Source organism: Ovis canadensis, chromosome 11 (assembly GCF_042477335.2).
Source record: "Ovis canadensis isolate MfBH-ARS-UI-01 breed Bighorn chromosome 11, ARS-UI_OviCan_v2, whole genome shotgun sequence".
NCBI lineage: Eukaryota > Metazoa > Chordata > Mammalia > Artiodactyla > Bovidae > Ovis > Ovis canadensis.
This window is the reverse complement of record NC_091255.1, coordinates 49,325,314-49,446,340: the sequence shown is the minus strand read 5'-3', so window position 1 is coordinate 49,446,340 and position 121,027 is coordinate 49,325,314. Positions and strand designations below refer to the sequence as shown.

The window sequence follows — 121,027 nt, the reverse complement described above, 5'->3', positions numbered from 1 at the left end:
ACGACTGAGCGACTGAACTGAACTGAACTGAGTAATTAAACAGTCTGTCTTCATGACAATGCTATGTTGAAAGCACCATGTAGGATAATCGATGAGGTACTAGGGCAAGGTTGTACTTGCTCTTAAGTGCTGATCAATAAATATTCAGCAATTTCACAAGCTGGTTATTAAACCATTGGATTCAACTCCTGGGTCAGGAAGATCCTCTGCAGAAGGAAATGGCAACCCATTCCAGTATTCTTGCCTGGGAAATCCCATGAACAGAGGAGCCTGGCAGGCTACAGTCTATGGGTTCGAAAAAGAGTCAGACATGAATTAGCGACTAAACAGCAACCTGAAATTGGCCATAAGAGGAACATCTACACTATGGGCTTTGGGCTTTACTTATGTATTCTGCTGGAGAGCTGGCTTAAACCCACCCACCACTGAGCACAGTCATCAAGAACACAGATGCAGAAGCTGATGCCTGGGTTTGGGTTCCAGCTCTGCTACTTTTCAGTGGTTTTATTTACCCTTCTGTTCTTTAGTTCTTTGGTCTGTAAAAATCAAGGCAATAAAAGCACCATGACTATTATGAGGCTTCAGTGAGTTAATTCTCATTTCACAGAATAAGCATTAAGTAAATGGTAACTGTTGTTATAGAAAGAAAGACAAAATCACTCTGTAACTAAAGAAATTAATTTGCAGATTTTCTTTCAGACTACTAGACTTATTCATTCTTTCCCTTCTCTTCATGCTATCTCCCAAACAATTTCAATCTCAGAAAAGTGCCATTTTCTTTTTCACCTGAAGTATTTCTCCTTAGCTGATTGCTAAAAAGGTCAAATTTTCTGACAGGACATTGGTGTAATAATATTTATCCTCCCTACATCACAAGCTGTTGTGAGCATCAAAAAGACCAGTTTCTGTGAAAGAGTATTGTAAGCTTCAAATCATGTCAGAATTGTAAGACACTGATTTTAACACCACTGCTCAGATTGAATGGAAGGGTTCTACATGTACAGGACACAGAAAAGAGGCTGAGGAAAACCTTAGGACTCCAGGGGATTGTCACAATTTTCAGGGTTTTTTTTTTTTTCCTTTAACATGCATGGTATAACTTTTAGAAAATCCTGAGTAAATGCAATGCTCTACATATATGCCGTAAATAGCAAATTTCAGAGTAAATATTTAAACTCTATAGAATGCAAATATAGGGCCAGCAGCCTTTTTAGAAACCACTTCTACACTCTGATCTTCCTTCAGATTAAATTACCTGTGAATTTTCAGTTGATGAAAGATGCTATTGCTTATGTTTCACAATGCATATATTCTTAAAGAAATGCAATCTTTTCAAAATCATGGAAATAGACTTTAGAAGGAGACTTGTAAATAAAATAGTCCGCAGAGAGGTAGGGGGATCTACCAGAAACCAGATGGTATTTCAGGCTTCATTCAGTGAGTCATTATTTTACTCAAAACAAGTTACTCAACTTGAGATGATTCACCTTCTGGAAAAGAGAAAAGAATAGCATGTATAATCACATTAACCCAGCATTTGGAATTCTCAGGAAAAACACTGTAAATACAGGGTATTATGAACTTGGCTGGTCAGAATATATTCATTTTAGTTATCCTCTTGTAAACCACTTCCTAAAATTACATACACATGAAGTTTTTGCTGAGGAAAGTGTATCCATTTTGAAATATTTCATTTACTTGAAAAATATCATGCGATTTTCAAAAATTGCTTAAGGCTGGAAAGAACCTGCCTGCAATGCAGGAGACACAAGAGATGCAGGTTGGAGCCCTGGGTCAAGAAGATGTCTTGCAGTAGGCAAGCCGCTCCAGTATTCTTGGCTGGAAAATTCCATGGATGGAGGAGCCTGACTACAGTCCATGGGGTTGCAAAGGGTCAGACACAACTGAGCAACTGAACACACACACACACACACACACACACACACACACACACACACACACACACACACACCCAGTTGAAATATAATTTTTTTTTTTAATGTTTAGTAGGTGCACTGGAATGATCCAGAGGGATGGTATGGGGAGGAAGGTGGGAGGGGGGTTCAGGATGGGGAACACATGTACACCCATGGCAGATTCATGTTGATGTATGGCAAAACCAATACAATATTGTAAAGTAACTAGCCTCCAACTAAAATAAATAAATTTAAATTAAAAAAAAATTTAAACTAAATATTTAAATAAACCATCCCATATTCATTTATTTGTGTATTCATTCATTCAATAAATATTTATTTAGCACCAATTATAGGTAAGTCTTTCAGAGAAGGCAATGGCAACCCACTCTAGTACTCTTGCCTAGAAAACCCCATGGACAGAGGAGCCTGGTAGGCTGCAGTCCGTGGGGTCGCTAAGAGTCAGACACGACTGAGCAACTTCACTTTCACTTTCCACTTTCACGCATTGGAGAAGGAAATGGCAACCCACTCCAATGTTCTTGCCTGGAGAATCCCAGGGACAGGGGAGCCTGGTGGGCTGCTGTTTCTAGGGTCGCACAGAGTCGGACATGACTGAAGCAACTTAGCAGCAGCAGCAGCAGCATAGGTAAGACTTTACATAATCTAGTGACAATAATCTCAGTTTTTATGAATTAAAGGTAAATGCATGATAAGGTTTCATACATTATTTTTCTTTGTTGCATAGGCATAAGTGGAATAAAGTAAGTCATCACCATTTTTAATTGGCAGAAGTGACATTGCTCCACATGTGGTACATACTGATTATTTTTTAAAAGTGTGAGAGACTTAGTCAACTCCTCCTAGAAGATATGACACCTCCTCATTCATTTTACGGGAAAGGCTATGGCACCCCACTCCAGTACTCTTGCCTAGAAAATCCCATGGATGGAGGAGCCTAGTGGGCTGCTAAGAGTCGCTAAGAGGGGTCGCTAAGAGTCAGACACGACTGAGTGACTTCACTTTCACTTTTCACTTTCATGCATTGGAGAAGGAAATGGCAACCCACGCCAGTGTTCTTGCCTGGAGAATCCCAGGGACCGGGGAGCCTGGTGGGCTGCCGTCTATGGGGTCGCACAGAGTCAGACACGACTAAAGCGACTTAGCAGCAGCAGCAGCAGCAGCATTCATTTTACGGGTTTGATAAGTTAAACCGATATTTTGAGGGCATATTTTAAAACTATGATACTCTTAAGTATTTAATTACATTTTATATTACATGTTTCATTATGTAAAAGTAACTCCAATGTACTTTAAGTTATTTTTATCCAACACTCATTTTAAACAGTCTTATATGCTGGTTCTGAATAGAGCAATTTCGATGTCTAACTTCTCTATCTTACCTAATAAATGACTGAGTAGGCTTAAGATAAATTTTCATCGTTATTTAAAAAAAACAAACATATACAATCAGCATCTAATCAATAGATAATCCTGAAACAAAAAGCACAGATTTAAATCCATACTAATTCAGAGTTCATTGGACAGAGATAAAGCAAAACAATAAAGTTGGCTTTCCTGTTTCATGAGTCAGAGGCTGAAGGGAAGAAAAAGTCCTCCAAGGAGTGACATGAAGGTGGGAGAATTTGACTCAGTTCCCCACTGAAGCCTGCAGTGGAATCTCTCCCTCTCCTACGTGACTCTGGTGTTTTTACAGCTTGTAGATTTGGAACGAGCAAGGATACCTGAATGATAACTGGTGGGAAGACGAGAACAGCTCTAGGGGAAGGTAGGTCTCAGGGAGAAGCCAGTGAACATTTAGTCATCATTATCGGCATTATCTGTCACCTCCAGGATACACAGCAAATAGGAGATGATCTGAGGAGTTAAAGGAAAATACAATATTGTAACTCCCTTGATACAAAGCTCGAGCAACAGGTTACACAATGATTTCTTGATTAGCTGCCCTTTCCAACCAATGGGACCCTGAAAACTTAAATCATGCAAAATTTCACCCCAAAAATGGGTTATGTGCATCACAAGACACTTGTTAGATACACATGTATCCTGACATCTTACAGCATCATTATAACTTATGATTTAGGATGTTTGGGGTCACTTAATTTGTTTGTTTTGGTAAGAAAAATCACCAAATAGGAAAGCACTATTTCAACAAACTTTTGCATCTCAAATGGAACTTTAGCTAAATAATTCAAGTAAAGTTATCCCATCATCAACATTGGTCTAAAAATCCTTCAACTGCAGCTTTTCCACTAGGTCAAGTTCCATGTCTCCTGAATCCATCACTTTATTTATTCATTCATTCAACAAGTAAATATAGAGCACAGTAAACAGGCTGAGGAAAACCTCAGGGCTCCTGGGGATTGTCATGCATAATCTTAGGAATCTGTTTGTTTTGTTTTGTTTTTGACAAGCATAGAATAACTTTTAGAAAAATCCTGTGTCAATGCAATGCTTTGCATACACGCAACAGATTGCAAAATACAGAATAAATATACAGAATAAATATACAAGACTTACAAAATGCAAACATAGACTCGTCAATGCACAGAGAATAAGTGGTTGCTATTACATAGGTGGCATTAAGAGGATGCTCTGAATATATTTAATTTTAATCTATTAATTTTGGCTACTTTATTTCTTTAAATGCATGAGTCACATGGATATAAATCGCACCTATTGCACTCTCTTTAAGGGAATCATGCTGTCAGGGGCCAAAACACCATTAAGAAAGTGTTTGCATCAGTCCCCTAGAGGGAATCATAATCCAGCCACCATAAACTCCAGAGCTAAAGTGATAATTATCAGAACGAGAAAAGCTCTTCTCATAGTCTCTGGGAACCCAAGTAAAGTCTCAGAATAAAAAGTCACGTTAAAAAAAAATGTTAATGTCGTTTGCATTTTACTGAGAAATTGATTGGATTCTATTAATATTTTCAGAAAACTTTAAAGATAAATTGACACTCAGTGGAGACATAAATTTTTTATCTAAAACATACAACTCCTAACTTGGCAATTTCATAAGACATATTGATACAGATCATATTGCTCAATACATGGCTTCTGATGACTCAGTAGAAAGTTACCTTCAGTTTCAATGAGCAGTCTTTTCATTTATGACTTTTTAAGCAAACTAATCTGAGGACTTTTTCCCATCTGTCTGAAGAGTACTAGGAGTTGTTTTCACACGAGTTACTTGATTTCTATGAAGTATTTATAAGAAAAAAAAATATGTATCCATTAACATTCATTTGTAGAAGCAACCTCAGAAACCTCATGAGAGTGTGATCTGTACATAGGAAATCCACAAACTATGGATACAAACTGAAACTGAATTCTCTTGAGGAAACTTGTGGAAGACTGGTTTTCCATGAAAAAAAAAAAAAAAAACCTTGAGTCTAAAATTTTAACACTCCTGGCAATCAAAACCAAAATAAAACTTGTTCTCCTTTAGTTAATCAAGGTGTTCTACCTAAAATAGACTTTTCTCTCAATCAAACTAACATTTATTGGGCATTATGGAAATAACTGTGAGCAAACATAGACATACATGCAGATAACCTTACCTTGAGGTATAAGGAGACTTGGTGATGAGAGAAAGTGCAGACGAGGAGCCAGAGAAGTTTGGAAGAGGGAGAGAATACACAGGGCTGGGGCACGAGGACTAGGGCCACTCTTTTGGTGAAAGAAGCATTTGAGCAGAGCCTAGACGAGTATATAAAATCTCAGTGTGTGGTGTTAACTGGAAGTGGATTGGCAGGAACAGGAGCAAAGAGCATCTCCCTTGATATGCTTTCTCACAAGACTAAGTGATCTTCTTCCGAGAACCCATGTTCTTTGACCATGGTGGTCTGAACTTTATTTTTAAAAGAGTTGTGTGTGTCTCAAGGCAAGAATAATGAAGTGGTTTGCCATTCCCTTCTCCAATGGACCACGTTTTTACAGAACTCTCCACCAAGACCGGTTCGTCTTGGGTAACCCTACATGGCATGGCATGGCTCGGCTCATAGTTTCATTGAGTTAGACAAGGCTGTGGTCCGTGTGATCAGATTGGTTAGTTTCCTAACCAATTTTCATATTGTGGTTTTCAGTCTGTCTGCCCTCTGATGGAGAAGGATAAAAGGCTTACAAAATTTCCTGATTGGAGAGACTGTTGAGAGTCCCTTGGACTGCAAGGAGATCCAACCAGTCCATCCTAAAGGAAATCAGTCCTGAATATTCATTGGAAGGACTGATGTTGAAGCTGAAACTCCAATACTTTGGCCACCTGATGCGAAGAACTGACTCGTTTGAAAAGACCCTGATGCTGGGAAAGATTGAAGGCTGGAGGAGAAGGGGAGGACCAAAGATAAGATGGTTGGATGGCATCACCAACTCAATGGACATGAGTTTGAGGAAACTCCAGGGGTTGGTGATGGACAGAGAGACCTGGAGTGCTGCAGTTTACGGGGTTGCAAAGAGTCAGACACGACTGAGCAACTGAACTGACTGACTGTGTGTGTCTGAGTCCTCTTCAAAGGCAGGACCATGTATTGTCGATCATCTAGAGATAAATACCCAGCACTGAGGCAGGGTCTGGCAGAATGTAGGTATGCCAAATACATGTTGGTTGAAGTGATGATTAGAAACATCATACTCAGTTTACACATTGTCAAAATAATTTAAAAATTTGAGGAAAGTATTGGATAAAATTCAACTAAAACTATTCATCAAGGGAAAACTCCCTGGTGGTCCAGTGGTTAGAACTCTGTGCTCCTACTGCAGAGGACATAGGGTTTGACTCCTGGTTGGGGAATTAATATCTTGCATAAACTACTAATCAAGTCCATCATTCAGCACATATTAAAATAAAAGCATATGTTGACTGAATGTTTCATTGGCACCAATTATTCTGTCATATCTGTATGGCTCTAGTTCATGAGTCTCTCAATTTCTAAGCTGGAAATAATCATGTATTTGAATTACTACACAACAGCAAGTGAGAACACAGGAAAACAAAAAAAAACAATACTGCAAAGTGCCCACTGATTGATCTTTGTTAGGAAGAATGTCCTCCTCAGCACTTAACAGTTGAACAACTCAGAGAAAAAAATACGTATTGTCAGGAAAAGTTGCTTAGAGGGAAAAAAAAATCCAATGTGTATTGTTAGATTTTGCAATAGCCCATGTTGTAATATAGAAATGTAATTTTAATTGAAGGAGGAAGATAATTACAGCTTAGGAACCAACTAGTTAGTCAACACCACAATCAGAAATATCTAAGGGACAAGCCTTGGTCCCACACCCAAGAAAAGGGGGTGAACCCAAAAAGTGAGTAAAACGAGCTTCCATTAAAATGCGTTCAAGGCATGTGAGCCATTCTGAAAGTCCTGAAACCACGAGGAAGAGAATTTTGTTACTACTGATTAGTTATTAAGTTTAAATAATTTCTATAGATTTAATAGAGATCTAAATTTATAGATTTAAAGCAAGAAATTCTGCACTGTATTCTATCTCCAGAAGTAATATTATGCTGGGAATTGATGAAATGAAATAAAACACAGCATATATATATATATATATATTTTTTTTTTTTTCCTGGAACTAATGCTAGAGATAGAAAAAAAACAAAAAGGCCAGATAAATCCTGCAAATTTGGAAGTGATCCAAGTTATGGCAACATAGAGATAATGGAAGTGTCATTTAGGAAGAATTGAATGGACTAGTGACCCTATAGCTTAGAAAAGAAAATATTTTAAAAGAGTTGAGTATTCCTCTTCAAATATCAAAAAGACTACAAAGCTAAATTCTATGTGGCAAAGCAAGTTATATTGTGTGGCAGATTTGCGTTCAATATAAAGACAAACTTTTAAGTAATTAGAGCAGATCAAAATTGAGTATCTTGTGAAACAATGAGCTTCCCTTCACTAGAAATATTCAAGTAGAGACTGGAGAGATCTGATAAGGTAGTTCTGATAAGGTACCTCATTGTTGAATAGAATATTTTAAATAAGAGAAGCAAGAAGGGAGCTAACATTTGTGAGGATCTCATTTGCAAACTTTTTATGTGCTATCTGAATTGGTAGTCTCAAACTTATGAAATGGATATGACTTCTCATATGAAGATACTGAGGTGTAACTTACTACTTTCCCAGTAAGAGAAAGAGCTAGGATTTAAAACCTGGGATGACTTCAAAGAGGCAGAGGAACCAGAGGTCAAACTGCCAACATTCGTTGGATCCTGGAGAAAGCAAGGGAGTTCCAGAAAAAAATGTACTTCTGCTTAATTGACTACATTAAAGCCTTTGACTGTGTGGATCACAACAAACTGAAAAACTCTTAAAAAGATGGGAGTACCAGACCACCTTATCTGTTTCCTGAGAAACCTGTATGCAGGTCAAGAAGCAACAGTTAGAACAAGACACAGAACATCTGACTAATTCAAACTGGGAAAGAAGTACAAGGCTGTATATTGTCACCCTGCTTATTTAACTTACATGCAAAGTACGTGCATGCTAAGTTGTTTCAATCATGTCTGACTCTTTGTAATCATATGGATTATAGCCCATCACGCTTCTCTGTCCAAGGGATACTCCAGGCAAGAATACTGGAGCGGGTTGCCATGCCCTCCTCAAGGGAAATCTTTCTGACCCAGGGATTGAACCAGTGTCTCTTCAGTCTTCTGCATTTGTAGGAGGGTTCTTTACCACTAGCACTAACTGGGCAGTCCTATATGCAGAGTACATCATGTAAAATGCCAGGCTGGATGATCACAAGCTGAAATCTAGATTGCTAGGAGAGATATCAACAACCTTAGATATGCAGATGATACCACTCAAGGCAGAAAGTGAAGAGGAACTAAGTAGCCTCTTGATGAGGGTGAAAGAAGAGAGTAAAAAAGCAGACTTGAAACTCAACATTAAACAAACTTAAAATCATGGCATCTGGTCCCATCACTTCATGGCAAATAGAAGGTGGAAAAATGGAAGCAGTGACATATTTCATTTTCTTGGGTTCCAAAATAACTACGGACAGTGACTGCAGCCACGAAATTAAGACACTTGCTCCTGGGAAGGAAACCAATGACAAACGTAGACAGCATATTGAAAAGCAGAGACATCACTTTGTCAACAAAGGTCCATCTCTATAGTCAAAGCTATGGCTTATCCAGTAGTCATGTATGGATGTGAGAGCTGGACCATAAAGAAGGCTGAGCCCTGAAGAATTTATGCTTTTGAACTGTAGTGTTGGTGAAGACTCTGGAGAGTCCCTTGGACTGCAAGGAGATCAAATCAGTCCATCCTAAAGGAAATCATTCTTGAATATTCGTTGGAAGGACTGATGCTGAAGCTGAAACTCCAATACTTTGGCCACTTGATTCAAAGAGCCAACTCATTGGAAAAGACCCTAAAACTAGGAAAGAATGAAGGCAAAAGGAGCAGAGGATGAGATGGTTAGAGAGTATCACCGACTCAATGGACATGAGTTTGAGCAAACTCTGGGTATTAGTGAAGGACAGAGGAGTCTGGCATGCTATAGTCCATGGAGCTGCAAAGACTGGGACACACCTGAGCAACTGAACAACGACTGGTGACCTGCAAGGTCTCTTGCAAGTTCTTTTCTGGTTGGCACCCCCACGGCAGTGAATGCATTCACTGTCTAAGTAATTTCATTCTGATCATTTCTGTCCATTTATCTAGTCTGTCAAAATATTCAGGGACTTTTGGTCAAAAAGCCTATCTGCTTTCTCCATGACGTCAAACTCAGAGGATTAACCATCCTTCCCGTCCTTCCCTGATGAATTCCGTAACTTTGATGGCCAGAATCCCTGACAACCCATCTAAACTAGAAAGGGCAGAGTTTTACCTCACATGGATCCAATCTAGGCTGCTGGTTGTGATTTTCTGGATTAATGTCATTAAGAAGAGTTCTATGGTCAGTCTAGGTTCATGAGGAAAGAATGTCATTATCAATTAGTATGTTCACACAGATACAGGACAGAAGAGTGGTAACAAGAATGCTTTGTGTTTCTCATCTCTAGTCTACATGTTTTCATTCAGTTCTTGAGTGAATACAAGCTCTATGTTCTTTACCAACTAACTGTTGAAAGTGATGACTACTGACAGTATTCTTAAAACTAGTGGCGGAGGATATGGAAATACACAAGGTAGACAGAAGGCTGTCCATGAGACTAATTATCAAGAAGGTTTATACATGATATAAATAAGAATGACTTTGGAAAACTTTCTACAGCCTAGAATCTGTTCTTCTCAGTCTTTCGTGTCCAGAAACTTGACTTTAGTAGTATACCCGAGGTGACCTGGCACTTGAAGACAGACTGACAATATTTATACAACACTAATGTACAGATTAGCCTAGTCAAGGCTATGGTTTTTCCAGTAGTCATGTATGGATGTGAGAGTTGGACTCTGAAGAGAGCTGAGCGCTGAAGAATTGATGCTTTTGAACTGTGGTGTTGGAGAAGACTCTTGAAAGTCCCTTGGACTGCAAGGAGATCCAACCAGTCCATTCTAAAGGAGATCAGCCCTGGGTGTTCTTTGGAAGGAATGATGCTAAAGCGGAAACTCCAGTACTTTGGCCAGCTCATGCAAAGAGTTGACTTATTGGAAAAGACTTTGATGCTGGGAGGGATTCGGGGCAGGAGGAGAAGGGGACGACAGAGGATGAGATAGCTGGATGACATAACTGACTCCATGGACGTGAGTCTGAGTGAACTCCGGGAGATGGTGATGGACAGGGAGGCCTGGCGTGCTGCCGATTCATGGGGTCGCAAAGAGTCGGACACAACTGAGTGACTGAACTGAACTGAATGTACAGATTAGAATTCCAGTTTATTTTAACAATAAGGGACATTTCTTTCAGATGTTCATGCCATACTTTGTAGAATGAATTAGGAATCATAAAGTTGCTACACAAGAACAGATTCAAAGAGAGGTTTGAGGACCACGTCCTTCAGATCCTACTCAGTCCAGGTGAAATATCTTTGCCCCACACGGCAATTCCTCTCTAGTAACTGGACTGTCTATGTGCCCAAATTCAGCATCTCTCTGCCTAAGATGAAGCCAAAGGCACTTTCTCTGAATTCTCCTTTTGATATTCCCTAATGACCACACTCCTTACCCGGGTGTTGACTCTCAGAGACAGATTATATTTTGGTCTTAATAGTTCAGTTACAAAGGCAACTATATTTCCCTTTCTCCCATGTTCATGGGGATACCTCACTGTCACATCCATATTTATAGCTGTAGCCACCTCTTTCAAGAATCAGAGGGCAGCCCCTAGGCTCATGGCATATAAGAATAAAGTCTGTTATTTTAAAAATACAAAGGAGAACCATACGCACCTTCCAGGTTCAATGCCCATTCATCACAATGACTCTTCTAAAATACAGAATTTTTTCAGTCATTTTTTTAATGGTACCACACATCTTCTCTTTATGAAAAGTTCCCTGTGATGAAATTTAAATTAACCATCCAAAAGGTGGTTTCCTGCAGCACTGAGGCTTCACTTGCTCTTGGATCACTATTATTTGATTACCCTTTTTTTCCAGGTATCTAAGAGTTATCTTACTTCTTGGCTCCCTCAGTGTTCTTTTTTTTTTTTTTTTTGCTTGTTTTGTTTCCCAGAAGCTCAAGTAGCTCCAAAATTCTACTTGCTTGTTTTCAAGTGCATTCTACACACAGCAGTCTTGTCTTCACTCCACCCCTGCTTCCCTCCTCATCATCCTTTGTTCTTTCATGCCCACTCTGCATGCTGTAGCAACACAAGACAAAGGTGGCTTCATTCCATCACCATCCTTTCCTTTCCTAGTGACAAGAGTTTTGGCTTCTGGGCCTGAACTCTCCCAGAAATTCTTGCTTTCAGATCTTCAGGGATCTTGTGGCCAATATAATGGACATTTTCCTAGACCTCATTCCCCTTGATCTTTCTGCAGAACTTCCAGGAGGTTCTGTAAACTCCATCAGGTGAATCACCCAAGCTAGACCTCATTCCCCTTGATCTTTCTGCAGAACTTCCAGGAGGTTCTGTAAACTCCACCAGGTGAATCACCCAAGCTTTAATCCATGCTGTGATTCCCTAAGGCTTTTCCAACCTTTCAGATTACTCCTATTCACTCCCTTTATCAGTTACTTACTTTTCCTCTGTGCTAAGCTTAATTTTGAGGATATCCTCAACTTCCAATCTTAACCTTCTGCTCTTTTCTACCTTAAAAATGTAGTTGTTCTCAAGGCTTTGACTATCACCTCAGTATGGATGATCCCTTAAACCCTCTCCTAAATTTTTCTATCAATTTGCTTTTAAAGGAAATTAAAGATTTCCTTTAGTCTGAGCAAATGGTCATGTAATATAATTCATGAACTCTAAAGAATGAGCATCTGTATGTATTTTAGTTAGCAGCCTTAAGAGAACTCTTAAGTTTTTAAGAGTATTTATACAACGATTATATTTATACAGCACTAATGTACAGATTAGAATTCTGGTTTATTTTAGCAATAAGGGACATTTCTTTCAGATGCTCAGGGCATACTTTGTAGAATGAATTAGGAATCATAAAGTTGCAGCACAACCACAGATTCAAAGAGAAATTTGAGGACCAGTATTTATATGGTCTTTCCAGAGCCCAAAGCAGCCATATTGAAAGTCCTTGTCCTACTTGGAAGCTCTGAGCTGTTGAATTCTTTGACTCTGTTGACCATCGCTTTTTCTTGAAATTCTCCTTTCCTCTTGAAACTTCTGTCTCTTGGCTTTTTCTTTTTTACTTTATCTTTAAATCTCTCTTGTTTTTCCTTAAATGTTAATTCCTTGAGGTTCCTTTTGCTCTTGGTCCTCCATCAAAGTTCTTGGTCAAAGCTCCATCCCTAGTCTTTGTTATCTTGGATTCATTATCTTTCCTACAAAATCTGCTTCTCCTTCACATTTCCATATTAGTTAATGGCACTCCCCAAAGCCCAAAACTGGAGACCACTTGTCATTTAAGACTCCCTCCCTCTCTTTCATCAACCTGTAACTAGTTAATAGTCAAATGCCACCATTTCTATCTTCTAACTTCCCCTTCCTACCAACCCACTGCAACTTCCTTGGAAGTTGTCATTGTCTGTCACCCTCTTCCACAGACCCCTGCAAATTCTCCTTTCTCATCTCCTTGCCTCCAGCTTCAACTCCAGTTCATATAGTACACTGCCAACAATGTTATCTTTCTAAAACTTAAGATTATATTCATCCCCTGCTTAGCAACCTTCAGTGATACACCCCCTGACTATGCGACGAAGTCCAAATTCCTTAGAATGACAGTAAAGGCCCCTCCCCTTGCCCAAAAAAGGTCCTTCCCCACCTGGCCCCAATCTATTTTTCCAGTCTTATATCTTGGCACTCATTCACACAAACTTCATGTCCCAGCCAAATCAAACTTTTCAGTTCTTCAAATATGTCGTGTATGTTTTTACACCTTCTTTACGTATGCTGGTCTCTCTGCCTAGAAAAGCTTTTCCCCACTCATTTTTTTAAAATTTTATTTACTTATTTTTGGCTGCACCAGATCTTCATTGCTGCGCATGAGCTTTTCTCTAGTTGGGGTCTGTGGGCCTCTCACTGCAGTGGCCTCTATTGTGGAGCACGGACTCTAGGCATGCAAGTTTCAGTAGCTGTGGCTCATGTGCTTAGTCGCCCTGTGGCATGTGAGATCTTCCTGGACCAGGGATCGGACTTGTGTCCGCTGCATTCACTGGTGGATTCTTAGCCACTGGTCCACCAGGGAAGTCCCCTGACTTACTTTTTTAATATTTATTTAATTTTTTAAATTTGTTTGGCTGTGCTGGGTCTTATTGCGGCACCCAGGCTTCTCTCTAGTTGCTTCTCTCTCGTCTGACTCTTTGCAACCCCGTGAACCATAGCACGCCAGTCCACTCTGTCCACGGGGCTCTCCAGGCAAGAATAGTGCAGCGGGTTGCCATTTCCTCCTCCACTGGATCTTCCCTACCCAGGGATCAAACCTGCATTTCCTGCATCTCCTGCATTGCAGGCCGATTCTTTATGACTGAGCCACCAGGGTAAATTTTTTTATGACTGTTGCTATGGTGACGGTCTCTCCAACCATACCCACCTGTGTTGGTAAGTAACACCTTAGATTGAATTAAACTAACCAGACGGTTATCCTCTTAACACCTGTTTCCACACAGGCTGAAAGCTTCAGGAAGAAGGGAAAGTAAGGGAAATGGAGCCCATCAGAGGAGGAAAAACTCAACTGGGATGCGGCTCTAGGGTACTGGGGAGCAACTGCACAGCAGGGGGTTACTGGAGGACGTGGGAGAGGAAGCAGCAAAACAAAGGTCCGTATTCAATGACGGAAACTTCAGTAGGTTCTGCTGCTTCTACTCCTCCCTTAAGATGGGGACACACCCTCTCTCACACTCAGCAAAAGTGGCCCCACCTCTGCACATACACTTAGCTCTTCACGAGAAGAACTCATCTCCCATTGTTACTTAATTCTTGCTGACTCTCATAATGTAACTATTGTTCCCACCTATTGCCCCCATCACCCTGCCTTTTGGGTAGTGAGGAGGCCAAGGAGAGAAGTGAGCTGTTTTCTCTAGTTCTAAGACATAGGTTGCCACAGAGGATTAGATCTAACCTATTTCTTTCTTCCTACCTTACCTGCAGCAGTGAGCAGGCCTTCTGTGAGGAAGCTTGGAAGGAAGAAGCCCAGAAAGTTTCCATGGAGTGAATATAACATGTATCCAAAAATGCTTTCTCTCCTCTGAGACGTGTGTCAATCCACCTTAAAGAAACCAAAGCCAAGGGCTGTCCATGACAATGCCCCAGCTGTATTGAATGTGTGACTTTTGTTGTGGTTTCAGTAAATTAGCCCTACAGAGCACCCAGTTCCTCCAAACCTGTTCTCCTGCCTTCCTTCGATTCTAGAAGCCATTGATATTCTTCTAGTAAATTCCTTTGTTTAATGCAACCTGTCTGTTTCTGACTCTAATGAGTAGCTACACTGGGCAGCCTACCTGGAGCCTCTTGGAACAGTTGCTCAATTCCGTCCCCATTCTCCCACCCATTATACCTACCCCCACCTCCACACTGGCAAGCACCTGCTTACACCTAGCACAATGCCAAGTGTCAAGAAAGAAACAGGCATAATATTTGGTTTCTACCTTCAAAGAGTGTACACTTTGACAAGTATTTATTAACCATGGCATTGTAATTGTTCATTTTCCTATTAACCTCCTGTAGGACAAAAACTTTATACAAGTCCTACTATACAGCAGAGCCTAAGCAGAAACAACTTAGGCACTAGAATCAGGGGAAATCTAGAAGAGTTTAGTAAAAGGACTATCTGCCAAAGTGTGGCAAATGATGTAGGGAAACCACTGGGAGTAGTAACTTACGACCCCTACATCCAAAGGACGAAGGCAAGTGAGTCAGAAAGTGAAAGTCATAAAGAGGGCCGCCTTGAGAGGAGCTGTGCATTTCACGGACAGTCACAGTCAACATGGAGGAGATGCCAAGGGAATAAACACCCTAAATCCATTCTCTTACCTTCCTGCAATTTCCTGATTTGGTCCCCATTGGGAAAACCTAATGAAGGCCAGAGGGCAGCTCATCTCCTGGAGGAGAGAGCAGGCTGGAGAAAGGAGGAAAGTGGATCTGGAAGGCAAATGGTTTTGTAGGGTCAGCACTCAATACCCATTTGTCGGATTAGACTACTATCACTACTTGTCTCCAGACAATGTCTAGTTTCTCTTTTCCAATTTTATGGTTCTCATATTGCTATATTAGTGTTTTCATTGACAGTTTTCCTAACACATGTTCCTCCTCTCTGCTACAGAAATAGACACATGCTTAAAGACAACTGTCCATAATCTAAATTCCCAATACTCAGTGTCTACTCTTGAAACCCTGGTGAAAGCTGAGACTCTTATGTCTTTCCATGCATTTTCATCCCCTCCATCCTGTGCACCTAAATGTAACAAAATTATGAGTTCATGGGAAGCTGACATAGAAAAGGCTGAACAATCCCCATGCTGTGGGGATGGGATGCAGTGGACTGAAGTGGAGATCCTGGCACAAGGGAACAGGATAGCACTGAGCTTCCACATATGGGCATCTGGGAATCTTAGGTAGACTGGGAGATAAGAAAGGAAAAAGAAGTGTCAGAGAGACAGAGAGAGAGAATTTGAAGAAGAGGCAACTTCCTGAAATTCAGAGCAGGCTCCAGGGACAGAAGTCTGAGAAATGGGCATGAGAGCAGGAAGAGATCTGTGCACAGAATAAGGAATAAAAAATTTTGTGCCTTCTTTTTGGTCTACATGCATTCTAAAAGAATGCTTATTCTTAAAAGTTGCCCTTTTAAGTGGTCAACCGTGATTTTTCAACAGACTTCTGCCCAAAATAATCTATCTTCTTCTCACCAAGAACCGAAATTCCTATTACAAGGAGCAATCTCTTATTTTACACCTGAAGAAAAAGTTCAAAATGCTAAATGCTTAGAGTGCCTGGAACAACAAACGGTGAATACAGCTATATTTCTATTATGGCAAATGAACAGTTTTGACAAACCTAGACAGCATATTAAAAATCAGAGATATTACTTTACCAGCAAAGGTCCGTCTTTGTTGTCAAAGTTATGGTTTTTCCCGTAGTCATGTATGTGTGTGACAGCTGGACCATAAAGAAAGTTGAGCGCTGAAGAATTCATGCTTTTTGAACTGTGCTGCTGGAGAAGACTTTTGAGAGTTTCTTGGACTGCAAGGAGATCAAACCAGTCAATCCTAAAGGAAATCAGTCCTGAATATTCATTGAAAGGACTGATGCTGAAGCTGAAGTTCAATACTTTGGCCAGCTGATACAAAGAACTGACTCACTGGAGAAGACCCTGATGCTGGGACCCTTTTGCTTCAATCTAGGCAAAAGGAGAAGGAAGTGACAAGAGGATGAGATGGTTGGATGGCATTACCAACTCGATGGACATGAGTCTGAGCAAGCTCTGGGAGTTGGCAATGGACAGGGAAGCCTGGCATGCTGCAATCCATGGGGTTGCAAAGAGTCGGACATGACTGAGTGACTGAACTGAAATGAACAGCACTGTATCTTTTCTTTAAACAGAAAAAAAAAAAAAAGAACACAAGATAGCCCATGGCTTCAGATGAAAGGCAGAGAGTCTGACCTCAAGAAGATGGAGCAAATAAAGAAAAGAGTAGAAATGCCAACAACAAACTTTAACAACTCCACAATTTTGTCTAAAGGTAACTCCTCAAAGTCTGAGATGTGTATGAATATTTAGAATCAACGCATGCTCAGATGTTGAGCTTATAAGGAAATCTGATCAAGAAGCACGCATGCTCACTGCCAAAAATCAAGGGCCTGTAACTGTCTAAAAAGAGTCCCTGGCACACACAAAGCATTCAATAAATATTCCTTGAATGAAGGTGTGGTATAATTAGGTATAAGTGAGTGTTAGAGATCACTGTGAGCTAAAGTGGGGAAATAAGAGGGAGCAGTGAGAGAATGAGAATTTACTGAGTGCCAACTAAGTGCCAGGCACTACTACTTGTTTTTCATTCATTTTCCTAACATCTTTTGGAAGTTTCACAGATAAAAAAAACAGACTCAGAGACGATAACTAACATTTACCCAAGCAGGAAAACAGTACGCCAGGACTCAATCACTGCTCTGTTTAACTCCAGAGTGTATGCGCTACTCCACATGTACCCCCTGGAAAGGGACTAGCAGTTGGCTTGAAAAGTTACATGGAAGGAGAGAGAGAAACCTGAGCTAGGCTCAAGAGCATGAGAATGATATGAATATAAGGTCAGAAAGAAACAAAGATTCTCTGTTAAAAGGGTGTCTGCAATGCAGGGCTTCAAAAAAACAATGGTCATTCAGCATAGTCAGAGGGCAAAAGCAGGAAAGGACGGACGTCTCCGTTTCTCCCACTCACACAGTTTTCTGTCACATATAATCAACACCCTAAGGAGGCATCGCTTCAGTATATGTGACTCACCAATTGCTAAACTAAGGGATAGAAAAATTAAGTTGACTCAAAAAAACTATACTTAAAAATCTTCTCATTAAAAATGTTGTTATAGTTGTACATACATGTTAAGCTCTACAATAGTCTCACTGACTTGGAGGCTATATTTTGACCTTGACCTCAGCTACTCTTGCACTCAATGGCTTATTCCTCTGGGTTTTAGTAGCAGAGAAGTGCTAGAAGTGGCTATGGGTCTATTAAGGCCTCAGGGGAAGCTGTGGCCCGAAGGGGGCTCAGAGAAGTAGGGCATGGAGGTGTTTATGGTGCTGGGGCTGGGCTGGGCACTGGCACAGGGTGGAAAAACATGAGTGCTGGAACAAATGGAAGCACTAGAAATGCTGGTGGCTCTGATGCTGCTGCCTTATTTCAAGTAATTAGAGGGAAAATACGCATCAATTGATAGTCTCCTATTTTGATAAGGTGCATCACCTAGAAAATACCAGTGCTGACACTGAATTCGAAAGAAAAAGATGGTATGAGAATTCTGGAACCTGAGGCATGAATGGTCAATCTCAAGACTACAGCAGACATTACATCAGTAATGGAGGACCTTAAAACTCAGGAAAGTTGTCTTACCTAGAAAACACTTTTTTCCCTGGCCAACATCCATCATATCAAACAAATTGATGCATTTAATACAAACAGAAAAATATCTAATGTGCATAAAAATTAACATGAAATGGCTTGACACTCATTTGAAAGAGGAATATTTGCCTTTTTGTGTGTGTATTTCAGAAGTTATAAAAGAAAATACATTTAGCTGAAAAGTTCCATAACCATCTCAGAAAGGTATGAATTTAAACTACATAGATGTTTATCTAGTTTATACAAATATACTTATGATTGGCATATAGTTATGATAACTGAAATCAGTGAGGTATATAATCTGGACCTAATAGCACCCAATGAATTCTGTTGAATGATACGGTTCCTTTTTCTCTCTCAAAAGTCAACACAAACATGACTTTGGAACACGTCAACACTCTGCCTCAGATCAACGGTTCCAGGCTCACTGTGGATGACTTCCAGCTCAAGTTAAGTCAGAAAACATGTAAAGGATTGATTATCAAGAAAATATTTTCCCCATAATCACTCTAACTTAACGAGCAATTACTACCAAATTTACAATATCATTCTTTCATATTATTAAACATCCCAACATATAACTATCTGTTTTAAAACATTTAAATTACAATAAATAGCAACCATCAGGTAGCTATCTGGAAACTTCCAGCTCTTTGAAATGTAACCTATGGCATGAAAGTGAAAGTGAAGTCGCTCAGTCGTGTCTCTTTGTGACCCCATGGACTGTAGCCTACCGGCTCCTCCGTCCATGGGATTTTCCAGGCAAAGGTACTGGAGTGGGTTGCCATTTCCTATGGCATATGACCCTCAAATCATAGGTCAGAGACCTATTTTTATAAAGTTGCAGAACATCCCCAGGACTTTTCTCAGTAATTAGAGAACCTAGCACCTTTCCTGGAGTCAGGAATTACATGGAATGTAACCAAAAGTCTCAGTACAGCAGCACACATGAAGATACAATGGTAGTGTCACTGTGAGACACTCCTTTCATAAAGCACAGGTAATATAACACAGACTACAAAGTTAACATGTCTACTAGGTTTTTCCCATCTCCCTCCCCCTACCTAGCCCTCTGACCTCAGTAATGACCCATAGGCACCTGGGTCATGACAGGGTATGGATAAATATGCTTTCTCAGAGCAGCATGGTAATGCATCATGCTGGAAAGGACACTCAATCGGAAGCGAATATGAAAAACCAGGGTCAGCAATGATGGGTGGTGGGAATGTGGAATTTCTTATTTATTAATATCTGTATCCTTCTGAATCTTAATCCTTGGTGCTTTTTCATATTTTGCAAAAGTCTCAAAATTTTAAAAACATTGCTGGACCAAGAATCAAAAGACTTGGATTCACGTCCATGCATTTTCATCCATGGCTTTGTTGAACTGTTACTGAGTCTCAACTATTTGCTAATTAAAGAATAATAACGCCCCTTCCCCCTCCTCCCAGCAAAATTTACCCCTCGCGGTGACAGTAAAGATCAAACGAATCACACCAAAATCCTTTTAAAATATAAAAATATTATCTTTTATCACATTGATCCTCAATACTTTATTTTTTTGGCTGCACCATGTGGCTTGTGGGATCTTAGTTCCCTGACAAGGAACTACAGCAGTGAAAGTGTCAAGTCCAAACCACTGGACTACAGGGGAATTCCCTTGACTATTTCTGCAACAGAGTTGTCAGATAAAATACAGGGAACCCAGCTAAACTGGAATTTCAGATAAACAATGAATAAAGTTTTAATACAAACATTTCCAAATATATGAAAGTGAAAGTGAAGTCGTTCAGTCATGTCCAACTCTTTGTGATCCCATGGACTGTAGTCTACCAGGCTTCTCTGTCCATGGGATTTTCCAGGCAAGAGTACTGGAGTGGGTTGCCATTTGGGGCACATTCTAAAAAAAAAAAAAAAAAGTATTCATTATTTACCTGAAATTCAAATTTAATTGAGCAGGCATCCTGTATTTTTATCTGCTAAATCTAGGAACACTATTTTATAATCTTCTAGAAATTTTTTTAAAACTTAAAAATGATTTCTAAAATCTACATTCCCATTTTCATCTTTTCAAACCTTTTAAATTACCATATTGCAGATGCAATAAAAAGTAACCTGCAGTGTTCTGTTCAGTTCAGTCACTCAGTCATGTCCGACTCTTTGCAACTCCATGAATCGCAGTATGCCAGGCCTCCCTGTCCATCAACAACTCCTGGAGTTTACCCAAATTCATGTCCATCGAGTCGGTGATGCCATCCAGCCATCTCATCCTCTGTCGTCCCCTTTTCCTCCTGCCCCCAATCCCTCCCAGCATCAGGGTCTTTTCCAATGAGTCAACTCTTCCCATGAGGTGGCCAAAGTATTGGAGTTTCAGCTTCAGCATCAGTCCTTCCAATGAACACCCAGGACTGATGTCCTTTAGGATGGACTGGATGGATCTCCTTGCAGTCCAAGGGACTCTCAAGAGTCTTCTCCAACACCACAGTTCAAAAGCATCAATTCTACGGAGCTCAGCTTTCTTCACAGTCCAACTCTCACATCCATACATGACCACTGGAAAAACCATAGCCTTGGCTAGACGGACCTTTGTTGGCAAAGTAATGTCTCTGCTTTTAAATATGCTATCTAGGTTGGTCATAACTTTTCTTCCAAGGAGTATGCGTCTTTTAATTTCATGGCTTCAATCACCATCTGCAGTAATTTTGGAGCCCCAAAAAATAAAGTCTGACACTATTTCCACTGTTTCCCCTGTGGTGTACTGATTATTTTATTTTGGATCAGGAAATGAAGGTTGACAATGTTACCTCATGTTGAAGTCAATGTAGAAATCAAGATGGCCCAGGAATGGACCTGACTGCCCTGCTGAACCACAGGAGGGGGCAATCTGAGGTTCCAGCAGAACAAACCACAAAAAAAACTGATGTCTGGTTTAATGAAAAATTAAACCTATCATCACCCAAGAAAAGCATCCAATATTAAGCAGAACTCATGAAAGCTGGTACAACGTTCATATTTTTATTCTCCTCTAATATTTTAGGGTAAAGAACTGAATAGGCAAGTACCAACTTCTGCTAACAAGACAAGTATCAACAGGAGCAAGACGGTAAGCTGCAGCAAACCCTGCAGCCACTGGAATTAGAGCTTCAGGTCCAGTGATCTCTGGTAAGAAGGTTGTTGTTTCCAAAGTCCACTATCCACACGTGACAGTTACTGAGAGGTCACAGATTTCTCAAACTATTTCATGTCTCCATAGAACAATGTCTGCACTATAAAAATTAAATACAACTCTGTCTAGGGGCTAAATGAGAGAAGAACAGTAGATTAGAAGAAGAGAGAAAGACATAATTCAAAGAATAAATAAATTTAGAACAGCTGATTTTAAATTACAATTTAAGTTTTGTCTGGTAGTAGTTTAGATTACGTCCCGCTCTGTTTTTCTACTCTGAAATTTTTAATGAATCACCTTTTTACGTTTACTTCCATTCTTTCATGAAGCAGTCCTTGGATTCTAGTTTGACAGAAACCAAAAGTATCAATAACTACTGTTGTCAGCGTTCACAAACGCAAGAAATGATTAGCAAGGTGGGCGGGGTCAAGTTCAACAAATCAGGATTCAAGCAGAGGGCCTGAATGTTGAACAGAACAACTCTTGTGTGAATATTTGACTGGTAAATGAGATTGAAAAGTAGCATAAGCTAATGAATGGAAAATCTGGGCAAGTGATACAATAAATAATCCACTAAAACCCTAGCCATTTGATGAAATACTCCGTTCTTAAATTATTGGGTATACTTAATCAAACCTAGACTATCAGGCTAAATAGCATGTGGCATAAAGTAATTTACCATTGTGACTGATCCACACCTAAATCAGTCAAATCCATACCCTCAAAACATATGCAAATCATAGTGTTGGCAGAACATCTTTTAAAATAATATTTTAAAATCAGCTAGACAAAAAGGGAACATTTTTCAAATCCGCTCACCTTAAAAATTTCATTTAGTTCATTTATAGGCTGGAACAGGTTCCATCTTTACCACTGTAATTCATATTTTGGGGACTGTCTTTGAAACCACAAAGCAAAGTTTAATTAGACATTTGGCAGTAAAAGGTCATGGTTAAAGAGTATGGGATCTAGGGGAGGCAGACTCAGCTTCAACTCTCGCTCCACTATGAATTTATTAGCTGTATTACCCGTGTACAATATATAACCACTCAAACCTTCAGTTTCCTCCTCTGGGGGGAAAAAAAAAGATCTAAAGTAGTATCTGCCTTATAGAGTTGTACATAAAGCCCACAGAGTGCCCAGCACTGAGTAAATGTTAAACAAATGTTAGTGTTGAAAGTGGTGACAGTTCTTGTTATTCTTAATAGTCTTACAGCAACTTATTGGATATCATTGTGACAGATTGCTAGTGATAATTATCCTGATAGGGGTTGTGGAGTCTTCATCCTTGGATAGTTAAAAAAAAAAAAGTAATCCTACTACATCCTATTTGCGGCTGCTGCTGCTAAGTCACTTCAGTGGTGTCCGACTCTGTGCAACCCCACAGACGGCAGCCCACCAGGCTCCTCCATCCATGGGATTTTCTAGGGAAGAGTACTGGAGTGGGTTGCCATTTCCTTCTCCAATGCATGAAAGGAAAAGTGAAAAGTGAAGTTGCTCAGTCGTGTCTGACTCTTTGAGACCCCATAGACTGCAGCCTACCAGCTCCTCCATCCATGAGATTTTCCAGGCGAGAATACTGGAGTGGGTTGCCATTGCCTTCTCCAACATCCTATTTAAATGGTAGCAATTATATCTGAGATGTCAAGGGGAAAATAAATAACATACAACACTTTACAGTTCTATAAATATCCAATCATTTCTATCTAAGCTTTAGGATTGAAAGTGAAAAGTGAAAGTCACTCAGTTGTGTCCGACTCTTTGTGACCCCATGGACTAAACAGTCCATGGAATTCTCCAGGCCAGAATACTGGAGTGGGTAGCTGTTCCCTTCTCCAGGGGATCTTCCCAACCCAGGAATCAAACTGGAGTCTCCTGCATTGCAGGTAGATTCTTTCCCAGCTGAGCTACCAGAGAAGCCCTAAGTTTTAGGGTTAAAAAACTCTAATCTAAACTCCACATTTTAACCAAAATGATCAATATGGAAAATATTTGTGAGAGACATCAAAGAGTTTGATAGCTTTTGAAGCTGGGAAGTCCCAAAGCAACAAAACCCCTTTCTGTCACAGTTAACTATTAAAATTAGTTCAGAGATGCACCTTGTGTTTACATGTAAAGAGTAAAAGCCTGATTTTTAAAATGCAGTTAATCTCTGTAATGGGTGTTAGCTCTGAGTGGAAAAACCAGCATTTAAGAAAGGATTAACACTGGGATTAATTATGGTGATTAATCATGGTGGCTAACTGCTCTGGTTTGTTACTTTAATGACTAGTCTGGAGCTTAGGACAATCCTGACAGAGTTAGGAACCCCTAGAAAACCAAGTAGGAGGCACCTTCAGAAAGTTAAGAGTGTAGCCTAAGTAGATGAGACCTACAAGTCTGACCTCTTCAAAAGCAAGAATTGTTGCCATATTAATGCTCTTTCTTTTCAAAAGCTTTCTTTTCATATTAGTCCATCTTTTCATCACAAATGTAACGATGATAAGAACAGCTTGTTTGGGCTTCCTTGGTAGCTCAGTGGTAAAGAATCTACCTGTGAATGCAGGAGACTCGGGTTCAATCCTTGGCCTGAGAAGATTCTACATGCCGCAGAGAAACTAAGCCCACGTACCACAACTATTCAGCCTGTGCTCGAGAGCCCAGGAATCAAAACTGTTGAGCCCATGTGCCACAGCTACTGGAGCCTATGCGCCCTAGAGCCCGTGCCCCACAACAAGAGAAGCCACCACAGTGAGAAGCCAGCACACTGCAAGGAAGAGCACCCCCAGCTTGCTGCAACTAGAGAGGAGTCCACACAGCAACGAAGACCCAGCACAGCCAAGAATATATAAATAAATTTTAAAAATTATTTTTTTTTAAAAAGAAGAGCTTGTCCTATCTGAGAAAGAAAGTAAAATCCCTTATGTTCTTGCTAATTTCTAAGTTACAGGACTAGAAAATGCAATTCCACATTACTTCAGGAGAGCATTGCTCATTGTACTAAAGCAAAAGCTCTGAAGATAGGTCTGTGTTCAAATCCCTTTATTGAATAATTCTGGGCAAGCTACTAATTTTTCAGTTAAGATAAAAGGTACCCCTTTCACTTGCTGTCCGGATTTAATGACAGAAACATTCAGGTCAAGTGTTTAGCACAGACCCTTGGAACATAAGAGAGTTTTAATAAGCTCTAAAAGCTTTAACTATCTGAGGATTGACTGCAAATGCTGCATATTTAATTAATGCATTTACTCCAAGACATTATAAACTCTTCAGTTGTTTTCAATCTTCAGCTTTGTGGAGGAAGGTCACTGAACAGTTACGGTAAATTTTCTCTACTGCTATTGTGTTACAGTTAAATAATTATTTAAATCTATTCCCTATCATTCCCACTGCACACACAAAAATGAGTTGATTCTGACAAGAGCTTTTCTTAATTTGTTATGAAACTGACAAGTTTCTTGACTTCTTTTCAGTTCAGTATTTTAAAAATCTCTAAACAATAAAATGAAGAGATTAACTTCATAGGATTTTTTTTCAATCTAGGCACATCACATGTATCCACTTAAATATGAATAATACTTATTTATTCTATAACCCCCTGGAGGAGGAAATGGCAACCCACTCCAGTATTCTTGTCTGAAAATTCCCATGGACAGAGGAGCCTGGCGGGCCACAGTCCTCAAAGAGTCAGACACGACTGAGCAACTAAGCATGGCACATACATAATCTAAGGTATATATCATCATATATTTTAAGATATCTAAAAATTCCTATGCAGAATCTTAGATTTCTTATTGTTCTTACACAACATTCTCATATTTGAAAGTTATTACAACTGGCTTTAAAGAAAAATCAAATTAGTTGTCTTCAACTAGCCTTGATTTCAATTTTAAACTTGTATATTGCGAAAACATAGGTGAGAAGAGTTTTGAGACCAAAATAAAGGCAAAGAAAAGAAAATGGGAAAAGGCTCTGAGATGATAGGAAAACATTTAGAAAACATTAAGTATCTACTAGGTGCAGCAAGAGAAAAAGGTACCCTCCCTTCTCAAAAGGAGCTTTCATGTCTTATCTCATTGAGAACAATAATAATTATATCATACTATAAACTACTAGGTTGTACACACAGGAAATGAAAAGAAAGAGACAGCCATGACTAGACTAATGGTGAGAAGCCTCATGAAGGAGAGGAGCTTGGACTTGATTTGAATAAGGCCTATTGTTAGTAGTAGTACTATATACATATTTTAGTATTTACTGTTATTATTATCCATATTTTATAGGGTAGTAAAATGACACACAGGCTCATTTTTAAAGGCTGAGTGTTCTGCCCAAGGCCACATATTTAATAATTACTTTACAAGGAGAATGCAACAATTTTTCCACTCTACTACCTTCACTCACTGCGGGAAGAATGAGGTTGGACAGACAGAACAGGGCAAGGCTACCAAAAAGACATAATCTACTAATAAGAGAAATCCTTAGGTACTTATTGCACATGTGGATGAAGTGATGACAGTATTTTTCAAGAGCAGTCATCTTGCAGCCACGAATAGAACAGATCTTAGGTGACACGGCACCGAGCCAAGAAAACCACTTCAGAAGCTGGTGATGTAATTGATGACAGAAGTGATGAAATTCTGGATTAGGACAGCTGTGGTGGGACTAGACAAAAAAACAAATATATCAGATGGGGCAAAAGAAAAAGTGACCAAATTGGTAACTTGGTGGATGTCAGAGATAAAGAAAAGGATGAAGTTAAAAATGAGAGCATGTGTCATTCAGGGAAAAACAGCATGGTTTGCCACAAAGTTATCAAACAGAACAAATAGAACACCTTTCCCCTGCTGGACCACCCCCCAACCCCAGCCATTTTCTCCTTCTCACTAGCTGCATTTCAACTTTGAATTCTGGCTTTCATCCACTCATATTTTACTGACCAGCTGTGGGTTAGGCTCTGATCACAGTAACAGTAATAACAGCAACAGAAAAACCTTTTTACAGCACTTATTCTATAAAGACCAGCATGCGTGCATGCTAAATCGCTTCAGTCTTGTCCGACTCTTTGGGATCCTATGGACTGTAGCCCACCAGTCCCCACTGTCCATGGGAGTCTCCACGCAATACTGGAGTGGGCTGCCATTTCCTTCTCCAGAAGGAAATGTCAGGCACTGTTCTAAATGCTTTATATTAATTCATTTAACTCCCACTTACACCTCTATGGGACAATCAAAATTGTGATGCCACATTAGAGCTGAGAAAACTGAAATAAAGTCATACAGTAAGTGGATGGCCCTGGATTGTTACCCAAGCAGTCTGATTCCAGAGCCCACCCATCTAACCACTCTGCTACACTACACTGAAAAGCCTTCATGCTATTTCCATGTTTTGACAGTGTCCATCATAGTGCAGCCTTGGAAGTTTTAGAAAAACTGTGTAATATGGGAGTCTCTCCAGATTTCAGAGCCCTGAGTATTAGAAGTTTTCCAATGACAAGACATGGACTTTACCAATATCTTGATTGTCCTAATTATTCAGCTATCTGGGAGAAGGGTACCAAATCCATCAAACACTTGTACAGCTTTCCACTTGGTGTTGACTCCATAGGTCATAATCACAATGGCACATTTCAGCAGTTTGCACAGTCACAGAACATTCAAGCAAAGAATCCCTTATTCTCAAACTTTACATGATAAATAAAAAATTCTAAACATTTAGCTTATCAACCTTGCCATCTTGAGACATAACTTGCATTATCAGTTTTGTCTTTCTGCCACTAAATGATTTATTACATCTCAATTAATCAGAGAAGAAATGTGCAAATAGAATTTGCAGTTAGAAAAATTCTTAAAAAGAGAATTTTACTGGAGGCAAAATAAGAAAGAAATAGAAAAGAGATCCAAACCCCAACAGTGAGACGAGTCAAGCTGATAACAAAGTAAAAAAAAAAACACACACACACATTTCAAGAGCCACAGATAAATTAACCCAATGAGAATAAGAGCTACATCCATTCTAACCGTGACTCAAAACTCAGAAGCAATTGAGAAGAAACTGATAAATAAAATGCTAAAAGCAAAACCATCAATTCCAATATACACAGTGGACTGTCCCACCACTACTCTACTAAATCTGCCCTCTGAAAGGGGGCCAACAGCTTCTAAATGACCAGTGATCTTTCTTCAGTTCCCTTTCTCCTTGATCTTCCTTTAGAGACCGCTCCACTGTACCTGGGTTCTTTCCCCCCTTGACTTCCATGATCCTTCTCCCTGCTTTCCCAGATTTAGGCATCACTCTTCTCAGTACTATTCTCTAGCTTTTCACCAGCCCCTCAAGTGGTTGTCTCCCAAAAAGTTCAGACTTGGACCCTCAGCTCATTTCTCTAAATTCCTTCCCTTAGGGGACCTCACTATCCTGAAATCTGCTCCTCTAATCTCTCTCCTGAGCTGTAGTCCTATGACTCTAAGTGTTAATAGACATTTTCACAGTATTATTTCAAATACACGAGTTTTAATCTAAATTGGTCTTCTCCTCAAAACTTGATCTATTCTTTCACTGTGCCCTCACACATAAAACACACACACACACACACACACACACACACACACACACGCCAAACCGTCAGACTCCCTTAACTTCCTCAACACCCTGTCCATGCCTCAACTGCAGCCCAGATTACCCTAATTCTGATTCACGGGTATGTTTGTTTGCCTCTCCAAGTACACTCACTGAGGGGCAGGAACTGTCTGAGTCACCCATGTATCCCCAGGGAATAATACTGCAGATGCTGAAGAAAATCTGTAAGAGAAATGAATAACCAGACAAATCTGTTTCAGCCAAACTGGTCTCCACCTGCTTGGCATTTCACAGTCCCCACTCCCCAGCCCAGAACAGTCCTCTCTGCTGCTGCACATAAGGAAAACTCCCACCCATCCTTCCGGAGACTCAGCTTAAATTCCACTTGTCAGGTGACCCCATTCAACCAGACTCCTTGCTCATCGGTCTTAAGGTGACAGGCAGTTCAATGTCATAAACCCAGTATCATCTTTGAAGCCACTCAGGCAAGTTGTAGCAGAAACCAGCTGTGTTACTCTTGGCAGATCCCTGAAGCTTTCTAAAGCTTCATTTCTTCAGCTATAAAATGAGATAAATAATATCCATCTGGAGAATTTGGGGGAGGATTAAAGAAGAGTAAACTACCTAGAACACAGTAGATGTTCAGGAAATGTGAACTCCTCCCTCCCACTTCATTTACATAGGACTTACAGTGCACACTTTTGTCTCCATGACTAGATTGTAACAATTGGTAAGATCTGTGAGGGTAGGAGATGCATCTCATTTACGTTCCTATCGTTTAAACATCCCTCAGTGTGCCTTACATAGAGATACAACAAAAATTGAGAACAACGAAATTACAATTACAGTGGATTATGGCAATCAGGTGTAAATAGGGCCAACACTAGAGCTGACCATAGTACATTTTCCATCTAATTTAGCTGCAGGATTATCACATGGCACCTCTGTAGTTTTTGCACATGCCAAAAGCTGGTTTCAACAAATGACCACACATTTGTTGAAACCAATTTCTAGTGTGCACAAGTCAATAAGGAGTCTTTGATAATAACATTAAAGTTGGCTTAAATGCTGCAGTCAATATTAGAAGCTTCTGTATTTGTACTTTTTCCCATATACTTTTAGGAAGCTTTCTACAAATTCTGTGATTTAATGTGATAGCAACAGAGCTCTTCATACTACCTGTTAACTGAAACTAGATTGAGATGCTTATATTTTTCCACCAGGTTTGTTTTTTTTTTTTTAAGGCTGATACTAAAGCAAAACTAGCAAGATCAACTCCCAAAATATAATTACAGGTAAAATTTAGCAAAATCTCTTTAACTATTTTTTCTAAATTAATTTCACTAATATCAGGTCTTCAACATCCTCTCTGAACTTGTTGGAATGTTTTTTTCCAGTCTGGCTTATCATAACCTTCCTTTACTATATATTATCTTCAGCAAGAATCAATTCCCACGGTTGAGTTTCATTTTTTCTTTTAACTCTGCCCCACTTGCATGTGGTAACAAGTTGGAGAAGCTGCAATTGTTGGGTAGTAACCTCCACTCTCCCAGTCTACACCTCATTCACACTCCCAGCCATATTCCCTTTCCCTGCAGAAGCTAATCCTATAGTTTTCATAAACTGGAATGTGCAACTTTAAGTGTAACTGGAGAAAGCAATTAGTAATGGAAATGTGTGCCAAACATCCTACCCTTTCAACATATTCATGTTTCCAAGTACTTTTTGTTTCGTTTGTTGCTTCCCATGTGGAGAAGTTTATGGTAACAAAAAGAGGCATTCAGCATTCTGACCAAATCCACCAGAACAGAGAACACAGACACACATTGATAATGCAGGAAGAGCCAAAAGCCAGACATCAGACCAATTTTCTAACCTCATTTATCCATCTATTTTATCTTTTTAGGCAAAATCATAACCGCTCTCAGCTTCAGCTTCCTCTTGTATAAAATAGAGACAACACCCTCCCTATCTCAGCAGTGTGAGTAATAAAATGACAGCATCACAAATAGCACTGTAAACTGTAAACTGTGTGTGAATATATACATAAATATATATGTGTGAATATACTTTTGAATAGCAATGCCATATCCTATAGATAGATTAAAAAATAATTTTATATCATGTGTTAAACTGAAAGTGCAAGTTGCTCAGTCATGCCAATTCTTCATGACCCCAAGGACTATTAAATTCTCCAGGCCAGAATACTGGAGTGGGTAGCCGTTCCTTTCTAAAGGGGATCTTCCCAACCCAAGGATCGAACCCAGGTCTCTTGCATTGCAGGGGGATTCTTTAGTAGCTGAGTCACAAGGGAAGCACAAGAATACTGGGATGGGTAGCCTATCCCTTCTCCAGGGGATCTTCCCAACCCAGGAATTGAACCGGGGTCTCCTGCTTTGCAGGCAGATTCTTTACCAACTGAGCTATCAGGGAAGCCCATGAGCTATCATGTGTTAAAAGTCCCAATTAAATACTTTATTAGTTATATAAAATTCTACACACAGTAAATCCAAGGGAAACATTTTTTTTGAGAAGCAGAATCTAGCTTTCAAACACATGTTCACAGACCACTTCATAATTTTGAAGCAAGTATCATTTTCCAATCTGGTATATTCTTGTAAGAAAATTTTTACTCATAATCACTTCCTTTTCTATTGGCCAAACTTAGAGTAAACAAAACAGTGGAGATTAGTTCATATCTTGTGCTAAGAATTTCTGCAATGTGGTCTTCATATAGGCCTTCATTACAATGAATTTAAAAATTAAAAAAAAAATCCAGGATAACTTCCTGATGTTAGATTTAAATGTTAAAAAGAATAGCACCAATAAATTAGAAGATTCCTAAATCATTACACACTTCCAATTTCCTAGACAAAATATCTATGTACTTTCATTCTCCAAATAAAAGATTTTCTATAAACATACACACACATGCATTTCTTAAGTTGTGTTTTTATGTCTTTATTTATATGTGGTAACTTTTGAACACAAATCGTTTAACATGTTTTTTATTTTCATTTTGGTTGCTTGCAGTTTACAGCCCTATCATGGCATAATTTTATCTGAATTTATGCTGTTCTAGTTAATTAAAACTTTAAAACATGAATTTGAAAAGTATTAACTATGATTTTGTAATTTAAAATTCTTTTTCTAAACTTTGCAAACATTCTGTACAAACTAAATTAGTGCCGAGGAAAAAAGGAAAAATGCACGTCAAGTTGCTCAAGCTTCCTAAAAAGGTGAAAAAGTTTAATGAAACAAATGCTCATATGACCAACACCCATTTTCAGTTTCAACATAGCAAACCTCCTGTTTGTTCTTAAGGCTAATTCAAAACCAAACATATTGGGGCTGGTGATTACTTAAGATAATTTATGCAATCATACGCCGAAGATGCAAATTTGGCAAAAAGAAAATCAAGCAAGTAAGCAAAACTCTAACACACGTGGGACACACCCTCTCAGTATATAAAGGCCTGTCACTGTCCTTGGTACCAGGCACTCCCTGAGCTAAACAGCATCACCATGTCTGTTCGATACAGCTCAAGCAAGCAATACTCTTCCTCCCGCAGTGGACATGGAGGAGGAGGAGGATCATCCCTCAGAATTTCAAGCAGCAAAGGCTCTCTTGGTGGAGGATTTAGCTCAGGGGGGTTCAGTGGTGGCTCTTTTAGCCGTGGGAGCTCTGCTGGAGGCTGCTTGGGGGGCTCATCAATTGTCTATGGAGGAGGATTAGGAGGTGGCTTTGGTGGGGGCTATGGAAGTAACTTCGGTGGGAGCTATGGAGGAGGCAGCTTTGGAGGGGGCTATGGAGGAGGTAGCTTCGGAGGGGGCAGCTTTGGAGGGGGCAGCTTTGGAGGTGGTTTGGGTGGTGGATTTGGAGGAGATGGTGGCCTCATCTCTGGAAATGAAAAAATAACCATGCAGAATCTGAATGATCGCCTGGCTTCCTACCTGGACAAAGTTCGGGCTCTGGAAGAATCAAACTATGAGCTAGAAGTCAAAATCAAGGAGTGGTATGAAAAGCATGGCAATTCAAGCCAGCGAGAGCCTCGTGATTACAGCAAATACTACCAAACCATTGAGGATCTTAAAAATCAGGTAAGGGGCATTTTTTAAATATAACTTTAAGTCTCTTTTTGTGCATGTAATTCTGATAGATAATTTTTTAATCAACTACAATGTTCACTGTGTTTGACTACATTACTTTCTTGCTTCCCTGAGCAATCCAGTCTCTTCAAAGGTAAACAGCTGTGAGGGTACAGTCATTGCAATCTTCATCCAACATGTGTATTGTGTATCTTGTAGGATGAGGGGATTACTAAGAATTTTTAATGTTTTAATGAGTGTAAGAGTTCACAGTTAAAATACATTAGAAAATGTACAAACACAGGGACTGAAAGAATTATTCAGTGAATCAGAAAATATTATTCAAATTGATAACAACAGCAAATACTCACTACTGACACTGTAAGAAACATGAATTTTCCAGTATGAAAATGGAGTATTGCTTGCCTTGAGGGAATTTTTGAATTGCATTGTGTGTGGTTTATATTCACTTAGAATATATATTTAAAACAAGTTAAACCAAATACAAGTATGAGTCAGTCAAAAGTTAGCTAAAATACATGGAAATTACACAGGTGTAAGAGGACATGAATGCAGCTATATAACTCCAGTTAGTTTTCAGAAAGGGAGGATATAGAAATAGAAAAGTATGGAAACTTCAAGAGAACAAACGACTCAATCTTAAGTATATAGGTAAGACTTCAATGTCAGATTTAAAATAAAAAATTTCCCAAGACTTAGTAATAGAACACCACAGAAATGTGGTTCATCTCTGCCACTATAAAAGCTGTGTCTGTGTCTGATTTCTTTGTCTCTCCTTCCAGATCCTCAACCTGACAACAGACAATGCCAATATCCTGATTCAGGTTGATAATGCCAGGCTGGCAGCCGATGACTTCAGGATGAAGTAAGCTAAGCAAATGTGGTACAATACTGTCACAATAAATACATGAGATGTTTTTAACAATGTATGCCCACAAGAGCGTTTACATTTTCCTGAATTCATTCAAATTTAAACAATACTGGAGCTGTCAAGAGAAATTTTCAACCTCAGTATTACCTTTTCAGTTGAGTTCAGTTCAGTCGCTCAGTTGTGTCCGACTCTTTGTGACCCCATGAATTGCAGCACGCCAGGCCTCCCTGTCCATCACCAACTCCCGGAGTTCACTCAGATTCATGTCCATCGAGTCAGTGATGCCTTTTAGGCAATATTATAAGAAGATGCGCTTTAAAGTAAATGCAAAGTTTCTTCGCATTAAACCACTAATAATCCCTATGTTAATCAGAGTATGATAAATGTTGCCAAGATATAAAGTCAACTCTTTACTTGGTTTCTAAACAGTCCCCACCCAGGAATATCTCCCTGATATAAGTTATACCCAGTATTTGTATCATGCTTGTTCCAGGTATGAGAATGAGGTAACCCTGCGCCAGAGCGTGGAGGCCGACATCAATGGCCTGCGCAGGGTGCTGGACGAGCTGACCTTGACCAAGACCGACCTGGAGATGCAGATCGAGAGCTTGACCGAGGAGCTGGCGTACCTGAAGAAGAACCACGAAGAGGTAACATAAATAGTTATACTTCCCCCAGCCAAAAAGGGACTCAGGGTCATGAAGCAGTCATTAAATATTTCTGTTCCTCAAACAGGAAATGAGAGACCTTCAAAATGTATCCACTGGTGATGTGAATGTGGAAATGAACGCTGCCCCAGGTGTTGATCTCACTGAACTTCTGAATAACATGAGAAGCCAATATGAGCAACTTGCCGAGAAAAATCGCAGAGACGCTGAAGCATGGTTCAATGAAAAGGTAGTTCATCTTCTTTTGCAGCAAAGTCAATGGTGGTTTGGTTGTTAGTTCAGATTTTTCTCATCAGGTCCCCTGTTTTTAATATTCTAGAGCAAGGAACTCACTACGGAAATCAACAGTAACCTTGAGCAAGTATCGAGCCATAAATCTGAGATTACTGAGTTGAGACGCACTATTCAAGGCCTGGAGATTGAGCTACAGTCCCAACTAGCCCTAGTAAGTAAATAATTCTCTCGAGAAATAACATCACTTTATCATGCGTTTCATCCTCACATAAGAATAGGCAACATAAAAGAAAATGCAGAGTCGAGGGTAAAAAAGTAGAAATAAAATTGAAGCTTTTTGTTAATGGGAGAAAAGTATTATTGGCATTGATCGAAAAATGCTGAAATTGAAATATTATTAAACATAACACACAAATCTGTTCGTTTTCTTTATTCTTCTCATGAAATTATTAAACAAGCCTCACTGTACTTAAGTCAACAATGAAGTAGTTAAGTTACAATATATTCCTTCCTCTGCAGAAACAATCCCTGGAAGCCTCCTTGGCAGAGACAGAAGGTCGCTATTGTGTGCAGCTCTCTCAGATTCAGTCCCAGATCTCCGCTCTGGAAGAACAACTGCAACAGATTCGAGCGGAGACCGAGTGCCAGAATGCCGAGTACCAACAACTCCTGGATATTAAGATACGACTGGAGAATGAAATCCAAACCTACCGCAGCCTGCTAGAAGGAGAGGGAAGGTAAATTACAGAAAATGTTTAAATCATCCCACTTGCTTTTATTCAGTGTTCCAAGCCGCAAGGCTTTTCCCAAAACTCAAGGATGTGTCAGAGGATGGGAGAAAGTGGAAAGAGAGGAGGCAAAGTACACAAGGCCTATGCAACCAGCCTCAGTGTCCCAACGAATTTGACCCAAGAAAGATTCTTAGGCTTGGGTGCATATGTAACTGCTTTAAAAGAACGAGTTCATAATCGGCAGGGGTGATTTTCCTCAAAACACGTTTTGCCCAGGTTATAAAGTAACAATAACCTGGAAACAGACTCACAGCTTCCAACGTTAGAGCTAACGGAAATTAACATTTACTCTCCAAGTTCCGGCGGCGGCTCCTACGGCGGCGGGCGTTCCGGCGGCTATGGCGGAAGTTCCGGCGGCGGCAGCGGCGGCTACAGCGGCGGAAGTTCCAGCGGCGGCTACGGCGGGGGAAGTTCCAGCGGCGGCTACGGCGGCGGAAGCTCCAGCGGTGGCGGCCACGGAAGTAGTTCCGGCGGCGGCTACGGCGGCGGAAGCTCCAGCGGCGGTGGCCACGGAAGTAGTTCCGGTGGCGGCTACGGCGGCGGAACTTCCAGCGGAGGCCACAAGTCCACCACTTCAGGGTCCGTTGGAGAGTCCTCATCTAAGGGACCAAGGTCAGCAGAAACTAGCTGGGGTAATCAGAATTAGTTTTAACTTTTTGATGGGTTTTTTTGTTGCTGTTTTTTGGTTTTGCTTTTTTTAAGTTCTGTAACTTTTTTTTTAGAATTATTTTAAAAATTAAAATCTTATAAAATCTTTATTTGCTTTTTCCAACCGACTATAGTTGTTGACTCCAGTCTTGAGGGGAAAACGGTATTGTCTAAAATGCTGTAGCTTTTTGGTGTTTTTAAAAGTAGCTGTAAAGAAGTTTTCCTTTTTTCACTTTTGTGGGTTTTTTTTTTTTCATTTAGATATTTTGATATAGATATTTTGGGTAGTAAATATCTTTGATTTAGCTATTTTGCTCATTAATTAGTAAGGACCCAATAAAATTGTATTCTAAATTGTTGTTTTTATTGTAATTAACTTACAGATACTAACAAAACCAGAGTGATCAAGACAGTTATTGAGGAGTTGGCACCTGATGGTAGAGTCCTTTCATCTATGGTTGAATCGGAAACCAAGAAACACTACTATTAAGCCGCATTAAGAGGAAAGAGTCTCCCGTCACACAGGCCATTATGCATAGATGCATGAAAAAAAATCTCCAAGAAAACACTTCAGTCTTAATGGCCTATGGAAATAGGTCCACTCCTTGATCCTAAGGTGTCTAAACGGTGTTTTGTGGTTTCTGTATTTCTCCTTTTCACTTTACCGAAAAGTATTCTTTCATGGAAAAAAAGAAAAACTTTCTATTCTCATTTACTAATGAATTTCAATAAACTTTCTTACTGATGCAAACTATCCAATTTGGTCAGAGTTGTCTTTATTTGAAGTAGACAATTTTTAACATTAAAGATTAGTAAAGTATCATTTGAAGGTTGATTTATCCAGAAATTCTGAAGACAGGTTATCATTAGGATTTCTCTGAATCCGTTTTTTAATCTTATGGGTATGTTGGACCACTGTTAATAATCTCACTGAGGAAAAAGTCCATGAGTCACCAGTTACTCTTTCTTTAAGATACAAAAGTATGTTGACAGTTCCCAGTTCTCTGGCTTTGAATTAAGTCCTAGAAACTATGAAAAGTCTCATACCCCAAAGATTAAATTAATTGGAAATTTCACATTTTCTGACCACTTGCCTTCTCACATTTAGCTGTTCTTATTAATATTTTCTTCTCATTACTATGTTGTTTCTGCCCAATTGCTACACAGCCAAAGAGATAGCTTCCAACACTAACTAGCCGAGTAAAATCAAATCACCCTGACAAAATTATTTGGTGTCTATCAGACAAACAGGAGAAGCACTGTCAAGACATGGTAATACCAATTTAACCAAAAGGACACCTGTAAGTCTCTACTTTGACCAATTAGTACAGTGACAGCACTAAAGACCTGGTTCTTACAAGGTCAATGCAATCACACCCTTCAGTCAATAAGAACCCAACTGACATTACTCCGTGAGTATATGGGGTAGGTAAGGGTTGGATTTACTCTGTGACCCTAAGACTACCTTGTGTTCCCTGGTGGGTTCCTAGGTTATCCTTGTCCACCAAATAGCCTTTCTTAGTATCCTTACTGATTTGAGCTCCAGTTCTCCCAAGGACCTAAAACTGGCCACTTGATTGAGACTTCTGCTGGGTAAACCCCACACTCTATCCCAAACTGATCACTGAAACTGTGTTTTATTGTGAATGGACTTTGTTATAGTGAAAACGCCATGACCTCCCTGGCACCAAACATAACCACAGACGCTGCTTTAGTGCACATGACTTTCTATGTGTACTGGTCGCCCTTCTTGGGAGCCAGTCTGTTCAAGTCCCAAGATGCTGCCTTGCAATGCCCTGAAACAGGGATGGGTAAGGATTCTTTGAGAGGAGAAGGCGGCAACAGAGGATGACAGTTGTATGGCATCACTGACTCAATGGACATGAATTTGAGCAAACTCCAGGAGATAGTGAAGGACAGGGAAGACTGGTGTGCTGTAGTCCACGGGGTCACAAAGAGTTGAACATGACTTTTCAACTGAACAACAACTGTGTATATACTATTATTCAAAAAAACTCTCTTATTATTATCTAGCAAAATTAACCAAGTCCCTGGGACCTAGATTATTGTTCTTAATCTGAGTTGGCCATTCTCATTATTCTGAATAAGGGTTTTCATATTCAATAACATGGATTTGAGACAAATGCAAATACATTATTATGAAATAGTTATGTGCTCCAAGCCAGGATCTCAGCTGGTCAATTATTTATCTGGCTGGGTGGTGACCCAAACCTTCATTCCTAAAAAGTCTGAGTCATGGTGGTTCTGTCTTCTTATTTTTTCCATCTTCTAATATCTCTTTAAAGCATTTATATTTAATTTTCTTTATAAAGTAACTAGCTTATCTCTGATGGAAAACTACTTTCTTGATGGGTGTTGACTAATCTGATTGTGGTAATTATTTCTCGACACATGTATTAATACATCAAGTCATTACACTGGACACCTTAAACTTATACAGTACTGTCATATGATATCCCAGTAAAACAGACAAAAAAAAAACTACTTTCTTGACTGAACTCCAAAACTATAGTTTCATAAAGACAATGTATCTAAATAAACAATTTTATTTTAACAAGGACATTTGTTTTTGTAGTTTAAAAAGTTATTGTTGGCTATGTAGATCACTATTTTTACTACAAAGATTTATCATGTAGCTATTAATCAAAAATCCTGTACACATTCTTACAGATTCTAAAGTTGTTACAGAGTCCTGCTATTTAAGCAGGGAAGTGTCCACTGAGACTACCAGAGCCAATTTTGAGACTCATGTGGAATCACACTAAACAGCAAAAGCTTGTATCGCCAAAGATTCTGCTTTATGCTGCTAAAAGCCTTGGAACTTTGCACACTAACATTGATGTCCATAATGACTTGATATTTTGGGGGGGGTCTTGGAGAATAACTTTGTTATGGCCAGCATAGGGAAGCAGCTTGAGTTAGTTTAATTAAATAAGGTTCATCCAGCATTTCCCATCTAGATTGCATCTTAAGAGTGGAAATTAGGGAAAGAGCTCATTAGTAGTAATAGGCATGCATTTCAAAGTCAGTGATTCCTGGACTTCATATTCTGGCACTGGCATTTACAAATCATGTAAATTTTGGACAAGTTACTTTAACCATCCTAAGTCTCAGTTTTCTTATCTATACAGTAGGAATAATAATTACCTCATATGAGATTATTGTTTTCCCATTTGGGGATAATATGAGTTAATAAAAATGTGTGCTTAGTCGCTCAGTCATGCCCAGTTCTTTGCAACACCATGGACTGTAGCCCAACAGGATCCTCAGTCTATGGGGATTCTCCAGGCAAGAATAGTGGAGTGAGTTGCCATGTCCTCTAGGGGATCTTCCCAACCTGGGGATTGAACCTAGGTCTCCTGCATTGCAGGCTGATTCTTTACCATCTGAGTCACCAGGGAAGTTAATAAAGCCCTTAAAAAATGCCCACTGTACTGAAGAAAGAGTATTATGTTCATTTTCAAAGAAATATGCTTGTTGGCTAAATAACTGAGTTTCTCCAAAGATGGACAAGAGCATCACAATAAATTGTTAGAGTAGGTGATCACTAACATCGTCTACCGAGAGGTAGAGAACCAGGTCAGATTGCTGTCCTAGGGCTGCAAAACTAAATTCCAGTGTCACAAAGGGTTATGATTAATCCAGTTCTGGGAATGTGAAGTCTGATAAAATATAGCAAGAAGTTTGTGAAAGTAAGTGGGAAGGACCAGATGACCACCCCCAAAGATCTGAGATGGTTGACCACCCCTGAAAACTACAGCTGTGGTCAGCCTGATCACAATGCAAACTATCCAGGCTGTGTCCTCGGATGACACAGGGAAACAAATGATCACAACATATATAAAACCTGTCTGGAAACTAGGTACGGAGGATTTTTTTTTTTTGAAGGATACTTTTTGAACCAGGTTGTCCCACAGAAAAAGACATGCCAAAAGAAGAAGGACTCTTCGAGTCGTCATCTTGCTCCTTAGTCTCTAGATAAAAACACAAACACTGAGACTTCTCTGGTGGTCCAGTGGTTAAGAATCCTCCTGCCAGTGAAGAGGACTTGGGGTCATTCCCTGTTCTGGGAAGATCCCACATGTCGTAGAGCAGCAAAGCCTATGAACCACAACTACTGAAGTCCCCATGCCTAGAGTTCATGTGCTAAAACAAGAGAAGACACTGCAGTGAGAATCCTTTGCCCACAGCAAAGAATAGCCCCCAATTGTCACAACTAGAGAAAGCCTAAGCACAGCAATGAACACCCAGTGCAGCCAAAAATAAAACTAACTAATTAATTATTTTTTTAAAAAACCCAGAAACACCATCCTCATGCTAACATTGAGTTAAAAGGTCTTTCCAGCCTAACATCAGTTTGGAAAAGAAGAAATTGTTGTGAATTGGTATAAACATTGGATATTACCTCAGAGAACAATTGGGGTAGTGTTCTAAAAATAGTGTTGTCCAAGATTTTAGCAAAGAAAAAAAAAATCACATACTAAAGCTTTCAATTAATCTTTCCTATACAGAATAAGTTATCTAAGAAGAAATGCTAGAAAAGTATAAAGAAATGGGTTCGAAGGTTAGCTGAACCATGACCAAGCTAAAGAGCCCTTTAGAAGAGGAATTCTCATTAAAAGTTTTGACCTACTACTATGTGTTGGAATGCAAACTGGTGCGGCCGCTATGGAGAACAGTATGGAGGTTCCTCAAAAAACTAAAAATGGAATTGCCCTATGATCCAGCAACCCCACTCCTGGGCATATACCTAGACAAAACTATAATTCAAAAAGATACACGTACTCCTATGTTCACAGTGGTACTGTGGCACTATTCCACACAATGGAATAATAATCATTAAAAATAATAAAATAATGCCATTTGCAACCACAAAGATGGACCTACAGATTATCAAACTAATAGAGTCAGAAAGAGAAAGACAAATACCATATGATATCACTTATATGTACAATCTAAAATATGACACAAAATGAACATACCTACAAAGCGAAAACAAACTTACAGATATAGAGAACAGACGTGTGATTGCCAAGGGGGAGAGGCAGTGGGGGCGGAGAACTGGCAGTTTGGGATTAGCAGACACAAACTAGTTTACCTAGGATGGATAAGCAACAAGGCCATATTACATAGCACAGGATATTCAATATCCTGTGATAAACCACAATGGCAAAGACTATGAAAAGGATATATATGTATAACTGAGTCACTTTGCTATACAGCAGAAATTGTACGACATTGTAAACCAACTTTGGCCACCTGATGTGAAGAACTGACTCATTTGAAAAGACCCTGATGCTGGGAAAGGTTGAAGGCAAAAGGAGAAGGGGCCAACAGAGGATGAGGTGGTTGGATAGCATTACTGACTCCATGGACATAAGTTTGAGTAAGCTCCAGGAGTTGGTGATGGACAGGGAAGCCTGGCGTCCATGGGATCACAAAGAGTTGAACACAACTGAGCGACTGAATTGAACTGAACTGTAAACCAACTATGTTTCAATAAATTTATTTGTGTTGATCTATAGAGCCTCTGTAAGGTTTTGTGAAGTAAGAAATTTGAAGGGGAGACTAAAAGCAGAGGACTTCCCTGGTGGTTAAGACTCCCCGCTTTCAATGCAGGGGTTGTAGGTTTTGAACTTGTAAAGCTTGATATAAACATAAGGGGATTTTGTCTTTATATTCATCATGCTCTAGACTTTGAAAACATTAATGTTGAGGTAGGTTCTTGCTGTTGTGCTGTGTGTGTGCTCAGTCATGTCCAACTCTTTGCAGCCCCATGGACTATAGGTCACCAGGCTCCTCTGGCCATGGAATTTTCCAGGCAAGAATACTGGAGTGGGTTGCCATGCCCTCCTCCAGGGGGTATCTTCCCAACCCAGGGATCAAACCTGCATCTCTTGTGTCTCCTGCATTAGCAGGCGGATTCAGGGGTTTAATAATTTCCTGCCGAGGGCATGTATGATCCAGGTTGAAGTCAGCCCAAGAATATACATTTGCAGGTGAGCACTGCCCTCTGGTGGCAATAGAAAGGTAGGGGCAAGGGCAGTTAATGACATGGGCGCACCAGAGGTGATGCCAAGAAACCACTTATTTAAATTTATGCATTACTGGAGCCTATTATGCAGAGTGAAGTAAGCCAGAAAGAAAAACACCAATACAGTATACTAATGCATATATATGGAATTTAGAAAGATGGTAACGATAACCCTGTATGCGAGATAGCAAAAGAGACACAGATGTATAGCACAGTCTTTTGGACTCTGGGAGAGGGCAAGGGTGAGAAGATTTAGGAGAATGGCATTGAAACATGTATAATATCATATATGAAACGAATCACCAGTCTAGGTTCTATGCATGATACTGGATACTTGGGGCTGGTGCACTGAGACAACCCAGATGGATGGTACGGGGAGGGAGGAGGGAGGGGGGTTCAGGATGGGGAACACGTGTATACCTGTGGCGGATTCATGTTGATGTATGGCAAAACCAATACAATATTGTAAAGTAATTAACCTCCAATTAAGATAAATAAATTTATATTTTAAAAAATAAAACTGTTGTAAAGCAAAAAAAATTAATTTATGCATTAACAACAACAAAATCTTCCTCTTTTTTTTTTGCCACACATGTTCCTTCGGAAATATTTTCTTTACATATACCGAATGTGGACCTGTTATGCCAAAGTGAAAGTGAAAGTCGCTCAGTGGTGTCTGACTCTTTGTGACCCCGTGGACTATACAATCCATGGAATTCTCCAGGCCAGAATAATGGAGCCTTTCCCTTCTCTAGGGGATCTTCCCAACCCAGGGATTGAATCCAGGTCTCCGGCATTGCAGGCAGATTCTTTACCAACTGAGCTATCAGGAAAGCCCGTTACACCAATTATTTGTCTAATTATTATTACTTACAGTTCTCTGGGGGCTCAGATGGTAAAGAATCCGCCTGCAAGGTGAGAAACCCGTGTTTGATCCCTGGGTCAGGAAGATCCCCTGGAGAGGGAATGACTACCCACTCCAGTACTCTAGAGAAGTCCATGGACAGAGGAGCCTGGTAAACTACAGTTCATGAGGTTGCAAAGAGTTGGACACGACTGAGAGACATGAATTCAAATTCAGTGATCATGCAAGCAATGAAGAGAGTCACAATTCTTTATATATTTTACTATCCTAATTCTTTGTTATTTCAATCATTCAATAACTTAATTAAAAGATAATTTCACAACCTATACAGCATTTTAAGATTATTGATGGCAACATATAAAGCAGATATTCAGTAGAGTTATTACTTATATCTGAAATATGCTCACAAGACTCTCAAGGTCACCTAAAAATACGCCACATCTTCACTCGGCAGGTAGCTGGTAACACTGAGCAAATTGTTAAACACTTCTGGGCCTTACTTGCCTCATCTGTCAAATAAAAAGGCTGAAATCAGTGATATCTCAGGCCCTCTGGAGCTCTAAAAAGATCCTACAACTTTGCCCAGAAAATGCATTTAAAGGCCATGTTGATGCCAGCCTTGGTACCAGCTAACTAGGTTTCAGACTGCTTGTGCCAACAGAGTTCCAGGAGACACCCTGACTGTCTTGGTGGCAAAGCTACTTCATTTCTCTCTCTGCCACAGAACCGGACCGAGTCAAGCCCAACCAAGGCCCTCCTTCTCCTGTCCTCTCGTCTTCCTTCACCCCACTCTCCCACCAAAGCCTCAAGAGGAGGCTACTCAGGTCATTTCTTGCCCACCTCTGCTTCCGTCTCAGCTTGACCTCCCCAGACTGTCCACACCAGCATATAACACAACCACAACAATAAAGCTGTCCTTCGTTGACAGCTTTTCATTTACCGGGCATTGTACTGAGCCAAGTCTCCTTTAGTATATCAACAAAAAGGGATGGAAAATCTTTTCATCCACATTTTGACAACTCCCTAAACCTTTTCTGCAGGTTTCCTTGCAGAAGGGTTCAACTGAAAAGATTTTTTATAATATTACACTTAATGTGTCTTTCTCCCGAATTCGCCCAGGAACTTTTTCTATTGGAAACTGATCATTCATTTCCTCTCTCTACCTCCCAACCCTCTCCTTTCTCTCTCCTCTCCTCCACTTCCCTTCCACCTTTCTCCTCATCCCCTCCCAACTCCACTTCCACGTATCTAACATATGGACTTCAAGGCAGAATCCGTATTCTCTATATACCCAATGTCACATCCAGCTTCCTGTCATTTCATTCTTCAGCTAAAATTCTTTTGAGGCTGATGCTATCCAATTACCCCCCACCACATCCTGCCACCATCCAAGGACTTTGGCACCTGGTTCACAGTCCACTTCTCTTCATCTCCTGCCATCATGGGAGACTTCCTGGCTATATAGATGGCTTATCTAACACTCCAGTCGAATTCCTACTCCAAGACTTCAGCGTCAGTCCATTTCTAATCTCTTATTCCAGCGATTGTTGGGACCAGGCCCCATGGCTATTCACTACACTTTATCAAGATCTGGGGTTATATCTCAATTAGAATTCTAAATTCGGGCTTCCACTGTCCAACTTTAACCCACCATCCTTCATCTCTGTCAATCTCCTGCCCATTCCACCTGCTGTATATCCTCAAAAAAGTGCCCAATGACTCAATCTTTGTCTTTGCTCAGTGTATCTCTTCCTCTAGCCTTATTTTCTTCTTTACATATGGTCAATCACAGGTTCCCCAGGTGGCTGAGTAGTAAAGAATATACCTGCCAATGCAGGAGATGCAGGAGATGGGGGTTTGATCCCCGAGCCAGGAAGATTCCCCTGGAGGAAGAAATGGCAACCCACTCCAATATTCTTACCCGGAAAATCCCAAGAACAGAGGAGCCTGGTAGGTTACAGTCCATGGGGTCATAAAAGAGTTGGGACACAACTGAGCAGCACAAACTGTGGTCAATCACCTCAACTGTTTTCTCAAGAACACCAGAAACTTCTTTGCTATTTTTTCCTTCTTCTGAGCCTGTCTTCAAACCCCAAAGGCACATCAGCCAATCATCTCTCCTCCTACATGAAGATAACTTCCAAACATGCATTTAAATGTCATTACAAATGAGAGCTGGTCCTTCATTTCTTCCTGACAATCCTTTCACTTGTTGCTAGTCAGGCATTTTCCCCCATTCCAAGTACTTACTCTAAACATTCACACTTCCTATCTTCATATGAGACATTCCACCAACCCCTAAAACTCAGCTGGACCAAAGCTAATCCCAGTATCTGCCTCCTCCTATGTTTTCTATCTCCGTCAGTATTACAGGATTCCCAGCATCTGAAAGCAATTACCTAAGAGCTATCCCTAATTCTTATTCCTTATTCTCCAAATTCAATCAATGACCATATCCTTTCAACTTCTTTCCATCCGACTACCCTCATCATTTCCACCTGAACCATTGTCCTAGCCTTGTAACTGGCCTTATTTTTCATTTCAACCTGATTATGTTGCCCCCTGCTTTTTACTTATGAGTCATCCCAAAGTCTTTAATACAGACAGCTAAACATGATCCAGCCCCTATCTGGTCCTGACCATACATTTCTCAAAGATTGTAACTATGCATTTTTCATCTTTGCATTTATTTAGCATCACATCTTTATTTTTACACTTAGTATTGACTAACAAATGTAGTAGTTATTAAATAAAGGAATCAGTCAATATTTAAGTTATTGTTCAAGGTAACGAATAGATGTAATAATCACAGTAAGACAAGATAAGTTAGTAGGATCATATATTTTTTAAAACAACACAATGTTTCTTGCTGTGGTGGGATAAAATATGTGTTTCTGTAGCTAATGGTTCTTTATATCAATATATCTCTCTGGTAATTAAGACCCTGCTGTAGCTGATGGTACCCTATCACAAGCTTAGCTTTTAAAACTTTATAATAACCTGTGTCAAATAATAATGGTATATTCTTAGGGTCTAGATGAAAGTAAAGGATTACTCACCCAAAATTATAAGTTAAAATAATGAACTTAATATAGAATGAACCCTATTATATGTAAGATAACAAATATCCTGAAGCAACAACCCAGGATGGTAGACATTAATTTAGCCCCCCAAATCACCCAATTATACATAATTTCATGCTAATTTGAATGATGCCTTTTTTTTCCTTTTGGCATGTATAACTCAAATAGAGACACCCCCCACTGTGTATAAAAGCCCAAAGAAGCCATCAGCACACAATATTCTGTTCTCCTCTGAAGTTACGGCTATCCAGAGACAAGGTGACCCTTTCTCATACTGCCATGTCTCTCCGATTTTCTAGTGGGTCCAGGCATATTTGCCTACGGTCTGGAACTGAATCTCTCAGACCATCCAGTGGAGGCACAGGCTTTGCAGGTAGCAATGCTTGGGGTAACTCTGGTGCTGAACGTGGATTTTCCTACGCTTTGGGAGGCGGCTTGGGCAGTCTTCCTGGTGGGGACCATGCTGGTGGTATCCCGGGAAGTGGTACCTGTGCTGGCTTTGCTGGAAGTGAAGGGGGACTCTTCTCTGGGAATGAGAAGGTGACCATGCAGAATCTTAATGACCGCTTGGCATCCTACCTGGATAATGTGCGAGCTCTGGAGGAGGCAAATGCTGAACTAGAGAGAAAAATCAAGAGTTGGTATGAAAAACATGGTCCTGGATCTTGCCGTGGACTTGATCATGACTACGGCAGGTATCACTTAACAATCGAAGATCTTAAGAATAAGGTGAGAATTCACAAATTTGGAACTCCTCAAAGTATTTAAAACTAAGAATGATCTAGCAAAAGACATAGAAGTAGAACAGGAAATGCTTCAAATTGTTATGTATCATTTGTATCATATTTATTATCTATTTTGAAACATAATTCTTCCTAGTAGCTAAAAACAGGCACTTTGATTCATGAATGTCTATGCAACTTAAATGTTACTAGTTCCATTATTGCTTATTTTGAGATATATTCATTGATAAAGAAGTATTACAGTCTAAAAGTTATATGGAAAGAAGTAAAACCATATTTGTAATTTTTAAAAATAAAATTTTAAAACTTTTTGGTTATTACATAAGGAAGTGAGATTTTTTAATACCAAGGTTGATGGTGCAATGTTTTTTGTTTGTGTGCTTGTTTGTTTCCTGAAATAACAGGTTGTTAGAGCAGACTTACCGGTTGTGTTCTCCCTCCTGATTTCTTCCAGATCATCTCTTCCACTACGGCAAACGCTAATGTCATTCTGCAGATTGATAACGCCAGACTGGCTGCTGACGATTTCCGGCTAAAGTAGGATATAGAAAATAATCACACCTAGAACATGGTTCTAGTCCACTTAATGTGTTATATAAAATTTCAATTTCACCCCAAGTAGAATAAGCTATGGGCTTCCCAAGGGGCGCGAGTGGTAAAGAACCCGCCCGCCAGTGCAGAAGACATGAGAGACACAGGTCTGATCCCGACTGGAGAAGGGCATGACAACTCACTCTAGTGTTCTTGCCTGGAGAACCCGATTCGACAGAGGAGACTGGTGGGCTAAAGTCCGTAGAGTTGCATAAAGTCGGACACAACTGAAGTGGCTTAGCACACACGCACAGAACAAGCTATAACCTAAGAGATTAAAGGAAGTAACATGTGACAAAGATACAACAAAATGCAATACAAAGCCTGTTTTAAGATTACAATCAGCTAGACTCACATTTTTACATATTTATGACATTCTTGAGCCAAAATATCACTGTATTTCTAGGCCTGCCTAAAATAGTGCCAAGTGCAAAGTAAATGTAAATATTTGTTTTAATTGACCAATTTACAATTTTTACTTTTAACGTCAATAAAATCCTGAAAAGCCCTATTTCTACTTAATTGGGATATGCTATTGGAATTTGCATGACCAGATATTCATGCTGATTATTCTGTACAGAATTGTGTGAGAGGAGTGGAGGAGGACTTTCTTTTTATACATTTATAATATTTAGAGACCTGATTTCATTTCTAACTTTCACTTAAAAGCAGTTGAGCAGTTGAGTAAAGCAGGTTTTACTTTTTGGTCTCTTGAGCTAGTCTACTTGGTGCTGAGATTCACTGAATGTTTCCCAAGGTATGAAAATGAGCTCGCCCTTCACCAAAACACAGAGGCTGACATCAATGGCTTACGGCGAGTCCTGGATGAACTGACACTCTGCAGGACTGACCAGGAACTGCAGTATGAATCCCTGAGTGAAGAGATGACCTATCTCAAGAAGAACCATGAAGAGGTAGGGGAAGATTTAGCTCTAGTTATTTTAAATACTTGGGGGTGAAGACTAAATTACAATAGTAACTCATGCTCCTTATAATAATTCAAACAGTGCCAAGGCATATAAAACAAAGAATTCCATGTCTCCCGCTCTGCTCTTCTACTCTCCTCCCCCAAGGTAATACATGATTAACACGTTGATCTGTAACCTTCAATTTTCTGCCTGTCACAGCCTAACCTTAGGAAATTAATACATTACTTTTCTCTACCACATTCAAATCCAGGAATGTTCAAATCCCAGTCGTTTCAGGTACTAAGTATTTTGGGCAAATAGTTTAACCTCCCTGTGCCTCCATTTCCCAATCTAAACTAAGTCTGGCAATAGTACCTACTGGTTAGAGATGTTAATACCCCTAAACTGCTTTAGAACAATGTCTGGCATATAACAAGTGCTCAAGTGAGAGCTATTGTCCTTAAGGTGAGAGTTCCAAGAGGGCAGGGATTTTTATCTGTTTTTCCACTGCTCTAGTCCCATCAACAAGCACTCTCACTGACATTTAATCAAGAATTATATGCTTGATGCAAACTACTATACATAACATAAACAACAAGATCCTACTGTACCACACAGGAAACTATATCCAATATCTTTTTTTTTTTTTTTTTTTGCTGCACCTCATGGTATGTGAGCTCTTAGTTCTCCAACCAGGGGAATCCAACTCATGCCTTCTGCAATGGAAGCTGGGTCCTAACCACTGGACCACCAGGGAATTCCCTACATTCAATATCTTGTAATAACATTATCTATAATGGAAAAGAATCTGAAAATGAATAGATATACATATAAACGGATCGTTTTGCTGTACAGTTGAAACTAAAACAACATTGTAAATCAAGTATAATAAAATATGTTTTTTAAAAAATAAAGGAAAAAAGAATTTAAGAACTCTCTGATCTTTGTACCCACGTCTCATTTAAAAAGATAAAACACCTCTCTGGATGTTGTGCCGTTGGTTGTGGCTGTCTTAACAAATAACGAAGTAAATAGATGATTGGCATGACTACTGATCGAATAAGTCAACTTCAAAAAAAAAAAAATCATTCGTGCCTTAACTTAGACAGCTCGAATTTAAGTCACAAACTGAGACCACCTAAAAAAGGAACAAGAACGCAGGTGAGCACACACCGGCTTCAGGCCACAGTCAACGTCTCCCCGCAGGAAATGAAGGCTCTGCAGTGCGCCGCGGGAGGCAACGTGAACGTGGAGATGAACGCGGCGCCCGGCGTGGACCTCACGCTTCTGCTGAACAACATGCGGGCCGAGTACGAAGACCTGGCCGAGCAGAACCGCAGGGACGCTGAGGCCTGGTTCAACGAAAAGGTGAGGGATGCCCAGCCCAGCCCAGCCGGTACCCTCCCCCGCCACACCCTACCCCCACACCCGGCACCCTGCATGCTTCCACCCCACCCCCTCACCCCCTCACCCCCCCCCCCCCGGCCACGCACCCACCCACCCCCTGGCAAGCTCAGACCCGCTAACTCCCGGGCGCCCGGCCTTGCAGAGCGCCAGCCTGCAGCAGCAGATCTCTGACGACGCGGGCGCGGCCTCCTCCGCCCAGGGCGAGCTCACGGAAATGAAGCGCACGGTGCAGACCCTGGACATAGAGCTGCAGTCCCTCCTGGCGACGGTAGGTGAGAGCGCAGGTCAGCGACGCTAAAAAGTCTAACTGAAATTCTTCCCAGTCCCCCGGTTACAACTTCACCTCCAAATACGTAGTGGAGAGAGGAGGACAGACAGACCCCGAGTCGCTCAGAGAGACAGATGGCACCGCTTCCTCCCTGAGGTCTCTGAAGTTTCCTTCCCGCCCACGCTCAGCGCCCACTCCCCGAAATTGGTCCTTTCTTCAGCTGGATGCAGAGCAGACGGCAGCAGCATTGATCCACCTGCCAATCAAGTGGCAAGCTTATGTCAGGCTGTCAGGCAAAGCAGAGCTGGTGTCACCAGCATCTCCTAATATTGCTGAAGTCCTGTTAAAGGCCACACTGTGCTTTCCACCAGGCAAAGAAGGGGACACATTTCACATAAGGACTGTTAGCCTCTTCAGCCTCAGGGCATCCAGGGGAGACCTCCCAACCTGACACATCCCAAAAGGCTTGGCATTCAGCCCTCTCTGGCACTTAATTGCCAATTATTTCAAATGTTTCCATGGACATAGCCCAGGATGAAAATGGCTTCTCTTCTCCAGTGTCTGCTGGCAGCATTCAAAAGGCTTGGTTTTGAGAATTATGGCACATGTGGTGGTCTAAGGGTTCCTATCCTCATCAGAGTTTCCATGCCCCCTGAGGACACCAGCTTGACACAAAGAGCCACTTTTATACACATGAGAGCAGTAAGCAGAGAAGGAAAAGATACTCAAAACACAGGAGGACTGATTTGATGTAGACACCCTAAAAAAGGGCAGGGCTTTCTTACCGTATCGTATTTAGATTAGAAACTTTACCACTCACTAACCCCATCTGAACAAGTGTGCCCCTCTCCTCCTTCACCTTCATCACCACTGCTGGCTGGTACCCAAGACCCTCCTCCCTTCCATTTTGGGCCCCTGGAACCCTCCTCTCTTCCCCATTCCCTTCTTTCCGGCAACTAGAACCTGAGGACCTATCCTGCTGCCATGCTCCTGAACACAGATCCTCCCTCTCGTTTTGGAGCTGCGCTGAAGGAAATAAATTCCTAAGTTCCCAGGGCAGAATTTTAAGCACTGTCACAGAGAAGTGATGATATTAGAAAGTAGCTAGATTCTGTGCAGTATTAGAAAGTAGCTAGATTCCGTGCAGCCAGTAGTCCTGTAGTTTGGGCTCATGAAATAATCCACAAAAAAGCCCATCTTAACTTCCAGCATAACCAAATAATAGAATAAGGGTAGCATGGAACCTATCTTCCATTCCTGAGATTCTTTTGTGGTCAGATGACTTCTGTAGTTTGGAACACAAACTGTGAACACGCTGGGAGTTGTCTAAATATAATATCTCAGTGTTTCACCGGCTTCCTGTAATGTACGAACTTTTAAGTTCATCCTGACCTGTCTCCTCATTTACAAGCCAACCTTTACAGTAGCAAGGTGTGAGACAGAGATGCTTATGGTCTGGTCTGATTTAGGACAGTGTTAACAATCTTAACAAGGAGTATCATATGAGAACACTTTATCAGGGAAATTCAAGTTTTGAACACCTGAGCATGCACCTCCCTGATATCTGCCACTTGTCGCCTCAGTGTCCTGTTACCATCCTGTTCACCTTCCACTTCTTTTCCCTGGAGAGCCCGGCCGCACCCATGTGATGTACTGGTCAGACTGTTTATCAAAGGCAGTGCTTCTTAGCTCCCTGAGACTCCTGTTTAATAATGAATCTTTTAGAACTCCCTCTTTATAATCCTAAAAATGGATAATATATTTAGCAATACACAAAAGATTTTTAAAACCAGTGTAATGCCATAACAGCAATCAAGAGGAAAAATAGAAGTTTTAAAATAATATATATTTAATATGTAAACACTTGGGCCCAACTACCCTGTAATGAAACAGACTGAGGCTTACACCTTCTTTTCATGGATAAGTTTCATTTTAAACAACATCAGATTGGGAGTTGGTCCACACAAGAATACAGAGAAAATGAAAGAGTGGAAGGAGGAGTGCGCACTGGGGTAATAACTAGTATCAAGAGACGTAATAACCACCCGGATGTGATACGATAATAGAAAGAGGAAAATTATATTAATTAAAGCAGAGATTACATGACAAGACAAATTACAGACTATGTAAGTGGAAATGAGGAGGTATAATATTCACAAGAGTAGAGCTGAAATAATGACCTGTCCTGGGTTATGAAATATATCTCTTGTCTTGAAATCCCGCCCGTGTGAGAGCATTCGCACAATCTCAAGTGCTTATTAAAAGGCCTTTGACTGATGACAGAAAATCAAGAATGAATTAGAAAAAGAAACAGCAGCACAAAAAGCATTGGAACAGCGGTGGGGTAGATCTTTGGAGACAGTAGCAGAATAAGATTGAAAAACAACAGGCAACTCAATACGATCTCAAAATAAAATGGAAAGATTTCAAAATAAGATTGATTTCTTATTATGGTACCCCCCAAACATGTTTTCATATAAAGATTGATTGTTATATGAAATAATATCTAAATATGTGAATGTCTGCTGGAATAATCATAAACCCGTGGGTCAGGTATCTCATGCCAGGACATCCATCGGGCCTGCCCCCCCCCCCCACCCAGTAAACGCCAGTCACTTCCCCTTTCTCTCCACCTCCTGTTTAACTGTGACAAGTGCCTCAGATTTCCAAAGCTCACCTAGGGAGCAGTACTGCCCTTGGCTGAGAAACACTAGCCCACGTGTCCTCCAAGTGGCCCTCCTTCATCCCTTGTTGTGACATCTTTTATGTCCTCAGAAACACTCCCTGGAGTGCTCCTTGACAGAGACGGAGGGCAACTACTGTGCACAGCTGGCCCAGATCCAGGCTCAGATCGGGGCCCTGGAGGAGCAGCTGCACCAGGTCAGGACCGAGACCGAGGGCCAGAAACTGGAGTATGAACAGCTCCTGGACATCAAGGTCCACCTGGAAAAAGAAATCGAGACCTACTGCCGCCTGATCGATGGAGACAGAAAGTAAGTGATGCCATCAGAAAATTCAGTTTTACCATTTCAAGCCACAACCGTAGACAGTCATTCCCTTCCATGCCTCCGAGCCTCCCCTCTTCCTTCCCACTGCAGAAAAGCATGGCCATCTCTTGCCTCAACTGTCCCCTCTTCCATACTTTGTACATCACAGTTGCATCTTCGTCTGCCCTGGGTGATCCCAGGCATCCCTGCAGAAGTCTCCATTTGTTATTCTTTTAATCCTTGTGGGTTTCAAGCTTTATGCACCTTTCAGTTCATACCTAACATCACTGCTGTCCTGAAATAAATGTACTCTTTACAACCCCCCAAGATCTATATGTAAAATGTATACTTTTTCCTTGAGTTTTAAATTCTTGGGCTTTAAACAAAAATCAAATGTAGATTTAGATAACTAAAAATTTTAATATTTTCCTCTATAGAAAATGAAAATCTGTTTGGGGCCTACAAAGTTTACTTGCATTCATGTTCTTCCCATGACTCAGTGAATATTTATGAAGTGATGAACAAATATTACAGAATAAACTGGATTTTTTTTAACAGCTCATGCTCTAAATCAAAGGGCTTTGAATCAGGGAGCCCAGGAAATTCATCTAAAGGTAATAAAATCTAGTTTTCCTTCTATTTCAGCAAATATTTTTACATTAATGACAATCATACACTATGGCAACAGCCTGTCTATATTTGAGTAATTTTAACTAACATGCTCTGAACTTATTCTGTTGAGTGGATACAACTATCCCAAATAGTTATTATAAACCAATACTTAACTCCCTCAATAAAAATGGACATAATATATTATGACAGTGGAATTCTTTGTCATGTAATATTTTAAGTTGAATATGTGTATTGCATATGTTTTATTTCTAGATTTATCCAGAACCACGCTGGTAAAGACGGTGGTTGAAGAGATAGATCAGCGTGGTAAAGTTCTTTCATCGAGGGTTCAGTCCATTGAAGAAAAGACGTCTAAAATGACCAATGGCAAGACAGAACAAAGGGTTCCTTTCTAGCTGTCACTTTTGAGAAAAGAATCACTTGGGGAAAGATCCTGCAACACTTCGTTATTCTAAATATCAAGGAGATAGTAAAAACACTTTCTACCTTAAAGATTAGTTACTCACCAATAAAAAAATAATCCTATTGTCCCAGTTACCTTTTATAGGAAGTTGGGTGTTTGTTTTCAAATAAATAAAAAAGTTGATGTGCGCTTATGTCCATTCACTCATGACAAATAAATAATTGAGAGTTATTTTTTTCCATGTCTAATTCATAGGGAAACATTTATGAAATATATTTTAACTGCCTTTTACCCTAGCTTTATATAATAGTCAATGCCACATGGCATTTAAATATTAAACATTCACTAGGCATAATCTTTGTTGTTGTCATTGAGTCACTAAGTCACATCCAACTCTTACGACCCCATGAACTATGAACTATAACCTGCCAAGCTCCCCTGCCCATGGGATTTTCCAGGCAAGACTACCAGAGTGGGTTGCCATCTTCTTCCCCAGGGCGTCTTCCTGATCCAGGGATCGAACTCATGTCTCCTGCATTGCAGGTCGATTCTTAATGCTGAGCCACTAGGGCAGCAGGCATAATCTTTAAATCATTTTTACATGAGCAGACAATTTGGAAGGAAATCAGTCCTGAATATGCATTGGAAGGACTGATGCTGAAGCTGACACTCCAATACTTTGGCCACCTGATGCAAAGAAATGACTCATTGGAAAAGACCCTGATGCTGGGAAAGATTGAAGGCGGGAGAAGGGGACATCAGAGGATGAGATGGTTGGACGGCATCGCCGACTCAATGGACATGAGTTTGAGTAAATTCTAGGAGTTGGTGATGGACAGGGAGGCCTGGTGTGCTGCAGTCCATGGGGTCGCAAAGAGGTGAACACAACTAAGCCAGCGACTGAACTGAAACTGAACTGAAGCAATCCGGAAAATTTTAGAAATTCTCTTGTGATTGAAAACTTCCACCTCTAGATGGTGCATTCCTGGTGTTTCACCTATGAGCCTATCTCAAATTCATTTGGAGATCTGGATACTTATCAGGATGCCATTCCCCATAATCAGGATAATCTCGAAAGATCTACAGCAAAGAATCTCATGCCAATGACTCTTTTCTAGAGTAGAAGTTGGCAAGCTTCTCTAAAATATTTGGCCTAAATAGTAAATATTTTAAGCTTTGCAGGCCATAAATTCTCTATTTCAATGACTACTCAACTCATTCACTGAAGTAGAAAGCATAAACAATAAATAAGAAAATAAGCATTACTACCTTCCAATAAAACTTCCAATAAAACACTGAAATTTGAATGGCCAATAATTTTGACATGTCAAAAAATATTTGTCCTTCTTTTGATTTTTTTCCAACCATTTAAACATAAAAAGCCATTCTTAGCTCATGGGCTGTACAGAAACATATGGTGGGTCAGATTTAACCCATGTGCAGCTCTTCTAGAACTTAAAATTTCATGAGGTTGATGAATACATTTTTCTATCTTTCTCAATCAAAGTGTATGATAGAGATTCCCAACAAATTTTAAACTCTGCAAAGGAAGAACAGCTCTCATATTTCTCAAATTTGTGATTGATTCTAATGAGAAGCTTTAATGAGAGCAGGAATTCTACCAAACAACTCAACAGTTATATGGGAGTTCAAAGAAGGAGCAAAAACGATATTTATAAAATCTTGAGCCAAAGGTCACTAAATGAAGCAAATAGTAGAAATTGATGAGGAGATAATTTCCCAACAGTACAATGTATGGGTTTCCCAGGTGGCTCAGGGGTAAAGTATCTGCCTCCCAATGCAGGAGATGCAGAAGACGCAGGTTCAATCCCTGGATGGGGAGCTCCTCTGGAGGAGGAAATGGAAACTCGCTCCAGTATTCTTGTCTGGAAAATTTCATGGAGACTGGCGGGCAACAGTTCATGGGGTCACAAAGAGTCAGACATAACTAAGCAACTGAGCACACGCAAGCACACTGTATAGGGCCAGCTGCATAACTTGCAGGGCTCGGTGCAAAATGAAGATGTAGAGTCCTATGTTCAAAAATCAGCGGAAAAAGTGTCACTAAAGGCACTAAAATAAGTTTGTTTGTTTTTCCTTCTGCACTCATACTCTCGATGTCATAGTTTTGTGTAAGGCTCGGAGGGCCGCACTCTGAAGGGGACACTCAGGGACAGCCTCTAGTGGACTGACAAATTTTATTATCCAGCTTTCACAGATATATGATCTCAGGGAGCAGAGCATAAAGCAGACTTGCACGTAGCCTTTCTCGATAAAACATCAAAGCATTCAAGCATAAAATACAGTTCCCACTGCCCAAGCCATAACACAGCTTTGGCAAAACTCTAAAGGGAGTCTTATCATGAAACAACAGTCCTTGCTCCCAGAAACAGGTGGTCAGAAGGAAGCCTTCAAACGCCTCAAGGCCTGGCGTAAGATCTTTCGTTATCCGTTCCTAGCCTCAGGCACTCGGGGAATGCTCATAACCCTTTGTTATGCTTGTTCCAGCTTCCAACCTTCATCTTGAGTGGAGCAAATACATTCTCAGTATTTACTTAAAGTCTTCCAGCTCCTCCACAGTTTTGGAGTAGGATTTTTTGGCCATTTACTGTCATTAGGTGTGCTAAGTCACTCAATCATATCTGACTCTTTGTGACCCTATGGACTGTAGCCTGCCAGGCTCCCTTGTCCATGGGGTTTTCCCGGGAAGAATACTGGAGTGGATCGCATGCCCTCCTCCAGGGGATCTTCCCAACCCAGGGGTTGAACCTGCATCTCTTAAGTGTCCTGCATTAGCAGGCAGGTTCTTTACCACTAGCACCACCTGAGAAGCAATGTCATCAAAGTTACATAAAAATTAAAAATTTAAGCTATTGGCATGAATTTTACAGTTTCATATTGTGCAATGCCAGTTTTAAATCCAAATACAAGAACATTCAGTCAATGAAATTACACAATACTTTCTTTTTTTTTTTTTTGCTGACCCCCCCACCCCCACAGGACATGGGGGATCTCAGTTCCCCAACCAGGGATGGAACCCATGGCTACTGCAGTGGAATCACAAGTCTCAACCTCAAGACCACCAGGGAAGTCCACAACTCATATATTGTAGCTCATACATGCATATGCATTTTATTCTTACCAAAACAGTGGGAACACTGCATCAAACAAACACAACTATTTTTTAAATTTCACTTTATAGGCTCACATTCTACCAACACTCTTCACCACTGGCTTTCTGATAAGTAAGAAAAGACAGAAAAGGACACAGGGTCACCTTATCTTTCTATTTCACTGTTTTCAGGAAGTAGTTGGCTAATACAGGAATGTAATAGAAGTATATGATAGGGTTCCTTGATCATTCATGTATCTTAGAACACTACTGCCTCTGTCTACATTTAAGGCAAGTTCCATTTAAGTGGGAAGCCTGGCCTCTTGGTGTTGTTAGAGACCCTGCTTACTCGCTTATAAACATGTCATACTTACCTTGTACACACCATCAGGGAAATTTGTTCAATGCATTCTTGTATTGGAACCCCATTCTCTGGATCCTAAGCTTTCCTGTTTCTTGTTCATTTTTCCCTCTAGTGACTTCCTGAAAAAGTTCAAGAGAGGTAAATTTTTTGAGACTTTTTAATGTCTGAAAATATTTTTATTCCATCCTCACGCATGATTAATTGTCAAAGTAGAGAATTTTAGGTTGAATATCATTTTCAGTTAGAATTTTGAAGGCTTTCTTCACTGGAATCATGGCTTCCAGGACTGTTTAGAAGTCCCGAACCATTCTGATTTCCTCATCCTTGGATACATGTTGTCTTTTCTTCCACGGTTCTCTGAAATAGTCTGTGCACGTGCCTGGCTGTTAGTCTTTCTCATTTATTATTCAGAGTTCTTGGTGGTCTCTTTCCATTTAGAAACTTGGTTCTTTATAAAATAGTTTCTTCATTCTCCCTTCTCTATTTCAAGAAGACCTCCTTAAGACTGTTCTTCTTAGGCCAAGCATTTAATTTTCTAATGTTTTCACTTATCTTTTTGTTCTGCCATTGGGGAGATTTTTAAAAGTTTGTTTTACAGCCAATCCGTTGACATTTGTTTGTGGGAGTTAGCTTTTTTTTTTTTTCCAAGTTGTGTATTTTTTTTTAATTTTTATTTTTACTTTATTTTACTTTACAATACTGTATTGGTTTTGCCATACATTGACATGAATCCACCACAGGTGTACATGTGTTCCCAAACATGAACCCCCCTCCCACCTCCCTCCCCATAACATCTCTCTGAGCTTTTAATCCCAAGATCTCTTTCTTTTGCTCTCTAGTTCAACTTTGATGATATTCTATTCATATTTCAAATATGCAGTATGTTTGTTACTTCTAAGGATATTAATTATAATTATTGTCTTTTTAAAAGTTTTCTTCAGCTTCTTTGATTGTTTCAAGAGTGCTATTTTTTGCTTCTTTCTTTGAATCTTTGTCTTTCACGTTTTGGTGTTTTCCAGTGTAAAGTGATCTTTGAAATTCTGTTCATTTTCAAAAGGAAGGCCTTAAGTATTTGAAAGTTCCGTGTGTACATGTGTGTATTTCATTCCAGGGTGGTTGTCAGGTGAGTTTCTTTTGTGGGAAACACTCAAATACCTGTATCTTGAGTTCTTTTCTCTACAATTTTTCAGCTTCCCTAGAGAGGGCCCCAATAACCACAGTTGGCTACATAATTTGCAGGGACCAATGCAAAATGAAAATGTTGGATTACTTGCTCAAATTCAGGAAAAAGTTCAGCTAGAGGTACTAAAGCATCAATATTTTTCTTTAAAAACATTTCGTTACTTATATAGTAGAGGTAAGAATGATACATGTCTAATAACAAAAACTTATAAGTCAAAAAAACATTTTTGATGTTCTAATTTTATGTAATACAATAAATTAATGCTTTATTAAAGTGATTTCTTGATTGATCAGCATGTTTTTCTGGCTTGCTTTTCTGAAAATTCACTTATTATCTCATGAAAATTTATATTTTTATCAACTGCATTTTCAATCTATATAATTGAAAGGAGTGTAATTCTTGGCAAATGTAAGATCTCTCAAGATCTTAAATAATCTCAAATGGAGAAAACAGCATGGAGCAAAGAACAAAATGGAGGAGAGGGAAAGGAGGAGTAAAATAAAAGAATGGACAAGTCAGGTAGGTAGAAGAGTCTGAAGGGTCAAGAGAAGACGCTTCAGCTAGCCTATGGTTGATGGATTTAAACTGAAAGAGAGCAGAGGAAGGAAAGAAATACTCATTGACTACCTATCATTGACGAGCGTAATTGCATAACATATTTAGCTACCATTCAATAGTCTCTGAATAATACAAGTAATGGCTCCATCTTAGTAATGAAAAACCAAGGCTCAGGAAGAATGAACTTTGCATTAGTACCACAGTTAGAAGAAAATGGCAGGCCTGATATGTGAATGCTGACATATCTGACTCAACAGCCCAAGTTCTTTCAATTACATGAATGGTGCGGTACTTCAGGCCTGGTACCTTGGCCTCCTGACCATGATGGAAAGAAAAAAAGACTTGAAACCAAAATTCCAATTAAGGTTCTAATACCTGAGTTGAAAGAAAATGATAGTGACAAAGACAAAGACAAGGAAAAGAGAAAATTTCTTCAAGAGAAACTACAGAAGTAGATTCAATAGTACCTAGTGAATTACTGGAGACAGCTGGTAAAAAATGAGAGCAATTAAAATTTTTCTTAATAATCATGAGATGACTCAGGGTAATTCTACCAACAAATAACAGAGAAGGATTGCCAAAGAACAAAGTGTGATGACAAGGTGGCTGAGCTGAAAGTTATGACAGAACATCCAAGTAGGAATATCTGATGGGCATAGTAAAGAATGTGTCCAGAATGGGGACGAAGCCATTATTAGAGAATATGAAACCGTTCACATAGAGCCGAAGCCACAAGAAGGGATGAGGTCACTGAGGGAGAGAGGGTAGGGGGGGGGAAAGCGCGAGTATAAAACTGTAAAGAACGACACATTTTGGACCATTCTTTCAGAATCTATGAGTGGAAGAAAGAAAAGGAGCAGAGATGTAGCTATATTCTTGAAAGCAACCGTTTAGGACTCAGTTAAGACTCAGGTGGTCAGTATCAAACGTGTCCAAGAGGGTGTAGGAGAAGAAATATGAAAAATGATGACTGGATTTGAGATGTAAGATAATTAGTAATTTGGGGGGGATAAGTTTCAGTAAAATGATGAGATTAAAATTTAGGGGTGAGTAGGAAGTGAAAAGTGGAGGAAATGAATGCGGAAAATTTTTCTAGAAATAATGAAAGGAAGAAACGTAAAAATATAAGAAATCCAGAAATAGAACAGGAATATCAGGTCATAGTCTAGTCCCTTCATTTTACAGATGAAGAAACTGAGGCCCATAGAGGTTAACCAATACTGTTTTGGTTTTTTTCTCAAGCTTTAAAAATTGACTTTCTTTTTTAGAGCAATTTTAGGTTTACGTGGAAATTGAACAGAAAAATACAGATAGTCTCCAGATACCCACTCCTCCCAATCTCGCCCCCCACATTCCCCCACAGCTTCCCCTATTACTAACATCTTGCATTAAGTCAGGAACACTGGTAACAACTGATGGACCAATACTGACATATTATTATTAACTAAGTCCATTTCATTAAGGTTTGTTCTTTGTGTTGTACATTCTATGGGTTTTGACGCACATGTAATGACATGTATCCACCAACATAATACCACATAGAACAGTTTCACTACCCTAAAAATGCCAATACTGTTATTTAACCTGGTTAGAAAAGAGCTTAGAGAGAAAACCAATAAAGATGGAATGGTAACTCAGAAGGGATAAGAATCAAGAGAAGACTATCTGTCTTCAAAGAAAAGCCCATTTAATTCCTTAATTTTCATTTTGTACCTCTGGTACCATGAACCCACTGGTTCTTGATATTATTTTTGATCTATCCAAAAGGATCGTTATTATCTATAGAAAACCATGACTACGATGGCTCACTTACTGGACAAAAAGCAAAGTTATTGGTTTGAGCAAGGGAAAAAGAAATTTGTGTATCACATTATTTTATTCTTATAGGAACTTTATAGTCCCAAGGCCTGGAAGACAGGAAGAATTACTCATGCTAAATTTGAAATGCATCATTATAATAATCTTGATAATACTCCTCCCTTTCTCATTTTGGAGATAACAAATAACCCCAAGGTAACTATCCACCTACAGAAATGGACACATTAAGGTAAAGGCATTCATTTAAGAAAAAAGTACCTAATTATGAATACTTCAGATGAGCTGGCAAACACCATTTTGCTATAGGTAGCAGAGTTCACCAAGAAACACCCTGATAATGTGTATATAAAGGTATGCGACACTGTTTCAGTAGGACATTTGCCATCAGAGCTTACCTCCAGGAACAAGCAGGGCAGTCGAGACACCATGAGCGTGCGCTTTTCTTCTGCATCCAGACGCCTTGGCTCCTGTGGAGGAGCTGGCTCTGTGCGGCTCTCCAGCGGGGGAGCCGGCTTTGGGGTCGGCAGCACAGGCAGTGTGCCAGGCTTTGGAAGCGGCTTCACCTGCGCCTTTGGAGGCAGCTCCTCTGCAGGAAGCTACAGCGGGGGACTGGGTGGAGGAAGTGCTTCCTGCACTGCCTTCACTGGAAATGAACATGGCCTCCTCTCTGGCAATGAGAAGGTGACCATGCAGAACCTCAATGACCGCCTGGCCTCCTACCTGGACAATGTGCGTGCCCTGGAGGAGGCCAACGCCGACCTGGAGCAGAAGATCAAGGGCTGGTATGAGAAATTTGGGCCTGGTTCCTGCCGTGGTCTTGATCACGATTATAGCAGATACTTCACGGTAATTGACGACCTTAGGAACCAGGTAAGAAACAGTGCCAGGAGGTTTAGTACCTGTAAGGGTAATTAGCCACACAGGCACAGATGCCTAAGTTATCACAGCAAGGCTTATGCTCTCAGCTGCTAATTTTAGGTAGCTTATTAATACTAAAACTAATTTGTATTAAAATTCTGGTCTTCAAACGTGGCTTACTCATCATCTGGTATGTGGTATGCATGTTTATGCTTTCAGAAATACTAAAATATCAAAAACTGCCCAATGTCTCCAGCTATATATTTACATAGAAAGTTTTCCATAGAAAGTTTTTTCTGTTTTAATAAGTAAGATAGAGAGTAAAAGAGGCAATACTTAAATTTTCCACTTTCAAGAATCATCTTATTAGAGACAGGATGCCAAAAATATTGCTATAATTTTATAGTTGACTATTTCAAGGAAATCTGAATTTTAAAAAATATTTCCTCATTCTTAACTAATTCTCCATTTATCAGATAATTTCTGCAACAACAAGCAATGCCAATATTGTCCTGCAAAATGACAATGCAAGGCTCACAGCTGATGACTTCAGACTAAAGTAAGTGGAGCTGAAAAGAAACCAAAACAGTTGCCTAAGTTTTCCCTCTTTTATTTAGGCTATTTGAGGTCACCTCCATTCTTTGAGTTTATTTGTTTTAAACCAAATGCGTGTTTGAATGACTCACTGAATTATATATTTTATTGGGAAATTGGGGGACTGACACAAATGAATGTCAAAAGGGAATTTTGAGTCTTCTCATTCTCTTGTGTCAAAGAAAATTATTTATTTTTTGATTATGAATGATCTACCTGAAGTTTGGAATATATTTTAACAGTTGGACTTAAAAGCTTAGTTTGAAGGGTTTTTTGTTTTGTTTTATACAGTTTCTGCCTTAACCTTTTTTTAATATCCTTCCTACTTTGAGTTTATTATATTTATTTTATTTGCCATGCCTTGTGGCATGTAAGATAATTAGTTCCTCCACCAGAGATGGAACCCTCTGCAGTGCAAGTGTAGAGTCTTAACCAGGAGACCAGCAGTGAAGTCCCTTAGCTTGAGTTTTATGATGACCTAAAAAGTGATAATGGGGCTTCCCTGGGGCCTCAGAGGGTAAAGAATTTGCCTGCAGTGCAAGAGACCCCAGGTTCAATCCCCAGATTGGGAAGATCCCTGAAGAAGGGAACAGCTACCCACTCTAGCATTCTTTCCAGGAGAATTCCATGGACAGAGGAGCCTGGAGGGTTACAATCCATGGGGTAGCAAACACTGGGACACAACTGAGCGACTTAACGCAAAAGGTGATGACTGATGTGATGACGCTTTCAAATATTTTTCTAAGGTTTGAAAATGAACAGGCCCTTCATCAGAGCGTGGACGCGGATGTCAGCAGTTTGCGCCGGGTCCTGGACGAACTGACTCTGTGCAGAACGGACTTAGAGATTCAGCTGGAGACACTCAGTGAGGAGCTGGCTTACCTCAAGAAGAACCATGAGGAGGTAGGTGGTCTCTCCCCCCGGATTTCCTAGCCTGCCTTCCTCCCAATGTTTAAAAATACATTTCAGATGACAAATATAATATCTTGAATTCAAGAAAGAATTTGTTGATTTCTCCATATGGCTTAGATGGTCTGAAATGTTTCTGTTCATCTCCCTCCAAAGAAACCCTCACAGAAGTTTCTAACCATATGGATCGTGTCTGTCTGGCTCCTTCAGAAATATTCCGATCCCAACATGGTTTCTTTTAGGAGATGAAGGCTCTGCAGTGCGCAGCCGGAGGCAATGTGAACGTGGAGATGAATGCGGCCCCCGGCGTGGACCTCACGGTTCTGCTGAACAACATGCGGGCCGAGTACGAAGCCCTGGCCGAGCAGAACCGCAGGGACGCGGAGGCCTGGTTCAACGAAAAGGTAAAAAGCAAGCTAGGATGCGCTGACCTGGCGCCCGGTGCTGATGCAAGCATCGCTCATAACAAGGCTCCTAACGTTTTCAGAGCGCTTCGCTGCAGCAGCAGATTTCTGATGATGCTGGCGCCACCACCTCAGCTCGGAATGAACTAACTGAGATGAAACGTACTCTTCAAACCCTGGAGATTGAACTTCAGTCTCTTTTAGCAACAGTAAGTAAAAATGACACCAAAGAGTTGCTTTAGAAGTTGAGGGGGAAAAAAATCAGAGTTTTTCTGCCACCTGTTATTATTAATTTTCATTTTTATCCAGTCATTGCTCTGCCTGAAATAAGACACATTTGCATTTTTCACAGTGGAATATCTTTGGCCTGAAAATTATACCAAGATGCTAATTAGAATTTAAAAATACAATGATTTTTAGGTACTCAAAAAGAAACAGGGGCTAAGACCCTGCACTCCCAGTGCAGGGGGCCCAGGTTCGATCCCTGGTCAGGGACTAGATCCCACATGCTGCAACTAAAGATCCCACATGTTACAGCTAAGACTTGGCACAGCCAAATAAATGAATAAAAATAAATAGTAAAAAAAGAAGAAAACAGTTTTTACCCTGAGTCTTCTCTCCCACGTCAAAAGATCAAAAATCACTGTTCATGGAATGCAAAAACACACTTGCACCCATCCTAGTTTCTTTATCTAGCATTCCTTTGGGCCACTTAATTTTAATTGGAACACAGGTTCCCTTTTAAGTGACATAAACAAGCAAAGTAGAGGCATGAAGGCTGCCCATAAAGCTAAACATGCATGACAATAATTTTAATAATAACCGTTTTCATTAAGGGTTGCCCAGCAATTTCACCCACGTGAGTCCACAATAACCCTGGGGCTTGGGCAGACCAGAATTTATATTTCATGTTATTATTTCCAAGAGAAGAATCTGAGGTTCAAAGAAGTTAAGCAATTTTCCAAGAGTCCCACAGTCAGGTACAAAAGGTACCAGAACTTCTCTCCAAATTTTCTAACTCCCAAGTCTATACTTTTTCTACTATGGCTAGCAAACTTCCAAAAGAGGCTATGCTGCTACTGCTGCTAAGTCGCTTCAGTCGTGTCCGACTCTGTGCGACCCCATGGACTGCAGCCCACCAGGCTCCCCCGTCCCTGGGATTCTCCAGCAAGAACACTGGAGTGGGTTGCCATTTCCTTCTCCAATGCGTGAAAGTGAAAAGTGAAAGTGAAGTCGCTCAGTCGTGTCCGACTCTTAGCGACCCCATGGACTGCAGCCTACCAGGCTCCTCCATCCATGGGATTTTCCAGGCAAAAGTACTGGAGTGGGGTGCCATCGCCTTCTCCAGAAGAGGCTATAAATATATGTAAAATTCTTACAGGTAGAAGAATAAGACATACTCATTGTCATCCCATGTAAAATTACAGCAAGCACCCATAAAGCCAATGAATCAAACTATTTAAAGCCTAAGAAGACCACTCTTTTCTTGGGATCATTCTACTTCCAGAAAATTTATGCAGAGGTTACTTTTTTAAAGTTTTTTTAAAATATATTTTTAGCTGCATTCAGTCTTCATTGCTGCACATGGGCTTTCTCTATTTGAGGCGAGCAGGGACCGCTTTCTGGTTGCAGTGTGCAGGCGTCTCATTACCATGGTTTCTCTTGCTACAGAGCATGGGCTCTAGAGTGCAGGTTCAGTAGTTATGGCACATCCCCTGCATTGCCAGGCAGATTCTTAACCACTGCACCACCAGGGAAATCTCAGGATTACTTCTTTAACATAAGAGCTATAATCCTCATGACACAAAGCTGCCACATGATTAGAAATGAGATCACAAAGTGTCGGGGAACTTTAATTCCTGGAAACAGTGGCAAACTGTACCAAAGCACAGGGTGAGAGGGGACAGATCTTTAGACTGTGTCCTAGGAGAAAACAATTTTTCTAACACTCTTGGGGATATGAATAGCATTTACCACCAACTGTGCTATTCTCCAATAGATTAAAAATAGTATGGCATCTAATAAGGGCAACAATTAATATTAAACAAGAGGAATACAGTTATTATATAAGGATAACTCTCTCAATATCTTTTAAGTGCTTTGCCATATCCTAAAACAGTGACATCAATTACTAAATTATGTCTCCCTGATCCTCAGAAACACTCCCTGGAGTGCTCCTTGACGGAAACAGAGGGCAACTACTGTGCACAGCTGGCCCAGATCCAGGCTCAGATCGGGGCCCTGGAGGAGCAGCTGCACCAGGTCAGGACCGAGACCGAGGGCCAGAAACTGGAATACGAACAGCTCCTGGACATCAAGGTCCACCTAGAAAAAGAAATCGAGACCTACTGCCGCCTGATAGATGGAGAGGATGGGTAAGTACTATTTACACTGAAAAAACTATATTAAGGTTATTAAAGACTTTTTTGAAATCCAAAGTATCTATGATCTAGGTCATGTGTACCTAAACTCCTAGTGTTAAGAATTCAGTTATCTCCTACCTTAAATCATTCATCTTTAATCAGTTTCTTGAAAAACAGCATCAAATATTTAATACAAACTTTATACTTTTACAGCTCTTGCACTAAATCAAAAGGCTATGGTGGCCCAGGAAATCAGATAAAAGGTAAACAAAAGCTGGGTTGAACATTCAACATTTGTATATGGTTCAAGGAATGAGTTATTTCCCCTTTATGAATTTGATAAATTCTAACAATTCATGTCTCATTTTACTTTTTTTTAAAAGTGAAGTATAGTTGATTTCCAATGTTGTATCAGTTCTGCTGTACAGCAAAGTGATTCATATATATATGTATATATACATATACATATTCTTTTTTAATATTCTTTTCCACTATGGTTTATCAGAGATTATTTAATATAATTCTCCATGCTATACAGTAGGAACTTGTTCATCCATTCTGCATATAAAAGTTTACATCTGCCAAGCTCAGCCTCCCAATCCACCCTCCAAACCCCTTCCCCGAGGTGACCACCAGTCTGTTCTCTGTATCCCTGATTTTGTTTCTGTTTCATAGAGGCTCATTTGTGTCATCTTTTAGATTCCACACATATGTGATATCATATGCACTGTCTTTGTTATTTTGACTTACTTCACTTAGTATGATAAGCTCTGGTTGTATCCATATTACTGCAGTATATATGTCATTTTAGATCCATCTAAAGCCACCGTGGTTAAAACAATTGTTGAAGAAATAGATCCTCATGGCAAAGTTCTGTCATCTAGAGTTCACACTGTGGAAGAGAAGTCCACCAAAGTCAACAACATGAAGAGTGAACAGAGGGTGCCTTCCTGAGCCCAAAAGGATGCCCCTAAATCAAAATATCAGATCAAAGCTAGGTTCCTAAACAAGAGCTCTCATTTCTCTGCTTTTCTTCCAATGAACTTAAAATTATTTTTAGAATAGTAACATTTCTTTGACTTTCTCTGTGGTGGTGTTTCAAATAAAAGTTCTTCCTGTTGCAAGCCATCCTCACTGGTTCTGGTCAGTCTTTGCATTTTAAATATACTCCCCCCCAACAGAAACTGAATTTGTTTTTAGTTTCTTCTCTTTAAGGCAATGGTCTTCACAAGTTAGGTGTAAAGTTTAACAGGCAAAAAACTAGTTGGTGTCTTTTTCACATCTTTGTCAAATTTTAAACCTTCCTTCCTTCAGTAAATAATTGTTGAGCATATACCAACAGTAAGAGTAAAACAGTTAATAAAACCGATCACTGAGTGCAACACACTCATAGAAGTAGAAATATAAGAAATTGAACAATCAGAAATAAATGACATAAAGACTAGAATGACATTAGAAAGGGTCAACAAAACTGAGCTGGTTTTTTTGAAAAGATAAAATTGACAAATCTTTAACCAGACTAGCCAAGAGAAAAAGAGAGAGGACTCAAATAAATAAAAGTATCAGTGAAAAAGGAGACATTACAACAGATGCCTGAAATACAAAGGCTCATAAGAGAACACTAGAGGGACTTCCCTGGTGGTCCAGGGGCTAATACTTCATGCTTCCAACGCGGAACACCCAGGTTCTATCTCTGCTCAAGGATCCCATGTGCTTCAACTAAGAGTTTCTGTGCTGCAACTAAGACCCAGTACAGAAAAATAAAATCAATATAAAAAAGAAAATACTAGAATATTTATATACCAGCAAAATAGATAATTAGAAGAAACAAATTCCTAGAAACATACAATTTACCTAGACTGAATCATGAAGAAATAGAAAATTTGAACAGACCCATAATGAATAAAGAGATTGAATTGGTAATCATAACCTCTCAGCAAAGAAAAGCCCAGGGCCAGGTGGTTTCCTGGTGAATTCTACCACTTAAAGAAGAATCAATGCCTATCTTTCTTAAACTCTTCCAAAAAATTAAACAAGATGGAAATTTTATAAACTCATTTTACAAAGCCAGCATTACCCTGATACCAAAGACAAAAACACTACAAGATAATAAAAGTATAGAGTAATATCTCTGATGAACATAGAGGCAAAAGTCTTTGACAAAATATTGGCAAACAAATTCAAGGGCGCATTAAGAGGGTCATAAACCATGATCAAGTGGGATTTATCCCTGGGATGCAAGATGGTTCAATACATACAAATCAATAAATATGATACATCACATTAACAGAAGGAAGGATAAAAATCATATGATCATCTCAATAGAGGCCAGAAAAGCATACGACAAAATTCAAACACTTTCAGGATAAAAATACTCAAAAAATTTGGTATAGAAGGATGTATTCCAACGCAACAAAGGCCATTTATGACAGTCCCACAGCCAACATCAAACTCAATGGTGAAGAGCTTAAAGCTTTTCCTCTAAGATCAGGAACAAAAATCTTTTCTTCTAAGATCATGTCCACTCTTTCCACTTTTATTCAATACAGTACTGGAAGTCCTAGCCAGAGCAATTAGGTATGAAAAAGAAATAAAAGGCATCCAAATCCAAAAGAAAGAAGTAAAATTGTCTCAGCTTGCAGATGACATGATCTTAAATATAGAAAACCCTAAAAACTTCCTCGAAAAACTATTAGAACTAATAAATTCAGCAAAGTTGCAGGATACAACTCAACATTTTTTAAAAATCAGCTATAGTTTTATATACAAACAAATTATCCAAAAAAATTAAACAATCTTATTTACAATAGCATAAAAAGAATAAAATATTTAGCAATAAATTTAATCAAAGAGCTAAAATATTTGTACACTGAAAACTATAAAACATTGCTGAAAGTAATTATAATAGAGGCAAATAAATGGAGAGACATTCAAGTTCACAGACTGGAAGAATTAATATTGTTAAAATGTTTCTACTACCAACATGCTCTACAAATTCAAACAATCCTTATCAAAATCCCAACTGTATTTTCTTACAGAAATGGAAAAAAAAATGCTAAAATTCATAGAGAAACACAAAAGACTCTTGATAACCAAAGCAATTTTGGGAAAGAACAAAGCTTAAGGTATCACACTTCCTAATTTCAAAATATATGACAAAGTTACTGTAATTAAAACACTAGGGTAGATATATAAGTAGCCAATAAACACATGAAAGGAGGCTCAACTTTACTAATCATTAGGGAATGCAAATCAAAACTGAAAGGAGATATCACCTCATACGCAGGTGAATGACTACTGTCAAAAAAATAGAAAATAATAAGTGTTAGTAGGGACGTGGTTGCCAGGTACTGGGGGGAGGAGGGAACGGGAGTTATTGTTTAAGAGGTATGAGTTTCAGTTTTATAATATGAAAACAGTTTTGGAGATGGATGTTGGTTGCAAACATTGGTGAATGAATGTATTTAATATCACTGAACTATACACATAAAATGGTTAAGTGGTAATTTTATGTTTTGTGTATTTTACTGCAACTGAGGGGAAAAAACAGTATGGTGGGAGGGGAGAAGACAGACTTAAACCATTGAAACAGAATAGAGAGCTCAGAACTAAACTCACATGCATACAGTCAACTGATTTTTGACAAGGGAGCCAAGGATACATAATCAAGAAAGGACAGTTTTTTCAACAAATGGTATTGGGAAAACTGAATATCCACATGTAAAAAGAACAAAATTGGACCCATATAGTACACTTTTCATACTGTTCATAGAGGATGAGATGGTTGGATGGCATCACCGACTCGATGGACATGAGTTTGAGCAAGCTCTGGGAGTTGGTGATGGACAGGGAAGCCTGGCATTTGCAGTCCATAGCGTCACAGAGTCAGACATGACTGAGCAAATGAACTGAACTGATCATACACTATTCACAAAATCAACTCAACATGGATTAAAGACATAAATATCAAGACCTGAAACTATAAAACTCTTCAAAGAAAACATAAGGAAAAGCTTCTTGACATGGTCTTGGCAATGATTTCTCAGATTTGATACCAAAAGCAACAGGCAATGAAGCCAAACATATATCTAGGACTTTTTAACATAATTTCCAGGGAAAAAAATCAAAATAATGATAATGAACACTTGCTATGTGCTAAGGTCTATTCTGCGCATGCATGAAGCTCAGTCACTTCGGTCATGTCTGACTCTTTTCGACACTATGGACCACAGCCCACCAGGCTCCTCTGTCCATGGGATTCTCCAAGCAAGAAATACTGGAGTGGGTTGCTGTGGCCTCCTCCAGGGGATCTTCCCAACCCAGGGATCAAACTCAAGTCTCCTATGTCTCCTACATTGGCAGGTGGGTTCTTCACCACTGGCACCACCCGGGAAGTCCACGGTCTGTTCTAAGCATCATTTAATTCTCACAACAACACTATGAGGTATATTCTATTAACACCCTCTTTTTTACAGATAAGAACACTGAAGCAGAGAGTGGTTAGATAATTTGCCCAAGGTCACACAGCTAATAACTGGAGTTGCTGGAATGCTAATCCAGGCAGTCAGGCTCAGAGTCTGTTTGCTTAATTACAACATAACACCATGCTAGTAAGAACTTCATGCTTCCACCTTCCAGCAAGGGAAGGAATTAAAAAAAAAAAAAAAAAACTCCTAAATCATCCTAACTCCAATCAGTCTGAGATTAAGCAGTCATCAGAGTCTCCTTCCCAAACAAATCAGGGAAGCCACTTTGTGAGAGGAATTAGCTCACCAGAGTGTGATTCTCAGGAAAAAACTAAGAATCTGGTGACAAAACAAACTTTATCTGTGTTCAAGAAACACACTTTTATAAACTTGGCTAGAAGAAATGTAGAATATTAATTTTAAACAACCGCAAAAGAGACCAAAGCATATTTGAAATTAAATGCTAAATTTATCAGGGAAAAAATTAGCATCCAATCATTAAAATAAGATAATGTAAGGAATAACTTTATCCTGAAATAAGCAGACATTAAAATTGCCTAACTTCAAGTTTGTATGTTCAGTTATTTTTGAGTACCTACATTGTTGTTGTTCAGTTGCTAAGTCGTGTTCAACTCTTCATGACCCAATGGACTACAGCACACCAAGCCTTCCAATCCTTCACTCGCTCCCGAAGTTTGACCAAGTTCATATCCATTGAATCGGTGATGCTATCCAACCATCTCATACTGTTCATTGGATTCTACCTACACTATGTGTATTATATAATGAATGTTCTAATACCCAATAGATTCTCAAGAAATGATAATTATATACAGCTGAATACACATTTCTTATCATTAATAAAATCACCACTGTCAGGGAGAAATATATAGATAGAACTAGCCTAGAATATTTAACTCTGTCCCCCACTTCTAGAAAGGACTAAAGCATATCTAAACTTTTGTAGTAATTGTTAGTTTGGAGGAAATCTATGATTAAAAAATTCAAGAGGTTTGCTGCCGGGAGCCAGCATGAGGAATTCCGCCCGTGACAAGGTCATGAGGAAGGAAGCTGACATATGCAAGGTCATGATCAGACTTCAGGAGTTCCCCCTAGCATTTCCTGAGCATCCACCCCCCAAAAAATAAGAATCTGCCTGCTTTTCCACTCTTCTGATATTCTCTGGAAAAAAGTCAACTCAGGGCTTTAGTCTTCTGCATTTGAAAGGGATGTTTCAGTTAAACCCCCTCTGATAGCTCTCTAGCTTGCCTAACAGGTTCCCCAGACCTCTTACAGCTTGTGAATTGCTTACAGCCCCCCAACTGCGAGAGGCACAAAGCTTAAAAGCATCTTAAAGATACAGAGCCTTTTCTAAAGAGTTAAAAATTATATTGGTGATGGGTTTTCACTGTTGACTCAATGATTGCCGCCAGGCCTCCATATTCTTTATCTTTTAGGCACCTGGGAGGATGTTAATCAATGTAAACAGGATATGGGAAAAGATACATAATAGTTTTGATGTTAGCAACACTAGACTTTTGAGTTAATTACTTTCCTCTTTGTTTTTTTTTTTTTATACTAAGTATTTTATTGTATATTGCCATCAGTGTATATAAAATAATTGCCCTTGTGAAACAGAAAATTATGAATATTCAGAGAGGTAGACATTAAGGACTGACAAAAGTAGAAGTTTGTATAGTATGGCACGTTACAGAGAGGCTTTTGTACAGGCTTCAAATTTAGCTTTCCTTTGAATATTCACTGGTTTATGAAACGTGGTTTGGAAAACCTTCTCAAGATCTGTCTTACTACAAAAACGAACAGACTTTCTGGGGCCTGAAGGGATTTGTACTTGAAGATACTCCAGTCAGCAGAGGGTCATGTTGAGCATTCTGCAGACAGAACTGTTTCAAATCTGCAGCTGCCTGGGAAACCTTCACCCGATTGAGCCCGGCCTCCAGCCGGAGCTGTTGAACAACTTTTTTCATAGCCGCGACGCTGGATGAACCAGACATGGCGCACTCGAAAGGATGGCAGATCCGCGGGCCGTCGGCAGCTCTGCGGTGGGTCCGCTGGGCCAGTCGGCGGGGCTGGGCTCCTCTTTGTTATATATCACTGCACTCCTCTTGTGTCTTTGCTATGTAAGAATGTAACTTTATTTAGTGCTTTCTGAGAATGGCACCAGACTTTGGGAAGATCAACACAAATAAGTCTTCCGGTTGACAAACCCTTATCAGAAAAAAGGCTGTAAAATGTTAATTGGCCCTTTTGGCCAGAAGATGATGTAAATCACCTAAGACTTGTGTATACAAGTAGGTATGCAGAGAGAAAAGCCTGGTTTTGATAAGAGTCTGGACTGCTAACGCTGCATAACTTTGTGTTACCCATTGATCTCCATGTTTTATCAAAAGTATAAAAGGCCTTCTAAACAATAGAAGACGGAGCCAGTCGCTGGACTGGTTTCCCCCGTGTGTGTATGTGTGTGTGTGTCTCTCTCCTTCCCTCCCTCTCCTCTTTACTTTAATTTCAGGCTGAATTCCCATCTGGGGCGCAGAGGGTCGCCAAGTCTACTTACTTGCCCTGGCTGTTAAGACCCGCGCGAAAGCGAGCCTGAGGCGAGGCACCCTTAGATATTTAAGCGAGCGCCAGTGGCCCAACGTAGATGGTGCAAATTCCTTGTCTGGAATTTTATTGGTCTTCCGTGTAATCCAAGCTATTCAGCCCTCTTGCTCCACTTAATTTTCCTACTACACTATTGTTTCTTAATCTAATCTTATATCAATCAATAAATATGTTTTTTCCTCGCCGACTCCGTCCACCCTTCGAATTCCCTGGACCCACCGGGGCTGGACCCCGGCAGTTTGCCCTTATGAGTAAACTCATGTTTCACTGAGTTTAGCATCATACATTCCAGTCCTGCTTTGATACAGAAATGCTTTATAATCTGTGTTGCCTCTTAGCTTCACAGTCAACTTGTCTTCAAAATGATTTTAATAATATATGCTTACCTTATTACACAAAAGATTATCACTTAATTAGTGTTTATGAAAGATCTAGAGATAAGCAGATTATGTTAATAACACTTTGCAGTCTCATAATACCTCTTATCCATGAAACTCAAGACTTATTAACTATTACACTGACAACATACTCTGTTTTACTTGTATTACTCATGGGAAGCATGGACAAAAAGATTGAAATTTTGACCAGGTCACTACAAAATCAGTACCAAGTTTCTAAATATGAGCTGAATCTCTTATCACACATTGTTCTAAATTTGTCCCAATGGTCTCAGTTAGTTTTACCTTAATTATCTTTAAATACTTTGGGTCAAAAAATACGGATTTTTATGGATTCTGGTATACCAAATATCATTTAAAAACAATAATGTTGGATGTTTTTCAAAGGTATTCACTATCCACAACATTGACAACTCTTATTCAGAAAAACTACTGTTTCAAAACTATTTGGACACATAATCAGTTAACCAATCAAGTTGCACCATTTTAAGTGATGGACAGCTGACTCTGTCTGACATGTCTGCTTTATTATAATAATTTAAATAATTAACACTTACAAAATGTTTGTGCCCATCCAACTGTGTTGTAATCATTAATTATTGGAACTGCTCAACATTCATTTGAGACTTTTCAACATTATTATTTTCATTTGCCCAACAGGGAAAAGAAGCACCCACTGGACAGGATGACTTCCCATGGGCATCAAAGCAGAAGGAGGAAGACTCTGCTCACCAGTGACAACTAATCTTTTATCTAAAGTACCATGATTATTGGTTTTCCAAGTAGTGATGAAAATCCCCCTCTTTTTCACATATTTCACTCCCTCACCAACATGAAGCTCATTTCTCAAAAAAATTCATAATGTCTTAAATACATACATTTAAACTATAAAACGCTAAACAATATTTTTGCATTAGAAAAATGAGCAATTTGGAGGCTCAGAAGTTACTTCAATAGACATTCTGTTCCTGGACTAAACCAAGAAATCGCAATACAAGTAATTTTTCGGTCAATGCCACATACTCACTAATTTTTAGTTAAATTGATAAGCAAAGTTCTGCAGGACTTTTATTTCTGTTTTTTTTTTTAATCAATTAGAGAGCTCCCACTACCAAAGGATCACTATATATTGAGAGCGCCTGATTTGAATAATAAAGAAAACATTCGATAACACATGAATAATAAAAATACTACATAAGTATTTACAGAACAAAAGCGTTAGACATTGTCCATTTGAATTATGAATCTTTTGTTATATTGGAGGGAAAAAACAACTAAAATATATTTCAGAGATCAAAAAGATGTACATTGACTCATATACAATATTGACTTTTAAAACTATGATTTGGTATTACTCTATCTGGCACCTTTTTCATATACAAAGATATCCTTGGGCCAGCTTTCCACCTACAGACTGGACACTGTTAAAAAATCACCCAATTATGAAAAACAACAATTAGCATGCAAGTAATATTTTATTACAGATGGGCATAGTTAAGGCTGAAATGACCTCCTAAATCCTATAAAAGGCCAACAGAGCGAACTTCCATGGATGGTGACTTTTGACTTCGCTCCTCTCTGAGAAAGGGTCGTTTGGTGCTGTTGCCATGTCTTTTCGACTTTCTGGTGGATCCAGGCGGCTCTGCTCTCAAGCTGGCACTGGTCAGCTAACTGGTGGAAGGACAGGCTTCAGGGCTGGAAATGTATGCAGTGGGTTGGGAGCAGGAAGCAGCTTCTCTGGCCCTCTTGGAAGCGTTTCTTCTAAAGGAAGTTTCTCTCATGGTGGTGGAGGGTTGGGAAGTGATGTCTGTACTGGTTTTCTTGAAAATGAGCATGGCCTCCTCCCTGGGAATGAAAAGGTAACACTGCAGAACCTCAATGACCGCCTGGCATCCTATCTGGACCACGTGTGTACTCTGGAGGAGGCCAACGCTGACCTCGAGCAGAAAATCAAGGGCTGGTATGAGAAATATGGGCCTGGTTCTGGCCGGCAGCTTGCTCATGACTATAGTAAATACTTCTCAGTCACTGAAGATCTCAAAAGGCAGGTAAGAAAGATGGATACTTTTACTACAGGCTTTGGGTGTGCACAACCTTAAAAAAAAAAATGTAATAGAAAACATGCTTAGCAAATTTGTGTGAATTTGCTAACACTACATTCCCAGTGCTTGGCACACTGCCTGGCAATAAGAATTTGCAGAATTAATTGATGAAAGAGAAATTGTTTCCAAATAGAATTGCTTCATTGATCTTTTATTACCTCATACTTTTTGATGAAGAGTAATAAAACTGTGATTGGGAAAGTTTACATTTGGCTCTTAAACTCTGCAGAAAATCCAGATTTCTTTAAAATAGGAAAAAATGATACTAAAATAGATATTTTATGGATTAAGAAGGTAAGAATCACCATGAGATCTGGAATCTCCCTTGACTTTTGGGACCTAACATTTTGCACCATCTACCCTATTTAGATTATTTCTGTGACTACCTGTAATGCCAGCATTGTTCTACAAAATGAAAATGCCAGACTGACCGCTGATGACTTCAGGCTGAAGTAGGTAAACATAAAGTAATTAATTATAATAAAGGTAAAAATACTACGTTGGAATAGAGAACATAACTTTTGCTTTAAAAACCAACATGGTTTTATAAAGTCAGACTAGATGACTGAAGAGATTAAATGTGCCCTGATACAAAGCTAGCATAAATTTAATTTTTTTAACTTTTTAAAACCTTTTTTTTTAAATATTGGAGTATAACTAGTTAACAATGCTGTGATAGTTTCAGGAGGACAGCAAAGGGACTCAGCCATACAGATACATGTATCCATCTCCTTCAAACTTCCCATCCAGGCTGCCACATAACCCTGAACAGAGTTCCCTGTGCTATACAGTAGGTTCTTATTGGTTATCTATTTTAAATATAGTGGTACTAACTCCTTAACTATCCCTTCCTCCCATCACTCCCCCCTGACAACCATAAGTTTGTTCTCTAAGTAGGTGAACCTGTTTCCGTTTTGCAAATAAGTTCACTTGTAACATTCCTTTTTAGATTCCACATATGAAGGATGGCATACAATATTTCCCCTTCTCTGCCTGACTCACTTTACTCAGTATGATAATCTCTAGGTCCATCCATGTTGCTGCAAATGGCATTATTTCATTCTTTTTAATGGCTGTATAATATTCCATTGTATATATGTACCATATCTTCTTTATCTATTTCTCTGCTATGGACATTTAGGTTAAAGCTATCATAAATTTTAAAGAGTAGTTTTCTTCTACGGTTAAGCATACAGGATGCCAAAAATCAACTCTGAAGAAACAGCTCCAAAATAATATTCATAAACCAATAGGTGTTTCAAAATGTTTCATCATTTTGCTATCATCATCTGCTTCGGGGGTATGTACTGAACATCGGTATCTTTTAGTATATGAAACATCTAGAAAAGTCATGCTTTGCACCTACCTACGATTATAGTTCTCAAGCATGTTAACAACCTTCCAGGTGTGAAAATGAGCTTGCTCTCCACCAGAGTGTTGAGGCTGACATCAACGGTCTTCACAGAGTTATGGATGAGCTGACTCTTTGTACAAGTGACCTGGAGATGCAGTGTGAAGCACTCAGTGAGGAACTGACATACCTCCAAAAAACTCACCAGGAGGTAAGGAACCCTGGCTTCTTATGGTATCTGATGCCCTTCCTCAAGTCCACTGTGGATCTCAATCAAAAGTCTACCCTGAATAGATTTGTGATTGCCAGGAGGGAAGGGGGAGAAGGAAGGGATGGATTGGGAGTTTGAGATTAGCAGAGGCAAACTATTACATACAGGAGAGATAAACAGCAAAGTCCTACTGTATGGCACAGGGAACTATATTCAATACCTTGTGATAAACCATAATGAAAAAGAATATCGAAAAGAATCTATAGGTATGTATGTATAACTGAGTTACTTTGCTGTATAGAAGAAATTAACATAACATTGTAAATCAACTTGTGTGTGTGTGTGTGTGTGTGTGTGTGTGTGTGTGAGCTCAGTCATGCCTGACTTTTTGCGACCCCATGGACTACAGCCTGCCAAGCTCCTCTGTCCATGGAATTTTCCAGGCAAGAATACTGGAGGCGATTGCCATTTCCCTCTCCAGGGATCTTCCTGTGCCAGGGATCGAACCCATGTTTCTTACACCTTCTGCACTGGCAGACAGGTTCTCTACCACTAGCGCCACCTGGGAAGCCCAAAATCAACTATACTTTAATAATTTTCTTTAAATCTACCTTGATGATTAATACATATAGCTTTTCCAGGAAATGAAAGTCATGCAGGGTGCAGCCGGGGGGAACGTGAATGTGGAAATAAATGCAGCCCCAGGAGTGGACCTCACTGTTCTGTTGAACAACATGAGGGCTGAGTACGAGGACTTGGCGGAACAGAACCGTGAAGATGCCGAGGCCTGGTTTAACGAGAAGGTACATGTAACAAATCACAGGCCAAGGGGTTTGTTCAGGAGACCACCAAGCGGGTCACTAACCCATCTGACAATTATGCTTCAGAGCGCATCGCTGCATCAGCAGATTTCTGACGATGCGGGAGCGGCTATGGCAGCCAGAAATGAGCTGATGGAACTGAAGCGCAACCTGCAAACCTTGGAAATAGAACTTCAGTCCCTCCTGGCCATGGTTCGTAGGCATCACCTTGACTTGAATGTGTGTGTGTTAAGTAAATACAAACATATATATATATGCGGGTGTGTATGTGTTGTCGTTTAGTTGCTAAGTCATGTCTGACTCTTGCAACCCCAGGGACTGTAGCCCACCAGACTCCTCTGTCCATGGGATTCTACAGGCAAGAATACTGGAGTGGGTTGCCATTTCCTTCTCCAAGGGATCTTCCCAACCCAGGGATCAAACTAGCATCTCCTGCATTGACAGGTGGATGCTTTACCACTGAGCCACCTGGGAACCCATATATATATATATATATATATATATATATATATAGACATATAACTGAATATATATAACTAATTATATAGCTGAATACATATAACTAATTATATTTCACTAAAATGTATTAAATAGACATGGACATACTATATATCAAGCATTTTTTCTATAAATATTACTTCTGATTCACTAATCCCAAAACTTGAAGAAGGAAAAACAGGAAGCTTTTTCAATGAAGAGCAAAAAATTTTTTTCAATTTGGCTAATGTTGATTTTCAAGGGGAAAGACTTAGCCCTTGTACAAAATATTTCTTTCCACCTTGAGAATGTTTTTAAAGCATAAACATGTGGTTTATCTGTTACATGTGCAAGCTGTGCTTTGTTCTTTCAGAAACATTCCTACGAATGCTCCTTGGCTGAGACTGAAAGCAATTACTGCCATCAGCTCCAGCAAATCCAAGAGCAGATTGGAGCAATGGAGGACCAACTCCAGCAGATTCGGATGGAAACAGAAGGCCAGAAGCTTGAGCACGAAAGGCTTCTCGATGTCAAAATATTTTTAGAAAAAGAAATTGAAATGTATTGCAAATTAATAGATGGGGAAGGAAGGTAAATATCAACTTGTGAAAAACATGAATCACACATAGACTAGGTTTCCTCAGTGTATGTGTAAACCAACACTGTATCCTAGAATTTCCTGCTCTGAAGAACATCACTTAGCAATTTGTTACTGCATCTAAATGACATGAAAACAGGCAGCAAAATCCAATCTCTTAGTATGTAAAGTATCTATACCTATTACTGTAGAGAAGATTTAAATATGGAATACTGAGCAATGCCTGGACTCCAATCCAGGAGGAAAACTGCTTTCTAAGATTGAGCACGGAAGCATGTTTCTTTTAATAACACACTCCATTGTGGCTTCACTGGCCACCACCCTGTCGTGTTGTTGTTTAGTCGCTAAGTCATGTCTGACTCTGAGACTCCATGAACTATAGCCAGCCAGGCTCCTCTGTCCATGGGATTTCCCAGGCAAGGATACTGGAGTGGGTTGCCATTTCCTTCTCCAGGGGATCCTGGAGATCTTGGAGATCTCATTTCCTTCAGCTAATGTTGAAGCCATATTTGAAACTAGAACTTCAGTTGAAACTAGCACTCCAAAACTTTTATTCCCCATTCATAGTTATTTATGCATGGACAGAGGGGCCTGGTGGGCTACAGTCCATGGGATCGCTAGGAGTCGGACACAACTGAGCGACTTCACGTTCACTTTTCACTTTCATGCATTGGAGAAGGAAATGGCAACCCACTCCAGCGTTCTTGCCTGGAGAATCCCAGGGTTGGGGGAGCCTGGTGGGCTGCCGTCTCTGGGGTCGCACAGAGTCAGCCATGACTGAAGCGACTTAGCAGCAGCAGCAGCAGCAGCATGAGCTCCCTAATGAAAGAAAACTGCAGTAATTTTCTTTTCTCTTCACAGAAAAAGCAAGTCCACATGTTACAAATCAGAAGGGCGTGGGCCCAAAAATTCTGAAAATCAAGTCAAAGGTACAGGAGGGTTGTTTTTTTTAACTTGGAATAACTCTTAAACTCCAGCAGTCGTATTAAATAAGTCACTTATTTGGAAACTAAGTAAAATTGTATATAAGTTTAGTTCTAGTGAATGAAGGGATAAGGTATCAGCTCTTAACATTCATATTTCATATTCCTATAGAACGGATGTGGTCAAATTATGAAATTACTGAAATGGGAAATCAATTCCCCCAACAATTTTTCTTACTTAGAACCTATTATTTTCCCAGTTTCAATGTTTTTCTAGAAAAGCAACTTTATTTTAAACCACAAAAACAGGGCAAGTTGGTGTTTAAAAGAAAATATTACTTGCTCCAGGCCTATACCTGCCTGATACTTCTCTTTTTTTAGTATAAATTTATTTATTTTAATTGGAGGTTAATTGCTTTACAATATTGTATTGGTTTTGCCATATATCAACATGAATTATGCATGTTTCACTTATGTTTTCAAACACCCATTGTTCTAAAAGATAAGAAAGATAGTCTCAGGCCTTGCTAAGCACAGATAGTGAGTATTACATCTCAATTTTCAGCGAACTCGCAAACACTGTTTGTTGGGGTTTTTTAATATTTTTATTTATTTATTTACTTGGCCGTGCTGGGTCTTAACTGCAGAATGTGGGATCTAGCTCCCTGACCAGGGATCAAATCCAAGCTCCCTGCATTGAGAGCAGCACTCTCAGCCATTTGACCACCAGGGAAGTTCTGCAAACTGTTTTATACGAGCATACCCGTTGTGACTAAATAACTTTCCACCTGTTAAGAATGAGTACTAAGCTTGCATTTATTTTATTTTAGACTCAAAAGAAGAAGCTGTTGTCAAAACAGTGGTTGGGGAACTTGATCAGCTTGGCAGTGTCCTCTCACTAAGGGTCCACTCGGTTGAAGAAAAATCCTCAAAAATAAGCAACATTACAATGGAGCAACGACTGCCTTCTAAAGTCCCTTAATGAGGGGAAATGCTCTCTAAAACAAAAAAAAAAGAAGTCTGCTCTTGTAAAATCCTATTGACCAAAAAACCCAAGGAAACCGTTCATTTCTGTTCTTCAAAATAAAAGGGTTAGGAGATGTTTTCCTTCTCTCCCTTTCTCAGGTTCTTTGCATGTCATCCTTCCCAGGAATAGGGAAAAAATCTTGCTCTGTCCCTGGTTTTTGCTTGCATTTGGTGGAATCTTTATTGCCTCTTCATTAATAATTTTCTGCCCCAAGTTATTTTTGATAAATTCTGTGGTTTTGAATTTCCACAGTTGATCTCAATGTCGCAGTACTAAGGATATGCTAATAAAATTAAGTGCCTCACTTGTAGTCATATTCACTCCAGTTCAATGCAGGATGAATTGGAAAGAATGCCAGTCCTAACCTCTGGTCCCAAATCTGTCCTTGATTAACTATGTAAATGACTGGTTCTCTTTGAGTTTGAGCTGGCCGCTATGGTTGTAATAGAAAATGATACTGATTGAGCTTTATAATTGGTTCAACCTTAGAATGCACGGGTGATCAGCTAATGTTAGTTTGTTACGCTGGATAGCTGTTTTCCATTTTGCACTTAGTTACTTATTGACTGGGTTGGTTCTCAATCTTGCTCATATCCTCCTGCACACAAGATCCTGCCTGATATCCTAACCAAGTTATTTTAGAAAGTGCAGCTGGGTCTAGACAGCAGCAAAGTTCTGGGATATAAAAGTTTATTTCATATGAGTGATGAGGCTCTCTGCAATAACCTAGATTTCCAATGCGGATGACAAAGTATCAATAAAGGGTTGTTTGGGGTTTTTTGAGGGCAGGGAGAGGGGAGGATTGGTTTATTTGACTGCACTCTGTTAGTTGCAGCATATGGGATCCAGTTCCCCAATCAGAGATCAAACCCAGGCCTCCTGCACCGGGAGCTTAGAGTCTTAGCCCCTGGATCACCAGGAAAGTCTCTCACTAAAGGGTTTTAACCAAGTGATATATACACCATGTGGAATTCAAAGTGGCCCACATACTCAACTGCAGCATATCTAGGTGCTAAGCCACACTAAGCTTGCATCTCCAGGTCTCAAAGATCATTTTGATTGCTATGTTCCCTCCTCCCACATAAGTAGTTGACCTCTGTTCCGGCATGGTTTCTTGAACTGTAGCTACAGCTGGACATTACCTTCTTCATGGTCTTCTTCTGATGAATTATGGTAATGGAAGTCATAAGTTCAATGGTGTAGAGTTGGATTGGGTTAGGTTAAAAGTACTTTCATGGTACAGGGAGGGAGGTGGGAGGGGGGTTCAAGATGGGGAACATGTGTACACCCGTGGCAGATTCATGTTGATGTATGGCAAAACCAATACAATACTGTAAAGTAATTAGCCTCCAATTAAAATAAATAAATTTATATTTAAAAAATAAATAAATAAAAGTACTTTCAATTGCAGGAGCATAATACCGCTTACTCCTTGGAAGGAAAGTTATGACCAACCTGCTGCTGCTGCTGCTGCTAAGTCGCTTCAGTCATGTCAGACTCTGTGCAACCCCATAGACGGCAGCCCACCAGGCTCCCCCATCCCTGGGATTCTCTCGGCAAGAACACTGGAGTGGGTTGCCATCTCCTTCTCCAATGCATGAAAGTGAAAAGTGAAAGTGAAGTCGCTCAGTCGTGTCCAACTGAGCGACCCCATGGACTGCAGCCTACCAGGCTCCTCCATCCATGGGATTTTCCAGGCATGAGTACTGGAGTGGGGTGCCATTGCCTTCTCCATGACCAACCTAGAGAGCATATTAAAAAGCAGAGATATTACTTTGCCAACAAAGGTCCATCTAGTCAAGGCTATGGTTTTTCCAGTGGTCATGTATGGATGTGAGAGTTGGACTGTGAAGAAAGCTGAGCACTGAAGAATTGATGCTTTTGAACTGTGGTGTTGAAGAAGACTCTTGAGAGTCCCTTGGACTGCAAGGAGATCCAACCAGTTCATCCTAAAGGAGCACAGTCCTGGGTGTTCATTGGAAGGACTGATGCTGAGGCTAAAACTCCAATACTTTGGCCACCTCATGTGAAGAGTTGACTCATTGGAAAAGACTCTGATGCTGGGAGGGATTGGGGGCAGGAGGAGAAGGGAACAACAGAGGATGAGATGGCTGGATGGCATCACCGACTCAAACCACATGAGTTTGGGTGAACTCCAGGAGTTGGTGATGGACAGGGAGGCCTGGAGTGCTGCAATTCATGGGGTCACAAAGAGTTGGACACGACTGAGTGACTGAACTGAACTGAACTGAATACCAATGTCTTACATTTATTGACTGTGCTTTAATCTTGCTTTCTGTGAATTCACCATTTTGATCTTCATAAAGACTTATAAGGTAAGTGTTTTTATTATTTTTATTTACATAAAAGGCATAAACATTTAAATAGATTAAGGAATTTCCCCAGAGTCACACAGATGATGGGCAGTGGGGGGATAGATTCAAATTCAGATCTCCCTTTCTTCCTTGCTGACCAGAGTCTTAATCGACCAGGAAAAAAATCAACAAGTTCCCCCAAGCACATTCTATTTCACACTAAGATTCCATTGCCATCCAGGAATGTCCATCATCAACAGATTCTTGTGTGCATAGATGTATTATTTTCCTCTCTGTTCACCACCCATGTCCAGCTACTCTCCAGCAGCAACCTTCTCTGTCTCCATGTTTGTTAAGTCCTGGTCACTAGATATCCTCTCTCTTAGGCTGCAAGTTACTTCACTGTGTCTTGTTACCATCTCATTCTGACTAGCAGGGTCATCCAGAGGCTCCGTCTCCTAGGAACTGGAGGACTAGAGCCACAACTACAGCTCTCTCAAGACACCTGGCTAATCCCCGATCTTAATACCACGATGTTGGACCCTCTTCGTCTGCGACCACCAGTGCTAGTCACTCCTTGTTCCAAAGAGTGTTCTTATTCTTTCCAAAAACACAATCTAACTTCCATTTTTCTATATCCACTCTTTCCTATTTAGATAAACAGACTTGTCTGTCTATACAAGACAGATTTATATTTAATACAAACTTAAGTTATGATTCCAAAATGCATGGTTTTAGCTAATACTTCTGGAAAGCATAAGTATGAGGGCTGGAAAACTTAAGTACTCATCCACATTTCTAAGAATTCAGTCTTAGTGAAAAAAAAAAGTAAAACACTGATATCAATAGTTAACAAATCTCCAAAACTTTCATTCAGTTCAGTTCAGTTCAGTCGCTCAGTCGTATCTGATTCTGTGACCCCACGGACTGCAGCATGCCAGGCTTCCCTGTCCATCACCAACTCCCAGAGTTTACTCAAAGTCATGTCCATTGAGTCAGTGATGCCTTCCAAACATCTCATCCTCTGTTGTCCCCTTCTCCTCCCAACTTCAATGTTTCCCAGCATCAGGGTCTTTTCAAAAGAGTCAGTTCTTCGCATCAGGTGGCCAAAGTATTGGAGTTTCAGCTTCAGCATCAGTCCTTCCAGTGAACATTCAGGACTGATTTCCTTTAGGATGGACTGGTTGGATCTCTTTGCAGTCCAAAGGACTCTCAAGAGTCTTCTCCAACACCACAGTTCAAAAGCATCAGTTCTTCAGTGCTCAGCTTTCTTTATAGTCCAACTTTCACATCCATACATGACTACTGGAAAAACCATAGCTTTGAGCAGATGGCCTTTGTCAGCAAAATAACGTCTCACTTTTTAATAAGCTGTCTAGGTTTGTTATAACTTTCTTTCAAGGAGCAAGCATCTTTTAATTTCATGGCTTGACTGCAGTGATTTTGGAGCCCGAGAAAATAAAGTCTCTCAGTGTTTCCATTGTTTTCCCATCTATTTGCCATGAAGTGATGGGACCAGATGCCATGATCTTAATTTTCTGAATGTTGAGTTTTAAGCCAATTTTTTCCCTCTCCTCTTTCACTTTCATCAAGAGGCTCTTTAGTTCTTCTTCACTTTCTGCCATAAGGATGGTGTCATCTGCATATCTGAAGTTATTCATATTTATCCCAGCAATCTTGTTCCAGCTTGTGCTTCATCCAGCCCAGCGTTTCTCCTTATGTCCTCTGCATATAAGTTAAATAAGCAGGCTGACAATATACAGCCTTGCCGTACTCCTTTCCCAATTTGGAACAGTCTGTTGTTCAATGTCCAGGTCTGAAACTTTCACTGGGCACTCTTAATTGTTAACTACCAAACCTTGTCCAGCATCCATCATTCAGACCTTGGCTAACAGAACATGTCCTAGACATTTCACCATCAGGCCCTTGGAAACAAATATTTTACAGAACAGGCTGAGAAGGTACTGCCCTGAAAAATCAGGACCAATAAGAACTCATGGCCTCTGGAGTAAAACACAGCATGGAGGAATCAGGCAGGATCTCCCGCCTCAGTCCTACAAGGACAGCAAAAACCCAAACAGGATACAAACCGTTTTGTGCTATATTAGAACTTTCTGAGGACATCTGAAAGGCCCTATTTTGTCTCTGATTCAGATATTTCAGATGTTCCCTGAGTCCCAAGGGCTGATGCAAGAGTTATAGTCTCGAATGTGACCAATTTGAGGCTATACCCAATCATGGTACAGCCGGAGTACTGCCATCTTCTTTCCAAACACACACCATACTGAACATGTAGGTTCTTCTTCCTCCCCACACCCCATTTAAGAATGAAAAATGTATAAAACCAAAAAGATAGAAAAAAAATAAGAGAAGAAACAAAGGTGGATTTTTTTTTTAATTTGGAAGAAAGGAAGTGGCAGAAGAAGCCTCAATAACAACAAAATACATGTTCCTGGAACTAGTCAACCTCATAAAATCCAAGAGAGATTCAAGGCTTAGAAGAACCAGGTGTGATGGAGGACTGGGCTGAGGGCATGGTGACTGGCAGAGGCGAAAGTACCATGACACCAAGGACACACACACTTCAAGAGCCCTCATTAGCACAAGGGCACGAAGGGGGCCCTAGAATTAGGTTCATATGCCCACTTTTTGTAAAATTTGCAAAACTAAAATAATTTACCACAATTGGTGAAATCTGCTGTCTGTTTCCATGCCAACGTCCCTTCCATCATTAGTTTCCCTCCGATCTGGTGGTGTTGGGATATCCATAAGCATTCTGAGGGCCTTTCTAAGATAAAGGAACCATAGTTATTATCCAAATGTAACAGCTGAGATGGAGCAAAAGGTGCTATTGATCAGGCGCACTAATAGGCATGAACTGATCTATTATAGGCATATGAACATAGAGTCACTTTAAGTGGAGAGAAAATTGAGTTGCACATGGTGGGATATATTTATGAGGTTTTCATCATTTCCATGGGAGGCTTCTAGCAGAATTCCCACTGCCCTGATGTGCTGACTCAAACATGAATGCATTTCAGTTCTCTTATGCTAAGTGAAGGAAGTCAGACTGAGGGATACATACTGTATGATTCCATTTACATGACATTCTGGAACAGGCACAACTATAGACACAGAAAATTGATCATTCTTTGTCTGGAGCTGGGGCTGTGGGGATAGGTTGATGACAAAGGGGTACAAAGGAATTGGGAGATGAGTAACAGAACTTTCTATATCTTTATGGTGGTGAGTGTTACATGACTATGAATTTGTGAAAACTCATAGAGTATGCTTAAAGAATGAATTTTATTATACATACATTAAACCTCAACAAATCTGGCTAGAAAAGATTTAACAATTCTACCTTAAAGAAAAATGAAAACATGTCTGACATTATTAATAACAGCAAAAAGTAGGAAACAATCTGAAAGTTCCTAAATAAGACAGTGGTTAGACAAATTACTTAATATTAGGTTTGGCCCTGAGAGGAACTAAAAAGCCTCTTGATGAAAGTGAAAGCAGACAGTGAAAAAGTTGGCTTAAAGCTCAACATTCAGAAAACGAAGATCATGGCCTCTGGTCCCATCACTTCATGGGAAATAGATGGGGAAACAGTGGAAACAGTGTCAGACTTTATTTGGGGGGCTGCAAAATCACTGCAGTCAGTGACTGCAACCATGAAATTAAAAGACGCTTACTCTTTGGAAGAAAAGTTATGACCAACCTAGATAGCATATTGAAAAGTAGAGACATTACTTTGCCAACAAAGGTCCGTCTAGTCAAGGCTGTGGTTTTTCCAGTGGTCATGTATGGATGTGAGAGTTGGACTGTGAAGAAAGCTGAGCGCTGAAGAATTGATGCTTTTGAACTGTGGTGTTGGAGAAGACTCTTGAGAGTCCCTTGGACTGCAAGGAGATCCAACCAGTCCATTCTGAAGGAGATCAGCCCTGGGTGTTCCTTGGAAGGAATGATGCTAAAGCTGAAACTCCAGTATTTTGGCCACCTCATGCAAAGAGTTGACTCATTGGAAAAGACTTTGATGCTGGGAGGGATTGGGGGCAGGAGGAGAAGGGGACGACAGAGGATGAGATGGCTGGATGGCATCACGGACTCGATGGACGTGAGTCTGAGTGAACTCCGGGAGTTGGTGATGGAGAGGGAGGCCTGGCGTGCTGCGATTCATGGGGTTGCAAAAAGTTGGACACGACTGAGCAACTGAACTGAACTGAACAATAACAAAATAACATGACTTTACACAGATAGAAGTTTGTTTCTTTCATACATAAAAATTCAAAAGTAGGCTAATCAAGGCTGCGGATGGTAGCTTTGTGCCTCAGGACATCCTCCGGGACCCACATTCCTTTCAGCTTTCCACTCTGCCATACCCAGGATATGGTGCCAGCTCATAGTCCAAGATGACCCTCCAACCCTCATACCCAGCCATCACACCCTGAGCCAGGATGGAGGAAACGGAGAAGACAGGACAAAAGATATGTGTCTGCTTTCTCTTAGATAAAGTTTTCTAGAACTTGCTACATATACTGCTTACATCATATCAGCTACTTAATTACATTTCCACAGCTGGCTGCAAAGAAAACTAGAGATAGTAGTCTTTCTTGTGGTAAGCTATTGCCCAGCTAAAATTGAGAGTCAACCAGCAGTTTCATCCACATTGGGCACCCATCCATGCACTAAAGTGTATTATGCAAGGTGAATAAAACAAGTTACAGAACACATTTAACACAGAAGACTCACAGATAGCGCGTGTATTTTTACATGCTGTGTCTGTGTGCAAATGAATAGAAATCCATCTGGAAGGGTGAAAACATCTGGATGAGTAAACTGCAGTTTCCTGAGAAAGCAGGGAAGACAAGAGAGGGGAAGGTGAGGAAGGACTTTAACATTTTATTCTATAGATATTGCGATGTTTGTTTCTATCAAAAATATTTTCCTGTTGTTTTATGGCAGAAACTAACACAACATTGAAAAGCAATTGTCCTCCAATTTTTTTTAAAAAATCATATTTTCATGCAGAGAGTAGAATGGTGTTGCCAGGGACTGGGGAATGGAGGAAAAAGGGTACATAATTTTAGTTAAACGATGAATAAATTCTGAGGATCTAATGTGTAGCATAATGACTAGTTAATTATACTACACTGAATACTTGAAATTTGCTAAGAGAGCAGATATTACATGTTCTCACCAAAAAGAAAAAAAAAGGTAACCATTCAGTTCAGTTCAGTTCAGTCGCTCAGTCGTGTCTGACTCTTTGCAACCCCATGAATCATAGCACGCCAGGCCTCCCTGTCCATCACCAACTCCCAGAGTTCACTCAAACTCAGGTCCATCGAGTCAGTGATGCCATCCAGCCATCCCATCCTCTGTCGTCTCCTTCTCCTCCTGCCCCCAATCCCTCCCAGCATCAAAGTCTTTTCCAATGAGTCAGCTCTTTGCATGAGGTGGCCAATATACTGGAGTTTCAGCTTTAGCATCATTCCTTCCAAAGAACACCCAGGACTGATCTCCTTCAGAATGGACTGGTTGGATCTCCTTGCAATCCAAGGGACTCTCAAGAGTCTTCTCCAACACCACAGTTCAAAAGCATCGATTCTTCGGCGCTCAGCTTTCTTCACAGTCCAACTCTCACTTCCATACATGACCACTGGAAAAACCATAGGCTTGACTAGATGGACCTTTGTTGGCAAAGTAATGTCTCTGCTTTTGAATATGCTCTCTAGGTTGGTCATAACTTTTCTGCCAAGGAGTAAGTGTCTTTTAATTTCATGGCTGCAGTCACCATCTGCAGTGATTTTGGAGCCCAAGGTAACCATATGAGGTGATAAATGCATTTACTAACTTGATTGTGAGAATAATTTCTCACAGTTGTATTACAATTCTATAATACTGTATTACAATGTATGCATTACAATTTTGTCAGTTGGTCTTCAATAAAACTGGGAAAACTAATAAATAATAGCTGGGGGATGGGAATTTCCTGGAGATCCAATGGCTATGACTCTGTGTGTCCATGATCAAAGGTCCAGGTTCAATTCCTGGTCAGGGAACTAAGATCCTGCATACTGCACAGCCAAAAAAATGAAATAAAATTTTTAAACTGGGGCAGGGAGGGAACAGACTGTAGTAAAGCTGATCAAACCCACTACATACATATCAACTGCATGTCTTAGTAGAATTTGTCCAGAAAGTACGATTTCTAAAAGATATCTTTAGCAATATTAGATAAGTATCTGGAAATAGTTCTTTTAAAAGGATGCAAAAGCATATTATGAAGAAATCTGTATCTTTTCACTGAAGAACATTAAGGAAGACCTAAATAAATGGAAAGAATATTCAACTTTTTAGATAGACATATACAGTATCACAGAGATGTCAATTTTCTTCAAATAGCTTTATGGATTTCAAGCAAATCTTGGGCTATTATTGCATTTGAGAATCAGGCTTTAAATTTTATATGAAAGAGCAATACAGAAGGAATATTTGACTTGATAGCAAATAAGAACAATGAACAAAGGAATACTTGCCTTACCAGATACCAAGTTATATTATGGAGCAATGGTAACCAAAACGGTATGTTTCTGCACCAGACCAAAAAATAGTAACAGCTGAATCCCCCCCAAATGAAGATTTATTGAGGACTTTGATTTCCTGACTTATTGAGGCATTGGACAGTTTCTTTCTGACAATGTGGCATGGCATTGCAGGGAGAGGGTGACACTGTTCTGTACACAGTGCTGAAATCATTATCCATATTGGAAAAATGAAATTTGATTATATACCACAGAATATACAAAAATTATTCCAAACTACCAAAGCCTTAAATGTGAAAGGCAAAATGTTTCGAGTATATTACTGGAAGACACTTTTATGACCTCATAGAGTTAATCACCTCCTGAAGTTAGATAAAATAATCACAATCCAAAAACGAAGAGTGATGTGTGCGTGTGTGTGCTTAGTCACTCAGTCATTCAACTCTTAATTCAACCTATTTAAAAATAAGACGATAATGAGTTAATATCCAGAATATAAAACAAACTCCTACAACTTAACCAAAAAAAAAAAAAAATCCAACATGATATTTTAAGTGGGCAAGGACTTAAGTAGACATTTCTCCAGAGAAGATATGTAAATGTCCAACAAGGACATGAAAAGCTGCCCAACATCACTAATCATTAGGGAAATGCAAGTCAAAATTATAACGAGGTACCACCTGATATGGTTACTATCAAAAAAAGGAAATAACAAATGTTTGTGATGATGTGGAGAAATTAAAATTCTTGTGCACTATGTATGGGAATATGAAATAGTGCAGCCACTATGGAAAATAGTACAGTATTTCTTCAAAAAATTAAAAATAAAATTTCCATATGATCTAGTAATTCTACTGTGGGGTATGTTCCCGTGAAAAGGGTACACAAAGACTGGAACAGATATTTATACATCCATGTTCATAGTTGCATTATACATTAAAATAACTAAAAAGTGGATGTAACCCAAGTGGCCACTGACTGATGAATGGATAAACAAAACACATGCAATGGAACATTATTCAGGCTTAGAAAGAGGAAAATCTGATACATGCTGCCACGTGGATGAACTCTGAAGAAATTTTGCTAAGTGAAACAAGCCAGTCACAGAAGGACAAATAATGTATGATTCTACTTATCACAAGTGTCAGAACAATGACTGGCACATAGTAGGTTCTAAATGAGTGAAGGAATTAACCCATATTTTCACAACAGCCTCACATAATAAATATTCATGGAAATTTTGTCCATAAGCCAATTTCCAGATTTTTTTCCCCCAAATTGCCATATATTTAGAGTTTTCAATAAATATGTGGGAATCCACATCCAGAAAGTAGCTTACTGATGACTTTCACCTAAGCGAAACCACCACGAAGTAGAAACAGGTGAAATATTTCTTTCCAGGTTTCTGCTTCAAATTTTGCAAGGTCAGGAAATAGGTTAATGTCCTTCCAAACTTCCACAACCCATAACAGCAATTAGGGGTGTGTTCCTAATTACCAAAATGGATGTGAGAAGACAAGTATACCCAGACATAAGTACATGTCAACAAGACACCCCGCATGTCAGCCAAAATGGAAATGAACTTCCCACCAGAAACAGTAGCAAGAGTCGAGGAGAAAAGTCGGTGGTTGAAGATCCAAGCTGGGGAAATAATGATCGCTGTCCTGTCCTCTATTTCTGTGGAAAAACAGAAGCAGTAAAAGTCTCAGAAACATCAAAATCTACCTTGGCCTAACAGCCCAAAACCATGACGCCAGATTTTTACTCGGTGATGGACTGGTGAGTTTTTATCTCCTAAGGAGGGAAGTGAGGAATGACTCACTCGCAATTTAAAAACGTAATAAGGAACCTGAAATTGCTCCACCGAGACCCATTTCTCAGATAACCACCAACCTGGGGGCAACTGCCCTCCTACAGAAATGAGCCGGGCAAAGTTAGATACTAATTAGGAAAATTCATCCAATTAAGCTAACTTGCTGAGGCTGGCAAGCGGTGTTTGACTCTATGTAGGCAGAATTTCATCCAAACACACTTGAGCATTGTCTATAAAAAGGACAGCAGACGAGCTGTGACGGGCAGTCACTCCATTCCGGCTTTCATAAGCACATCTCTGCAACACACTTGTCCTGATACCATGTCTCTTCGACTTCCCAGTGGATCCAGGAGGGCCGGTCCCCGTCCCACCACGGGCTCACTCAGGCTCTCCGGGGCAGGAGCCAGCTTCGGAGCTGGCAATGCTTGCAGCATGCCTGGAATTGGAAGCAGTTTCTCATGTGCCTTTGGGAGCAGCTCATCAGGAGGAAACGCCCTGGGGGGCAATCCCTGTGCTGGCTTTACTATGAATGAGGGGGGCCTCCTTTCTGGCAATGAGAAGGTGACCATGCAGAATCTCAATGACCGCCTCGCATCCTACCTGGAGAATGTCCGTGCCCTGGAGGAGGCCAACGCTGACCTGGAGCAGAAGATCAAGGGCTGGTATGAGAAATTCGGGCCCGGTTCTTGCCGTGGTCTTGATCATGACTATAGTAGATATTTCCCGATAATCGAGGATCTTAAAAACCAGGTAAGAAATTACACTTTGCCATCCTTTTTTATGTACTTTTATTTCCAAATGTTCTTTTTCTTTCTTCACTGAATACTAAAAACATTTCTCATTCCTACTTGTGACTTCTTAAAGGGAATTTCAATTTAGCATTGGAAATAAGCACTAAGTAGATTCAATAGTTATGATGAAAATGTCACTATCTAGTAACTATATTAACTTGGATTATTTCCATTTCTTAATCTTAAACACATACACGCTTTTTTTGGTTTTTATCAGTTATGATAAATTGCCTCTAAAAAGTCAAACTCCCTGCTTCCAGATCATTGCTTCCACCACCAGCAATGCCAATGCTGTTCTGCAGATCGATAATGCCAGGCTGACTGCTGATGATTTCAGACTCAAGTAAGTAGCCTCACAGAGTGAAAAAAAAAAAAATTTCACAAGGTCAATGATAAGCATTTCACTAAATTTATTTTTTGATCCCTCATTAAATATTACCAACTCTGGTTCCAACAGTGTAAAACACTTGGACTTCAAACAAACAGAATGTTATAATTTTTTTACTCTTTGGCTATGAAATATTAAGTATGAACTGCTATCAAAGCAGTGTGCAAAACCCTAGTTCTTTTTCTGCCAAGGAAATATCTCAAAATAATTATGATACAATAAATTTTGAAAATGTCTCATGACAAAATGTGTCACTTTATATTTTTTTAACTTTTTATTTTGTATTGGGTTATAGCCAATTAGCAATGCTGTGATAGTTTCAGGTGAATAGCAGAGGGACTCAGCCATACATATACATGTATCCATTCTCCTCCAAACTCCCCTCTCATCTAGGCCAAATGTGTCACTCTAAAATTACAGAGTTCTAGCATTTTATCATTGATCAGTGACCACTTCTCCAACCATGAAATAAACTGGAAAATCATTAACCCTCTTTAAGGTATGAAAATGAGCTGGCTCTTCATCAGAGCGTAGAGAGCGATGTCAATGGGCTTCGCAGAGTTCTGGATGAAATCACCCTCTGCAGAACAGACCTGGAGATTCAGTATGAAACCCTGAGTGAAGAGCTGACTTACCTCAAAAAGAACCATAAAGAGGTAAGAACTGACTGCCCGCATATTGCCATCCCTCTGCAGACACTATCCATCTAACAGGAGATAATGGACTTGATTTCTTAAGTAAGAAATTGGCACTAAAGATCCGTGATCAGAAAGACATGAGGCCTGAGTGGTTTGTAGCAGTGGTGAAGTATTAGCCCAGATTCACCTCTGACCTTGCACCAAATTTCCCATGGCAGGGAGGGGGAAAGAATCTTCTTTTCCATACCAATCAGGGTTACAAGAGCAATGTTTCAGCTAGGCAATTATGGCTAAGTTAAAATGGCATACTTAGGAGATTACATCTAATTAGATAAAATAAATATATTTTAAGGATATCTTAAGGAAACCAGATCTAGATTTCTATAAAACAGTGGCAGATTTAAAACACTTAAACACTTACTTTGTATACACTTAAGCATATGTCCTTAATGTATAATCTTAATATATATAATAGATATAAACTTAACATATATAAAAATAATGAGGCTAAAACTAAACATAAAAAAATGTACACTTCCAAATAAACATACATTTCCAAAGTGGTCACCATTGGAAGTTAGATTAAAGAAAATCAGACCATACAGCCATAACTCTGGACACATTTGGGGGAATGCTTTCAGAACAACTGTTTTCTGAGAGATCTTTATTCTTCGAAATTGAATTTATTTTAAAATAGTCAAAAAAGTTCTAAGAGTCATGCCAAACCTCAAAGCAGGAGATCAAGCTAAAAATGCAATTTAATTAGCCATGAGGCTGTCTTGAAACAATACCTACTTAAAGAACGTTAATATGAACATACAGGTTCAGGAATGTTTATAGCCCGTGGTAGCTACGTGATCTTTTTTTTTTTAATCTTTGGCTGCACCACTCAGGGTGTGGTATCTCAGTTCCCCAGCCAGAGATTGAACCCATGCCCCTTGCAGTGGAAGCTCAGAGTCTTAACCACTGGACCACCAGGGAAGTCCCTATAACAAATTTTTGATGAATTGGATACAATTGATTTTTTAAATGATTCACTCACAGACAGACCCACATGCATCTTTTTTTTTTTATCTTTTTCTTTTTCTGCTTGAACTGAGGAAGTTTTCACTAAATCCTCAGAAGGAAAAACCCCACCTGGAGAAAGAGAAGGTATACAGATCACCAGGAAAAAAGAAAGCCTCATTATTGTCATTAGGTCCAATTCAGAGCCCAGGACATGGGCAGGCAGGAGGGTTTCTGCAGTAGAGACCTAAAGCTGATCCCTACTATTTCAATGTACATAGTCTTAGCAGTTATGTCTGCTATCCACAGCCTTAGAACTGAGAGCATCCCAACAGCCCACACCTTGGGTGGGATAATAAGTAGACTTTGGCTGCAAAATTGATTCCAGCTTCTGTGATGATGACAATGATCATAATAACTAGCATTTGTTTAGCATTTATATACCAGATAGTATTACTAGGTCTTATCACTAATAATTCTTTCACATCTTTCAACCACCCAGAGAAGGATTTTTTTAATTCTTATTTTATCTGAAAATCAAGACTAAAAAGTTAAGGATTTTCCCAAGTTCACTTAACCACTATATGGCAGAACTGGAGTTCATGCAGAGATCTGTCTGACACCCAAGTCCATCATGACACTAGTCCTTGTATAAGCTTAAAAGCTAACTGACAGCTAGGATTCTTTACAAGAGTAGGTTCTCCCTTTATCAACTACAAATAAACAAATATGTTTAAATTGTAAATATAAATATATAACAAATACTTGTTTATAATTATTCAGAATTCTTTAGACTCAGCTCTTAGATCATGGTCCTACTGTCTGAGATCAAGAGAGCTGATCAGAGAACACTTCAAAGCTGGTCTCTTAAGTAAAATGCAGACCAGGGCATCAAGGTGGAGACATTTCAGCCATAAACAAATAGAATAAGAGATAAGAATAACTAATTTTAAATATCTTAGGGACTTTCATTTGGGAAAGGAAGAAAGACTCTTTTCTGTGCAGCAGAACTAAATCGATGAATTGGAGTTATAGGAGCAGGAATTATATTGACCAGAAGGAAGAGCTTTGGAGCAATTAAAACTTTACGAGAATAAAACACATTACTTCATGAGACAGGAAATACGAAATGTAGAGGCAGCTGCACAGCCTGGGAGGTGGACCCGTAAAAACTCTAAAGAGCCCTACCAAATCTAAGCCTCTAGACTTTCTAGACATCCCTAGACAGCTGGGCTGAACGCTCTTCCGCCTCCAGGAAATGCAGGTTCTGCAGTGCGCGGCCGGAGGCAACGTGAACGTGGAGATGAACGCAGCGCCCGGCGTGGACCTCACGGTTCTGCTGAACAATATGAGAGCCGAGTACGAAGCCCTGGCCGAGCAGAACCGCAGGGACGCTGAGGCTTGGTTCAACGAAAAGGTGAGCCTTAACCTGAAAACTTCCCCTCTGCTTTTGAGCACTGTTCACAAAACTGAGATGTGCTCCATGCTTTACCCCTTGATAGAGCGCTTCGCTGCAACAGCAGATCACTGAGGATGTGGGAGCCACCACCTCAGCCAGGAATGAGCTGACAGAGATGAAGCGCAACCTCCAAACACTGGAAATTGAACTTCAGTCTCTCCTAGCCACGGTATGAAAAGGCTGATCTCTTACCATCTCCTAGGTTATCTTTTTTCTTCTTTTTTTAAAACTGATCCATAGTTGATTTACAATGCTGTATTAGTTTGAGGTATAGAGCAAAGTGATTCAGATATATACATAGACTTTAGCTGCAAAACTGATTCCAACATCTATGATGATATAATGATCATAATAACTAACATTTAATATGTGAATATTACATATATTTTTATATAGATTATTACAAAATATTGAATATAGTTCCCTGTGCTATACAGTAGGACCTTGTTGTTTATCTATTTTATATAAAGTAGTGTATAGCTGTTAAGCCCAAAATCCTAATTTATCTCTTTTCCCTCTTCCCCCTTTGGTAACCATAAATTTGTTTTCTATGTCTGTGAGTCTGTTTTGTAAATAAGTTCATTTGCATCACTTTTTAGGTTCTACATATAAGTAATATATATTTATCTTTCTCTGACTTCACATATATGATAATCTCTAGTGTGTCCATGTTGCTGCAAATGGCATTATTTCATTCTCTTTTATGGCTGAGTAGTATTCCATTGTGTATATACACACCACATTTTCTTTATCCATTCATCTCTTGATGGGTATTCAGGTTCCTTCCATGTCTTGGCTACTGTAAATAGTATTGCTATGAACATTGGTGTGCATGTATCTTTTCAACTTAATATTTTCTCTGGATCTATGCCCAGGAATGGGATTGCTGGACCATATAGTAACTCTATTTTTAGTTTTTTAAGGAACCTCCATACTTTTTTTCCATAGTGGCTATACCAATTTACATTCCCACCAACAGTGTAGGAGGGTTCCTTTTTCTTCATACGCTCTCCAGTTTATTATTTGTAGACTTTTTGAGGATGGCCATTCTGAATGGTACAAGCTGATACTTCATTGTAGTTTTGATTTGCATTTCTCTAATAATTAGTGATGTTGAGCATCTTTTCATATGCCTATTGGCCATCTGTATTTCTTATTTGGAGAAATGTTTACTTGGGTCTTCTGTCCATTTTTTGATTGGGTTTTTTATTTTATATTGAGCTATAGGAGCTGTTTGTATATTTTGGAAATTAAGCTCCTATGTTCCCATTTTAAATGTGTGCCGGTTGATGCTAAAAGCTTTAACTGTGTTGAGAATATATCCATATATCAAAAAATATTTTTTTTATGTAGTTAACTTAGAACATAAGAAAATGATGGTATTTTATGTAACAGCTGAAACAGCATCATTGATATCTTTTGGCTTATTCTACCAAAAAAGAAAAATTTTCTGATTTTTAAGAGTGTCATAGAGTGTCTTCTTAACTATGTGTCAATGTGAAATCTAAAACAATTATAGAGAAAGGTAACAAAAGGAAAAAGTCATCAATAAAGCAAATGTCTGCATATCTGTATATCCATCCCAGATTCTTTACTGTTTCCTAACAGAAACACTCCCTGGAGTGCTCCTTGACAGAGACGGAGGGCAACTACTGTGCACAGCTGGCCCAGATCCAGGCTCAGATCGGGGCCCTGGAGGAGCAGCTGCACCAAGTCAGGACCGAGACCGAGGGCCAGAAACTGGAGTATGAACAGCTCCTGGACATCAAGGTCCACCTGGAAAAAGAAATCGAGACCTACTGTCTCCTCATTGGTGGAGAGGATGGGTAAGTGGAATTCTTTACAGGGAAAATGCAATATACCAAAATCTGCTGAACTTAGATACCTGGAAAGTGAACATAAATTGAAATGACCATATTTATGGTCATTTATGGTCATAAATGCTAAATATTAAGTGTGATACACTACTGCCAAGATACAAATTAGCCACATCTTACAAAATCAAGGTGCCACAAGCACTGTTATTTAAGGTGAGAAGTTTTTAAAAACCACCTCTTGTTGCTAAAGCAAAGTAGCTTCAACTGTGTGACCCACTGAAACTCTTCTCACCAAACAGCTAAAGAAAACAAGAGTTAAAAAAAAAAAAGAGGGGGACTTCCCTGACAGTCCAGTGTTAAGACACTAAGCTTCCACTTCAGGGGGTGTAGGTTCGATCTCTGGTCAGGATACTATTAATAATAAAACAAAAAAAAAGAAAACAAAAGAGTGAATCTAGTTAAAGAATTTCTTTCTAAGTCACTCTCCTATGTGACATTTTCAACAATTTGCGTCCACAGGGCTTGCAAGTCTGGAGGTTACAAATCTAAAGACTATGCAGCTGGAAATATGGGAAACCAAATGAAAGGTAATTAAAATGGAATCCTGGTTTTATGTTATGCTACTTCATTTTCAATGCACAGCTTGACTGTTTTCATATTTCCAGGCCTCAGTAAGAACAGATGTAATAAAGGACTATAGTAGACACCAGTGTGTGCGCTGGATGTCTAACTTTAGTGATGTGTGCTAATTTTAAACAAAGTGTTTTGTCATCATATTTTTAGTTAACCAAGAAATCAAAATTCCCCAAAAATGAGCCTTTGTGCTTCCTGCATAGTCCTTTCTATAGAAATAGAATATTTATTCTATTCTATATTCTCTATATAGAATATATTCTATATATAATAAAATTTTTTCTATTATTCCTTTAATTAATATGACATTATTTTTCTACTTTTTTACTGTGGTAAAATACACAGAACATAATATTTACCATCTTAACCATATTAAGTGTATAGTTCACTGGCATTAAGTACATTCCTATTCTTCTGTAGCCATCATCACTGTCTATCTCTTTTCATCTTGTGAAATTGAAACTCTATTCCTGTTTAAAAAAAAAAAAACCTCCCCTTTCCTCCTCCTCCCTCCAGTTTCTTCAACCGCCATTCTACTTTCTCTTGCTATGAATTTGACTACTCTAGGTACCTCATATAAGTGGAATCATATAATAATTGTCTTTTTGTGATTGATTGATTTTCTCTTGGCATAATATCCTCAAGACTCATCCATGTTGTAGCATGGGTCAAAATTTCCTCATTTTAAGGTTGAATAATATTATACCATATGGATATGCCATATTTTGTTATCCATTTATCTATTAAGGGACACTTAGGTTGCTTCCACATTTTAGCTATTGTGATTTTATTCATCTTGTTTCAACTCTCTAAAACTTTCCTTTTAAAATTTGAATTTTAGATCCAATCAAAGCCATTGTGGTTAAGAAAGTCCTTGAGGAGGTAGACCAGCGCAGCAAAATACTTACCACCAGGCTCCACTCCCTGGAAGAGAAATCTCAAAGCAATTAATCTGATATACAAGAGACAGCATATGTCCAAAACTCTCTGAGAAGAGAAGGCATAATATATCTGTCTGGGAAAATGAGCAAGTCTTAAAAAAAGGTCTGTCCTCTTATCTTCCTGTTGCTGAAATATAATCTCTGTCTGGGCAATCATTAGCATTATCAATAGTATCTTCCCATTTATCTGGAAGAACATCACATATAAATATGATGACTCATTTGATTACCCTACAGGAAATGTTGTCAGTTCTTTTTAGTCAATAAACCTTCTTCCTTTAGCAAGTTATCACTGGTGGTATTGTCTTATCTTTAAAATGTTCATGTCTGTGGTACAGATGTGTGAACATCTAACAGCTCTTGATCTGCATGAAAACTTTAAAAAATAATCAAGATTTCTCCCTGGATTTTCATAAGGCTGTCACAATAACTCAATATGAGAGTTATTATCACAAACTCAAAAGGAATAAAAATCCTTCCACTGAACCCCCAGCGTGCTGTCCTTTGACATATAGCAAGCCTGTTCCTTTTCACAGTAGCACATTTCAGGTTCATCTAAAATACAATAACAGCACTTCTCTCAAGTGGTTATTGTAAAGATTAAACAAATAAATTATCATAAAGTATACTTAGGGGGAAGCACCCAATAAATGTTTTAACTCACTTTTTAATACTCAATTTTTATAGGGATTAATTTTCAGATCTCTTTTGAATAAATATTTAAACAATATTTCAAATGTAAAGGAGGTTAATCCAAAGTTCTGGCTTAGAATTTAAGTTCTTTTGATGGAGTACTTCATTTGCATTACAAAGCACACTTAATGTTTGTAACTCTCTTGATCAACATCTCCAAGAAAGGGAAATAAATTAGATAAACTGAAAACATAATTTCCTCAGATCAAATATTATATTCAGCTGACTCTTAAACCTCTATAAATACCCATGTTGTAATCCATTCATGAAAATTTGATTTCAAAATCCTTCTGAAAGTGTTAAGCAGATAATAATAATTATTATTAAGCAGATAATAAGCACTAGAGTTATCCTTGAATTATTTTTATTGTATTCTTCTAATGAATCCTAGGCAGAGGACACTAGAGCCAAAATGCCTAATTATGTTCCCTATTAGATTATAAGAAATACAAATATTACAATATTAACTAGTCTGGAAGCATTTGAGAGAAGGAGAGCTTACTTTACACATATTTACCATCTCCCCACTACTGCCAAACCCATGCCTTGTACCATTGCTGCCCGATAACTGTTTCAACGATAAGTGTTTGCCTTGATCAGAAAGAAGGGACTCTGGGCCCCTAAGCCATATTTCTCTGATGGCAGAGGACAAAAAAAAAAAGAGGAGATGGATGGGTACCTAAGAGCCTGCTGCTGCTGCTAAGTCGCATCAGTTGTGTCCAACCCTGTGCAACCCCATAGACAACAGCCCACCAGGCTCTGCCGTCCCTGGGATTCTCCAGGCAAGAACACTGGAGTGGGTTGCCATTTCCTTCTCCAATGCATGAAAGTAAAAAGTGAAAGTGAAGTCGCTCAGTCATGTCCGACTCTTCGCAACCCCATGGATTGTAGCCTACCAGGCCCCTCCATCCATAGAGGCAATTTTCCAGGCAAGAGTACTGGAGTGGGTTGCCATTGCCTTCTCCAACCTAAGGAGGAAAGGGGGCATAATAGGTCCCTAGAAGGACCAAGGCTCTGTGCCTGTATATCCCTCAAGGTGAGGGATCTTACAGAAGCAGAAGGTAAGTGGCAAGAATACACAGAGGAACTATACAGAAAAGATCTTCACGACCCAGATAATCAAGATGGTGTGATCACCAACCTAGAGCCAGACATTCTGGAATGTGAAGTCAAGTGGGTCTTAAGAAGCATCACTACAAACAAAGCTAGTGGAGGTGATGGAATTCCACTTGAGTTATTTCAAATCCTAAAAGATGATGCTGTGAAAGTGCTGCACTCAGTATGCAAGCAAATTTGGAAAACTCAGCAGTGGCCACAGGACTGGAAAAGTTCAGTTTTCATTCCAATCCCAAGAAAGGCAATGCCAAAGAATGCTCAAACTACCACACAATTGTACGCATCTCACACACTAGTAAATGATGCTCAAAATTCTCCAAGTCAGGCTTCAATAATACATGAAACATGGACTTCTAGATGTTCAAGCTGGATTTAGAAAATGCAGAGTAACCAGAGATCAAATTGCCAACATAAATTGGATCATAGAAAAAGCGAGAGTTCCAGAAAAATATTTACTTCTGACTTTATTGACTTTGCCAAAGCCTTTGACTGTGTGGACCACAATAAACTCTGGAAAATTCTTAAAGAGTTGGAATACCAGACCACCTGACCTGCCTCCTGAGAAATCTGTATGCAGGTCAGGAAGCAACAGTAAGAACTGGACATGGAACAACAGACTGGTTCCAAATTGGGAAAGGAATACATCAAGGCTGTATATTGTCACCCTGCTTATTTAACTTATACGCAGAGGACATCATGAGAAATGCTGGGCTGGATGAAGCACAAGCTGGAATCAAGATTTCCGGGAGAAATATCAATAACCTCAGATCTGCAGAGGACACCACCCTTATGGCAGAAAGCAAAGAAGAACTAAAGAGCCTCTTGATGAAAGTGAAAGAGGAGAGTGAAAAAGTTGGCTTGAAACTCAACATTCAGAAAATGAAGATCATGGCATCTGGTCCCATCACTTTATGGCAAATAGACAGGGAAACAGTGGAAACAGTGGCTGACTCTATTTTTCTGGGCTCAAATATCACTGCAGATGGTGACTGCAGCCATGAAATTAAAAGACGCTTGCTCCTAGGAAGGAAAGTTATGATTAACCTAGACAGCATATTGAAAAGCAGAGACATTACTTTGCCAACAAAGGTCTGTCTAATCAAGGCTATGGTTTTTCCAGTGGTCATGTATGGATGCGAGAATTGCACTGTGAAGAAAGTTGAGCGCCGAAGAATTGATGCTTTTGAACTGTGGTGCTAGAGAAGACTCTTGAGAATCCCTTGGACTGCAAGGAGATCCAACCAGTCCATTCTAAAGGAGATCAGCCCTGGGTCTTTGTTGGAAGGAATGATGCTAAAGCTGAAACTCCAGTACTTTGACCACCTCATGCGAAGAGTTGACACACTGGAAAAGACTCTGATGCTGGGAGGGATTGGGGGCAGGAGGAGAAGAGGACGACAGAGGATGAGATGGCTGGATGGCATCACCGATTCAATGGACGTGAGTTTGAGTGAACTCTGGGAGATGGTGATGGACAGGGAGGCCTGGCATGCTGTGATTCATGGGGTCGCAAAGAGTCGGACACGACTGAGCAACTGAACTGAACTGAACTTTACACTTAAAACAACTGGAAAAAAGAAGAGCAAAAGCCCCCAAAATTAGTAGAAGGAAATAAATCATAAAGATCTGAGCAGAAATAAATGAAAAAGAAATGAAAGAAACAATAGTAAAGATTAACAAAACTAAAATCTGGTTCTTTGAGAAGATAAACAAAATCGACCAGCCTTTAGCCAGACTCATCAAGAAGAAAAGAGAGAAGAATCAATTCAACAAAATTAGAAATGAAAAAGGAGAGGTTACAACAGACAATGCAGAAATACAAAGGATTATAAGAGACTATTATGAACTACTCTACGGCAATGAAATGGGTAACCTGGAAGAAACAGACAGATTCTTAGAAAAATTCAATCTTCCAAGACTAAACCAGGAAGAAATAGAAATTATGAACAACCCAATTACAAGCACTGAAATTGAAGCTGTGATCCAAAATCTCCCAGAAAACAAAAGCCCAGGACCAGATGGCTTCACAGGAGAATTCTATCAAACATTTAGAGAAGAGCTAATGCCTATCCTTCTTAAACTCTTTTCAAAAATTGCAGAGGAAGGAACACTTCCAAACTCATTCTGTGAGGCCATCATCACCCTGATACCAAAAGCAGACAAAGACAACACAAAAAAAGGAAAACTATAGGCCAGTATCACTGATAAACATAGATGCAAAACTCCTCAACAAAATTTTAGTGAGCAGAATTCAGCAACGCATCAAAAAGCTCATACACCATGATCAAGTTGGGTTTATTCCAGGGATGCAAGGATTCTTCAATATATGCAAATCAATCAATGTGATACACCATATTCACAAATAGAAAGATGCCGGGAGCCAGCACGGGAGATCCCACCCATGAAAAGGTCATGCGGAGAGACCTGACAGGCAAGGCGAGTCAGGTTTCAAGAGGTCCTCTGCCTGAGCATCTACCCCGAAATCAAAATCTGTCTGTTTACTGTCTGCTATACTATACTCTCGTCCAAGGTAAGGAGCAGCGGCTGTGCTTTGCTGGAGCAGCCGTGAAGAGATACCCCACGCCCAAGGTAACAGAAACCCAAGTAAGATGGTAGGTGTTGCAAGAGGGCATCAGACGGCAGACACACTGAAACTATACTCACAGAAAACTAGTCAATCTAATCACACTAGGACCACAGCCTTGTCTAACTCAATGAAACCAAGCCATGCCTGCGGGGCAACCCAAGACGGGAGGGTCATGGTGGAGAGGTCTGACAGAGCGTGGTCCACTGGAGAAGGGAATGGCAAGCCACTTCAGTATTCTTGCCTTGAGAACCCCATGAACAGTATGAAAAGGCAAAATGATAGGATACCAAAAGAGGAACTCCCTAGGTCATTAGGTGCCCAATATGCTACTGGAGGTCAGTGGAGAAATAACTCCAGAAAGAATGAAGGGATGGAGCCAAAGCAAAAACAATACCCAGTTGTGGATGTGACTGGTGACAGAAGCAAGGCCCGATGCTGTAAAGAGCAATATTGCATAGGAACCTGGAATGTCAGGTCCATGAATCAAGGCAAACTGGAAGTGGTCAAACAAGAGATGGCAAGGGTGAACATCGACATTCTAGGAATCAGCGAACTAAAATGGACTGGAATGGGTGAATTTAACTCAGATGACCATTATATCTACTACTGCGGGCAGGAATCCCTCAGAAGAAATAGAGTAGCCATCATGATCAACAAAAGAGTCCAAAATGCAGTACTTGGATGCAATCTCAAAAACGACAGAATGATCTGTTTGTCTCCAAGGCAAACCATTCAGTATCACAGTGATCCAAGTCTATGCCCCAACCAGTAACACTGAAGAAGCTAAAGTTGAATGGTTTTATGAAGACCTACAAGACCTTTTAGAACTAACACCCAAAAAAGATGTCCTTTTCATTATAGGGATCTGGAATGCAAAAGTAGGAAGTCAAGAAACACCTGGAGTAACAGGCAAATTTGGCCTTGGAATGCAGAATGAAGCAGGGCAAAGACTAATAGAGTTTTGCCAAGAAAATGCACTGGTCATAGCAAACCCCCTCTTCCAACAACACAAGAGAAGACTCTACACATGGACATCCCCAGATGGTCAACACCGAAATCAGATTGATTATATTCTATGCAGCCAAAGATGGAGAAGCTCTATACAGTCAATAAAAACAAGACCAGGAGCTGACTGTGGCTCAGATCATGAACTCCTATTACCAAATTCAGACTCAAATTGAAGAAAGTAGGGAAAACTGCTAGACCATTCAAGTATGACCTAAATCAAATCCCTTATGATTATACAGTGGAAGTGAGAAATAGATTTAAGGGCCTAGATCTGATAGATAGAGTGCCTGATGAACTATGGAATGAGTTCGTGACATTGTACAGGAGACAGGGATCAAGACCATCTCCATGGAAAAGAAATGCAAAAAAGCAAAATGGCTGTCTGGGGAGGCCTTACAAATAGCTGTGGAAAGAAGAGAGGTGAAAAGCAAAGGAGAAAAGGAAAGATATAAGCATATGAATGCAGAGTTCCAAAGAATAGCAAGAAGAGATAAAAAAAGCCTTCTTCAGCGATCAATGCAAAGAAATAGAGGGAAACAACAGAATGGGAAAGACTAGAGATCTCTTCAAGAAAATTAGAGATACCAAGGGAACATTTCATGCAAAGATGGGCTCGATAAAGGACCGAAATGGTCTGGACTTAACAGAAGCAGAAGATATTAAGAAGAGGTGGCAAGAATACACGGAAGAACTGTACAAAAAAGATCTTCACGCCCCAGATAATCATGATGATGTGATCACTAATCTAGAGCCAGACATCCTGGAATGTGAATTCAAGTGGGCCTTAGAAAGCATCACTACGAACAAAGCTAGTGGAGGTAGTGGAATTCCAGTTGAGCTGTTCCAAATCCTGAAAGATGATGCTGTGAAAGTGCTGCACTCAATATGCCAGCAAATTTGGAAAACTCAGCAGTGGCCACAGGACTGGAAAAGGTCAGTTTTCATTCCAATCCCAAAGAAAGACAATGTCCAAGAATGCTCAAACTATCACACAATTGCACTCATCTCACATGCTAGTAAAGTAATGCTCAAAATTCTCCAAGCCAGGCTTCAGCAATACGTGAACTGTGAACTCCCTGATGTTCAAGCTGGTTTTAGAAAAGGCACAGGAACCAGAGATCAAATTGCCAACATCCGCTGGATCATGGAAAAAGCAAGAGAGTTCCAGAAAAACATCTATTTCTGCTTTATTGACTATGCCAAAGCCTTTGACTGTGTGGACCACAATAAACTGTGGAAAATTCTGAAAGAGATGGGAACACCAGACCACCTAACCTGCCTCTTGAGAAATCTGTATGCAGGTCAGGAAGCAACAGTTAGGACTGGACATGGAACAACAGACTGGTTCCAAATAGGAAAAGGAGTACGTCAAGGCTGTATATTGTCACCCTGCTTATTAAACTTATATGCAGAGTACACCATGAGAAACGCTGGACTGGAAGAAACACAAGCTGGAATCAAGATTGCCAGGAGAAATATCAATAACCTCAGATATGCAGATGACACCACCCTTATGGCAGAAAGTGAAGAGGAGCTAAAAAGCCTCTTGATGAAAGTGAAAGAGGAGAGCGAAAAAGTTGGCTTAAAGCTCAACATTCAGAAAACTAAGATCATGGCATCTGGTCCCATCACTTCATGGCAAATAGATGGGGAAACAGTGGAAACAGTGTCAGACTCTATTTTGGGGGGCTTCTAAATCACTGCAGATGGTGATTGCAGCCATGAAATTAAAAGACGCTTACTCTTTGGAAGAAAAGTTATGACCAACCTAGATGGCATATTGAAAAGCAGAGACATTACTTTGCTGACTAAGGTCCGTCTAGTCAAGGCTATGGTTTTTCCTGTGGTCATGTATGGATGTGAGAGTTGGACTGTGAAGAAGGCTGAGTGCTGAAGAATTGATGCTTTTGAACTGTGGTGTTGGAGAAGACTCTTGAGAGTCCTTTGGACTGCAAGGAGATCCAACCAGTCCATTCTGAAGGAGATCAATCCTGGGATTTCTTTGGAAGGAATGATGCTAAAGCTGAAACTCCAGTACTTTGGCCACCTCATGAGAAGAGTTGACTCATTGGAAAAGACTCTGATGCTGGGAGGGATTGGGGGCAGGAGGAGAAGGGGACAACCGAGAATGAGATGGCTAGATGGCATCACTGACTCGATGGACGTGAGTCTGAGTGAACTCCGGGAGATAGTGATGAACAGGGAGGCCTGTCGTGCTGCGATTCATGGGGTTGCAAAGAGTCAGACACGACTGAGCACTGAGCAACTGAACTGACCCAACCACTTTTCTCTGGAAAAAGTTAACTTAGAGCTCCAACTGTCTCCTGCGTATGAAAGGAATGTTTCAGCTCAAATCCCTCTGATGGCTCTCTAACTTGCCTGATGGTTGGAGACTTTTACAACTTGTGATTGTTTCCAGCCCCCCAACCATGAGAGGCACGAAGCTTAAAACATTTTAAAGATATAGAGCCTTTTAGAGCTAAGAATTAGTTTGGTGAAGGATTTCATTGTTGAGTTAATGTTTGCTGCCAGACCTCCATATTCTTTATCTTTTAAGCACCTGAAGGATATTAATCAATGTAATTGGGATATAGAAAAAGGAATACAGTAGTTTTTGATGTTAGCAACACTAGACTTTTGAGTTAATTAATTTTCTCTTTGTTATAAATCACTGTACTCCTCTTTCTTTGTTATAAATTGTTGTGTCCTTGCTATGTAAGAATGTAACTTTATTTAGTGCTTTCTGAGAGTGGCACCAGACTTTGGGAAGAACAACACTATTACCCTTATCAGAAAAGGGCTGTAAAATGTTAATTGGCCTTCTGGCCAGAAGATAATGTAAATCACCTGAGACCCTTTGTATACGGAAAGATTTGCAGAAAGAAAGCCTGGTCTTGATAAGAGCCAGGGCTGCTGACCCTGCATAACTTTGTATTATCCATTGATCTCTATGTACAACCAAAAGCTTTCCCAAACAATAAAGGATGGACCAGTTTCTCAGACCAGCTTCTCGAACTGGTTTCTTGGAAATCCGGCTCCCCCTGTGTCAAATCTCTCTTTCTCTCTCTCTTTCTCCCTCTCCCTCCCTCTCCTTTTCTGGCTGAATTCCCATCTGAAGCGTGGAGGCTCACCAAGTGTACTTACTTGCCCTGGCTTCTAAGACCCTTGCAAAAGGGAGCCCAAGGCGGGGCACCCTCCGCTATTCAAGTGGGCGCTGGTGGCCTACGTAGATGGTGCAAACCTCTTGTCTCGAGGTTTTATTAGCTCTCCGTGTAAACCAAGTTATTCAGCATCTTTTCTCCACTAAATTTTCCTACTACACTATTCTTTCCTAATCTCTTTATATTTCTAATTAAATAGTCCTTTCCCAGATGCTGATTCCATCCCCTCTTCAAATTCCCTGGATCCATTAGGGCTGGACCCCGGCAGAAAGATGAAAACCTTATGATAATCTCAATAGATGCAGAAAGAGCCTTTGAAAAAATTCAGCACCTATTTATGATTAAAATTCTTCAAAAAATGAACATAGAAGGAAACTACCTCAACATAGTAAAGGCCATATATGACAAGTCTACAGCAAACATTATTCTCAGGGTGAAAAACTGAAAGCATTCCCCCTAAGATCAGGAACAAGACAAGGGTGTCCACTTTTGCCACTAGTATTCAACATAGTTCTGGGACTCTAGCTACAGCAATCAGAGAAGAAAAAGAAATAAAAGGAATCCAGATCAGAAAAGATGAAGTAAAGCTCTCACTGTTTGCAGATGACATGATACTGTACATAGAAAAACCTAAAGATAGTATCAGAAAACTATTAGAGCTAATCAGTGAATTTAGTAAAGTTGCAGGATACAAAATCAATGCACAGAAATCACTTGCATTTCTATATACTAACAATGAAAAATTGGAAAAATTAAGGAATCATTCCATTCACCATTGCAACAAAAAGAATTAAATATCTAGGAATAAATTTACTTAAGGGTACAAAAGAACTGTACACAGAAAATTTTAAGACACTAATGAAAGAAATAAAAGACAACATAAACAGATGGAGAGATATTCCATGTTCCTAGGTAGAAAGAATCAATATCGTGAAAATGACTGTACTACCAAGTGCAATCTACAGATTCAATGTGATCCCTATCAAATTACCAATGGCATTTTTCACAGAACTAGAACAAAAATTTCACAATTCACATGGAAACACAAAAGACCCCAAATAGCCAAAGCAGTGTTGAGAAAGGAGAATGGAGCTGGAGAAATCAACCTTCCTGACTTCAGATTATACTACAAAGCTACGGTCATCAAGATAGTATGGTACCAGCACAAAAACAGAAATATAGACAAATGGAACAAAATAGAAAGCCCAGAGATAAACCCATGTACCTATGGGTACCTTATTTTTGACAAAGGAGGAAAGAATATGCAATGGGGCAAAGACAGCCTCTTCAATAAATGGTGCTGGGAAAACTGGACAGCTACATGTAAAAGAATGAAGTTAGAACACTTCCTAACACCATACACAAAGATAAACTCAAAATGGATTAAAGACCTAAATGTAAAACCAGAAACTATAAAACTCTTAGAGGAAACATAGGCAGAACACTCAATGATATAAATCAAAGCAAGATTCTCTATGACCCACCTCCTAAAGTAATGGAAATAAAAACCAAAGTAAAGAGGTGGGACCTGATTAAACTTAAAAGCTTTTGCACAGCAAAGGAAACTATAAGCAAGGTGAAAAGACAACCCCCAGAATGGGAGAAAATAATAGCAAATGGAACTACTGACAAAGGATTAATTTCCAAAATATACAAGCAGCTCATACAACTCAATACCAGAAAAGCAAACAACCCAATCAAAAAGTGGGGAAAAGACCTAAACAGACATTTCTTCAAAGAAGACATACAGATGGCTAACAAACACATGAAAAGATGCTCAACATTGCTCATTATTAGAGAAATACAAATCAAACTACAATGAGCTATCACCTCACACCAGCCAGAATGGCCATCATCAAAAAGCCTACAAACAATAAATGCTGGAGAGGGTGTGGAGAAAAGGGAAAGCTCTTGCACTGTTGGTGGGAATGTAAATTGATACAGCCACTATGGAAGACGGTATGGAGATTATATGACCCAGCAAACCCACTCCTAGGCATATACCCTAAGGAAACCAAAATTGAAAAAGACACACGTATCCCATTGTTCACGGAAGCACTATTTACAACAACTAGAACATGGAAACAACCTAAATGTCCATCAACAGATGAATGGATAAAGAAGTTGTGGTACATATACACAATAGAATATCACTCAGCCATAAAAAGGAGCACATTTGAGTCATTTCTAATGAGGTGGATGAACCTAGAATGTATTACACAAAATGAAGTAAGTCAGAAAGAGAAAGGTAAATATCGTATTCTAACACATATACACAGAATCTAGAAAAATGGTACTGAATAATTTATTTACAGAAACAGACATAGAGAATAGACCTATGGACATGGGGAGAGGGGAGGAGAGGGTGAGATGTATGGAAAGAGTAACATGGAAACTTATACTTCCATATGTAAAATAGATAGCCAATGGGAATTTGATGTATGGGTCAGGAAACTCAAACAGGGGCTCTGGATCAACCTAGAGGGGTGGGATAGGGAGGGAGATGGAAGGGAAGTTCAAAAGGGAAGGGTTATATGTATACCTATGGCTGATTCATGTGGAGGTTTGACAGAAAACAGCAAAACTCTGAAAAGCAATTATCCTTCAATAAAAAATAATTAAATAAATAAAAGAAATTTTTAAAGACAAGCAAAAAAAAAAAAACCTGGGGCTTCCCAGGTGGCTCAGTGGTAAAGCTTCTGCCTGCCAATGCAGGAGACAAAGGAGATTTGCATTCCATCCCTGGATCAGGAAGATCCTCTGGAGGAGGAAATGGCAACCCATTCCAGTATTCTTGCCTGGAAAATCCCATGGGTAAGAGGAGCCTGGGTCACAAAGAATCAGATACAACTGAGTATGTATTTTAAAACTGGGGAATATCAACCCTTAAGGAGTAGTTGGAGGAACAAAAATCTATGAATAACAATAAACAGGAACAGTCAAAGAGGTAAAAAGAATCAGTATGGGAGACTGTTTTGATTGGTTCTCCTACTGAGAACAACTGAAAACTCTGTATAAAATCCCTTTTAAATCTTTTTAAAAGCATTAATGAACTGGTACTAACAGAGAAATTCAGGTCAACCACTACATGAAGGAGGGAACCTAAGAGGTAAATAGAGACCTGATGCTGGCTTGAACTTTGAAGCACTGCTGAAGCTATGAACTTGGACTTCAGTTTATATGAACCCACAGAGTGTGAAAGTCAAGAGATAAAGCACAGCACTTGCCTAAAGGGGGAAGTATAAACAGAGGGCCTCCTCTGTAAGTGTGAACCCCAAAGGGCTATGCACCCAGTGTAAGTATGATTGAGAAATTAATTCACTCCCTCCCAGGATTACAAGGAAAGTTTCCTGTTTCAATCCTTTGCATAAGGAGAAGAGGAAAAAATTACCCTTTAGAATATACAGTTACAAGTCAAACTTCAGACAGATTTGGAGTCAAAATTCACATTATCTGGCCGTTTCAAAATAACTTTAAGCTGAGAATTCCATTTAAGAGGATCCCTATATCTACTGGTATCCTTCCAGGTAACCTAATGGAAGCAAATAAAAATTTTCTCTGGATAAAGCCACCATCATCCCAGGCCTCGAAGGTTTCTCCCAAATAAAATTTTAAGGAACATGTATTTTTCATGATCAAAAATCAACCCAGGAAAACAAGGTACAATGAGAAAAAAACCAATGGAAACAATGATAAAACAGAGAGTATTTAAAAAGGAAATGTTTAAAAACCTTGAAATATGGGCAGAATCCTAAAATATGAAAAGAAAAACTAAGCAGATCTGAAAAAGAAACAAATGTACATGTCCAGATAGAAAGAAGATAAGAAATGAAATATAAAATCTCAATGTTTAGATTCAGTAGTGGATAAGACACAGTAGAAAAGAATATTAGTAAATTGCATTCTAAAGGAATTATCCGACTTTAGCACAGAAATAGAGTAGTGTATATAGTTTAGCATGTATATAGTCACAATGTTCATATATGTGAACAAATATATTAGAATATCAAGAAACACAAGGATAAAATAGGACAGCAGTATAAAAACGGCATGAAAATTTCAACAAGCTCCTCACTGTAAAGGAAACCCATACATTCCATAAATATATGAAAATATATTCATCCTCATTAGTAATCAGGGAAATGCAAATTAAAACCATGTCATTTCACATGCTCCAGCTTGACAAATATCAAAAAGTCTCACTGTATCAAGTGTCGATGAGGCTGTAATAGAAATTCTTATATTCTTGCGGGGTTGTAAAAATACAATCACTTTGAAAAACTGTTTGGTTTTACCTAATCAAGTTGGATATGTGCATATTCTATAACCCTGCCATTTTACTCCTAGGTTTAGAACTTCTAGAAACCCTCAAACATGTGCACCAGGAGACATGTCCAAGAATATTCATAGCATCACTAATGATAATAGCAAAAAACTAGAAACAACCCAGACAGTCATCAGGAGTGGAAATGGAGTAATAACCAAGGCTTATTCATACCAAGGAATGGTATCTCATTAGTAAAAAATGACCAAGCATAACCTCTTCACTGTGATGTGCCACCCAGGTCCTCCTTCAAGGAAAGACTTCTTATCTCAGCTATGAGTATCGGCAGCAGACATTCTGCAGTCATTGGTTCCCCAGAGATAGTGTTGGCTACAGGGAATCACTCAAGATCATGCCCCCTCCTGGAGTGACCCGCATCCAATGGCTGAGTGGTTCAGAAGCACAAAGGCCTGGACATCTCAGCCCATCTCAGGACAATACTGTGCTCCAAGGTGCCACATGGAAGTTCACCTTCTCCTTGTACCCAATCTTGTTTCTTTCTCCCCTTTCACAGGTAAGGATTCCAAGGGGAATCGTTAACAAGCACTCTGTACAAGAACAAGGGCTTCCATGGTGGCTCAGATGGTAAAGAATCTGCCTGCAATGCTGGGGACCAGGATTCGATCCCTGGGTCAGGAAGATTCCCTGGAGGAGGGAATGGCAACCCACTCCAGTACTCTTGCCTGGAGAATTTCATGGACAGAGGAGCCTGGAGGGCTACAGTCTCTGGGCCACAAAGAGACACGACTAAGGGACTGACACTTTCACTTTCTTTCGCCTGTACACAGAATTCACCTTCAAGTCTGCTTCTCAAGGAACCCAACCTACAACTGCCGCACACACCAACCCTGAGCAGTTTCAGCAATATGAAGCATGTGAAGGAAGCAAGTCCCAGAAGGATACCTTAGGTATAACTCCATTTGCATGATGTTCAGAACGGAAAAACTAAATAATTCATTGTTTAGAAGAACATCAATGACAAAACTGTTTAAAAGAAAAAAGTTTAGATAATGTGTTGGTCGAAAGGTACAAACTCACAGTTATAAGATTAACAAGTTTGGTATGTAACAATACAGCATGGTGGTGATAGCAAATAATACTGTATCATATACTAGAATGTTGCTAAGTGAATAAGTCTTAAATGTTCTCACCACAAAAAAAAAGTAAAGAAATGTTAACTATCTGGCAGATGGAGGGCCATAGTTATACTACGGTGGTTATCATTTTGCAGTTTATCCATGTATCAAATCAATTCATTGTACACCTTAAGCACAGCATTATTATTATTATTTTATTATTATTATTTATTATTTATTTACCTCAATAAAGCTGGCAAAAAGAAAACTTTAGATAGTGACGACATCTGAGCAAGAATGAAAAGAAACGAGGAACTCTCAAATACAGGTATGTTTCATTATCATTATTTAAACTATGCAGATAATTTTTAAATCCTTACCATGTAAGATATTTTACAATAGGGACTCCCCTAGTGGTCTCGGTCTCATGGTTGTGACTCTGCTTTTCCACTGCAGGGAGCACAGGTTCCATTCCTGGTTGGGGAACTAAGAGCCCACATGCCACATGGTACAGCCAAAATAAATAAATTTTTTAAAATTTAAGATACTTAATGATTAAAAAATTTTTAAACAGATGCCAAAAATGATGTCAAGCTTTTAAGGAAACATAACTAGAAAATAACAATACTGTTGGGAGAAGTAGCAAAGTGACAGGGGCCGTCAGTGAAATGGAAAAGGGTGAGATGAGTCTGGAACGTGAGCTTTGAGATTAGGACAAGCGAATTGTTTCCCAAAGGAAGAAAGCAAATGGAAGCAGGAGGTGGGTTTCAGAGACCACAGGAGGGAGGTGATCAGTGAGGCCCTAAAGGTAGATGAGAATAAAGAACTCTCCAGAGGGTGAAGAGCAGAGGTATCGCTGAGCAGGAGAGAAGGACCCAGATAGTGATTAATTAGGAAAGCAGGTCAGGGCATTTCTGTGGTGGTTCAGTGCCTAAGACTCTGTGCTCCCAATGCAGGGGCCCAGGTTTGATCCTTGGTCAGGGAACTAGATCCCACATGCTGCAAATAAGGCCTGGTATAGCCAAATAATAAATACATAAAATATATGTATATTTTTAAAGAACATCAAAAAACTGATGGATTTATATTTAGTTACGGTAATAATCTAACAGGAAGAAAGGGGTGTTTGTGTTAGTCACTCAGTCCTGTCCGATTCTTTGTGACCCCCATGGACTGTAGCCCACCAGGCTCCCCTGTCCAAGGGATTCTCCAGGCAAGAATACTGGAGTGGGTTGCCATGCCCTCCTCCAAAGGATCTTCTGGACCCAGGGATCAAACCTGGGTATCCTGTATTGCAGGCAGATTCTTTACCATCTGAGCAATATCAAAGCTGACAAGTAATAGTCATTATTTCTGCAAATGTCTCTAATTTGTTCTTTTAAAACAAATATCACCATGCTATTTGGAGAGTACTCACAAACATGAGTGAAAATTATAACTGATACTTTCCTGATTTTAGCGTGAAATAATTCCAACCTGGTGCCATTTCTCTTCTGATCTTTGTAGAGCAATGTAGATAGGTCAGTGTGAGCGAAGATATCTGTTATTCATTGATTTAACCAAAAACATGTATCAATTAAGTGAGCACTTAAGGGGCCAGGGATCTATGGGAACCCAAACAAATCCTGCTTCTGCTTTCCTGAAGCTTACATGCTAGTGGAGGAGACAGGGCACCTGCAGGTGGACAGACAGGAAAACATCAGTGCCGCCATGTGCCTTAAAGATGATAAAGAGAGGGGGAGCTTGTGGACTGTATTTTTGAAAAAAATTTTATAACATTTGACAATTTAATGCATGTAAAATATCTTTTTTGTTTGTGTTCGCTGCAAGCCATGTGGGATCTTAGTGTCCCGAGCAGGGATGGAACCCAAGCTCCTTGCATCGGAAACATGGAGTCTTAACCACTGGACTGATAAGGACTACCACTGGAAGTCCTTGGTCTGCATTAAAATTATACCCGGTATTTAGCTTAGAGGTATGACTGAGTGACAACACAGAGAGGCCAATACCACTGAAAGAAGATCGTTATTACCTATGCTTCCCGACATCATGAAAAACTCTGGGCTGGAAGAAGCACAAGCTGGAATCCGGATTGCCAGGAGAAATATCAATAACCTCAGATATGCAGATGACACCACCCTTATGGCAGAGAGTGAAGAAGAACTAAAAAGCCTCTTGATGAAAGTGAAAGAGGAGAGTAAACAAGTTGGCTTAAAGCTCAACATTCAGAAAACTAAGATCATGGCATCCGGTCCCACCACTTCATGGGAAATAGATGGGGAAACAGTGGAAACAGTGTCAGACTTTATTTTTTGGGGCTCCAAAATCACTGCAGATGGTGACTGCAGCCATGAAATTAAAAGACACTTACTCCTTGGAAGAAAAGTTATGACCAACCTAGATAGTATATTCAAAAGCAGAGACATTACTTTGCCAACAAAGGTCCATCTAGTCAAGGCTATGGTTTTTCCAGTGGTCATGTATGGATGTGAGAGTTGGACGGTGAAGAAAGCTGAGCACTGAAGAATTGATGCTTTTGAAATATGGTGTTGGAGAAGACTCTTGAGAATCCCTTGGACTGCAAGAGATCCAACCAGTCCATTCTGAAAGAGATCAGCCCTGGGATTTCTTTGGAGGGAATGATGCTGAAGCTGAAACTCTAGTACTTTGGCCAGCTCATGTGAAGAGTTGACTCATTGGAAAAGACTCTGATGCTGGGAGGGATTGGGGGCAGGAGGAAAAGGGGACGACAGAGGATGAGATGGCTGGATGATATCACTGACTCGATGGACGTGAGTCTGAGTGAACTCCGGGAGTTGGTGATGGACAGGGAGGCCTGGCGTCCTGCGATTCATGGAGTCGCAAAGAGTCGGACATGACTGAGCGACTGAACTGAACTGATACTTCCCGAGAGAAGGGGGCATATCTCAGCACACAGGGTCACACAGGGAGAACCTGCATAGGTCAAGAGGAGGAAAGGAGCAAGGAGAAGGCCAAGGCCAGAGCCTTTATGCAGTTTCTGCAGGAAAATCAAGGCAGGGCAGGTTAGGTTTGACTAGTTAGAGTAACTCCCTTGGGTTTGGGGCTGTGGAGGGTCTCTATGTGGTCCTGTGATGACATAAGAGCCAGGGAAATAGGGGCTTGATGATTGACAGTCATATATGAAGTTGATTGGTGCTTTCAACTCAGGATTGGTTAGTACACATATAAAAGAGGGTCCCAGCTGAGCCCTTTGCTAAAATTGGCTAGTCCTGGGCCAGAGAGTTTTAAGATGTCTAAACATCATGAAATACAGAAATAAAAAGTATGACGAATACAGGGATAAGATGGTTTCTTCAGATAGAAAAGTTATTTGAGAACTTTCAGAGGGGCCAGTGTTGAGCTGAGGCCCAAATGGACACGAAGCAGCCGATACTGGGAAGCTCTGTGGAAGGGCAGAGCTAGCACGGGCAGGAGGGAAGTGGGCATGTTACAGAGACAGAAGAATGGCCGGTGTGGCAGGAGCGAGCAAAGCGGAGAGAGGTTCGAAAGACGCCGTGGAGAAAGCTGGACATTATTCAGTGAGGAGCCACGGGAGGTCCAGACCTGAGGGTGCCATGAACCTAGAAAAATCACTTTGGTGCCTGTGTGGACAGTGAATCGTAGGAAGGCAGGAGCGGTGATGCCAAAATATTGACTCTCCGTACACCAATGCCAAAGAGAAATACGGAGACCGAGTTTTGGAAGAACGAGAAAGAGGAACTTTATTCTTTGCCAGGCAAAGAGGGAACACAGTGGGCTAGAGCCTCGAGAATTATGCCCACTCCCCCCGGGGAAGAAATACGGAGACGTTTTTGTCATGGTCCGTGTGTGGGTTGGAAAGTAATTTCCAGACATGAGACAGAATAACAGGGAAATAAAGTTTATTAGAGTGGGAGACGCTGTTAGAACAGCAGGCCAGCTCAAGGGACAATTGATGTTGAACAGGGGTCTTTAGTCCACTTTTATACCCAGGGTAGGGGTCTTTCGGGTCATTTGCTGACTGGATGAGGCATGTGCACTGGGTGGGGGAAGAGTAAATACCTTCATCCCTGTGTGGGGTAGGAGGGGAGACAGGTTATTCTGCTCAGGAGGACCTGAAATCCATTCATAGTTACAATACGGGGGAGGGAAGGACAATAAAGGTCTGGTTTTTCCGTTCCTGCGTTCCAAGACCTTCCTTGGTTTTATCTGCTCTTTCGTTCTTGGGTCACCACAGTTTTATACTCTAATGAAGGTCATGTGTGTGTGTGTGTGTGTGTGTGTGTGTGTTTTCCTCTTGTAAAATTTCAGAAAACAGCCACTGCTAGCATCAGAAAACTCCCAGTAACTGGGGTTGCTCTTTTCTGAAGTTATAGGCCAAAGACTTTCTTTCTGAAACAAAGAATACATCAAGGGAGCACAGGAGGGGAAGAATGCTAGAGTATAATTCACATGGAGTCAGGGAGTAATTAGCTTCGTGAAGGATAAGTCCAGCTACAAGTGTCTGTTTAGTCACTGTCTTGCTGTTTAGTCACTAAGTCATGTCTGACTCTTTGCAATCCCATGGTCTATCGCCCACCAGGCTCCTCTGTCCATGGAATTCTCCAGGCAAGAATACTGGAGTGGATTACCATTTCCTTCTCCAGGGGACCTCTCCTGCAACAGGCAGAGTCTTTACTGCTGAGCCACCAGGGAGGCCCATTTGTGACTAACAGCTAAAGAATAACCAAGATTGTGTAACTCTTTCAGGCCTGTTTATGTTGTTTCCCCAGCCTGTTCACTGTTTTCTTAGTTACCTTTTTCTTTTATTTCAGAAAAGTCTCATTTTTATTTAAGATATGCCTCATTTCTGTTTTTGCTGCAACAATGGCAACAGAAAGGCTCTTGCAGTGACCTACACAAGAAGAGATGGCATGGCCTGGCTTTGAAGACTCCTCCCCGTTCTGTGGGAAGTCCTCCCAAAACACCCATCCACAGCACTAGGTCCATATCCTCACCCTGAGCTATAATTGCCTATTGCCTTTCTAGCTCATGATCTGGCCCACTGTAAGCTCTTGAAAGCAGGGACCGTTTCTCTCATCTCCAATTTGTTAGTACCTAGCACAAGACCAGACTCAGCTGAGTGAATGAAGGATGTATCTCAGGCTTGTACCAAAACAACTCAAAGCTGCACCTGTGGCCTAAAGGAAACATAAATAATTAGTCATTGAAACTGTTCAGGGCCAAAATAAACTTGGATCTCTCTACTCTGTACCATATGTGGCATAGTAAGCATCCAAAAGGCATCTATGAAAATAAGTGCAGAGAATCAGATCATCGATTTGGGGGATGGGGGTGGGGAAAGTTATACCATAGTTTTCCTAAGATAATTTAGGCAAAAGTTTTGCCTCTGAACTGTACTAGAGCAAGAAACCATTCTGTAGTAACATGGCCAAACTGCAGGGAATGACGATTGCCTTGAGGATGTCCTAGAGCCATGATCTCAGCTCTTGCTTCATGTCTGTCCCTTTGAGATAAAAATGAAAGCAACATGCCGGCCCCCCCCCCCCCGAGATTCTGATATGCCTGCCCTTCTCCCTGATGCTGAGAAAGACAGAAGGCAGGAGGAGAAGTGGACAACAGAGGACGAGATGGTTGGATGGCATCACCAACTCAAGGACATGAGTTTGAGCAAGCTCTGGGAGATGGTGAAGGACAGGGAAGCCTGGCGTGCTGCAGTCCATGGGGTCACAAAGAGTCAGATATCACTGAGTGGATGAACAACAGCTCCACTCCTGGCTGAGAACTGTTACTACAAAAAGTTATCTTGGCTTTGGGCGGATTATGCCCTGCACTGAGGTTCCCAAAGGTTCAGGAAGGACGATGGCAGTGCTGGTACTCGTCATAAAATACCAACATATCTCACAGAATTGATAAGTAGCCACAGACTCCCTGAATGCCCTCATCATGGTCCGAGGGCTTCCTCCACGACCCCCTTCCCACCTTCCAGTAACTAAATACATGAGGCACAGCAGGAGCCTCCAGAATCCCACCCCAGACTTCTCAGCCATTGGTGTTTGTTCTGATCCATCAGCGCCCCTGCCATATGATTGTTAAATATCTTGAATATCATACCTTGTTTTATCCGTAATTCTTTGGGTTTTTGTCTGTTTGCTTTCTTGCTCATGTCCTTAGGAAGAGAACCATTCACCGGCTCTGTAGTGAGTGGCTCAGTGTACAGAACTATGTTCCAAGTGGTCAGTTTTCGGGGCAAGAAACAATGGCCAGAACAAGAGCTCTGTGACAATTCAGACTGTAGCTGAGTAGTCCTGGCTTCAGCTGGCAGATCAGGCCATCTTAACTTAGATCTTATCCTTTAATTCATCTCAATAAAGCTGAAGCTCGAATATTTTGACCACCTGATATAAAGAACTGACTCACTGGAAAAGACCCTGATGCTGGGAAAGACTGAAGGCTGGAGGAGAAGGGGATGACAGAGGATGAGATGGTTGAATGGCATGACTGACTCCATGGACATGAGTTTGAGCAAGCTCTGGGAGTTGGTGATGGACGGGGAAGACTGGCATGCTGCAGGCAATGGGGTCACAAAGAATCAAACACAACTGAGCAACTGAACTGACTAATGAATCAAACCAACCTATCAAACTAAGGAAAAATAAAAATTCTCTCATTTACTTGTTGGAGAAGGAAAGCACTGAAGCCTAGTTAAGGGATCAGGAAGTCCTGAATTGCCTGGATTCAAAATAATTTCTACCTCTTTCTAGCTGTGTGTCTTTGAGAAAAGTATCTAATTGCTCTGTCACTCAATGTCATTACCTGTAAAACTGGGATAAAAATGATACTATCTACCTCAGACAGTTGTGGTGAAGAGTCAGTATCCAGTCCATGTACTTTGAAAAGTGCCTGGTTCATATTAATCTCTCAATAAATGTGGCTGTATCAAAAGGTAAAAACTGCTAGATATCAGATAAGTACTAGGGATATAATGTACAGTGATAAACATAATTAACACCACTCTATGTGATATTTAAAAGTCATTAAGAGGATAAATCCTAAGAACGCTCATCAGAAAAAATTAATATTTTTCAAATTCCTATATCCGTGGAGTCACAAAGAGTTGCATATGACTTAGCCACTGAACAGTAACAAATTCTGTATAAAAAAAGATCTATATGAGATGAATGAATGTCCACTAAACTTATATGATAATCACTTCATGATATACAGAAGTCAAATCCTTATGCTGTCACACCTTAAAGTTATACAGTGCTGTCTGTCAATTACATCTCAGTAAAACTGAAAGAGAAAATAAAATGTTTAAAAAAAATAAATGTAGGGAACTTCCCTGTTGGTCCAGTGGCTAAGAGTCCATGCTCTCAGTATAGAGGCCTGAATTTGATCCCTGGTAAGGGAACTAGATCTCACAAGCTACAACTAAGGGATCCCACGTGTCACAACTGAAGATTCCTGCATGCCGAAACGAAGGCCCAGCATAACCAAATAAATGAGTGAAAGTGAAATATTTTTAAAATAAATATAGCTGTATGAGGATGAAATTAGAGAACTTCAAAGACATAGGAGAGCTTAAAGGTTATGGAGTCCCTGTCAAGCTTCCCAAAAGGATGAAGTGGCTGGTTTAGAGTCCTCCTTGGTTCTCAAAATGAGAGCGATAATCATATTAATCCCTTTAAAGCTGAATACTAACTCTCTCTACTTTATGATAAGGCTCAGGAACTGAACTGAATAAATCGGCCAACTAAAACAGAAGCATTTAGGAGAAAAAAATGACCTAATTCCAATGAATGTGTTGCCAAAATGGCAAGACTACAAAGAGAACAGAGAAAAAGGCACAGCTCCTGATCCTATTGCTTATGATACTCATGCCTACAGGAGTGTGGTGCTCAGCAAGGCCAAGGTGTTCCTGCTCGGGTGGGAGGTACTACCCCTGGCAAGGCAGTTAACATGCTTGAACTAGTCTCTAAGGCAGGATGTAGCTGAAAGCTCTCCAGAAAAGG

General features: G+C 39.9%; 6 protein-coding genes and 1 long non-coding RNA gene across 8 annotated transcripts; 5 read left to right on the top strand and 2 right to left on the bottom strand.

Annotated features, from left to right (window-relative positions):
- Positions 1–20,274: 20,274 nt before the first annotated feature.
- Positions 20,275–46,849, bottom strand: LOC138415201 (uncharacterized). Its single transcript, XR_011247155.1, has 2 exons — positions 46,767–46,849; positions 20,275–20,455 (listed from the first exon to the last, which is right to left on the bottom strand). It is a non-coding gene; the product is annotated as an uncharacterized lncRNA (long non-coding RNA).
- On the top strand, positions 31,774–36,351 carry KRT10 (keratin 10). 2 transcript variants are annotated; one of them, XM_069543441.1, is made up of 8 exons: positions 31,774–32,376; positions 33,168–33,250; positions 33,750–33,906; positions 33,992–34,153; positions 34,244–34,369; positions 34,678–34,895; positions 35,247–35,561; positions 35,981–36,351. In XM_069543441.1, the coding sequence occupies exons 1-8, from the start codon at positions 31,801–31,803 to the stop codon at positions 35,985–35,987; spliced, it is 1,644 nt and encodes a 547-aa protein (XP_069399542.1). In that variant the 5' UTR covers positions 31,774–31,800; the 3' UTR covers positions 35,988–36,351. The 2 variants fall into 2 exon arrangements, with proteins under 2 accessions (XP_069399542.1, XP_069399543.1); XM_069543442.1 differs by having other exon boundaries at positions 31,776–32,376; positions 35,247–35,581.
- On the top strand, positions 45,880–53,895 carry KRT28 (keratin 28). The gene is made up of 8 exons (XM_069543446.1): positions 45,880–46,329; positions 46,798–46,880; positions 47,692–47,848; positions 49,049–49,210; positions 49,392–49,517; positions 52,293–52,510; positions 53,063–53,118; positions 53,390–53,895. The coding sequence occupies exons 1-8, from the start codon at positions 45,880–45,882 to the stop codon at positions 53,530–53,532; spliced, it is 1,395 nt and encodes a 464-aa protein (XP_069399547.1). The 3' UTR covers positions 53,533–53,895.
- Positions 53,896–60,850: 6,955 nt separating this feature from the next.
- KRT27 (keratin 27) lies at positions 60,851–66,887 on the top strand. The gene is made up of 8 exons (XM_069543445.1): positions 60,851–61,445; positions 61,910–61,992; positions 62,774–62,930; positions 63,179–63,340; positions 63,424–63,549; positions 65,498–65,715; positions 65,917–65,966; positions 66,515–66,887. Exons 1-8 carry the CDS (start codon positions 61,002–61,004, stop codon positions 66,655–66,657), a joined length of 1,383 nt encoding a protein of 460 aa, XP_069399546.1. The 5' UTR covers positions 60,851–61,001; the 3' UTR covers positions 66,658–66,887.
- A 4,840-nt stretch (positions 66,888–71,727) lies between these two features.
- On the bottom strand, positions 71,728–72,259 carry LOC138415196 (guanine nucleotide-binding protein G(I)/G(S)/G(O) subunit gamma-5). Its single transcript, XM_069543439.1, has one exon. The coding sequence runs from the start codon at positions 72,182–72,184 to the stop codon at positions 71,978–71,980; it is 207 nt and encodes a 68-aa protein (XP_069399540.1). The 5' UTR covers positions 72,185–72,259; the 3' UTR covers positions 71,728–71,977.
- Positions 72,260–73,849: 1,590 nt separating this feature from the next.
- KRT26 (keratin 26) lies at positions 73,850–81,007 on the top strand. The gene is made up of 8 exons (XM_069543437.1): positions 73,850–75,237; positions 75,661–75,743; positions 76,697–76,853; positions 77,495–77,656; positions 77,741–77,866; positions 78,525–78,742; positions 79,611–79,678; positions 80,503–81,007. Exons 1-8 carry the CDS (start codon positions 74,797–74,799, stop codon positions 80,652–80,654), a joined length of 1,407 nt encoding a protein of 468 aa, XP_069399538.1. The 5' UTR covers positions 73,850–74,796; the 3' UTR covers positions 80,655–81,007.
- A 10,671-nt stretch (positions 81,008–91,678) lies between these two features.
- On the top strand, positions 91,679–99,336 carry KRT25 (keratin 25). Its single transcript, XM_069543438.1, has 8 exons — positions 91,679–92,125; positions 92,427–92,509; positions 93,054–93,210; positions 95,453–95,614; positions 95,700–95,825; positions 97,265–97,482; positions 97,993–98,060; positions 98,948–99,336. The coding sequence occupies exons 1-8, from the start codon at positions 91,697–91,699 to the stop codon at positions 99,055–99,057; spliced, it is 1,353 nt and encodes a 450-aa protein (XP_069399539.1). The 5' UTR covers positions 91,679–91,696; the 3' UTR covers positions 99,058–99,336.
- The last annotated feature ends 21,691 nt before the right edge of the window (positions 99,337–121,027 follow it).

Bases quoted from the DNA above. Each gene is read 5' to 3' on its own strand.
- KRT26 (XM_069543437.1), top strand. From the start codon at position 74,797: ATGTCTTTTCGACTTTCTGGTGGATCCAGGCGGCTCTGCTCTCAAGCT. The intron at 76,854-77,494 runs GTAAGGAACCCT...TAGCTTTTCCAG, and splicing joins TCCAAAAAACTCACCAGGAG to GAAATGAAAGTCATGCAGGG. The intron at 78,743-79,610 runs GTAAATATCAAC...TTCTCTTCACAG, and splicing joins TTAATAGATGGGGAAGGAAG to AAAAAGCAAGTCCACATGTT.
- KRT25 (XM_069543438.1), top strand. From the start codon at position 91,697: ATGTCTCTTCGACTTCCCAGTGGATCCAGGAGGGCCGGTCCCCGTCCC. The intron at 92,510-93,053 runs GTAAGTAGCCTC...ACCCTCTTTAAG, and splicing joins GCTGATGATTTCAGACTCAA to GTATGAAAATGAGCTGGCTC. The intron at 95,615-95,699 runs GTGAGCCTTAAC...ACCCCTTGATAG, and splicing joins AGGCTTGGTTCAACGAAAAG to AGCGCTTCGCTGCAACAGCA.
- KRT27 (XM_069543445.1), top strand. From the start codon at position 61,002: ATGAGCGTGCGCTTTTCTTCTGCATCCAGACGCCTTGGCTCCTGTGGA. The intron at 63,341-63,423 runs GTAAAAAGCAAG...TAACGTTTTCAG, and splicing joins AGGCCTGGTTCAACGAAAAG to AGCGCTTCGCTGCAGCAGCA. The intron at 63,550-65,497 runs GTAAGTAAAAAT...CCTGATCCTCAG, and splicing joins TTCAGTCTCTTTTAGCAACA to AAACACTCCCTGGAGTGCTC.
- LOC138415196 (XM_069543439.1), bottom strand. From the start codon at position 72,184: ATGTCTGGTTCATCCAGCGTCGCGGCTATGAAAAAAGTTGTTCAACAG.
- KRT10 (XM_069543442.1), top strand. From the start codon at position 31,801: ATGTCTGTTCGATACAGCTCAAGCAAGCAATACTCTTCCTCCCGCAGT. The intron at 32,377-33,167 runs GTAAGGGGCATT...CTCTCCTTCCAG, and splicing joins TTGAGGATCTTAAAAATCAG to ATCCTCAACCTGACAACAGA. The intron at 33,907-33,991 runs GTAACATAAATA...TTCCTCAAACAG, and splicing joins TGAAGAAGAACCACGAAGAG to GAAATGAGAGACCTTCAAAA.
- KRT28 (XM_069543446.1), top strand. From the start codon at position 45,880: ATGTCTCTCCGATTTTCTAGTGGGTCCAGGCATATTTGCCTACGGTCT. The intron at 46,330-46,797 runs GTGAGAATTCAC...GATTTCTTCCAG, and splicing joins TCGAAGATCTTAAGAATAAG to ATCATCTCTTCCACTACGGC. The intron at 46,881-47,691 runs GTAGGATATAGA...ATGTTTCCCAAG, and splicing joins GCTGACGATTTCCGGCTAAA to GTATGAAAATGAGCTCGCCC.